The sequence below is a fragment of the Lotus japonicus genome, chromosome 2 (assembly GCF_012489685.1).
Source record: "Lotus japonicus ecotype B-129 chromosome 2, LjGifu_v1.2".
Classification (NCBI taxonomy): Eukaryota; Viridiplantae; Streptophyta; class Magnoliopsida; order Fabales; family Fabaceae; genus Lotus; species Lotus japonicus.
Genome location: NC_080042.1, coordinates 94824862 through 94966257, shown reverse-complemented (window position 1 = coordinate 94966257; position 141396 = coordinate 94824862). Strand labels below are relative to the sequence as shown.

At 36.2% G+C, this 141396-nt stretch overlaps 15 protein-coding genes, 1 long non-coding RNA gene and 1 other non-coding gene across 24 annotated transcripts; 5 read left to right on the top strand and 12 right to left on the bottom strand.

The window, feature by feature from the left end:
* Positions 1–2170: 2170 nt before the first annotated feature.
* On the bottom strand, positions 2171–3515 carry LOC130741406 (probable membrane-associated kinase regulator 1). The gene has a single exon (XM_057594299.1). It carries the CDS (start codon positions 3430–3432, stop codon positions 2386–2388), a length of 1047 nt encoding a protein of 348 aa, XP_057450282.1. The 5' UTR covers positions 3433–3515; the 3' UTR covers positions 2171–2385.
* Positions 3516–6209: 2694 nt separating this feature from the next.
* LOC130741405 (chloride channel protein CLC-d) lies at positions 6210–15759 on the top strand. Of its 2 annotated transcripts, none has more exons than XM_057594297.1 (23): positions 6210–6575; positions 6657–6729; positions 6833–7054; positions 7148–7194; positions 7291–7389; positions 8151–8225; positions 8431–8519; positions 8626–8766; positions 8860–8930; positions 9024–9103; positions 9343–9492; positions 10119–10178; positions 10257–10331; positions 10632–10783; positions 12339–12474; positions 12544–12675; positions 13746–13823; positions 13910–13965; positions 14097–14183; positions 14270–14426; positions 14517–14618; positions 14707–14750; positions 15390–15759. In XM_057594297.1, the coding sequence occupies exons 1-23, from the start codon at positions 6390–6392 to the stop codon at positions 15484–15486; spliced, it is 2409 nt and encodes an 802-aa protein (XP_057450280.1). In that variant the 5' UTR covers positions 6210–6389; the 3' UTR covers positions 15487–15759. The 2 variants fall into 2 exon arrangements, with proteins under 2 accessions (XP_057450280.1, XP_057450281.1); XM_057594298.1 differs by having other exon boundaries at positions 6434–6575; positions 6657–6832; positions 6919–7054.
* Positions 15760–32347: 16588 nt separating this feature from the next.
* Positions 32348–32943, bottom strand: LOC130736029 (uncharacterized). The gene has a single exon (XM_057587889.1). It carries the CDS (start codon positions 32864–32866, stop codon positions 32465–32467), a length of 402 nt encoding a protein of 133 aa, XP_057443872.1. The 5' UTR covers positions 32867–32943; the 3' UTR covers positions 32348–32464.
* Positions 32944–38608: 5665 nt separating this feature from the next.
* LOC130741404 (sugar transport protein 13-like) lies at positions 38609–43655 on the bottom strand. Its single transcript, XM_057594296.1, has 5 exons — positions 43364–43655; positions 42394–42719; positions 41018–41142; positions 39773–40064; positions 38609–39480 (listed from the first exon to the last, which is right to left on the bottom strand). The coding sequence occupies exons 1-5, from the start codon at positions 43491–43493 to the stop codon at positions 38779–38781; spliced, it is 1575 nt and encodes a 524-aa protein (XP_057450279.1). The 5' UTR covers positions 43494–43655; the 3' UTR covers positions 38609–38778.
* Positions 43656–48376: 4721 nt separating this feature from the next.
* LOC130736025 (uncharacterized) lies at positions 48377–51189 on the bottom strand. Its single transcript, XR_009018599.1, has 3 exons — positions 50662–51189; positions 48945–49075; positions 48377–48655 (listed from the first exon to the last, which is right to left on the bottom strand). It is a non-coding gene; the product is annotated as an uncharacterized LOC130736025 (long non-coding RNA).
* Positions 51190–55536: 4347 nt separating this feature from the next.
* Positions 55537–55608, bottom strand: TRNAQ-CUG (transfer RNA glutamine (anticodon CUG)). The gene has a single exon. It is a non-coding gene; the product is annotated as a tRNA-Gln (tRNA).
* A 949-nt stretch (positions 55609–56557) lies between these two features.
* On the bottom strand, positions 56558–61718 carry LOC130741403 (phenylalanine--tRNA ligase alpha subunit, cytoplasmic-like). The gene is made up of 18 exons (XM_057594295.1): positions 61429–61718; positions 61218–61340; positions 61051–61143; positions 60795–60851; positions 60103–60158; positions 59907–59999; positions 59668–59758; positions 58985–59022; positions 58844–58882; positions 58561–58637; positions 58396–58480; positions 58190–58286; positions 57784–57880; positions 57453–57524; positions 57275–57341; positions 57060–57185; positions 56862–56916; positions 56558–56737 (listed from the first exon to the last, which is right to left on the bottom strand). Exons 1-18 carry the CDS (start codon positions 61573–61575, stop codon positions 56684–56686), a joined length of 1467 nt encoding a protein of 488 aa, XP_057450278.1. The 5' UTR covers positions 61576–61718; the 3' UTR covers positions 56558–56683.
* Positions 61719–62305: 587 nt separating this feature from the next.
* Positions 62306–67121, bottom strand: LOC130741402 (vacuole membrane protein KMS1). Its single transcript, XM_057594294.1, has 8 exons — positions 66746–67121; positions 66299–66510; positions 65865–65943; positions 65311–65610; positions 64344–64480; positions 63582–63698; positions 63053–63232; positions 62306–62859 (listed from the first exon to the last, which is right to left on the bottom strand). The coding sequence occupies exons 1-8, from the start codon at positions 66801–66803 to the stop codon at positions 62680–62682; spliced, it is 1263 nt and encodes a 420-aa protein (XP_057450277.1). The 5' UTR covers positions 66804–67121; the 3' UTR covers positions 62306–62679.
* Positions 67122–71493: 4372 nt separating this feature from the next.
* LOC130741401 (heat shock 70 kDa protein 8) lies at positions 71494–73995 on the top strand. 3 transcript variants are annotated; one of them, XM_057594292.1, is made up of 2 exons: positions 71494–71644; positions 72110–73995. In XM_057594292.1, exon 2 carries the CDS (start codon positions 72119–72121, stop codon positions 73832–73834), a length of 1716 nt encoding a protein of 571 aa, XP_057450275.1. In that variant the 5' UTR covers positions 71494–71644; positions 72110–72118; the 3' UTR covers positions 73835–73995. The 3 variants fall into 3 exon arrangements, with proteins under 3 accessions (XP_057450275.1, XP_057450274.1, XP_057450276.1); XM_057594291.1 differs by having other exon boundaries at positions 71497–71644; positions 72118–73995; XM_057594293.1 differs by having other exon boundaries at positions 71554–71644; positions 72113–73995.
* Positions 73996–92436: 18441 nt separating this feature from the next.
* On the bottom strand, positions 92437–96717 carry LOC130741400 (uncharacterized). Its single transcript, XM_057594290.1, has 9 exons — positions 96518–96717; positions 96334–96431; positions 96179–96243; positions 95911–95954; positions 95351–95428; positions 94963–95116; positions 93787–93966; positions 93417–93479; positions 92437–92848 (listed from the first exon to the last, which is right to left on the bottom strand). Exons 1-9 carry the CDS (start codon positions 96646–96648, stop codon positions 92738–92740), a joined length of 924 nt encoding a protein of 307 aa, XP_057450273.1. The 5' UTR covers positions 96649–96717; the 3' UTR covers positions 92437–92737.
* Positions 96718–98583: 1866 nt separating this feature from the next.
* Positions 98584–101904, bottom strand: LOC130741399 (pentatricopeptide repeat-containing protein At4g32450, mitochondrial-like). 3 transcript variants are annotated; one of them, XM_057594288.1, is made up of 4 exons: positions 101803–101904; positions 99505–101375; positions 98918–98997; positions 98584–98824 (listed from the first exon to the last, which is right to left on the bottom strand). In XM_057594288.1, the coding sequence occupies exon 2, from the start codon at positions 101353–101355 to the stop codon at positions 99517–99519; it is 1839 nt and encodes a 612-aa protein (XP_057450271.1). In that variant the 5' UTR covers positions 101356–101375; positions 101803–101904; the 3' UTR covers positions 98584–98824; positions 98918–98997; positions 99505–99516. The 3 variants fall into 3 exon arrangements, with proteins under 3 accessions (XP_057450271.1, XP_057450270.1, XP_057450272.1); XM_057594287.1 differs by having other exon boundaries at positions 101808–101898; XM_057594289.1 differs by lacking the exon at positions 101803–101904 and adding an exon at positions 101476–101780.
* Positions 101905–103467: 1563 nt separating this feature from the next.
* LOC130741398 (uncharacterized) lies at positions 103468–111938 on the top strand. Its single transcript, XM_057594286.1, has 8 exons — positions 103468–106055; positions 106566–106698; positions 106814–106902; positions 107694–107932; positions 108261–108347; positions 109052–109151; positions 109286–109496; positions 109591–111938. Exons 1-8 carry the CDS (start codon positions 103767–103769, stop codon positions 111354–111356), a joined length of 4914 nt encoding a protein of 1637 aa, XP_057450269.1. The 5' UTR covers positions 103468–103766; the 3' UTR covers positions 111357–111938.
* A 708-nt stretch (positions 111939–112646) lies between these two features.
* On the top strand, positions 112647–114438 carry LOC130741394 (uncharacterized). 2 transcript variants are annotated; one of them, XM_057594282.1, is made up of 3 exons: positions 112647–113402; positions 113555–113894; positions 113991–114438. In XM_057594282.1, the coding sequence occupies exons 1-3, from the start codon at positions 113058–113060 to the stop codon at positions 114245–114247; spliced, it is 942 nt and encodes a 313-aa protein (XP_057450265.1). In that variant the 5' UTR covers positions 112647–113057; the 3' UTR covers positions 114248–114438. The 2 variants fall into 2 exon arrangements, with proteins under 2 accessions (XP_057450265.1, XP_057450264.1); XM_057594281.1 differs by having other exon boundaries at positions 112651–113402; positions 113555–114438.
* Positions 114439–114895: 457 nt separating this feature from the next.
* On the bottom strand, positions 114896–115591 carry LOC130741397 (ferredoxin C 1, chloroplastic). Its single transcript, XM_057594285.1, has one exon. It carries the CDS (start codon positions 115488–115490, stop codon positions 115041–115043), a length of 450 nt encoding a protein of 149 aa, XP_057450268.1. The 5' UTR covers positions 115491–115591; the 3' UTR covers positions 114896–115040.
* Positions 115592–118714: 3123 nt separating this feature from the next.
* On the top strand, positions 118715–128363 carry LOC130741395 (cysteine synthase-like). Its single transcript, XM_057594283.1, has 11 exons — positions 118715–118867; positions 119259–119312; positions 119426–119535; positions 119635–119692; positions 120106–120369; positions 120449–120586; positions 120730–120781; positions 121589–121668; positions 121958–122017; positions 122201–122281; positions 127957–128363. The coding sequence occupies exons 2-11, from the start codon at positions 119271–119273 to the stop codon at positions 128047–128049; spliced, it is 978 nt and encodes a 325-aa protein (XP_057450266.1). The 5' UTR covers positions 118715–118867; positions 119259–119270; the 3' UTR covers positions 128050–128363.
* Positions 128364–129686: 1323 nt separating this feature from the next.
* Positions 129687–130566, bottom strand: LOC130741396 (preprotein translocase subunit SECE1). Its single transcript, XM_057594284.1, has one exon. The coding sequence runs from the start codon at positions 130433–130435 to the stop codon at positions 129947–129949; it is 489 nt and encodes a 162-aa protein (XP_057450267.1). The 5' UTR covers positions 130436–130566; the 3' UTR covers positions 129687–129946.
* Positions 130567–136667: 6101 nt separating this feature from the next.
* LOC130741393 (lactoylglutathione lyase) lies at positions 136668–138172 on the bottom strand. 2 transcript variants are annotated; one of them, XM_057594279.1, is made up of 4 exons: positions 138015–138172; positions 137693–137926; positions 137082–137157; positions 136668–136892 (listed from the first exon to the last, which is right to left on the bottom strand). In XM_057594279.1, the coding sequence occupies exons 1-4, from the start codon at positions 138093–138095 to the stop codon at positions 136858–136860; spliced, it is 426 nt and encodes a 141-aa protein (XP_057450262.1). In that variant the 5' UTR covers positions 138096–138172; the 3' UTR covers positions 136668–136857. The 2 variants fall into 2 exon arrangements, with proteins under 2 accessions (XP_057450262.1, XP_057450263.1); XM_057594280.1 differs by lacking the exon at positions 137082–137157.
* Positions 138173–141396: the final 3224 nt, after the last annotated feature.

Below are 141396 nucleotides of genomic sequence, written 5' to 3'. Positions count from 1 at the left end.
GATTTAATCAGCCTTTCCCATACAAACAAAATGTATTCATTATATTTCAAATTTATTTAAAATGTTTTAAATTAAGTTGGATGTTATATTTTAAATTACTTTATTTTGTATTGATTTTATAGCTCTCCTTTCTAGAAACGAAATGTTGGCAACACTTTTTTTCCCAACATTCTTTCATTAATTAGGAGTATTTGAGTAAAAATTATACTATCAGTAATTGCAAATCTTACCCTTTAAACAACAATTTTCTTCATGAAATGAATAAGGGGGAAATGAAAAAAGAAACTAGCTCAATTGGTTTATTTTATCTTGGCTTAATCTCACTTTTGGTCCCCCACGAAAGCTATATGTGCCATCGGGGTCCCCAAACTTTAAAAATCCCATTTCGCATCCCCAACGTTAACCTCTGTTAACACTTTTAGTCCCTCTTAACTATTCCGTGAAAAAACTAACGGTTCTGAGGTTAAAAATGTAATTAAACCAAAATAATAATTAAAATAAAAATTAAAAACTCAGAAACATGAATGTTGTTATTCATCTTGATCTTCTTCCTCTTCAATTTCATCATCTTTAAAATTAAAAACCCAATAAATCCCTAAATCAATTCCCAATGTCCGTTCAAAATCCCCATCCATTCAATGAATTCCCAATTTCATCACCTTCTTCCATGCTTTCCAATTTCATTTGCCAAGATCACATGAGTTTTTTTTTTTTTTTTTTCTTTTCTACAACCGTAAAGAGTAAAGAGCCTAATTCCTCAACCTGCACTTCTGTTCAGATCAACACGGATCATTACCTTTCTCTGATTTTCTTTTCATCTGCCACGAGTCTATGCTATGCGATGCTATTCACTCCTGCAAAGTTGTAGATCTCACGGGAAAACTCACAAGGATCATTCATCTTCATCAACGAAAAATTGAAACTTGTAGATCTCTTCATAAGTTGTTGATTGGGATTGCATCAATAACCCACTTTATGCCTCTGCTGGAACAAATAAAAATCGAAACTTTTCAATATATACCAATTTTCCCAATTTTTCCATGTGTGTTTCCTCTCCCAGATCTGCGGTGGTGGCAACGTTGAAGGAAGGAGATGGTGTTGGGTGACGGATCTAAAGGAGAGTGGTGCTGTGCGGCCAGAGAGGAGAAAAAGGATGGTGGCAGAGTGGTTCTGGTTGAGGGAAGGAGATGGTGGTGCGATTAGGAAGGGGATTGAGGTGGTGGCGGCATGGCGTGCACCTCAAACACACTCCATTTTCTAGTTATGTGAAGTGTTGATGAAGATTGAGGGAAAATTATTTTTCTGGGTTTGTTCTTCATGGTTTTCTGGGTTTGAAGATGATGAAGATGGTAAAGGAAGAAGATGAAGATCAAGTGTTTTCTGGATTTTTTTATTTTTACTTTTATTTTTTATTTTTAATTAATTTTTTTGTATTTAATTGCACGTTTGGTCCCCCAAAACCGTTAGTTTTTTGACAGAATAGTGAAGGAGGACCAAAAGTGTTAACGGAGGTTAACATTGGGGATGCGAAATGAGATTTTTAAAGTTTGGGACCCCAATGGCACATATAGCTTTCATGGGGGACCAAAAGTGCGATTAAGCCTTTTATCTTCAAATTTAAAACTACATTGACAAACCCAAGAAACGGAGAGAGGACATTCGAGTCCAGTCTACTCCTCTTTAATCCAACAATAAATGCAGATTCAAATATAACGCCTCATCCTACGACACAAGAGTTGAAATTTCCTTTCAACTTAGCACATGCATCATCATCTAATCAATTCCCATTGTACAATCGCTTTTAATAAATGTATCCATCCACCAGCATCGTTTTTCAGGATCAAAATCAAATGCTACATTAATTATTAGTATTACATTTAAATTTAAATAATACTAATACTAACGCTTCAGATCTTCAGAAAGCTCAGGTCCACGTTACAATTGGAACCATTTCGCAGAAAGCTCCAATTCACATGCTGCCAATTTCGACAGAGCAATTACTACCCCTCCATGTGTCACTGTTATTACACTATTAACAATAACATTTCAAACTTTCAAGAAAAAGTTTCAACTTTCCAAGCTTTCTTTCTTCTTCCCTAACTTAACGATACAGTACAAAACATTGTCACATGCAGCTTTTTAACCTCACTCCCATGTCATATTCTAAAGGTTAGTAAAAAATACTAACAAAAGTTACTTTTTAACATGGTTCTCACAGAACAAGTTACAAATTGTAGAAGAAAAATGCATGAATACTACTAACTCTTAATTACTAGACTATGTTTGGATATTCATAGGTTAGTAGAGAGTTCAATTGTTATTGTTATGAATTACTAATACATAAAGTTGAGTTCAATTTTGAATATCCAAACACGCCCTTAAAATTCAGATTTCGTTACTGACCCCTGTTTTGCTCTGAATCAAAGAGTTCTTGCAATGCGCGATGGCACCTTGGATTGCGCTCTGCAACTCTTCCATGGAGGAATTGTCTCTTCCACCAACGCCGGCAGGGACCCCCTTCTGAGAGAGCAAGCCGGAGTGGCTCGGTGATGACCGCATCGAAGAAGGGCAACTCGAAACGCACCTTCTCCTTCGCGGGTATCTCAGGTTCCCTGAAAATGAATGAGAAAGCACACCCACGTTCTCTTTCCAACCTCTCTTACCAGCACCGCCACCACTTTCCATTGTTGTTGTTGTTGTTGCTGTTGTTGTTTCCTTCCCAGATCTCTCTGTTTTCGCCAGCAGAGACAAAATCGATCCCTCCACCGTCAAATCCCCTGTTCTCACCGACAAATCCCCTGTTCTCCCCTGTCTCTGTGACTGCGACTGTGAGAGCTTATCGTACAGAGGCTTCACCTTCTTCAAGTACTTCCTGATAACCTCTTTCGCGGTGGCGCTCATTCGCTTCACCGAGGAACCAGTTGCGTTTTCCGGGTCTCGGGTCTTGGCGACGTTTTCCTTGCGGAAAACAGAGGAGAATCTGGAGAGGGAGAAGTACTTGTGAGTTTTCTTGATGTTGGGTTGGAATAATGGGTTGTTGTCGTTGCTGTTGTGGATGTGAAGTCGCTTGAGCTCGTCGTCCTCTGCGACGGAGCTGGGGCGGGAGGAGTCGCAGTCGGGGAAGATGGCGAGGTCGCTGTTGAAGGATGAGCTGCTGCCAGTGGAGTCTCGAGGGGCGGTGGTGGAGGATGAGGCGGCGGATGAGGTGGAGGAGGAGGAGAGGAGGAGGGTGCGGACCATGGAGATGCGGGGAGAAAGGTGGAGAGGTAGGAGCTGGCCTTTGTAGAAGAGTTCATCGGCAGGACAGAGTGCGGTGGAAGATTTGCGAGGTGAGATGGAGATGGTGAATTCGAAGTCGGAAGATGAAGAAGAGTGAGAGGGTGTTGAAGGGAGAGTGTAGGATTTTGAAGCTTTGCCTCTTCCCCTAGCCATGTCTCTCTGTCTCTCTCTATCTCTACATAATACTTTGAGGGCCAAACTTGGAGAGATGCTTCAACGCGACAACTTATAACAAATGAACGGTCAATGCTACTCAAGGAGTTATTGGGATGACATATATGACTCAAAAGAAAATTAATTAAATGTAAAAAGTAAAAACTGATCTCGAGTCTTGACAACCTAATGGGACTATCTAACCGTCTATTATTTATATCATCATGTGTATATGTGTGATTTATCTAGCTTAAGTAGAGTTGTTGAGTTTGAGTTATAATGAGAAAAGTTGGGTTAAGTATTTAATATAGAAATTTTGTTGCTATCCCATAAAAATCTTATCCGATTTAAATATGGTTCTCCCTCATTTCGAAAAAAAAAAATGTATAAAAGAAGAACAAGTAAGTGATAAAATATGAGAAGATAAAGATCAAAAGAAAAAAAAATTGTGAAAATGAGATGTTAGGCATCTAAAAGTAATTTTTTTGTGATTTTTTTTTTTACTTTTTATAAATAATTTTATTAACTGTCTCCTTCATGGTTGATTTACAAAATGTGTTGGCCTAAGTGGCCGAACATGGGGTCGAATTTGGTTAGCAATGGTATAGGTTATAGTCTCAATGAGGTAAGACATAATAGCGCGCAAAGGTCAGCTTTCGAAGCTTCTTCGCGTGCGGTATCACGAGTTGATTCTAGTGCAGTGCCGCTAGCCGATGTAGGTCCAACATTTTCTGTTTGGTGATGGAAACTTCAACCCTCATCATCGCGGCATGGGATGTGGTGTTATTCTGCGAAATATCCTTAGATTGTGGAGTTATGGTGTCGCTGACAACTATGAGAATGACAACTCCTTCTTAGCGAAACTGTTGGCAATTGGGACAGGTTTGAAGCATGTGTGGGATCTTGGATACAAGACTTATTACATGCGCTTCTGATTGCTTGCGGGTAGTAGAAGTTCTCCAAGATAATGTGGATCTCTCTACATCTCGGGATAAGGAAACTATCTTGCGCATTAGAGCGTTAATGACATGGGATTGATCATGACATGCTTATGGGCTTTGGAGATGATGTACCTTATGAGTTATCATTTATGATACCACAATCATAGAGAACCGAGTAATCAACTAGCGGAAACTAATGGGCCCGAATGCCAAGATTACCAACAATAATTTGTCATTTTTTTTGTCAAAATCTTAAACAATAAACTTTCTGAAACGAGTGTAGTTAAGAAGACAAAGAAAATTATGAGAAAGACATTTTTCACGCAAACGCTAATCATAAATTTGTGCTTAGTAACTTGACTACCGTTCTGGAGATCCTTGAAATTTAGGGATCAACATCAATTTGGGTTTTTAGTTTATTGTAGACTATTCTGTTATAACTGATTAATAATGTATTGAATATTGATTTTAAAAAATCATATCAAATCATTTTGTTTAATTTTTACACACATGTAGTAGAGAGTATACTCATATTTCTATTGTTGATTTATACGAATACGAGTATACATGAGTATAGTTTGACTGGAATAATTTTGTACGTAATGTGACTCAAGAAACTGAGGGACATCACATGGGATAGATGGAGTTTATGTGGGTCATCTCATGTGATTGTCATATATGAATTTTTTTCTCATTGGAATTTTAACGTGCTTTATACTTGAAACAAGGAGGAGGGCCAAACATGTGTGAAAATGTCGGTTCTAATAGTAATTTTTTATTATGTCATAGTTTATAAATTAACAGAAGCTAAGCATTGTAATTATTGCTAAGCACTGTGATGATTCAAATCCGAGTTGTACATTCTGAAAAACTCCATAATTTGGGTATTATTATTATTTTTTCACAGAGCAGATGAGTAGGCCAATTATACAACAGCTTTTGCATTCATGGTTGCATGTCAATGATTACTGAACAGCAATAAATTTGGTAGCATTCAGTAATTAAAAATATAAATTTACTGTGGCCTTTTCCTGTCTACCAGATTGTTCTTTACTTTTCATTCATTTTTATCTGTGCAGTGTCCAGTTACTACTTGTCAGATAACCTGCACCTAATCTCGTCGGGGCATATACTATCAAAGCAAGATTCGTGGCATTACCTGAGCCATGGATATATGATATTATATGCTGCTTTGTTTACAAGGAGTATTTTGTTTTTGTCCAAATCATCAAATTGTATATGCATTTGATAAAAAATACACTGTATATGCTAGTTGTTCAGGAGACATGGAAGCCCAAAAGTATCAACACTGAAGAATATGAAATCTGAGTTTTATTATAAGAGGAAATTCACCTTACTTATTCTAAACCAATATGAAATCTGAGTTTTATTATTCATTCATCAGAGCTGAAGTTTTAACTAGTCTACGCACAAGGAAAAAGTCCCACATCGCAGAATATAAATTAATGAAAGCATTTATAAAACATTACTGACAGAGACAAATCAACACGGACTGCAAGGTGATGTGAATGGGCCCGTGCCATGTGCTGGGCTCAGGAAAGTCCCCGGGCCATTGCCGCAGAGATGCGGGCTCGGAAACGAGTTAACTTCACAGCGAGATTTGAAATGGGCTGAGACACGTGTGGAGCCTTTCAAGTCTCACTGAAGTAATTGGCCGACTCAACAGTCATTCACATGGTCCATGCGACTAACAGAACGGGGCTTATATCCTCGCGGTCCAACCCTTTTTTAACAAAAATTCTTATCAGCCACTTCGCGACGGTTAAACATCCGTCACAAAATTCTTATTAGGTAGTGGACTTGAATTACTTGTTCACTTTCACAGGACGAACTCGCACCATTGAAAGTGGAAAACGACGGAACAACAACACTAAACCAACTCCGATACGACACTGTGCTGGTTATATATGCTGTTGCTCAATTTTGAAGATCCGAAACCTATGCGCGAGTTTTATATATAGGTTTTGAGTTTTGGTTCCGATCGAGCGACGAGCTATGCTGTCAAATCATATCCAGAACGGAATCGAAACGGCGAGGCTCGTTTGGTCGCGGATTCCCAATTCCGAGGACTCACAGCTCCTCGACGATGACGGCGTTGGCCTCCTGAAGAAGAACGATGGAAGTGGCGCTGAGAGCCTTGACTATGAAGTCATTGAGAATTTCGCTTATCGTGAAGAACAGGTAGGTTAAGCGTAACTATTGTTGTTCATATCAATTCACCTTGCGTTTTTTTTAATGGTATTGGGATTTGAGATTTTGTAGGCGCAAAGAGGGAAGCTATTTGTGAGTTATTTGCTGGTGGTGAAATGGTTCTTTGCCTTGCTCATTGGCATATGTACGTTCTTCAATGCTATTTTCGGAATGCTAAAGCAGTTTTTAGTTTGATTCACACCTCACATGTGTCTTGTATACATACATACTATCCTCATTGGTTCCAGGTACTGGACTTGCTGCTGTTTTCATCAATATTTCTGTTGAAAATTTTGCTGGCTGGAAGTTCTCGGTGACATTTAATATTATTCAGAAATCATATGTTGCTGGCTTCATTGTATATGTCCTCATCAACTTGGCTTTGGTTGCTTCCTCTGTATATATTGTCACCCAATTTGCACCAGCTGCTGCTGGATCTGGTATTCCTGAAATCAAGGGTTACTTAAACGGTCAGATAACTTCTTTAACTTTTTTCTCTGTTTATTATGTCTTATCCAAATGTCTCATGTACACTCAGAGTGCTCATTCCCATTTGTGTTCAGGAGTTGATATTCATGGCATCCTACTTTTCAGAACTTTGATTGGAAAGGTATGATGATGGATTTTGTTTATTTGGAAAGGCGGAGGTTAATGTTTAAAACTGTTTTCTGTCTGCTAATTACATGATTCTTCTTATGTGTTTCAGATATTCGGAAGCATTGGTTCAGTCGGAGGAGGCCTTGCTTTGGGTAAAGAAGGTCCTCTTGTCCACACTGGTGCTTGTATTGCTTCTTTGCTTGGACAAGTAAGTATCTACTGCTCAGTACTTGTTAGCATCTCTACGGTAAATTAAAAGTAGTCTATTCAGATTGTAGATGCATGAGACCTTGCAAATATCTCTTTTCAGCACTTAATATTTCAACGAGACTGAAAATGATATCAATACCACCTGAATGTCTATTATTTTTCAAATCGACCATTTAAATGAATGACTTTTTGTCCTGAGCATCTGCATATATTTCCAAAAACAAAAGTGCATTACCATAGCCTTGGCTAGTCATTTCTTTCCTAAAATGATAAACACATTAGGATGGTCCAACTTAGGCCTATACTTAGTTATTGGACCAGCCTGATTTCTGTTCAGAAGTAGTGACTGGGTGGCCCAACTTCAACTTGAAGGAGAGAGTGGGCCGACCTGATTCCAGCCCAAAATCAATGATTGAGCTAGCCAGATTTAAGCCTGAACCCACATAGCACTCAGTTTGATTCTTCTTAGCTATGAATAATTAGTTTGAGAAACATTAAATATACAGTGCACTATTTCCAAGGCTATGTTCATCATCCAGTTCAATATGTGTATATATTACATAGGTAAATTACTGAATTCTGTGTTGCTTGCATTTGCAAATTTATGGATATCTGTTTTCTCATAAGATGGTGGTATGATTTATCGTCCTAAAGGGCTACAGTTTTCAAATTGAGCTTATGTGTGATTTTTATGTTTATGCATGCATGCATTATGCAAGGAAGAAACTGAAATAATATTTGTTCTCATGTCCTGAGCAGGGTGGATCCACTAAGTATCATCTAAATTCAAGGTGGTTTAATGTATTCAAAAGTGACCGGGATCGTCGTGATCTTGTAAGCCACTTCATGCCTATATTTTTCTAGTTATGAATTTTACCAGAGCAGTGCAGAGAATGTACTTTTTAAGGTTTTATATTGTATTCCATATTCCCCCCTTCCCTCCACCAAAATGGCAAGCTCCATTTCACCAATGCTCGTCAAACACTAAATGAGGAAGAAGAAAATGCTCATTTTTTAGTTTCATTGATGGCTTGAAAAGGTAACCTGTGGATGTGCAGCTGGAGTTGCTGCTGCATTTAGAGCTCCGGTTGGTGGTGTACTGTTTGCATTGGAAGAGGTTACATCTTGGTAAGAAATTTCAATTCTTGTCAAATGATTCTGTTTGCTTAGAAGTATGTGCTGTTATGGTAGTGTGTACTTTTGTACTTATAATTTGTTTCATGTACTCTTGAAGGTGGAGGAGTCAACTCATGTGGCGTGTCTTTTTCACTTCTGCTATTGTGGCTGTTGTGGTGCGAACTGCGATGGGGTGGTGTAAGAGTGGAAAATGTGGACATTTTGGGTCAGGCGGATTCATAATATGGGATATATCAGAGTTAAGACCTGAGCTATCTTCTTTTTCATCTCTAGTTGAATATTAAAGTTTTGTTCATCTTCTTTTTGTCTAATTGACTGGTTTCATTTTCAGTGGTCAAGAGGATTATTCATTTGCAGAGCTATTGCCAATGGCTATCATTGGGGTTATTGGAGGCCTACTAGGTGGGAATTTTGTCTTTATCTTGTGTTTTCAATTGTATCATGGATTTTAGTTGACCTTGGTTCATTTATTAACTCAGTGTCACTAAGTTGCAGGTGCTTTATTCAATCAGCTTACACTTTATATCACTACATGGCGTCGAAATCATCTTCACAAGAAAGGTAGCAGAGTCAAGGTATGCTGTTGATTTTGATAATTTTGTTATCTGACTCTGCTTCTATATGGTTAAAAAAAATAAAAAATAAATGTGGAGAAGAAAGTAAGGAAGAAAAAGGCAATAAAAGAAAGAGAGAACTAAACGAAGTGAAATCAGTGCTTGTTATTGATATCGTTGTTTATTCAGCTTGTGGTACATTTTCTCCTTTCACTTGTCTGTTTACTTTTTTCGCATTCCACACTTCCTTTGAACTGCAGATCGTTGAAGCATGCATTGTCTCCCTTTTGACATCAGTGATTTCATTTGGATTGCCACTTCTAAGGAAATGTAGTCCATGCCCGGAATCTGATCCTTCATCTGGTATTGAATGTCCACGACCTCCTGGAATGTATGGGAATTATGTAAATGTAAGACCATTGGTTTTGTTTGTTTCTTTGTTGTACTTCATATTTATAGCCCATTTGTTTCTACTTTTTCTTTAAAAAAAACACTGTTAAGTTTTTTTGGTGTATAATGAATTTGCTTAAGCTTTTGAATAAAATCAGGTTTTTATTTTTATTTTGAGAGACTACTTAGAGTAGCTTTTGAAAAAAGCTGTAACTATAACTATTCTGTTAAATAAAAATTGATTTTTATAATTATACCCAAACTAAACATAATATAATGTATCATTTAGAGACTTTTGAATAAAGAACAGATTTTATTCGAGGGAGAAAAATTGCAGATATCCTTAACAGAAAATCTAAAGGAAACAGTGAACTTAAAGAGGCTCATAAGTCATAACTATAACAGAAAATAGAAGCCTAAAAAATTAATGATGTTTTTCTATCTGCATGTCAGATAAGACTATCTCGAGAAACAGTAGGCAGGAAACCATAGAGGGAATTTAATGCATGTTTCAGAATCCTTTGCTCCTCTTCTCTTTTGTTGTGAGAGTAGATAATCTTTTAAATTTCTTCCAGAAGATATTGATATTGAGCTTTTGGTTTTGATTAATTTTGGAGATTTTATTGTAAATTTGTTCTCTTTGCAGTTTTTTTGTAGCAAGGACAAGGAATACAATGATCTTGCAACTATTTTCTTCAATACTCAGGTTTTTAATGAGCTTGAAATCGTAGTTTGTTTTTCTTTGCTTGTTACAATACATTAAGTTACTTATCTTTTGTTTCAGGATGACGCCATAAGGAATTTGTTCAGTGCAAAAACAATAAATGAGTACAGTTCCCAAAGTTTATTAACCTTTTTGGTATTGCATTCTTGCTTAATGTTATGGACTTTACATGCATCAGACATTAATGTTGTGATGTTTTCTATGCTTTGGTTATGATAGAACTTATTTGGCGTGTAGGCCTTGTATGTTAATTTTTAATGAGAATATAAGAGGAGCAGATGGTATTGACCAATAGCAGAAAAATATGCTTTCTTATAAGGAATTTCACTTTATTGTTAAGTAATGTTCCCATATTAGATAGAATTGGTACTTGACATTAGCACTAGTGATACTTTATATGTTTATATATTGATTATTATCTCTATTGTTTGGCAGGTTATGTTTTATGCTTTAGCGGTTGTGACATTTGGTACTGCTGTGCCAGCTGGGCAATTTGTTCCTGGTATAATGATAGGATCAACGTATGGACGTCTTGTCGGCATGTTTGTTGTTAAGTATTACAGAAAACTCAACATTGAAGAGGGAACGTGAGTGTATTGCCAGTTGCTTTTATCTAAGATTATAATTAACAATATATACATTTCCTTCCTACTCTATACATGAGTTGCAATATCAATCTTTATCATGTTTTCTGGGTATAAATGTCACCCCATCTCTCCTTGTTTGTGATGTTCAAAGGAAAAATGTATTCTGCCTTTGAAGAGCTGACTGACAAATTAGACAGTGATGCCTTGGTTAATTCTAAATTATGAGCTATTAAGTTGTTCTTTTTCTCTTGGTCCAGGGTGACTGGTATTTTTATCCTTCATATTTTTTGTCATCCCCGGTCTATATTATCATGGTTTATCTTTTTTTTTTGGAGAAACAAGAAGGCTGATGTATTGTTCTAATTGCAAACGACCAAAAATGTAACTTTGATTCCCTTCTTTTCTTTGTCTGAACAACTTGGTTTGAACTAACCCTTTGATCTGTTGCCAAAACTAACCCAACAAAGTAAATTAACATTGTCGTTTAGAGTATGAAATCCGGCACCAGAAAATACCCTTTGTCCCATTTGTGACGGATTGCTGGTGCATTAATGGCCTATAGATCAAGATAAGTATAGTTTGCCAAATCGTGGTTTATCTTGTTGATACTTGGAAGTGGTGCCAAATGACAAAGCTTAAGCAGTGGAAAGTCAGTTCTCCATTAAAATTACTTTCAGGAGTCTTGTTTTGTTGGGGCCCCAGTCTGCTTTTCTTTTATGTTTTTCTTAGGTTATTTTGGGGTGGACTCGTTACATTTTCTTTCTTAGTTTTTTCTATTTTTCTTTATGGTCTTTTGACCTGGTGTGACTCCTGTGTTAGAAATGCTAAATTGATAAACTGATTTTCATTGATTGTAAAACTGAAGAGTACAAGTGTGGATCTCAGTATTTATAGAGTCTACAAAGCTTGCATAAGAAGCTAACTCTAACTAATTCTGCTATATGACAGCTAAGCAACTCTAACTAATTATGTTATATGACAGCTAAGCTAACTAACTTGACATAACACAATCAGCAGTTACTCAAAAGTAACTCTACTAACTGTAACTAACAGTAACTATATCAAACTATATAGTATACTCTATTATCCTGTAATGCTCTATAAACTGTCTTCATTGAGTTAAACTTGCCTTAGCATCTGAGGCGCAACTTTTGAATTTGTTTCGAGAATTTGGATATCCGTGTACTGCTGGTGGAATTTCTTGTGGACTTTTACACTAACTCTGTTGGTGGTGAGTTTCACCTACAGCTGACATGATAGGGATTGTCCTCCTGAGTCCAGACAATTAGATTCACAAGCTAAAAGTGATTGTTGAAATGTGAAATTCAGGAACTGTGATAATTATTCTTTTCAAGTTTTTGTTTTAACTGTTTGTCTTAGTAGATGCAGCACATATACTATCCCCTCTGCGAAAACTAATGCTGCTGGTTTAGTTTTCTTGTGGGACAGTAATGTAACTGTTTGCTATTTGGAGTCTCTAATATCCATAATGATTTTGTCCTTGTGATCCCTATTTTCCTTGAAATTTTTCATGTGTTATTTTTCTTATCTTCAGGTATGCTTTGCTAGGAGCTGCATCTTTTCTTGGAGGTTCAATGAGGATGACAGTGTCTCTATGTGTTATTATGGTTGAAATCACAAATAACTTAAAACTTTTACCCCTTATTATGCTTGTTCTTCTTATATCAAAGGTATGTAGATCAGAACCCCCATTTACAATGAAAAGTCTCTTCAGAATGCACTAAGTTTGTCTCTTGCAGGCTGTTGGGGATGCTTTTAATGAAGGAATCTACGATGAACAGGCTCGACTGAGGGGCATACCATTACTGGAATCAAGGCCTAAATATGAGATGCGGAATATGACAGCAAAGGAGGCCTGTGGGAGTGGAAGGGTGAATCTAATTTGAAAATTATTTCAGAAATTGCCTAGTCTAAGTTAATTGTGTTTTTCTTTGCGTTTTTCCAACAGATGGGAGGGATATGGTGAATGCAATCTTGAAATTCTTTATGGGTGCGTTTGGGAGTTTTTGAGGGAGGGAAGGGGGTGTAAGCCCTCCCCTTGTTTGGAAGCTCGAAATTCCACCAAAACCCCCCAATTTGGGAGAACTCCACAAAATAGAGGAGAGGCTTAGAGGGCTTTCAAAAATTCCCCAAATCCTTACCCCCTTCTTAAAAAACTCTCAAACAAGGGGAGAGCTTATCATAAGCCTCCCCTTTTCCTTCCCTTCCCTCCCCTCCAAAGCTCAACTCACAAAAAGATTTGCTTTTGTGTTATTGTCCGAGTAGTTCATTTTTTTCTTTTAGTATTTCTGGCGATGAAATGTTTTCAACATAGAGTATATGTTTGGGCTACCTAGTTTAAAAGAAGCCTAATTGAATTACTGGCTATTCCAGATTCCTACTAATATAGCATCTTGGAGAAAGGAGGCTTCCTTATGTTTAAGGCAGATTGAATTATTTTCCTTCTTCAGGTCCAGCGTGTAGAAAGTATATGATGGTAGAGAGAGGGAGTTGTGGGCTACAAAAAGAAGGCCTGGTTGTTGTAGGCATTAGACTATGGTTGCGGATATAACCTGCAAAGAGGATTGCTATCAAGTATCAACACACTCTCCAACACTCTTCATGTGATTGGTTAATTTTTTAAAAAGTCAACACATTTTTCTCACTTATTAAAAAGTTTGTTGAGTTTTCAAAAAATAAACTAATCACATGAAGTGTCTTAGAGAGTGTTGCTAGCATTTCTCAACCTGTAAATCAAGGGGCTAAATAGACAATTGTGCCTGGGGGACAGAAGAGAAAGAACACCATTTATTTTTGTTGGGGATACAGCAGGGTATATGTGTGTGGGTATTAGTTTTTAAAAAACAACCATGAGGCTGCCGCTGGAAAGACTGTCTTTCATGCTTTGTTCTGCACTTATTTCTTTGGCTACTAATTGTGTGCGTAAATGTTTCTATTGAAGGTGGTTTCTTTCCCTCGTGTTGCTAAGGTTTCAGATGTAGTCTCCATTCTGCAGAGCAACAAACACAACGGTTTTCCAGTATGTTCAACTCTTGTACCGATCAATCCAATTAACCATTGTTTCTCGCATTTTCCAAGTTGTAGTCTTTAACTTACTGCTCACAGGTGATTGACCATACAAGAAGTGGAGAACCACTAGTTATTGGATTAGTGCTTCGGAGGTAAGCTATGAGTATAGTAACTTTTATTTGTGTTACATCTGTCTATACTCTGGTGTGATTTTTGCAGTAACTTGAAGTTAAACCTCAAATCACTTGAAAACTAAGCTTCTTTATCCTTTTCGTCTGTGCAGTCATTTACTGGTAATATTGCAGTCCAAGGTTGATTTCCAGCATAGTCCTTTACCCTCTGATCTGAGAGGTGGGGGCAGGTCAATAAGGTAAGTTTTCACTTTTCACTAGACTTGTTTAGTTTGGCCTTTTTCATCTGTATTCGGAATGTCTGATGACTCTTACTAACTTCCAGGCATGATTATGGTGAATTTGCAAAGCCTGTTTCCAGTAAAGGAATATGTCTTGATGATGTACATTTAAGTTCAGATGACCTGGAAATGTTCATAGATCTTGCCCCATTTTTGAATCCCTCCCCTTATATCGTACCAGAAGACATGTCTTTGACAAAGGTGCGGTCTGAGATTCTTTAAACAAAGCCATATTCATTTATATTCTCCATTTTTGGTTTAGGTAATTATGATTTTATGTTGATGGCGCAGGTATACAATCTTTTCCGCCAACTTGGTTTGAGACATTTATTTGTTGTACCTCGTCCATCGCGTGTGCTTGGTTTGATAACCAGAAAAGATTTGTTGATTGAGGTAATATTTCTGAGTTGAATTTTTTTGGTGTTGGAGTTAAACCCTTGGAAGATTTTCTCCCCCCTTATTATACTTCTTAATGCGGCAGGACACAGATGCGAATACATTAGAGCTTCAGGCAACTAGTGTAAGGTCTCTGATCTGATGCTTTACTCATTTAACATCCTACTCAGTTTACTTTGAATTTCAAATTTAATTATTTTAAGCTGTGCGTATTTGTTTAGTCTGAAAGAGTGAAAGCTATTTTGAGTTTTTCCTTGTAGTTGGTTGTTTGTCGTGATGCCTAATAAAACAAGTATCCTATTTGGTGGCTAATTTTGATCCAATATTCAATGTGAATGATGTAATCACTATTTATCTGTCAAATTTTCACTGATTTAAGTATTGCACAGCATTATAAATCGAAAGGTTATCCATGTGTTGATGGTGTGATGAGGTTGTCTACTATTTGCCGCATTGACTAAAACTACAGTGACTCAATTATGTTTCAGAAAGGTGTCATTATGACAATGTGTGCACAATATCACTTTCACAAAGGTGTCCCCATGCAATTATAGACTTTTTGTCGAAAGAAACATGATTTTTCATCAAGCAAAAACTTCTTCAAGCAGCAGACTCTGAATTTTATGAATTGTAAAACTTACACTCTGCAGTAAAATCTGTGCAACTGTGTTGCCTTAGCAATGCAATGTCGTTTTGCATTTTTCAGGATTCACATACTTATTCCAATAAATTGATTTATGTAAGTTGTCTTCATATTTCTTCATACAGAGTTCGGCATCCAGGTAAAAGATTGATGGCAAGGAATGCAGATGTGGAGAGCCCTCTGCTAAATGGTCTTCTGGTTCAGAATCAGATACCTGACTAATACCGTCTGCAGCCTTCCCAAATTCCTTTTTGCGTCCAATTTTCCTTGAAAATCATTCTTTATTATTTTTGTATTAATGTTGAAATAGGTTAGAGAACCCGATATTTTGGGGATGGAACGGGGTTGTAGACTGACAGTATACCCTAGAATTTTGTATATAAAGTATAAACTACGCAAGCAAGAAAAAAATCATGAAAGCGCCATTGTGATAATTATGATAGCAGAATTTAGACTGATCGATTGAAAAAATACATGAACTTTCTTTGTTTTTTTTTTTGAATCCAAAACTAAAATCTGTTTCTTTTTGGTTGAAGTCATTGTTGACATTTTCTTCTCGTAGATTCCTTGCAATGTGGGTTATTTTGACAACTAATTTACGTTATAGCTGTAGATTAGCTTGAAATTTGCTAGCAATAGCTAACAAGATTTATAGCTGCAAATTTTCCCAAGACAAAAGGGAATAAAATCGGCCTAATTAAGCCCATTATTTGTGTTGCTGGAAGACAAAGGGAATTGAAATTGCATTATCCATCCATCACTATCAAATTACAAATTAGATTGCATTCCCCCGATCAAGGAAACAGTTTCTATCTATATCAACATTTAGTGATATAGTAGTAGTAGTAATAGTTGTATTGAGTTTTATATTAATAGCTCCTACCTAAAATCATGCAGCCATTATCAAATTATCTCTCATCTCATCATCGGAAAAAAAAAAACAGATTATCTCTTGCGTTAAACAAATTTAAAGAGACCCTTCAATAACCAAAGCAGACTGTGGTCCATTCCACCTTAAACTACTTTTTATCCCTAATATCTTGGAAATTAAAATAAGAGATAAATTTTTATGACTAGATTTTATAAGAATTGATATGCACAATTTTTTTTTAATAAGAATTGAAAATCTTGTCAGCAGCCTCCTTCACCTCACTCAACGGTACCATTCGCCCTATCCTCAATGCTAAATCGAACATCAATTTCATCGTCACAAACCCAAGTAACGAGTACAACATCTCTTTGTAACACCATTAATGCCACTCTCTTTTACCGTGGTGATGCTATCGCCACCACTCGCTTGCCACCTTTCTTGCAACTTAACCGGAGTGAGACCAAGCTTCCGGTTCAATTTCATTTGGTCGACCAGTTTGTGGATTACAACATGGTGGTCGATAATGCTCATAGATTAATAGAGTTCGGGCTCGGGTTGTCTGTTGAAATCAGCAGAGGAGTTGATAACAACAATTTTATTGATAAGATGTTTGGTCGAATGTTGGGCGATGGAACTCATCACAACACCTTGGAATTTTCCTGTACAAGTCTCAGATTTGAGTTCAAACCCGACAATGCTACTTTTGGTTATGGATCTTGTTTGCCTCAACTATCACGTCATTTTCTCCTTTAAGTTTTTTAGTTGATTACTCAGTGTGTTGTGTTTTGCATTCCTGTTTAGTTCAAAGTTTATTCATGTTTAATTTATGTTTATAAATTCGAGTTTCTCCATTCCATTTATATGTTGGGATTTGTGAAATTGCTTTTGCTTGTTAGTTTCTTATTTATTTATATTATGTGGATTTAACATTAAAAACTTAACCAAGAGTGTTACAATATTATATGCGGCCAACTGATCTCTAAGATCAAATAATTTAGCTGGCTTTGGTTTTGTAGTCCGAGATGGCTGCGTTGAGGTTCTTACTTCAGCTTCATGCCGTGGGGGTCCTCTCCCTTGTAATTGTGGAGGCTTTATCGGGTCTTCGTAGTTGTCTTCTTTTATTCAGTATTGCCGAGACTTAACTTTCGGATGGTTTGGTCAAACTTTTATTTTCGCGTGGTTTTTCTGTTTGGATGGAGATAGCTAAATCACAATAGAAGAAAACCGTTGACAATAGCAGTTATTTCTGTTGGACTCTTTTGTTTTTGGTTACATAAGGAAGATCCATTGGGCTCTTTAATCACAATTATGTGTTCAAATTTCATACTTGTATTACCAAAAATTTATTTAAGCTATAGGGTGAATGGGGGTGTCTTATTCCAAAGCAAGAAAATTTATAGGATTTAAAGTGAACGGACATTCATATTATCGTGTGTTTTTTTTTCTAATGTAAGCGTGTCTAATTGAATTTATAGAAATGTATCTCAATCTCATTTTCAACAATTTATCATAATAAATAAAATATGAATATATATCATATACAATTATTATAAATGAATTTAAATAATAATATTGGTAAAAACTACCCCATCCTACGAAATCGAGGGGTAATTAGTTTTTTTTTTTTTTTTGGAGGTGAGGGGTAATTAGTTACTAGTGAAGTGTAGTATAAGAGAAACTATCTTGATTGAACCTTCAGATAAAATTAAAGGAGAAAAAAAAGCATTGGTTTTAATTCCCAGAAAATATGCTAGTCCAACATCCCATTAGTAATTGTCAGAAACAAAACATGAGATAATTAAGTACAAAATGTAGATAGAAATCTCAAATCTCAATCCATCTATGTTCCCATCTAAATACAGCATGCTATCTAAATCACATTAGTTCAGTAAGGGTCACAATTAAAAATATCAGGTCTCACTTTTAAAAATATCAGGTCTAGTTCAGTAAGGGTCACAATTAAAAATTTCAGGGGCAATCTTTATCTCATGCATTGGTTAGAGAATTCATTTGCTCTTTTGAGACATTTCTCACATTATTTATTTAATCTATAATATTTTGATATAATTTAATTAATGAATCCTTAGAACATTTAATACAAATAATTTTGTTGATATGTTTAATTTCTGATTAATTTTTCATTGACCAATAATGAGTATTTTATTTTAGGAAAAAATTAAACATTAATAAATCAAAATATTTCAGCATCCTTTTGTGCATACCTCCTCGAAAACAAGGCAAGGACTTTCATTTCCCTCCATTTCCTATTCATCTTATACTTCCTCCTCCCATCTTTGAAATTTCTTATGAAAAAAACCCATCCTGTTTTTTTCTCCGTTCGTCTACTCCATGGTAAGTATTTTCAACTTTCTTCCATATTTTTCATACTCCTCTATTTCCTCCCTTTCATTTTTCTGTTTCTCAATTCTTTATTCAATTTCATGATAAGGAACTTTCACCTTCAATTTTTCTTTCATTTGAAACAACTATAGAGAAAAATAATTTATCAATCGTTTCGGTTTTATAATTTAATTACCCAATTTTTTTTTTCAAATCCGATCCAATTTTTATCGGTTTGGATTGGATTGGATTTCAGTTTTTCAAAGAAAGTAAAATTCTTGAAATACATAACAAAATAGAAAATAAAATCATAAAACAAGAAGCACTGTAAAAGTTACAGAGACAAGATATCATGCTTAACACTAACATCAATACTGTAAGAAATGAATTATGTACGCACTGATATGTTTCACTTTCGCTGAATGAAAAGAAGACATATGTCTCCTAACTTGGAAAATGTTAAACACATTACTGTAAAGGTTTGGGTATACATGGAATAAAATATTATAAGTATGGTTAAATGGGTAATTATGTATGTCAAAATTTAAATAAATAAATACTTTCGGTTTGGTTTGGATCGGTACGATTTAGAACATGGGAACTGAGAACCAATCCGATCCATTAGCGTAAATATTGGTTTTTGCTATTTTCGGTTTTTCAGTTTTTGGTTTTTTTGAATCGATTTGAGCGGTTTTAATTGGTTTGGTTCGGTTATGAACACCCCTATTTCATGATCCTATTATTTACTTATTCATCCATTTTTTATTCACCATCATATATTGTTTCACCCCTTTATTAAATCATGAAGGGGAAAGACGAACATCCTTCAATTTATCTGCTTGCTTTGATAAAATGAATTTTTCCTCCATCGTCCCTGGTAGGCGGTGGTTACCAAAGGTATGATCGAAGAGCCAAGGACAAAAAAGAGGAACGAGTTCAAACTTAAAAGTAATAGTCACATGAGAGTTTATTCAAAAATAAGAGAAGCCTCTGGATCTAAATAATTTTCGTAAATTATCTATTATTTTGGTTTATTTAATCTGGCGATTTTCTCCTATGATTTGATTTGAGTTTTATTAGAAGTGGGGTTTCATTTTGTTGTTACATGTTTTTTTTTTTGTCCTTTGGCCACCAGTCACCACAGGGGAAAAGAGCCCCACGTGACTAATCTGGCTCGGGATACGGTAGTAATGTCCCTGACCACAAATGTATTATATTTTCCCTTAGAGGGGATCGAACCCGGACCAGAAGCCTAAGCGAAATCCCTTAAGGAAATGCACATTCACCAAACATTTTGAATCAAAATATATATATTATTATTAGTGTTATTGCTATTATAAATAGAAACATTGATATGAAAAATAATCAATCAAATATTAATAATTAAACATGTATAAAAAAATTAAAATACTGATTTAATGCATATATAAAAATTTGAGTGAATTTAAATCTTATAATTTAAAATATTTAATTTTTTTCATATTTAAATAATTAAAAATTTATAAGTAAAAAGTTATGGTAGATTAATACATAATTATCACTATTAAGAACATATAGTTGAAACAATTGTTAAAATATATTTACTAAAAAGATACAAAACATAATATTACATGAAATTTAAATTGTAAATAACAAAAGTCACCCGTGCAGGGCACGGGTAATCCCGCTAGTTAAAGGAGAAAAAAAAGCATTGGTTTTAATTCCCAGAAAATATGCTAGTCCAACATCCCATTAGTAATTGTCAGAAACAAAACATGAGATAATTAAGTACAAAATGTAGATAGAAATCTCAAATCTCAATCCATCTATGTTCCCATCTAAATACAGCATGCTATCTAAATCACATTAGTTCAGTAAGGGTCACAATTAAAAATATCAGGTCTAGTGAAGCTTTACTTTAGCAACACCACCACCTTGTTGAGGTGCTGCCTGTGCAGGTGCTACTCCATTAGCAACATTACTAGCATCAGAAGGTTTGTGAGCATAACCAGCACCATAAGAAGAAGTGTTACCATATGATATTGGCGGTGCCTGAGGAGGACCATCCAAACCCGGTGGGGGATGGGGAGCAGGAAGATATATTGCTGCCGAGTGACCATTGCCTCCTCCTTTTGCTGTGCTAGCTACAGAGTGAGGCAGCCAGTGAGGGGGTGGAGGAGGAGGAGGAGCAGCAGGGGGAATACCAGCTCTGCAGCAGCTACAATGTGACTGTAATTGGTAACCACCTTGCTGAGAATAACCAGCACCAGAACCAGACATTGTCATGATTAGATTAACCAAATGCTTTGCTGACTCAATTTGATGAGGAGCCCCAACAATTTTCAATGTTCTTTCTTTTGTGGATGTGTCACCAGGGGAAAGATGCAAAGGTATCACCTGAATTCGTGCTCCACTCCAGGCTTGCATACTATTTATGGTGTCTCCTCTTTTGCCAATTATAAAGCCAACCGTATGATTAGGGATCTTCATGGAGAATTCATCAGCTTGTCGAACAAGTATTTCAGTGATGAGTTTCTCAGCAGAGGCAATAGCTTCAGGAGTGCCCATTAACTCAACTAGTCTATTTGGGGAATTGGGGTCAGCAGCAGCATCCATATCACTGATAAGTTGGATTTTGGCCCCAGATTGCAACGTAAGATACTTGATGGTTTCCCCACCTCTACCAATAATCACACCCACCCTGCATTTGGGTATCTCTATCTTCTTCCTTGTCATACCTTGATCATAACTAGCTGCAGCCACAGGGACGACATCCATGGTGGATGGTAAGAGAGGTGAAGCACCGCCGCTGAAGAGAGGAGCAGCTTGAGCATTCTGAATCAGAGAGAAACATTATTTACTCAGAATTAGATTAGATTACACAGGCAATGCAAAAACTTTAAAGTACCTACAAAAAAGCACAAGCAATTACATTTCTAAGCTGTAAAAGCTGATCTTTGGTATAGCGAATGCACTCACAACCCTTAAATCGCGAATCTCCAGACTCAGCCTACAATGCCCCAAGTATTTAGATACAAATCCCTTAGTACAGTACACACACTCAAACCATCAGCACTGAATTATACAAATTAAACAAAGAAAAACATGAGTCATAGGTAAATGGATAAGATTATAAGCACTACTATAATAAAGGTAGAATCATTTACACAGAGTTCTAAGCACAAACATCACAGTGAAAACAATATTATGATCCATAATTTTTGTGTGTGAAATAAATTAACATGTGTGAATATTGCATTCATAATTTTTCACCTTTAACAAGTTCATTTGTAAAATGGTCATGTCTAATGCGCACTTCAACAAAATTTGCACCTTTCAAGTTCAGCAGATTTTTTTTAATTTAAAAGCATTGCCTTCAGAACAAGAATTTAAGCCACTAAAAAATGAGTTCTGATATTGAGTGGAGGCGCAGGGGCTGTGGCGGGAGCGGTACAGGGGTCAGCAGGATTGAGAGTGGAGTGGTTATGGCTTGAGAGATAGTGAAAAGGGTCAGGGTATGAGAGTTTATAAACACAAAAGTTACCAATGTCGGCTAGGCTGAAGCTAACTCACGGGACAAATAATTGGCCGGACCCAATTCACATTAGCGTCGGTAGGATTGAGAGTGGAGTGGTTATGGTTTGAGAGAGATAGTGAAAAGGGTCAGGGTATGAGAGTTTATAAACACAAAAGTTACCAATGTCGGCTAGGCTGACGCTAACTCACTGGTCATTACCACGCTAATTTGGCCGGTGACAAGTAGCCAGTTAATATCGACGCTAATGATGGGTGACTGGATGTAAAATTGGCCGGTGAATTAACTCTTGGCTGAAATCGACTCGAATTAAGGGAAAATGGAAGCTAATAAACCTCAATCAAGCCGAAACTAGCTATAAGTGGAACACAATTAAAAATCAACTCTTAGCATCAACTTGGTCAACGCTAACAAGCAATATATCTAGCATCAGATTCATAGAGGGTCTACACTAAATTTGATGATAAATCAGGCATTTCTTGTAGTGTAAGCTATAAGTCAAGGTTTGAATTTTAACCCAACATAATTACTTATCATAATAAAATGTAAAATAAAAATAGAGGTACCTGACTGGCGCCAAGACCAACTCCACAGCCGAGTAAAATCCTCCCAACAATGAGCATGGTAAGATTTTGAGCAGATGAAGTGAAGACAAGGCCAACAATAAAGAAGAAGCCAGCAATCAACATGGTGAGCCTTGTCCCCAACTTACGGGTAGTATAAGAGGCCAAGAAAGTAGCAGTCAAACCAGCCAGATAAAAGTATGACCTAAACAGATGCAGCTCTTGATGATCATTTTTAGGGTAATTACTTTCCAAATCTTTCTCTTCCAAAATTGGTGGAATGGATATTACACCACCTGACACAATTAAGCTTAGCATGATTAAATAAAAAAAGAAAGGTTAGTCTAGAGGTACTTAGCTGAGGTCTAACAATTATGTTTTGTTTAATTTGAAAACATGTATAAATCAAGGAATACTAATTAAGCTATTGGAGTCTTGTTTGAAGAACATGTGGGGAATATTGATGTTAGCTAGAGAAAACAGGGGCATTAATTAATTATCAGTACCCTCTACAGAAACAGAATGAAGAAATCAGCAGAACAATAGTTATGACTTAAGAACAAAATGTATCCATCAGAATCATCTAAATGTAGTAATATTAAAGAAACGAAAAATGAAGAATGGTTAGTTAAGTTGGGTTGAGGAAAGAGCAAACAGTAGTAAAAGGGAAGAAAGAGGTGACCTGATTCATGGATGTCGTATCCGAAGATGATGCCAGCCATTACACAAGAAATGATTACAATCGGAGTGATCTTTGCCTCAAGATTGCCGCCTCCACCTCCTCGACCTGCAGCCATTGTTTGTTGTAACTTGGGTGAGTGAAGAAGCTAACCCAAGCTTAGCTACTTGGATAAGAACAAGTCAAAACATGAAGCTATGTTGGTGTCTGATATATGTGTCTGATATGTGTGGAGTAGTACAGTTGTTGTTCAGGTACTAATTTCATGTATGCATTTCAGTGTTTGGTTGATGCCAGCCAAAGTGATCTTGTTACTCCTTTCTGCTCCTTTGTGGCAATAGTAGTATCTGACTATCTGTATCTCAGATATTTATTTTGAGGATTGGAGATGAGAATCTTTCTTTTAACAGGCCGGGCGAGCCAATTCAGGAGTATGCTTAACAAGGAAATTACGTGTTGACCAAATTCAACTAATTAACTAAACCCCAAAATTGGAAATTAATCAATTGCCTCTAAGCTACAGTACTGCAACCCCTATACTTGCTTTGTGTTCCCCAGCTGATATGTCACTTCTGTGCAGCTAGCTAGCTTTAGAAAATAAACCATAGGAAAGAATAACACGCAAAGATGTTAAACCCATATTAATTAGCTGTACCTTGTACAGAATGAAGAAATCATCACCAGAACAATTAATAGGTATGAACAAATGCATCTGAATCATCTCAATACATGAACTCCCCAGCTAAGTAAGCATGCATGCATGGTGAAATTAATGTTGAAAATATCATAAATTTTAGTGATGGATGGTTGAGGTCGAGGAAATTAATAAACAGCAAACGTACACTACTAGTAAATTAGAAGCATGTGCTGATGATAGTTGTGGAGCAGCGTGCAGGTGGCGTTTTGGAATTTTGAGTATATATTCTGGTCAAAGTTCCCTAACAACTAACTCACTCACACTTTGCAATTAATTTCTACTGCTTTGTATGCATGCAGGTCACCCTCGTACGAGGAACTTTCCTTACCTACACGCCAGCCAGTATCTCTATTTTGGCTCTATCTAATCTTTATTTTGCTCTATTTTGAGGGTGGAGATGACTTTTATTTCTTCTGCTGTCCGTAAGAGGAGTGCTTCTACCTACCAACACTCATGCACCTGAATTTGTTTCAAAAGCTTTGACCAAAAAAATATTTTGTTTCAAAAGCAAGAAAGGGACATGAAGAGAAAATGCACTGATGTTTTTTCTACATTTGGAAGATAATCAAATGTGGAGAGAACAAAAAATTAGAGTGTAACCCACACAAATCATTTTCTCTCTAACCTCAGTTTGAAGAGGGAGATTTGAGTAGAGGGAGATTAGGGGAGGAGGAGGATTGATGAATGTTTGTTTGCATGTAGGAGAAGTGAGAGAAGTCGGGGCTGCTGACTGAATTCCACTATTCTAATTTTTATTTTATTTTTATTTTTGTCACTTTAGTTGAGAGGTGAGTTCCACTATTCTAATTTTTATTGTTCTGTCACTTTAGTTGTGGTTTTCAACTGCCAAAGAGTATATATTGATCGGTAGAATATGTTTTTAGTTGAATAAAAAATAAATTAATAAAAAATTCAACATTGTACATCATTCTTTATCTTTTCTTTTTACCGTACTAAATAATTTATTAAATCTAGTATATTTTTCCTTTTTTTTTTTGATATTAGTATATTTATATATATATATATATTTTTTAAATCTAGTATATTTTTCCTTTTTTATTTCTCTCATAAACCAAACATGTCATTAATGTGAGGATAAGGAGAGAGAACATTTTGTGTGATTTGACCAAAATACCTTTCACTTTGCATTTAATGATAATTAAAAAATTAATAATCCACAATGGAGAATAATTTGAGACTAGTATCACAATTTTGTTCCTAGTAAATTGTAAAATTAGGTAAAAAACTGCCCCAGAATTAGTTACTAGTAAGTATGGTAAAAGAGACCAGTATCACAATTTTATTTTTCATCTCATTTTCACTTATTTTCTCTTCTTATCTCCCTCTTCTATTTCTATTAAATCATATATCATATCCCCAAAATTGTGTTGGGTTTTGGCGTTTTGCAATATATTCTGGTCAAAATATTACCAACTGATTTTTGAATTATGAGAGACTAGTATCACAATTTTGTTTTTTTATCTCATTTTTACTTCTTTTCTTTCTCTTCTATTTTTATTAAATCATATATCATATTCTCTTTTGTCTCTTTTCCTTTCATATATCTCATGTGTGTATGTGTGTTTGGTGTGTGATGGAAACATTATTCACAATAGACACTGAATGAATATCTGGTTTGAACCTTCATATAAAAAGGAAGAAAAAAAATGCATTACATTAGTCTTAATTCCCAAATAGCAAGCTAGTCTAACATCCCATAGTAATTGTCAGAAACAAAACATGGGATAATTAAGTACAAAATGTGATATTTGAGAAGTAGATATTAATCTGAATCCATCAATGCCTCCATCTAAATAAAGCAATGCTATCTAAACCATTACTCACAATTAAAAACATAAAGTCTAGCTAGTGAAGCTTTACTTTAGCAACATCACCCTGTTGAGGTGCTCTTCCATTAGCAACAACACTAGCATAAGAAGGTTTGTGAGTATAAACAGCACCATAAGAAGTAGTGTTTCCATATAACGGTGGTGCCTGAGGAGGACCATCAAAACCTGGTGGGGGATGGGCAGCAGGAAGATATATTGCTGCTGAGTGACCATAGCCTCCTCCTGCTGTACTTGCTGACTGTGAATGTGCATAAATAGAGTGAGGCAGCCAGTGAAGGGGCCCATGACCATAAAGAGAACCAAACTGTGGTTGATAATTGCTTCCATAACTTTGCTGGGCAATGGCAATTTGGGATGAACCTCCTTGATGTGGTGGGTTACTACTACCATAGCTGCAGGGAGCAGAGCCATAACCTGATTGTGGTGGTGCATTATAAGCATCATAACCCAGTCCTGGATGGTTATAACCAGAGGAGGGAGGTTGACTGAAATTATATGTAGACCCATCAACTGAAGGTGCAGGATTTTGCTGCATAGGAGGAGGAGGAGGAGGAGGAGGAGGAGGAGGAGGAGCAGCAGCAGCAGGGGGGATACCTTTGCAATTGCAGCTACTACATGGAGGTGGTGGTACTCGGGATTGCTTAGAATAACCAGCAGAAGAATCAGACATTGCTATGACTTGATTAATCAAATGCTTTGCTGACTCAATTTGAAGGGGAGTCCCAACAATTTTTAAGGTTCTTTTTGTTGATGTGTCACCTGGGGAGGGAAAATGCAAAGGTATCACTTGAATTTGTGCTCCACTGCAGGCTCTCACACTCTTTATAGTCTCTCCTCCTTTGCCAATTACAAGACCAACCTTATCATTAGGAATTTTAATCCAGACTTCATCAGTTTGTCGAGCAAGAACTTCATTGATGAGTTTCTCAGCAGTGGCAATGGCATTAGGAGTGCCCCTAAGCTCAACCAATATATTTGGGGAATTGGGGTCAGCTTCCATATCACTGCTAAGTTGGATTTTGGCCCCAGACTGCAAAGTAAGATACTTGATGGTTTCCCCACCTTTACCAATAATCACACCGACCATGTCTTTGGGTATGCCTAACTTCTTCCTCTTAACAGCTTGATAAGTAGCCATAGGGATAACATCATTGGCTGATGGTAAGAAGGGAGGAGTAGCAGCTTGAGGATTCTGCTTGGCAAGAGATAGAGACAGTCAGAAAATTTACACAGAATCAGATTACAACCAATGCAAAAAACATACAAAAGCAATTACCTCTCCAAGCTGTAAAAGCTGATCTCTGGTATAGCGAATGCGCTCATGACCCTCACACCGCGAATCTTCAGCCTACAATGCCATAAGTTAACACTCAAACTATTAGCAACATGAGGATAGATCATAAGCAATACCATAATAAAGGTTGATTTCATTGACACAAGGTTCAAAGCACAAGTGCACAACAGTGAAAATCCGATCCATAATTTTTGTGTGAAGAAATCAACTTGTGTGAACATTGCATCCATAAATTTTCACCTTTAACAAATGGTTAAGTCAAACACTTCAACAAAATTTCCACCTTTCAAGTTCAGAAAAATCACTCTTTCCCTTAAAAGTATTGCCTTCAGAACAAGGAATCAGAATTTTTTTCAAAACCCTTCAAATAGTAGCTCTAAAGAAAAAGAAGCTACTGAAAATGAGTTCATTTTTTTTTTATCAAAAGGAAGGGTGAAACCCAAAGAACTGAAAATGAGTTCTAATATGGATAAAACATAGACCAAAAATGTTTTGTTCAAAAATCAACAGCATACCCCTCTCTTGTGAAGATGTTTTCCATGCCAAGCAATGATATAGAGTGTCAGCTGATTGAACAAAGCACCTGCAACTTATTTACACCAAATTAGCAAATGAAGCAAGGTCTACTAAAATCAATGACACCATTAAAATGCAAGATAAAGATAAAGTACTCACCTACTAGACCACCAATAACCCCAATAATAGCCATTGGGAACAGATTTGATAATGAATAATTCTCTTGACCACTGAAAAATAATAAAACCAGTCAAGAAGATCACCTTAAAACTCAACCAACAATGATAACATGATACTAGATGAGGTCTTAACTGTGATATTATGAATCCACATTTTCCAGTCTTACACCAGTCCATTACAGTTCGCACCACAACAGCCACAATAGCAAAACTGAAGAAGACACGCCAAATGAGTTGACTCCTGATCCACCTTCAAGAGTAAAGGAAAATAGTTTCAAAAATCCTTACTTTTCATTAATTACAGCACATGCTTCTAATTAAGCAAACAGAATCATTTGACAAGAATTAGAATTAAAATTGTTACCAAGATGAATCCTCTTCCAGTTGTTCTGAAAAGAAGGATGCCATGATCAATATCAACTCCTGAACACAAATGAGAATTCATCAACACTCTCAATTTAAGTAACCCTTGATTACAACATGAGACTAAACCCAGGAAAAACTTGAAGAATTTATCTCAACGTTTAAGTAACCCTTGATTTCAAGAATACCAGATCCAGCAGTTGCTTGAGGAAAGCAAACACTAGAAATTTTCAATTACCCCTATCTCCATGGCATACTATTTTGCATAAAAGCATATGATTAATGAAAATAATGTGTATCTAGTTTTCATTAACATAAATGAAGAATGTACTGAAACGCAAGATCTATTCATGACTGGATGCAAGTTATGATTTTGATTGTGTTTAGTTGATAAAAATTGATGGATGTAATTAATAAGGCATACAATGAACAGTCATAAAATAGAGGCACTGTAGTATATATGAGGCAAGTTTTACTTTTTAGTGTTTTTCAGATCAAAATATGAAACCCCCATTAATTAATTAGCAGTACCATCTGCAAGAAATCACTGGAACATTAATGCCTATCAAAAAAAAAAAAAAAAAAAACTGGAACATTAATAGTTATGAAGAAAAGGTACCAGAATCATGTCAATACACATGTAGTACTGTTTGGGTTTAAACAAAAAAAGTAACAAAGATAGTAGGTAAGCAACAAACAATGGGTGATTTTGTTGAAGAATGGAAGGTTGAGGTTGAGGACATTAGAGCAAAGAGTAGAATCAAGGTGAGAGGTTATATACATATATACCTGAGACACCAATGTGTGGTATGTATATATCCGAAGATGATTGCAGTGATTATACACGAAATGAGGACGATGAGAGAGATGTTGCTGGCATGGTTGCTGTGGTAGAAATAGAATAGCACAGTAGAGTAGACTAGAACACTTGAGAGAGTGAAGAAGAAGAAGTTTTTTGGTAGTCACATTTTTGAATCACTACACCTTTTACTAGTACTAGTACCAGCTGTGTAGCGTTAGATAAATATAAGTTTTTGAAGAAAATTAAAATTAAAATGCAATATTGGTGTCTGTATTGTGTGCAGCAGTGGCAGTTTGTTGGTCAAGCCAAGGTACTACTATTTTCGTGTGATCTTTTAATTTGTCTCTACTCAATACGACTCACACACACCCTGCAATGTATGTCTATTTTGGCTCTATTTTGAGGGTGGAGATCAGAAACTTTCTTTTACCACAGTGAGTGTATTGACCAATTATGCAACAAGGAAATGTTTTGTTTCTTCTGCTCTGCTGCCATCTGCCATTGCCAATAGCTCAATACAACACCACTACTACCCCCCAACAATATCACTTTAACAGTTTTCTTTTCAATATTAGACTAGTCTTCAATTAATGTTAATGTATATCTCTCTCTCTCTAATAATAATGATTCATAGAAATTGATATAGTAAGAAGACCTTCAAACACCCCTTTTTCCTGCGGATTTGGTCAAATAATACACTGAACTAACCACCTAAATACACATGACTAACTATAAAGCACATAACCGTGTAAAGTTGAAATTCCTAAATTAGGGATTTGGCCAAATAATACACTGAACTAATCACCTAAATACACATAACTAACCATAAAGCACAGAACCGTATAAAGTTGAAATTCATAAATTAGGGATTTGGCCAAATAATACACTGAACTAACCACCTAAATACACATGACTAACCATAATGCTTTATGGTTAGTCATGTGTATTTAGGTGGTTAGTTCAGTGTATTATTTGGCCAAATCAGCAGGAAAAAGGGGTGTTTGAAGGTGTTTTTACTATATCAATGTTTATGAATCATTATTGCTCTCTATATCGAATGGAATGTGCGTTTCAATTTGGTTTAGACTAATGAATATATTAGTATCTCACCAATTAAATTATGTGTCACAACTATATATAATGTGATTTTAAATGAATTCCCATAACTTAATTGGTGTGATTGTGTACAGAAGGTTTTGATCCTGCTTTTAATTTTATTGCTTTAATTTGTTTTTGTAAAAACTAAGAGTAAAATACATTTACCCAATCATAAAGTGTGACGTGTTGGTTTAGTTCATCTTGTCTCTTAATTATAAGGTTGAGATTTCGATCCTTACTCATAAGAATGAAACATATTTCATGATCAATCATTTACAGTTTGATGTGAGCACCTGCAACGAGAAAATATGCCGAACTAAAAAAAAAGTACATTTACTTAAATTAAATTGGTTAAATTTAAAACTTTAAAAAAATAAGTGTCAATTAATTTTCAAATTTGGTAAATTCAACATTTCAACTAGGGGTGCACATGGGCCGGGTAGATCCAATGAACCCGCCCAATCCAACCCAATCCAATGACAAAAATGCGGGTTGGATTTGGCAAATGGGTCAATCGGACGGATTTTATTACGATCCAATCAAATTCGGATCGGATTTCGGTTTTAATAACAATCCAACCCGAAATCCAAACAAACAATAATAATATATTATTTAATATATATTTTTAATAGTTTTACCTAACATACATGTAAATTTTAAAACTCTTATTTAATTTCATAGTTTCACTTTTCACATTCTTTACTTTTTGTTTCAATTTTATTTGGCATGTCGGAGAATGGAGACATTTAAATTCCAAGTGTCATGTCATTGTCGTATGGATTAACTTGATTCCATTGCCGCAGTTGTTATTCATGGTATTTGGCTCTATATCATTTATGTAATACTATTTCATGCTATTTAATACAACGTTTTGTGTTTTTTTTATGCTATTTGGTACTATAACGTATTTACCAATATTTTCTATTTTCTTTTTTAAGTTTTAATATTTTTTTCAACATTCCAAATTTATTATTATTTTAATATAGTGATCCAACCAACCCATCCGAACCAACCCGAAGATCGTCGGATTGTGTTGGTTCGGATCCGTAGATGAAAAATTCAACTCAACCCAACCCAAACAATTTTGATTGGTTCGGATCCTGATTAGCCTATAAATTCATCCAACCCAACCCATGTCCACCCCTAATTTCAACCAAAGCAAGCAGAACACAAAAATGGAAATAAGAGTTTTCTTGCAAGTAAACCCATTTGTTGGGCTCAAGGGGCCACCGCCACTGCAGATTCAAGTCTCCCATTTAGCCGACCATTTCCCTTTACTGGCGAGGTCATTTCAACAATTTATGACACATAAAACTTTGTTTGTTTTGAAGTATTTTGCGAGGAAGGAAAATGGAAGGATAGAAAAGGACTAGAAAGTTGTTTAGATGGGAAATGTAAATGAAGGGGAAGGAAAACAATGTATCAATATTCATTCGTTCCATTTCAATTAAATATGGTCTTTAGTTGATTTTGGTCTCCCTATTTTTTTAATTGAAACTACATTTCTTTGCAGAGTCTCTCTATTATAGTGGTTGTTTGAATTTGATCCCTTAAGTTTGGTCTCCTAATTTTGGTCCCCTATCAACTTTTTCATCTAATAATTAACAGTGTTTGTTAATAAAAAAATAATTCGTAATAATTGATGATACATTATAAATTATATGAAAATAGATTTATGATTTTTTTTTGAAACATAAAACATGACGAAATTACCATTAAACTTTTAACCACCATAAAGTAACTTTTAACCTTGCTCTAACATTACATGATTATGGGGTGAGGATTGTCTCCGAAAGAAAAATAGAAAATCATCTGAGCTTACACTACTTACTTATTTTTTCTTTGTTTTTTGCATCAATTTTGAGAAAACAATAATGAGTAAATGAGGTTTTTTTAGAAGCCTAATTTGGAAGGTTGAAACATTGCCTCTGCGTTAATCGTGATGCCATAACCTGCTCATTTGTCATTAATTAATTAAAATTATTGTTTAGTAGTCAAACACTATAAAGTATTAGAAATTTGTTTGATTTGAAAAAACTAGGAAACTAAAATTAAGCAAAAAAATAAAGGGAAACTAAAATCACCCAAACACTATATTTGGTGACCGAAAATGAAACTGCCTTCCAATTTTCTGCAGGGCTGGGGCGAGAAAACTGAAAAGAGATCGAGGTTGATTAATATCTCAATGACTTCCATAATCCATATCCTTTATTTGAGACCATTTTTGTATCAGCAATTAATCTTCAATAAATCTAATTAAACTTGAATTTTTAAAGAGTTTATTACCTTCTAATATAATTAATGAGACCCACATGAATTGAGAGTGTTGAAAAAGTGACTATATATTGCTAGCACTTAATTACCATCTTACAATAGCAAATTATATACTCTGCAAAACCTGGACAAGTAGAAAACAAGTTTCGATAGAAGCATTTCAGTAAGCATTTTTCTCCTGAGAATCAGAAACAATTTTGCCAGAAAAGTCCAAAGGGCGACACTTTTCTCCCATCAAGATGTTCTTCCTCCAAAGGGCTTCTTCATCTTGGTCATTATAACCACCTTCCTCTTCTTCTCCTTCTGCCTGCACCTTCCTCCAAGATATCATCTTCACCATGGAAAGTGCCCTGCTGCTGAGGTTGCTGTTCAGCTTCGACATGTGCTTGTTTTCCTTTTGCCCTGTTTCTGTGTGAAGCTTCTTCATGTTCCTGGAACCGCAAAGAAAAGTGGTGAAAGATAAAATACATAAGACAGCAAGGACGGCTAAGAAAAGTGTTGTGATGGGAATGGACGAGAATGGAAGATTGTGAATTGGGGAGACAAGAAGAAGCCTAGCCATGTTGCGAAATCTAATTACTGTGTAATAAAAATGTCACACAGCAAATAACTTGTGTATATATAGGAGAATTGCTAGTTCCACTCACTTAGAAAATGTGTGTCTGGGTGAATTATATTAGAAGTGAATTTCATATTTTTAGTGAACCCTTCACTTAAAAAAAATTAATATTTTTTTATTGATAAATTGAAATTCATATCCTGCCAAATTTAAGTTAAATTCATATTTTTAATGAATACATGAATTTTAATTTTAATCAATTAATGTGAATATAATGCTAGTAAAAAAATTACTATATATTATGTGGTTTTAGGAGTTTGTAACACGCTTAAAATGTTACTATGCTAACACTTTTTTTTTGTCAACTGTGCAAGGATTAACATTCAAGGATTGTCTAACGGCACTTACATCAGTGAGACTTAAACCCAAAACGTGATTCTGCAATGCATAATCAGATAACAAATTAAGCTTAAGGCATGCTCACTTAAGCTGATCCAAGCAACCCAACAAATTAAGAAAATCATACACACCATAAAAACCTAAGAACACTAGCAAAGCAACCTGACTTTCCGAAACACTTTTTAAGAACGTGTGGATGCAGATTCAGCATCATCAAAGTGGACTATTGCTTATCTAAAGGGTTTACTTGACTTTGACCGGTAGACTTTGGGTCATCGTATTTGTCCGCATTTGGGCTTATTGTGGAAGATGAAAATCTACCCCTTCCTCCATCCCCGAACAAAAAAAGAGAGAAAAGCATTCTTTATTGCAACGAAAAAAATACTTTATTTCCTTAATCTTTGTTCTAATTTTCTTATATTGATGGCCTTTTGTTCTAATCATAACGTATGTTTATGATCGAGGGGATACAATTTGAACATTACGTGGACAATAGAGATAGGTTCTATGATTGTAATAATTTTCTTATACAAGATAACTTAAGAATATTAAGCAACAACGTCTAATATAGACTAGATAGTTAAACTCCTTAAATTTAATCAGGTTCAATTATTCAACAGTGCGTATAAAGAAGAATTTGTTACGATAACCCTACCACTTAATGTGATTTATAAACCTCAAAGAAATTAATATCATAAATATTGATTATGAATTTACTTTGGGAAACAATTTAAAACATAAAGAATCTTTATATATTTTATTTTGCTTAAGGTGAGAAGCCTTATATTATTTCACAACAATTCATTTTAAAAAAACGGTCATACTATAAAAAAATAATAGTCAGAGGGGTTGAGGGAGACGGTTATGGCGGTGGAGGATGAAGTGGACAACAATACAGGGAGGAGGACTGAGAAGAAGGTAGAGGACAGGGTGGTCGAGGAAGTGTGATGAAAGAGGGTGACAGTGGTCGAGGGGCCAACAACAAGTGAAGAGGGTCAGGAGATGGAGGCGTCGGAGGACGAATGGGCCGAGGGGGAGAGTGATGGAAGAGGGTACGTGAGGGTAGGGTGGCGAAGGAAGTGGGATTATAAGAAAGGGTTTGAGAGATAAGGGAGAACGAGGCTTATAATGGAGGTGGGGCAGAGAAGGTCGATCCCAAGCGTAAAGGCGTGTTGCTTGGCATACGATACCACATTAAAGTTGGTCAAAGCTAACAGGCCTCGTTCCCCGTGCAATGGAACCGTACACTCATAGGTTTGAGTCGGCCAAGTAGTGTCGCTGCAAGGCCGCCGCTACGCATCCGAAGGTTGAATCTAATTTATTTGGTCGGGGAACCTAATGTTTGCCTTAACCGATGTTAATGATCATTTTACCGACACAAAATGGCGTCGCTTTGCCTGTTTCAAAGTTTAAACAGGTTCTACATTTTAGTTCTTTACGCTAGCTAGATCGACACAAATCAATCAAATTTAGCTCACTTGTTGTGGTCGACAGTAAATCAACACCTTCTTATTCTTATAGTATTGACTTGAGTCAATGAAATTTTTTGCCTAAAATATATTAAATATTTTAACTGTTTAATAATGTAATTTTCATTAGAGAATGCATAAGATAATATATAAGTAAAAAGAAGCTTATAAAAAAATATATAAGTAAAAAGAAAAAACAATATATGATAGTACTATGACCTATTCCTATTTTAGTTTTTTTTTCCTTTTCCAAGAAATGTGATAAAAAAATATGTTAAATGCACGGGTACATAAATATTGACATTATGATGACGATGTGGCATGTATGGAATTGCATAAAGCCACATATTATATAAACGTTGATATCCCGCTCTGCTGAAATTCATTCATCCTGCGTATTATTCTATATATTCTAATTCGTGTACCACAACACACCCATTCATTCGCAAGTGGAGATTTCGCAAACGGTGGTGGAGGCGGGAATCTTGAGGCAACAATCACAGAGGCGACATTTGTCACCATTTCATGTGTAATCATCATCGTTGCCATCTCCATCTTCTGTTATCGCATTGGTACTGTATCACAATGAGGTATGTAATTAACCTCCATCTTCCTCAACCTCACTACTTTTCATTTCTTCCAGAAATGACATTAAAATGCCACATTAATTCTTCAACTTTTTGTTTCTTTTTTACTACTACTACTACATAGTTTTATTTCCTTATTTAAATTCATAAAGTAGAAAGAAAGAAGATACTACATGTATGATTCTGATGGATATATACATTTTGTTCATAACTAGGTATTGATTGTTGTGGTGATTTCTTGATTCTGTTTCTATTGAGAATACTGCTAATCCATCAATGCCCCTGTTTTCGATGATCCCTGTTTCTATTGTGGAAGTGGTTGAGAGAAAAAGTTGACGGGTTCAACTATTCTTGATTTGAATGACAACAGAATCCGAGCATGTGTATTATATCACTTTGAGGATGAGAAGGAAGGATACTACAGGCTACTTACGATTGACTAGTGGTAACGTGAAGGCTACTGGTTTGGAATGGCTAATGCAATTTAATGGCAGCCTGCGTTTGGGTGGCACAGTTTGGTGGTGGTGTATTATATCTGTCAGGGGTGTTATTCTTATGATCATTGGAGCATGTGTAATGTATTCTTCACCGGATCATCATCATGGAATTTGGCTTGTGGGTTGACACATATTCCTGGTCTGCACATGATTCTTGGAAACTTCCTGCTGGATACCGGGGTCATTGAGATAGATTATTCTATGGTTTTAATATGTCTGTTATGTATCAGTGTGTATTTTCTGGGGGTTCTTTTTGGAAGTTTCGTCTTGATGGCACAAAATATGTACTCTTTTTCCTTCATTAGATTTTTTTCAAGGGGGTTTTCGTATTAAGGTTTTAATGAGACATTATTTTGTGCTATCTTGCTTTCAAGAAGGTTTGTCACTTGTATTTTACTCGGTTTTCTTTTCTTCTTTCTTTCTTCCTCTCCTTTGTAACCCTTGTACTTCATTTCAATATATTCCTTGCCTTATAAAAAAAAAACCAGATATCAACTTTTACTGCGTCGAGAGGTAATTCAATTTAATTGCTAGCTTTATTGTTTTACTCTTTTTCAATCGAATATACCTTTTATGAATAAGTGCTTTTAAAAAAAATTCCATTTAATGGTCATCATTTTACTTTTTTGGTATATCTAAAAATTAACAAAAGCGAAACAACAAAAGAAAGAAAGCAGGGGGACTAGCGCATGACCAATCTATCATTTTACTATTTTCAATAATTTTGCTTTTTTTACCCATATTTTCATGGTCATAATTTGACCATTTCCAATCTGATGTCCAGTTTTTTAATATTTTATCTTCAAAATTAATTTGTTTTTTACCATATGAATGCTAATTAAATAAAATAAACTAATTTGCCTTGGGTGTAAACTGTAAAGTAATCAAATGTAATCCGAGTAAGTGTTGTCTGTGTGTGTCACTCAGTGGGTCTACAACCAGAATGCTGAAGAAGTGGCTTATCGTCTCTTAGCGGTGGTCCTTTCCTCTTACCATCCGCCACTCATGTTATACCTGTGGCTAGGGGTGGCAAAATGGGCTTGGCCCGCTGGGTCAGCCCGTTTGACCCACCTTTTTTGACGGGTTGGGTTGGAATTTGAACCCAAATTTAAAAGCGGGTCAGCCCAACTCAACCCGTATTTTTGCGGGTTAATGACGGGTTGGGTTAGGTGAGCCCGCCAACCCATTTTTCACTTTTTATTTTAGAAAAATTTTAATTTTTTTTTCTATTTTTATTTTTTAAGTAGATTATTGTAAGACGCATATATTACGACATACCTAAACTATATTTTTTTTTTACTATTTTGAAATCTAGTCAATGATGACTTTCCATGGATTCACCTATATAAGCAGTGACTCTTGTTTGTAGGTTATGTTTTATCTAAAACCTTTATGACTGCTCAACATTATCGTTTATAATTGTTGGTTGACTATTATTGGCTGAAGTAAACTCTTGTTGATGATTGTAAAACACATCTATTAAGGTTAAGTAATATTAAGTGAGTGTTTGTCAAAGAAAAAATGACATTTACCAATGATTTGGTGAAAATTGTTGACACTTACACTTGATAGTTGCTACTTAGGTTACAAGTACAACTTTTAATAACAATGCATGATAAATTTTTTTTGTATTGTTATTGGTGAAACTTTCTAGTTGAACTCATAACCTTTAAATATAAAGAACAAGTATAATTTTAATTTTTTTCATGTACCAACATTGTAAGAGAGAAATATTTCTTAAAATTCCTCACTGCATATTTTTTTTTTATTTCACTACATTTTCTACGTGGGTTAACCCGTCATCCCGCCAAAATATGGGTTGGGTTGAGACTTGAACCCAAATGTCAAAAGTGGATCAGCCCAACCCAACCCGTATTTTAGCGGGTTAGTGACGGGTTGGGCCAAGCCCAGCCCGCCAACCCATATTGTCACCCCTACCTGTGGCTACTTATAATGGAGGCAGGAGGAAGAAATTATATATACCCAAAAGCAGGGGACGTGTGATTATTGGTAAAGGTGGGAAAACCATCAAGCAACTTGAGTCACAGTCTGGGGCCAAAATCGAATTTAAGTATGCAGACCTCAATGCCCCTAATAAATTGGTTGAGCTTAAGGGCACTACTCCTCAGGCTGTTGCCTCTGCTGAGGAACTCATCAACCAAGTTCTTGCTGAACATGCTACTCATTTATTCCCAACTAATATCCCAAATAGCATGGTTGGCCTTATCATTGGAGACAGAGGAGAGACTAACAAATATATGCAAGACTTGAGTGGAGCAAGAATTCAGGGGATACCTTTAGATCCCTTATTCATGGCATGCCAACAGGAATGACATTGAAAATTGTTGGGGCTCCAGAGCAAATTGAGTCAGCAAAGCAGTTGATTAGTGAAAGCATAAGAAAGTCTATTTCCGGTGATGGTGGTTATTCTTCTCAGCAAGGTTGTTATCGCCACCAATCATAGCACTACATAATTATTTCTGTATATATTTAGAATTTTAGATATGGAGACATTGATATTGGATTCATTTTATTTTTACTGATACTCAGAAGCTATTGAATGAGAATAATAGCTCAAGATTTATGCATTGTTGCTAGCAGGAATAAAAGTAATCATTGAAAGTGAATGAACTATGACAATGCAAGTATTATACTTCAAAATCAAAGGTGTATATTCATTCATTGATTTCATTCGCAGATATTATGGCTTTGTGTGGGTTGGAAATCAATCTACATCATTTCTTCCAAAGATAAACAATGTGTACGGAATATGCATTCAAAAACAAGAAAAAAGAAAAAGAAAATACCATCTTATATGGCTTAAAAAATGGGAAAATTTATAATGTGCTGATTATTAAGTTGAGACATAAAACTAGTACCTTACTTAACTTTAAAACCCTTCACAGCATAATCTAGAACCTAAAAATACTACTAATTTGGTATTTTGCCGGAACTAGAGCAATTTACAACTGGGAAACAGGATCAAATCCTTTAGTTGTCCCATTGACATTAGCAACTTTCTCATTAGCAACATAATCATCTTCCATATACCTTTTCCAGAACCAATGCTGCTTCCACACTCTCTCAGTCATTTCTTCAATGGGCACATTCTTCGTCTCGGGCACAAGGAAATACACAAACAAAGACATGATCAAGACCCAGCCAGAGAAGAACAAGAAAATGCCATACTTGAAGTGGCACAGCATGGAGAGGAAGGCCTGCGCAATGACGAAGGTGAAGAGCAAGTTGACGCAGACAGTAACACTCTGCCCGGCCGAGCGAGTCTCCAGAGGGAATGTCTCACTTGGAATCAACCACCCAAGAGGACCCCAAGACCAAGCAAAGGAGGACACAAAAGTGCAGACCAAAACCACCACCAGAATCGCGAAACCCTTTGAAAGATCATCAGAATGGTCCGTCACTTTTAGTCCCAGGATGATTGCTATCGCCACTTGAGATACGAACATCTGCACACCAGCCTCCAGCAAGAGAACACGGCGTCCAAGTTTGTCAACAAAGTAAATGGAGACAACTGTGGAGATGACATTAACAGCCCCTGTGATCACAGCAGAGTAGAGGGAAGCATCATTCTTGAATCCCAATGTGTTGAACAGCACTGGTGCATAAAACATGATCGCGTTGATGCCTGTGAATTGTTGGAAGATCTGTTTTTGAACATCAAAACATGAATCAGCAATTGAACTTTGCAAGGAGAGAACTGCTATGTATGTATATAACTTAACACTTAGTGTGTCTTTGGTAGCAGAATTTAAGTATGTAGCTTAATACTTGGTGTATCTTTGTATTAGCAATAGCAGAATTGATCTACTAAAATTGCGTATAGTAAAGGTGAAAGTGAGTTGAATTATGTGATTTATATTTGAATTCTTTCAAGAAAAAAAAAAAGTCGGTTTTGTAGAGTAATGTTATGAAATTCTTTTGTAAACATGCTCTTACCTGCAGGGCTATGGAGATGATGATTTGGGGTCGATTTCTGCGTTTGAGAAGGTTCCTGAACGGGTCCTTAACTTCTTTAGCAACACGACTAGCCTCAACAAGCTCCAAGAACTCGGGTTCAACGTTGTCAGTGCCTCGAATCTTCTTTAGCACAGCTTTTCCTTCTTCGGTCCGACCGCGCTCAATGAGACTGTTGGGAGTGTCTACCACCAACAAGGCCCCAACGGTAAGAAGAACTGCAGGGATACCGGCCAAACCCAGAGATAGCCTCCAGCCCCATCCACCTTTGATTCTGTCAGCACAGAACACAACATCAATAACAGTCAATGATGCTGAATCAGAAAAAGAAAAAAACAAAGCACAACAAACTCATAGTACACCATTATTTTGTCAAAAGATACTACATACTAGCTAGTAATCATTCTATCCCAAGACAAACTAATGTAGCAATTGTTAAGACATAATGTTCTTATTCTACCTCACAATTAGACCCATAAAGAAAAGGAAACATCACATAATTTTATTATCACCATTATGTAAACAATGTGTGTTTTGTTTCTTTTAATAGAAAAAGAATAAATGACATAAAAAAACGAAACGAATAAGTATTATTTACATGAGAAGTGTAGTTCAAGTTGATATTAGTTGGAGTAGTTACTATACTTGCTTTTAATATTTCACAAAAAACAAATTCAATGTCTGATATTAGTGGTTATTTTTGGGTCCAATTCTTTGTGGTTAAAATTTTTAGAAGATTGTAATCGACATTTCTTTGGAGTATTCACTAACTTTTTGGTCCAAAACTAACACCTGTGGCTGAACAATGTTGACAACAACAAAAAGATTGGTTACAATAAATAATTAGACACTTGTCCCGTTATTTCCCATTCAACAAAAATAAAAGACACTTGTCCCTGTATACCGGATTAGCTGGAGATTATATTACACACTACTAAGGAATAAAAGTCATACATAGAACTGGCTGATATTTTCTATTCAACAGTCTCTATCCGTTAGGCCCATCAACATGACAATTTTGACCGTTACCACCATACTATGCTTTAATTTGATTTGTTAATTACTACTGGTAATGAAAAACTGAGCATGTTGTTGTCAGCACAGAGAAAATTTGTGACTTTGATTTTGTTCTTTCCTAACACATCATGTGATTCACTTTCATTTTCCATGAAGTACTACTCAATTAAATACAAGTAAGCAGTGATAACACACAAGTTAATTACTTACTTGTTGGTGCCATAGTTGATGAGATTGGCGAAGAGAATTCCAATGGTGATATTGAGCTGGAACAGAATATTCAATGCTCCACGAATTCTTGAAGGTGCGATTTCAGAGAGGAACAACGGCACCGCCTGTCATCAAATTGAATAACAAAGTGAAGTGAGTGAGATTACCAATTAATGCAAATGCTACCAGTAATGTTAATTTGCTTTTGGTACCATTATTTCTCAATCAGAGTTTACTTCTAATTACATTAGTATTATAATTGATCTGGACCACAAGCAGATTAGTTGTATTGCTTCTATAAGTGATGAATCACAATTAAAGTCCAAGTAATGACTAAAAAAATGGCAGAAAAATACAATTTGTAAACTACAAACATATTAGGCTGCAGAACCTAGCTAAAAGACTTTTCAACTCAAATGTGGAAACTCATTTCAACATAAATAATATATATATATATATATGTATGTATAATAAAAAAGTGCCTATCACATTCATGTGTAATAAACGTCAAATGAAAATAATAGTTGGGGTAACGGGTGATTGTGACTTTGGGAGTGATTGTGACTTTGAGAGTGACTAGGAAAAATTGTGGACAAGTGTCACATAAAAGCCTAGGTTCAAACTATAATCTTGTTTCTCATTGCAGCTTTGACAATCCACAATATTATGGTGGGGCATTCATCAACTCGATAATGCTTTTAAGATTTTTATATATCAAATACTTTCTAAATATCCATGCGTGGGGCCATGTTATAGAGATACGCAATACACATCAAGTAAAAAAATGGCATAATTCAGACGAAAAAGATACCAGAATCTTTACAGAATAAGTTTCGAGATATAAAAAAAAGACAAATGGTACTTCAAAATTGTAATCACATTGATAAAGAGTAGTTTGAGATTCCCTGAACATCTTGTTTGAACCTTCGTATTAAAAAAAAAACTTTGGTCTAAATGAGCAAATTATTAAATCCTTGAGTTTGTTGAACAAATATAAACAATTCACTTTTGATGGCTCATTTATTATTAATAATATTCACTTTTGATGTAAAAAAAAAAACAATTCACTAATCAATGAAAGATATGTACATATGCAAATACTTTTATTTAACAAGAGTATTGTTATTTGGCACACAAGCAAAAACAGACACAATAAGCATTCAATAATTAAGTTTGGTTCACTCCAATATATAATTGTAACTAATTGAAAAATATCTAAGCACATGTCACATTAACTTTTCTTAACCAAACAAAAGTGTACCTTTCAAACTTTTTTCTAAATGGAACTGAATTCAAAATTGTAATTTTACTCCAATATAACTACTTATATTAAAAAAAAATATTAATAATATAACGTGAAAAGAAAAAATAGTTACCTGATTGGCAAAACCAACACCACAACCAAGTAAAATCCTGCCAACAATGAGCATGGCAAGATTCTGAGCAGTAACATTGAAGACAACCCCAGCAATAAAGAAGACGCCAGCAATCAACATGGTCATCCTTCTCCCCAATGTACGAGTTGTGTATGAGGCGAAGAAAGTAGAAACCAAACCAGCCAGATACAAGGACGATGTGAACAGTTGCAGCCCTTGATTATCATATTTACAGTAATTACTGTCCAGTTCTTTCTCTAACACTGTCTTTTTGTATACATCTGGAAAGAACTTATGCAGAAAGTGTGGCATGGACGTAACACCACCTGACACACACAAGAAACATTACATCAATATAAGCTTGTATTAATTAATAATTATAATTAATTAGTTTTTTTTAATTAAGTGTGATCCTAATATCTCATCATACATATAACAAACTATTGATGAATGCTAGCCACTAGTGAAATGTTGAAAATACCCCTTTGAGGTTGATTACTTAATAAAGAAGTGGTTGACGGTGATTTTAGGATGGGGACTCACATCACATGCATAGTTTGGATTAATTCCCGTAAGATATGAGTCATGCATCGTTGTGATCCTTATCGAACAAATAACAAACGAGCGAACCGTTTTTTTGGGTACAAAAATTAAACAAAAACAAAGTTCCATTATATATCCACCTAAGATTATCCCATAATAATTGGTTCTTGACAGCTACTACCATGTTAATTTCACTTTTCGTGCTCAAAATCGATTAGCCAAAACAGCCAAACAAGGGCCACTCAACCATCAAATAAAAAAAATCAATTAACACAGAAAGTGTCGTAAAAGCGTTGAAAGGAGCGTTTTCTATTTGATTTATGCAAAGAGAAATTGATTAACATGTGCAGGGTTGAGGTTGACGAACGAGCAAACAATAATGAAGGAAACAGAGAGTGAGAGAGAGAGAGAGAGAGAGAGAGGTTACCTGAAACGCCGACGTCGTAACCAAACATGAGACCACCGGTGGCCGCCAGTATACAGGAAATAATGACGATGGGAGTGATCTTTGCCTCAAAATCGCCGCCACCACTGGTGGCGAAACCTCCGCCTGCCATGGATGCGATCTAGCAAGTACCAATCGAATGTTATGCGAATTGCTGAATCGGAAGATTGGGAGGAATGAATGAATGAAAATATGAGAAGGAACAAGAGAGAGTGAAAGCCAGAGAGAGAGAGAGAGAAAGTAGAAAAGTAGAAGTAGATGAAGTTGCAATGTAGACTTGGGAGTGAATAAGCCCCTATTTATAAAGTTTTTTTTGGATAAAGAGGGTCACCATTCTGATGCTTCCACGTGGACTTTAACTTCTTCTTTTTTTCTCTTTTGACGGCCGCGGAGTCAGCACAATCAAAATTAAGATAATACAATTTACTATATTTTTTGAATGTCAGATAGTTATATCTTATTTCTTTCTTTCTTTTTTATCTTATTTCCAAAAAAAAAATATCAGTTATATCTTAATCTTGACCATAATCAACATTAACTAAGATATTCCTATTTACAGATAAGTTTTTTTTTTTTTTTTTTTACTGGATAAGAAGAGTATATTAATTATACCAACAATATAACTTATCTCACATTCAAAAATAGGGGATAACATAACAAAAATTGAATTTGTTTCCACCAAATAATCTTTAATAATCTCCAAATCAGATTAAAATAAATTAATCTATTCATTTTTTTTTACAGCATTAATCTATTTATTAATATCTAGTATATTTATAAGATGCATAGTGGTGGAAATTTGATTATATATATATATTTATTTATTCTTTGTACATTATACAATAGATAGATTAATATCTGATTAATCTAATTTTAGTAACATTTGTGAATGGCACAATTTTTCTTTTGTTTAACTAAATAAATCTCGAGTTCAAAAAAAAAAACTAAATAAATCTCAATTTAAAAAAAAAACTAAATAAATCTCGGTGTGGATTAAATTTCTATCGCTTTGAACATAATATATTAGGTATTTATCTGATTAATTTTTTGATGATATTTATTTATCTGATTATTAAAAGAACTAATACGGAATCTTTACATCAAAAAGTACGCTGTGAAGTTAGGTTCGTAGCATGACATCACACCAATTGTCATATTTGAATAGAACTCTCACGTTCAAAAAAGAATAGAACTCTCAATTTCAATTTTTGACTTTTATCAAGATTTATAAAGTAAATGATAGCTAAATATTTATTTTTTAATAATTCTCCCCTAACAAATCTTTTTCCATATCTAAAGTTCAGGAATGAAAATAACATAAATTTAATTTAATTAATGTTTCCATGTTAAATTTATCATCAACCTCTCCTTATCATAAGTTTTACACTTGATAAGTGAAGTGTTAAGATTTCATTATTATATCATCATGTGACTTATAAACACTAGAACTTTTAAACGTGTGATTATCCTGTTAACCAAACTACTTTCAAAAAAATCATGTTAACCAAACTAGCTCAAAGTATAGTTAAGAGATAAGTAATTTGAGTTTGTTCCCTTTTCTATTTTTTCTATATTAAAAAAATAAATAACACTCTTTAGGAATTGATCGACCTTCTCATTTCCAACCGTCACTCAGTTCTTATCACTGAAGTTATCATTCAACGATTGATATTATCTTTTTGTTTAAATATTTTTTTGGATGTTGTCCATTATATAAAGGATTCAATCGCTGATTCAATAAAAAATTACCACGTAAGCATTATGACATCACAGATGCTTATTTAAAAAAAAAATCAAGTACTAAAGGCTATAAAAAAAAATTCATAGATCATTTTAGATTTAAGTGTATAAATCAAGGACTAAAACTTTATTTAATGGAAGTTTGTAATTTGTAATGTCTAAGCCGATTCAAAATCAACCATCATTGATTTATGCTCAAAATTAGTGGACTTCCGAACGCTTTAAACTCAATGAGTATAGGTCACGGTGGTTAAACTTAACTGTTTGAATCTTTAAGATGAGAGTTCAAAGTGAACTTTTGAGAAAATACTTAATCTTCACCACAATAAAAAATACGAGAGCAATTTAATATTAAAAAAAATAGATTCGGATCTAAGGATGTTTTGGGACTAAATCCTCAAATTAGATTGCATAAAAAAATCCTCAAATTCGATATATGGATTAAAGCCTCAAGTACCTTCGAAATTAATTGGAAGAAAATGTGCATTGCCATAAGCCCATAGTTGTTTAATTTTAATATTTTTTTGCTAATAATAGTTGTTTAATTTGTTTCATCAGGATGGAGGTACAAATTGTAGTCCTTAAACGCGCAGTTGAAATTAAAAAAAAAAAAAATTTGTTCAAGCCAAAACTGGTCACTCACTGATTGCAACCAACTTGCAGGCATATATAAAAATCTAGAGAAATTATAAAGAGTGATTTGGTTTGACGGTAGGGTAAACTAGAAGCTAGAAAAAATAAATACTACTCTTGATCTTAATCTTTAGTATGTTCATCTCTTCTTCTCTTTTCATGTATTGGGTTGAAGTACCCCTTGTACTTCCATTCAATATAATTCTTATTGTTTATAAAAAAAAAACATACAAATTAGCCATTTTCCAGATCAAGTGCGAAGTCAGAACAAAATTGACAATTGGTTTGTATTTTTCTGTTTTTCTGCTACCTAGCAAAAGCTCTAGCCTCTAATGATTCTCAATCGTCTTCAACTGATTTTTCCAAACCAAGTTGTTGCTTCGTTTAATTAACTTCAGACGACCGCAAATAAAGAAAGTCACACCACAAAATAAGTGGTTTTGTTTTTTGGACGCGGAGTCTGAAAACAAGTGGCCACCACAGCATTTCCTGATGTACATTTAGTTGAAACATCAAACAAGTAGCTGAGCCAATTTGATTTTTTATTTTTGAAAATCATTTTTTTCCAATTCTAAAACTTTGTGAAGTGATTAAGAAAACACCCAAAACAATCCTTATATGCTCAACAACATTTATGTTAATTCCATGATGCAGCACAGGCATATGTTTTATGTAAGGCAATCAAATGCCCGATGATAACTTCAAAATAATATTTTTCAGATTATTTAATTTAATCTAATAATAGTTTTGTAAATATTTCATTATTGTTATGGTCGACCCAAATAGCTATAAGGTGGCCAGAAAGTTCCTCTACTAAGTGACACCATGTGGGCTGCCAAAACGGCAAAAAACATGTTCATCTTATCCACCAAATCAATTGAGTGTATTTAAGTCGGCACACATAAGACAATTGGAAGGTTGCCTATAGACAGTAATTGTCCATTAATCATGATGTTTCAAGTTTCAAAATGCTAAAATTAACCGAATGATGTCAAGTAAGATCTAATAAGTTTTATATTAAGTTTTATATAGGCCAAAAGATGCATGGTTCAAAATTCAGAAAAGTAAATGTTTTTGAATTAGCACTTTAAAGAGGAGCTTTATCTTGGCATGTTTATATTGCATCTTGAACATTTTATAAGTGAGCTAATTAAAACATTGCATTGCATTATACATTTTAAGCTGGGAACTTATGTTCCTATCGGCTAAAAAGGCCCTACTATGACCAATATAGTCCATGGTAGTCTAAAGTTCTACAACTATGTTGGCCAACTGAAATGAGTTCCTCTCGTTCAACCGTCAGCCAAACGGATTTAAGTTTGCACGCTTATAAGACAATTGCAAGGTTGTCTACATGCAACAATCATCTCGAAAGTCATACATACATAAAGACTTCATTTCACCAATACTTATCACATAGAGTATATTTCTCATTGTGCCTATAAATACATGTCTAATTTAAACGTTCATTTGCTAAGCATTATTCTGTAACTTTGAATTTCTTCCTCAATGCTTTCATACTCATTTGAACATTGAGGTACATTTTCCATTACGAAAAAGTTAAACAACATTGTTTAGCTATCACGACTCTAGCTGTATCGAAGTCTCTGTCATGCATATAGGGATGACAATGGGTAGGGTCTGGGTAGGGTACTACAGTACCCATCCCCATACCCGCGTTTTAAAAAATTGCACGTACCCGTCCCCATACTCGTGTGGGTAGCAACTTAAATGCCCGTCTCCGTACACTACCACAAAAAAGGGCTTGGGTAGCGGTTAAGTTCAACGTTGGGTAGCGGTTAAGGGGGTGGTGCTAAACTCAGCGTTGCTAAAATTGGGTAGCGGTTCTGAACCGCTACGCAATTAAAATTAAGGTAGCGGTTCCGTGAACCGGTTCCCATCTCTATACACTAGCAGCGGTTATAACCGCTGCGCAAGTGTGGAATTTGTTTTTCCGGAACCGCTACCTTACTCCTTTTTTTTTTCATTTGCTACCTACACATTAGCAGCGGTTATAACCGCTACGCAAATACGGAAATATTTTTTTAAGAACCGCTACCTTACTCTTTTTTTTTTTAATCGCTACCTACACATTAGCTGCGGTTATAACTGCTACCTTACTCTTTCTTCTTCTTAATTTAGTCCCTTTTTTTAACAGAAACCAATAAATTCATTTTTTGACAAAAGAAACCAATAAATTAGAGCAATATTACTAATTTCACAGTTGATACTCAATCCATATAATTGCTAAAACCATAACAAATTTCATAGTTCTGAAATCTCAAATAAATTCTACCCATAAACTAAATAAGCAGACATTGATTGTAAACTACACCTAGCAACCGAATTAATTAAAAATCGTCCACCAAAACAAATTCCATAGATCTGAGATCCTCGAAACTAGATACCAACAACTACATTGTCAGTGACATTCCTCTCATGGTAGGCATAGTCTATTACCATTTCTCCAAATGAAACAACCAGTGAACTTGTTTCCTTGCAATTAGTCTTCCTTCACAGTAGCAAAGGCAACATAGAACTTCCATTCAACAGCAGACTATTTTCTTTTTCTGGTATCAAAAACATCTCTGATAGAATTATTTAGATTAGATAAAGATATATAAAAATCAATCACCTTTCATTCCTTGCAATTAGTCTTCCTTCACAGTAGCAAAGGCTTAGATCTCTCGAATATCAGGAGTGTTAACAAGTTTTCTTCAATATACAATTCTTTCTTTCAAAAAAAAAACACTAAAAAAGAAATAAGAGGAGAGACAAAACCAGTAGGAAACATGTATATAAGGATAAAAGAAAGAAAGCTTCAAAGCCATGATCTTACTTCTTTATCACACCTTTAGCACCAAGTATGCCTTTCTTTTTCTTTTGTGGAGTATCACCAACCTGAAAATCGGAAACAAAATAACTTTCTGAAAATTGCAGAGTATCACCGACCTGAAAATCTGAAGAATGCCCATATACTATAATAATCTAGTTTTTTTAATTTCAAGGAACGAAGGTACAAAATTTTATCCAAATAATGAATTTCTCCAATTCCTTTATATATCAGCCAATAGAACTCTTAGGTAGAAGCCATGACTAAACATCATAAACCAATTAAATTTTCATAGATACAGGAAAAATAAAATAAATGTGCGAAAGTCCATATCTAATATACATAGAAAGCACGAACCTTCTCTAGTAGGAAAGCACGAACCTTCTCTAGTATCCCAAATACAATTTTATACAATCTGGAGAAAATTTCAGAGTTGGTTGAAGGAGAATATGTAAGTGCCTTCAAGGATTGTAGTCTTCGAGCATGAACTACAAAGCATAAGTGAAAAAGGAATCAAGACATCATCTCAAAATGGAAGACATCCTTCAACATGCACACATCCTTTTTTGGTCTCCACAAATTCAATAGAAAAATTTGATATTCCTCTTAAGTCTGAAAATGCACTAAAATAGAATGCATCTATAAGTTAAAAGTTATATACAAATTTTCTCTCCCTTCAAAAGCTACATAAGTTATGACTTTGACATGCATTAAGTCCCTACAGTTTTTACCAAGAAAACTTGTTACTATAATGGTTGAAGCCAAAATTACAACCGCACTACCAAAGATCCATCCTAGTCAAAAAGGAATTTAAAGGCATCTAGCATTTTTGTATAAGACTTATCCTTGCAGTGACAGAGGAATTTATAAACATGCCATTATTTTTTTGAGCAAAGTTAACTTAATTTCAGCTGAAAGCCAATGTTACAAGGCATTATATGAAAGAGTATCTGTAAACCCCCCAAAAATGAAGACACATCAGAACAATGTGGCATTCACAAAGCTTTTTAGCTAGCACTGTGTGTGTGTATATTTAAGTAAAGTTTTTCATCAGAAAAAGAAAGCATATTTGAACCTTCACTTTTCAAATCGTTCAACCTTGAGGAAGTACGCGCAAGTAGGATGAATTTTTTTTTTTTATCACCAAAGATAACAAATTCATTGAAGGGAGTATAAGGGGTACTTCAATCCCATATACATATAAAGAGAGAGGAAAAGAAAAAGAACTGGACAGAACAGAGTAAAAAACAGAACAGAGCAAGGTCATATAATAACTAAGACCAATGCAAATAAACAAAGCTTATAACCTTCCAAAACCCAAACCACGAGACCAAGTAGTGAAAGTTAGAATTGCAGGTAGCAGCTTGTAAACCAACAAAAAACTAGAAGATCTATGTGGTAAAATTCAGTGCAGCAACGACACACACCAAGGCCTCACTGTCTTCAATTCTGGTCCAAAAAGAGAGAATACCATGGCTGTAACTACAGGGATCCCAAACAGACAAGAGAATTTGAACTCCAATCAATTGATGAAAAATGAAAGAAACTTAAGGAAACATAAGGGCCTTCAAATTACCAATCCGCAAGGTATCTGCATCTGCCTCAGAATTATGCAGAAGAAAACAGTAACAGCCCTCCAAAAAACTTAACAAGTTTTAGACCCCCAAATTACAAAGCCATATATCTGCTAAAGATAAAACTCCTAGAAACTAAAGGCTAGATTACCCAAGATGAAAAGAAAAGCATTTAAAAAACTACAAAACCAAATAGCATTCAGCCCCAATTTGAATTGGCCAGCTTAGAGACACAAACCAGAACACAACACAACACTTTTGATGTCACCACACCAAAAAACACCAGCAAGAACATTTAGGTTGTTTCCTTTGTAAAATTCTAACAATAATAAATATTCAATTTGAGTCAATGTTCTTTTCAACACACAAACAACCTTGATCAGTCATATTTCACAATTTTACAAGACCCACAGATGGAAATTGAAACTCCCATCTTCTTTCAAAGAAAATAGGGAACATACAGCAGGCGAGGAAGAAAACTGAACAAGAAAAAAACTGACCTTATCACAGAGGAAGAGTCGTTGAAGGGGAGCCTCTGGTGTGGTGGGTGCGCTGCCGGCGGACTGTCGAGCTTGTGTCGAGCGTCGAGCACTGGCGGAAGTGAAGGAAACACCTGCAGAATGTGCGACAGTTACAACAGCAAGGAAGAGTTACGGCATCGAGCAAGGGTTGAGAAAAGTGGACTAGCAGCGGAGGATTGTGGTTCAGATGGGGAGAGGTTACAAGGGAGCAAGGTTTGCAGCGTGCAGTCGAGTGAGGGAAGAGAAAAGGGATTCACGGTTAGGGTTTTGTGAAATTTAATTTAGGGAAAAATATATTAACTTGGGTAGTGGTTCAATTAACAGCTCCCTAACAACCAGAATTGCAACTTGGGTAGCGGTTCCATATAAGATAGAGTTTTTATATTTTTTTTAATTTTAAAAATTGTTGCTTTTATGTAATTTTTTTTTTTATAACACTTGGGCAGCACTAACATTGAACCGCTACCCCATAGCTGCTGCCCAACCCCCTTTTTGTGGTAGTGGTACCCTCTGGGTACCTAAATGCCCGTACTCGTGCCCATTACCCGCAATTTAGCTAACCAAAATATTTTTCACTGTTTTTGTTAATAGAAAACAAAAAATACAACTAACTTTTTAAATAAAAAACACTAATATATATACAAAAGATTATCTACGTAACAAATAAAATCATTCAACTAAGAATATTTTTTTTAGAACGAATAAGCAAGAAAGATATAACTTAATTTTTTATTTTGGATTTATAATATAGTCCTAAAATTGTAGGTTGTTAACTTACTAATTTTAAAAATAAGTGGGAGTAAATTAGCAATGATTATGAATATTTTAAATATTCACCTATTTTTTAAAATAAGTAAGTTTGAAAGCTATAGTTTAAATTAATTTGTTCATATAATAATAATAATAATAATAATAATAATATATGTGTGCGGGTATGGGGCGGGTTGGGTACTATAGTACTCATACCCGCACCCATACCCAATACTTTTTGCGGGTAATTACCCATACCCAACCCCATACCCATATAGCGAGTTTTTACCCTACCCATAGTGAGTATTTTTTGCGGGTAACCTATGGGTCCGAGACCCATTACCATCCCTACATGCATACTCTGCTAATATTGTTGTATTGTTTAGAAAAGGAATAAGGACAAACCTGTCTTCCAAAAGAACAAAATGAACGGCTTTACAAATTAATTACATGGTTTAATTATTGATGCTATTTATTTAAGCAAAGCATAAGAGTGCGGAAATTAAGCTAGCTGTAAGAGAAGTGAGAATCCAAAATCTCATTTTTTTAATGGAGTATCAACATAACATAAGTAATGCATAGCATTATGGATAGTTGGAAAAAAAAACATAATTAATGACAATAATTCATTATAATCCTATTATTTCCCACTTTATTTACACATTTCTATTCATCAATTTCTTCTTTTTCACTTACATTCATCACTGGCACAGTGGCACCCCTTGTGCCTATTAATGCAATTTGGTTTATCCAAAAAAAACTTACATTCAACACATAATTTTTTAGTTTTCCTTTTTATGTTATTTTCTCCAACCAAATAATTCTCTAGCATATGACGTGGAGAATCGACTCATAATATTCAAAGGATTCTAATTGCTTTCACATGGTGATGACGTGATACCATCTTTCACCTAAAAGGGTAAAACGTGCGGTGCGTGACCATGTTTGGTATGGTCATCTAGAAACGCGGAGATTCTTAATAAATAAAATAATAGAAAATCCTATTTATTTGGTTTCTCAATTTTTTCTCTTAATTATTTATTTTCTAGCTATTACTAATTTCCAATTTTCACCTTGCCTCGCCTACAACAGATTGTAGCAACAAAAATAGTTAGTACTAACCAACACACCGACAGTAAAATTGGAACACACGCAATGCTTATAATTAAACGCGTCCAGTGGATAAACCTTATCTAGGGGTCTGTCGACTGACACTAATATCACAATAATAATGTTGTAGAGGGTCAAAATAAGTTCTATTATAGCGAGTTTATTTTAATAATTTGAAAAACTAACTTATTTAAATAAACATTTATGTGATAAAAATGCATTCATTCAAACCAAAATCAAATTGGCCCAGATATTAATACATCATTCTGATGAATAATAGCTTTGGAAAAGCTTTCTCAATCTAAAACAAATTGGGAAAGCGCATAGAGATCTAAGCATATAATCTGTCACACTATTATTAGTTCTACAAACAAATGTACGATGGAAAGAAACAAAAGTCGATGCCAACCCTCTATAATCTCCAAGAATGGAAAACATATAAAAACTACACTCATTCGCTTTGATCCAAGTCTAAAACAATCTCAAGCAAATAGTTTCAAAACAGACTCGTTTGAAACAAAGCTCTAAAGCCAAAGAGATGATCCAACGAAAAGCAGCAGCTGGCGCAAGCAAAGAAGAAAGAGCTGCCACCAAAAAAGCAGGTGTTGTAGCCATGATCTCCATGCGTGGTTGTAGGGCTATGCATCCAAATACTGAATCTAGCCACTCGCAAGTTAGATAGCGCAACGTCGAAATTCACTTTAATTACAGTTATGACTGGCTTCCTCCATGAGGAAGGAAGCTCATCACGAGCTAAGGACAACAATGACATCGCCAGAGAATTAAGCATCATCATCGATAGGGTTTTCTGCATCCTCGTGAGATGTTGGCTGTAAAAAATAATTAAAAGTCTAGTATATATACATATGTTATATTTTAATTGGATAACCATATATATGGTACTGTAGTCTGTAGGTAAGTTTTGCCATTTTCTTAATCTCTTGAAAATGAAAACTGCTGAATAATTTTTTAAAATATTTATGATATTTTTCCATAAATTGGAATGCATGTGCTCTAATTAAGACTCACACAGTGTGACACAAGTTTGGGGATTCACACCGGACCGGACCCTGGGAAGAGGGCGGTTGAGTCTTTTGACTTAACAACCGTTTTTATACTATTCTAAATCAATTTGCGCTTTTAGTTTTCAATTTTCATAGCAAATAACGACGTGGAAACCACTATCACAAAATTTCCACAGAAAAGAGGCTACGCTTGCAAAGAGGCATTGTCTTAGTTGGAGTCCTCAAAATTGACCTATAGAAATTCCTAGTCCAAAACATGCAATGTTAGCATTATTTGAATCTGTGAAGAGTTGAGATGTACATTTCGGATAAGGAGGAGGATCATAACTGTAAAGGCAAATGCCAATAAAAAAGTATTGGTACAAACTAAATTAGTCAAAACATGCAAATATTGTTCACGAGAATAGGGCTTGAGTTTAATGAAAGCCTTAATGAAAAGGAGGAGGACACGGATAAATAATGCAGTTGCTCCCCAAAAGTATGGGTAACTTTTTCAGATCAATTAATGGACCGTACTCGTTTTCACTGTCATTTCATTATTCTGCCTATCAAAAAGAAAAAAACTGTCATCTCATTATTCATCCACACATTTTGGCTCTATCTTAAATAAACTGTCAAGTGTCAACACATTTGGATAAGGTTAAATTCATCATGCATGGGATCCTTTCTGAAATTGCAAGAATGTATGGCAATGGCACTCACCATATGAACCAATCAAATGTCCGAGATATTCAACTATGTTCACTTTTGGCTTTGAGTATTCAATCTGCTCATTGGTCATATTTGCAAAGGGCAAACAGTGCATGCACCTGCCCCAAAATAATTAGAATATACTACTATATTTATTTTGAGGGTCTAACATACATATCACATATGTTGCATTCCGTTGATCAAATTGCAAAGATTTTAATTATAACTATAAATAACATGATAAGTTTTAGTACTTAAAATATTATGTGAAGAGTTGCCTAATGTAAAAAACGTGATATTTGAAGTATCATACATTTTTCAGCAATGAACATATAATGTATTTTAAAAGTCAAACCTAATCTGATGTGACATTTTTTTTAATAAAAGTTTAGATGAGACTATTCCGTTTATTATTACGGACTAATCATTTACAAATCCAATATTATTTACCAACAAAATCTTCACATCGGCAGCCAGAATTAAACGCTAAATCTTTTACGAAAAAATTGACATGTCTTTACCAATTTATTCAACATAGTTATACTTATCCAATATATATATATATATATGGGAATTAAAATAATATAATGTTGGAGTGTAAACAAATAAAATTGACTTCTTAGGTTTTACACGTGAAAAAATCAAGGTTGATTTGAATAACATGTGAATTTTAAAACTTATACTTGACTTGCTTAAAATATAAAGTTCGGATTTTTAATATTAACTTAATATCTAATTGATATTTCTAATCCATCCTGAAATACTAAAATTATTTATAGAGCCTGGCCCAAATAGTGTGGAGAAGTGGACCTCGCTTTTGAAGTAGACGACGGGTGATGTGAAGGCTCAACCCACCCGACACAACTATTTAATCGTCTAACCTGAAACTGACTCAACTCAAGCATTCTACCGTATAGTGGATGAAAACTATCTACTCGATTATGGTCGGATGTGATATTTTTGGCCTGAAGCACACAGAATGAGCTGCACCTACATACACTACATAGGTTAACCAAAGAAAAACGTGGACATAGCCTAGCCCAAATAAAATTGCTCTATTTCACTAATGTATTTCAATTTGACAAAAAAAAAAATCTCCGTAATTAAGGAATTGATCTATCAAAGTCCAATGACATAATTGACCAAAAAAAAGTCCAATGACAAAGAATGAAGATCAAAACAAAACGACCACGGAAGCTATTGCTGTTTTTCTTGGTCGAAAACTATATACCGTCGTCGTACACATGGGAACTCAAAATAAACCACAAAGTTGAAAAAAAGGTCCTACCGAGATTTGAACTCGGGTTACTGGATTCAGAGTCCAATGTCCTGACCACTAGACCATAGGACCTTATTGCTTTCTCTGTTCGGATCAATATATATCTACAATTCATTACATTTTCCTCAGCGCTTCGTCCCTTTCCTCCTATAGTTATGTTTGGAAAAAATTAATAAGTTACCTTAAGGCTTAAAGCTGATAATTTTACTTAAGAGTTAGAGTCAATTTCATTATAATATTTTAGATAATGAAGTACCCACTCGACCGACTCATTCACAATTACTTCTAACTTTTATCGCTCATCTGTTACATATTAGATTTTACTTCTTTAAAGTAAAAAAAATCTAATAAGGAAAAATAAACAATTAAGACCATTGATGGAGAAATCAATACTTCGAAGTTAAACATTACAAATTTACGAATTGATTTCAAATATATTAAAGTGCAAAAAAAAGTGAAACAAATACTTTCATCACATTGTATTGTACTATCATTATTCTCCTCACTAAATAGTAAATAGTGAATATTACTATTTTGATCAAACGAGCTAACTATTAAGTGCAAACCCTTATCCATTGCAAATTCCCATCACCATATCATCTCTTTCATTCATGACCTTGACCATCCTTCAGCAAACAAGAAGAAAAAGATATGCTTCTGTCAAAAATAGTACAACCTTTACCTTCAATGCTCCTCTCCCCACTTCTCCAACCCAACAGCTAGGTAGAGCTTTGGAGACCTGACCTTGTACTTGTTGCAATCTCTAGGATTGTTTGAGGTACATGCTCACAACACACTAATTGAACATGTACTACTTGCTATTATGTTCTTTTTTTTTCTGATTTTTCAAGATATCCTCATAGCCGGTAGCCATGATACTATTTCTTCGAGACTACTATGTTCATTTTTGTTACATGTTCATTTTAGTATTTTTCTTCATTATATCTTATTTTTGGAATGAGGTAACTTTACCATATCATAAATTTTTCCAAGCCAAAAGAAAAAGGCAATTACCACAAGGTACCTTCAAATATGGGCGTAATTTTTTCTTTCAATATCAAAATTCTTCTTACAGAAATTGAACCAATCAACTGGTTTTTATCTTAAGAGACAATTTATAAATGACAATAGACATGAACCGATCATTCTAGTCAATTCCAAGACGACATATAGGATTTTTCTTTATTAGGCCAAGATCCACCTGCAAAAAAGAAAAAAAATTAAAAAACATGGCTTAGAACAATAACACATAACTATTTTAATTTTAAGAATAATAATGACAGAGTTGCCACATAGCTCCATCTTTATAATCATTTTAGCCATACCTTGTGTCCAAAGAGATCCCTGATGTTATCTATCCCATATAGTATCATCGTTGGTCTGTTTCCATGTAAAATAACAAGTTAAAAACTGCACTTCTCCCATAGTTCCATTAGATTTTAACAGAATTTTGTAACAAGAAATTGCATTTGACAAAACAATTCATTTTATTCTCAGCAAAAACTAAGTTTTTTTTTCCTCACCTTTCAAGGGAAAGTCCCCATGCAATAACTTGGACATCTTCAGGAAGACCCATTGGTTGCAACATTTCAGGTCTAAACATGCCAGAGTTTCCTACCTCTACCCATTTTTTAAACCCTTCATGATAACTAATAAGAGTACTTGATTAATACATCAAATCTCAGGATATCAAGATAAGGAACAAAAGATAACAAATATTCATTACAGAAAGACTCACCTGAAAATCTCCATGCTAGGTTCGGTATATGGATTGTAAGCAGGTTTGAACTTCAGCTTGGTCATTCCTGAACTCAAGAACAAAGTTTTTAGCTAAGATCAATAACATATTAATTAAGTTCCCAACTTGCATTCAACATTTAAACCATACAAAGTATTTCGGCATAAGAGAGCATTACCCATGCGTGAGAAAAAATCATGTAGAACTCCTATTAAGTCACAAAGTGTGAGCCCTCTATCGCATACAAGGCCTGAATCAAAGTGCAAAACATGAGACCTAAAAATTCAGAATATTTTGACAAATTTTAATTGAGATTAAAACCCCTGGTAGGTTAAACCAAAGCAGAAGCTGAACTCTATACCAATAATATTAATGCCCCCAACCCCTTCTTTACCATAACGTGAAATAAAAATTGTAATAGGACCATCAAATGTGAAATGTTCACCATTCGCAAAACAATTTGAAATGAACTAAATCCCAAGCCCAGTAACTTACTAGCTCTCACATACCTTCTATCTGGTGGAACTCAGCAAGATGTGTCCGATCAACTGCTTCATTTCTGAACACACGATCTATGGAGAAATATTTTTTTGGAGAGAATGGTTTCTGCATTAAAATGGGGAGATAGAAGGATACAAACTGTAATTCAGAGCAAGAACTTGGAAAGTATAATCACTTATTGGTGTGGAAGGAGAGACAAGTAAAAAGTAGAATACAGAGTGTCACAGTAAAATTTCTTAATCCAGCATTCCAGCTTAAACATATGAAAATACATTACTTAGAAATTTCAATCATTAAATGTAAATAATACAGAAAAAAATAGAATAGAAGGAGGCCCAATGGCACCAAGCACCACACAATCATATGCAACCAAAAGAACATTATACCGAAAAAAAATCATGTAAAGATGCACACCTGTGCCAGCTGGTAAAGCATCCGGGAGGAAACAGCAGTTGTGTGGGTCCGCAAGAGATTTTTATTTGCTTCCTCTCTTTTCCAGATATATGCATACCTACCAAGGAATAAATTGTAAGGTTTCCCTCAGAAAATAGTATGCAACTTATCTGTCTATAATTAAATAGCCTAAGCTAAAAGTGCATAGAGGGTGCTCAAGCTCATACCCCCTGGACCCATAACCACCAGATTCGTGAACTTGTTGCACACGCTGAACATAATCTTCAGGCAGTTCTTTTGTTGTTGAAGGAGCTGCAGATACGTGTCACATATAGTCAAGATGGAAACACAGAAGACTAGACTAGCCTGGAAGAAATCAAGGTTTTACCAACCTTCCAAAAAAAATGTGTCATGCGAATCACGGGCTGGGTGTTGCTGGGGCTGGAACAAGGCATCAAAGTTCCAGAAGCTGCCGATTAAATCATTCAGATGTGAAGTTAGCTTTAAAGTGAAAGCGAACATGCGCAGCTACTTTCCATATACACGAGTATAATTTGCTGTACTTCAATGCTTTTAATGATAAACTTATAAATAACATATATATAAGCAAGAATAAAAGGATCATGCAGATTAGCAAAATGATTTGGATGTTATTGATATGGAAACAACAAGTACCTGCTCTCAACAAAATTATTTGTCGGCATCTCTTCAAATCTGCAGCAGCAGATTATCGTTACAAAATGTTAAACTTGGAAGGTTGAAACAATCATTTACCATAAAATCATCAGGGTCCTGCATAACACAGATTGTACTCACCCCATGCAGAGGAAAATCTGTTTCAGTTGAGCCCGTACCTGAATATGAAGAGATTTCCAGAAGTATTAAATAAATACACAGTGTATCATCAATCTTCTTTTCTTTTTCTTTTCATTTTTGGGAGTGGTAAAAGAAAAATAATCAACAAAAATAACAAGTCTGATATTTTCCATGAGGTCAACTGCACTGACCAAACACACTATTGTTCTATCAGAAAACAAATTTTGGATATAAAGCATTCAAATTGTTGGTACACATCATAGAGAGCTGACAAAATTTTATGTTAGCTGTTGAATATCTAACAGAATTTCCCTCTTCTATCCAGGCTCGGGAATAACTAAGCAACGATTGGCAGCAAAAAATGAGATAGGTAGAGACGTAGAGATCTTTATATTTGAAAAAAGACAATACCATAATTAAAATCATAATACATTATAGTAAAGTGCACATAAAAATTGCTCAAAAAATGCATAACAAGGAACAGAAATCAAAAGTGTTATAAAACACTTTCTGTGTCAAAATAGTCATGCTTTCACTTAATTTCCTGAATATGGATTTTGGTAATTGTAAATATAGTTTCTATAGTGTACTACTTCGATATTCATTTAATCTAAAATACCATAAGGTAATTACTATTCTATGGTGTTGGGGAGAGGAAGAAGGGACGGGATATATCTGCTTGCCTTCAGCAATGGATGAAGATGGCCACTCTCTAGAGGTTGACCTTTAGCACTGTAATTGTACTCTTTGAACTCTAATTCCTTCCATTCACCACTGTCACAAAGTAATGCATTGTAGTTAGAGTTCTTAGGATATGATGTCACAAATCCACTAAATATGTTACACAAAGCAAAAGCTTGAATAAATTAACCCCCCAACCCCTCTCTTATTCCAGTTTACATTCAGTTTAAGAAAAAAATACCTCTGAAAATTATCTCGCGTCAAATCCGTGACAACCTTCTTTCTCTTTGGAGCATAGTTAGGACCCTTTTTCACTGAGTAACCTTTCCATGTCCTACATTGTAAGATATCGGGAATAATTTCAATAATAAAAGAATAGTCAAAGTTATTTCAAGCACATTCAGTATATCTGCAAAATCAGGTGAAGTTTTTATTACTGTGGAACAATAAGCTTTCTTGTTTTGAGTGCTTTGATATCATCTGATCCAATGCCCTGCATTTGCAACATAAGGTAAACTTTTAATGAGCTATGTAATTTCACAAGGAAAACTGATCAAGAAAACGGGCACGTAACCCATAAAAACATGAGGGGGAAACAAAAAGGTCAAGAACAACAACCCCTCCTAATAAATAGTTGTCCCTAGAACTCTCTACCTATCACCCACTGACCCACAAACAAAAGTGCAGGTAAATGAAACATCTCAAAATCCCTCTTGGCCCCTTTCCACTTCCTATAACTGTCTCACATGTAGAGTTGAATCTGTGCTCCATACAAAACCTTGCTATTTTACCAAAAGTATCATTACAAACCCTACTACCCAAGACCTAGCTTAAGAGCAAATAACCGAAACACAGCATTCAAAAAAGATTGATGACAACTAACAAAACTACCCTGTTGTCAGCCCCAATAAGCAAGTGCATATTACCAAATGGATGTGTGTGTGAAGTAAAAGACTGGAAGGAGTGAGCTCATAATTTCCTATTGAACTTAGACTGAAACATTACATGAGTAGAAGGCTAAAATTTATCAGTTGAATGTAAAACGGGTAAGGATCTGCAGTCCTTCTCCAGTTGCTTCCTCTCAAACAGAATTAAAAATTTACTGAAAAACATTCATACTAGTACACACCTGTCCTTGTTGTATTTTAAGAAGCAGGTCTTTAACCCTGTCATCCACATGCTCGACCTGCAGCAAGGATTCAGCTTATAAGAAATACTTCATCATTCACGCTTGAATCTCCAAAACATAATGACTTAATCCAAATGGACACACACATCCCCAACAAAACAAAATATTCTAACACTGAATTGATGAGCAAAACAACATAGTATCTCATCTTTTACAATGTCAAGACTGGAACATTAACATTAGATTCATTACATACCCTCCTAGTTATGAGCTGCTTCCCCATCTCCACCCATTTGTTCTTTGCAGCCTGAGCACAAGCTATCTTAAAAATCGACGGACCCAGTTTTTTCTGCAATCAGTAAAAATAAATTACAAATTCAGCATTGGGTGCAGTCGTGCAGATCAAAGGAGTGTCAAAATCACCTGAAGTTCATCTCTTGAGATACCCTCTGGTGGTATTGCCAACATGAGCTGCGCCTCAGGGGATCCCACAGTAGTATATGTGTTTCCCTCATCAGTGAGCACCCATGTCTCTCGCTTAATATCCTGTCCACAAAAAACCACGCAATTCAACACCATTTCCAATTCCAATTAACTGAAGAAGACGATGTGAGTGATGCGGTGAATTACCAACCTCAGCATCGACGTATCTGAAACCATGAAGGCTCTTGATGACGTTCACAATTTCATTGTGGTCAAGGCCACGTTCAGCAGCAAACTCACCAGAATCAGAGATTTCTTTGTTGTTTTCCAGGTAACTCAATACCGCCTCTTCCGCCATTTGAGCCCTAAGATGTGCAAGTACCGGTAATGGCGGCGGTTGGCGGCGGCGAGAGATGCAAGGTTGTGAGAATGTGAGAGTTTGGGAGAGATTGTGCGATTTCAGGGTTTAGCAAAAAGTTTTTTTTTCAGTTACATCTTTGGAAAACATGTATCTTATCAATAATATTCTTAACAAACTATGTTAAATTTTATGATCAGATATCTATTTTTAAAATATTAATGATTAATGATTAACTATTTTATTTTGAGAAAAATGTATCACATTGTCTCCGAATGATAGCTCAAATGGTAAGGACTATAGAGAACATATGAGTTAAATAAAAGAGGTTCAGAGATTCATAATTTTTTTGAAAATGACAGAAATTCATCCTTAAAGAATGCAATTTATCTTTTCGATAATATATATATATATATATATATATATATATTTCACATTAAATTTATTTATTTAACCCCGAATATATCAAACCATGTATTTAGTTAAAATTTTCAAAAAAAAAATCCATGCATTGTCCGAGCTACTTACTAGTTTGTTATTTGTTGCTTCAACTTTTACGTGCATTTTTTTTTTCACTATCATATCTCTCCATTCTCTAATTATTTGCCATTGAACATATTTCAAATATTTGTTAAGAAGAAAAAGTATCATAGTTCACATCACCCAGGCATCAGAGATATAGGTTGATCAACAACAAGAACAAAAAAATAAAAAATCAGAGACATAGATGACTAAAGCCTAATGATAGTGATAGTGAATGATGCTAAATAAGAGAGAACAGTTTGTAGTTTACTAGCTAGAAAAAATAAAGGAACTAATCATTTGTCTTTGCTATTGCAAAAGAATAGGATTTTTGTTGTAGCATTAGCTAAATGGGGTTAACATCTTGAAATCCAAACAATGTTTGCCCCAAGGTACACGGTTGAACAAAAAGGCAACTTTTGTTGCCTGTTGTGTATATTCACTAATGTAGTGACCGGTGCGCCCTGTTTCGAGAGTAGCTTTACCATGGGGACTTGAGAAATAACTGTAATTTGAATTCCAACTTTCTGTTCACAAGTGGAACAGCTAAAAAAATGGAACCACAAGAAGAACATGAGCATTTCATTGTGTGTCTGAATCTGATGTGGTGAACTTTTTGGTTAAGGCAGCCAGCTCTCTCTCCTGTTGTTTCTTCAGATACGTCTGCGCAGTTGCATTCACTATCTTGACAAAGAAGTTCATGAGCATGAGCCACACAACAGTATTCCAGATTGAAGCAAACGAGAAATCCCACTTTTTACCCTGAAGATGGTGATGATGATGACAATGAAATAATTTCCAGAAAACAAAGACGCAATCAATGGACATGTATCTAAGAAATAAACAAGACTTTTTGAGGCTGTTAGTCAGTATTTAGCAACTTATCATTCTAATCAAAGTAGAAGCAGGATCAAGGATAAACACATTTTGACATTACATTGCAGTAAATGGGTACCTGAATATTTGGAGAAACTGGATGGGGTGCTTTCAGATACTTATCTTTCATTGCATGGAGTTTTGCAATTACTGTAGGCAAGACAGATGCAAAGCCAGGTATATGGCTGAGAACCCAGATAAATTCATTTTCTATCCAGTCAAGAAGTTGATTGTTGCAAACTGAGATGATGAAAACTGTCTGCAGAAAGTATATAATATGCAGTGTTAGTCAAATACTTTTACTAGCATTGTGCCTAAGAGGGTTTCTTATTTTATTGAAGAGTAAACATCCATTTTTGTGTCCTCCGAGGTTACAAGTACGATCAACTTGGTTCCAATTCTGATAATACATTTAAATAATAAGATCAGGTGGCATCCGCAACAACAACAACAACAACAAAAGTCTTATGCCACTAAGTGAGATCATATGGATCACCTGATGCCATTATGCTTGGTCAACATTTGGAGAAGTTGCAAAGCAAATGAAAGGCTTAAAAGGGGCAAAATAGAAGATAAAGGGACAAGAGAAATCTAAAACATGTACAAACCTGTATGTGAGTTTTAATCACTGCCTTTCCAATCAAGGTTGCGAGGAAAAATTTCCAAAATGGAATGCCAAATTGTCCACACATAATTCCAGCAAGGTCAAATAGAGGATTTGGCACCTGAAATATAAATCCAGTTAATAGAAGCTTACATGTTAAAGCAAATAAAAGAAATGCTAAATCTAATGTCTTTATTTAAAAGTGATAGAACAGGCAAAACTGAAAAATGCAGCACAGCACCCAGAAACAAAATAATTGCAATATTACTTGTGTATGTACTATGGATTGTGAAGATGCAAACATATTCATAAATGAACAGCAGTTACAGCAATGAAGCTACTATGCACAGGACCACAATTAAGAAACTTTAACAGCAATTACTAATTGGGTAAAGATTTCAACTAATCAGCATAAGTTGTCCAGTCAACCTTAAACTAAAAAAAATTACTTGCATGCCTAAAAGTAACGGTCATTTTCGAACCCTCCCCCCCCCCCCCCCCAAAGAAAAAAAAGGGAAATACTTATATGATTGTGATGAATCAAGAATGCACATTCACATTTAGGTAGCAAAAAATTGACACTCAGAAGAATAAGCTGTTTACTGATTGAGTCAAGGCTAACAAACCAGCTCAAAAAGTTGCCATAGACAAAAGGCCTCTAATACCAATAACATCCTACCAAATATTTTTGCAGAAGAAAATGCATAAACTATTTAAGAATGAGGAAAAGGCCATGCTAGAAATGAAACATGAAGTACATACTAACCGAAGCAAGTACTAGAATGGTAAAGAAATTCAAATGCTGCGAGTGTGAAAGAAACCAGCACTTGATTCGATTCAAGACTCCTTTATCGTCACTATCTAACTCTTCCATGGCATCCATTCTGCTCCCAGACATGCGTGCTGCATGAATAATTTCATTAGAATCATCTATAAACAAACTAATGAATAAGCACCAAACAGTAGGATACATTCATAAGATTGTCTCTCTTCAATTTCTTTCGTCCACTATACTTACATTTTACCTAATTTACTTCAACATTTGTTGATGGATCCTAACTTTCTAACAATAATATTATTTGCATAACAAAGTCTCATGATTGGTTGTTTCATTCATTTTAAAGTTCTATGCATTATGCAACATGACTCATTGTGTAGATAACCATGAGGAGAAAAGATTCAGAAGCCAGGATTAATCTTTTTGTTGGAAAAACAGCAAGTTAGTTTTTTTTGTGTGGAATATTACACAGCCACTTGAGCAATTATATTTACGGGAATAATTTTGCCACATTGATACTTTGGCCAAGTTTTCAGCCACTGCTCGATTTAATCTTTTTCCTTTTGTCATAATTAGTTGGTCAAGATAGATCTATGGGAAGAACTCTTCCAAAGAGGTGGTGTGGGTGGAAAAATGGGTGACGCCAGGGAGAGCGAAAGATGCCAAGGAGAGCAAAAAATGGGTGACGTCATTAAGTTGTAGTTAAACTTAATGGATATCTGACTTGGAAATTTTAAATGATGTGTCAATTTGTAATTGGAGAGACAAGGTTGGGGTCAGAGGAAAGAGACGGAAGGTTTTAATCCTATTTATGTCTTCTTTCCTGTTTTCTATAGACTCCAAGTTACAACACAATTGACAAATTAACAAAAATTTTAACAGTAATGCAGTGCTAAAATCAGATTATTTGCTAATGGAAGACAATGAGAGTAGCATGTGATTAGACCCGTCATACCTGCCCTGGAGATAAAGTAAGGAGGAAGCTCCCCTATTGCTGTTCCTAAACCCCATAAAACAGCCTCCACCTGGACTTGAGGTAAAATGCTGCTGAGGGGAACCCGTGAACCATATACTGACTCGAATAATGGTGGCCCAAACAGAGAACAGTCTTTATCAAGCCAAGAAGGACCTCTTTTCAACTGTATTGTATCATATGGAGCACTTTTCAAATCAACTCGACCACATTGCATTGCTTTTATTGTAAACAGTGCAATGTGAGGACCCAGATACAGGACAAATGTGTGCAATCCAGATCCTGAACCAAATAAAAATGATAAGAGAACAATTTAGCTATAAGAGGGAAAATGCAAACTCATGGACTACAAGGCATATGATCAAGATGATAGCAAAGGATCAGTAATTCCTCACATAAGTAGAAAATCTACATAATGCAAGCACTTGCTTTCTTTAGGTTCAAATCACACAGCACAAGCTACCTATAGGACCAATCATAATACTACGGTTACATAACCAAGAAGAGTTTTCTCGGTGCATGCCTATTTTACTCACCGAGACCAATTGAAGACGCGACCCCAAGGGCCACCCACCACAATCCAAAGCGGAAGTATTCAAGGAACTCCTCAAGATGCTGCAAAAAAGAAAAGCATTTATAGACTCCACGTGAGTGTCGAAACAAAATGAACAAAATAACTAACTGGAAAAAATTCAAAGGTTTACTTAACATGTCAGTGTATTACAATAGAAATTAAATTACAAAATTCCGCATATAGTTTCCAGACTCAAAAAAATCTGATTCTAATTAACTTGATCTTCACACAATGATCAAATACCAATATTAACACTTAGGCTGGTTACAAATTTTATACAATTACTGCATGACATGGCATGCAAATATAATAGCCAAAAAAGAATTACAAAAAAATTGTTTCCCATGGAAGCTTTGATCAAGAACTAAAAGTTATTGAGTAAAAACATAAAAGTACCTTCTCATGGAGGCAACCAAGGGTCATGAGCAAAATGCCAATAGTCCCTACGGCGATACTGAAAAGCATAAGCCATCCACCTTTTGCCAACAGATACAATGTAGTTTTCTTTATGTATTGAATCACAGATAGTGTGGAGAATTTCAATGTTTTGAAAGGTTGTGTAGTTAGTGTCAAATTTTGTAGCTCCAGTTGGTGCTTCGCATGAAGCCCTACAAAATAAAGACCTATTAATCGTATAATAGTAACAACTAACTTGTATAACCTAATTGAGGAAATTAACCATAACATACAGTATTATGATAAATATATTGCTCCAAAACTCCTTTGAATGGATTTAACACTCCAAATTAAGGTGAATGCATTATCTTGATTTCACTAATCCATTTAGAATTTCACAGATCCAAAAATCAAGCAGAACATGATAGGAAATAAAAAAAAACTAGCCTGAGATGGAGATGTGAGCGCCCCCAGAAGAAGAAGGTGCTATATTGACAGACCCCATTACTGCTCACATACTAGAAAACGAATCTTTCCTCGTGGGTGCGCACTCTACTCTCCAAGTTTGCAGGTTCAAATGAGATGGATAAACTCTACTCTGATTCGCTTAAATTCGACCGACCAGAGAAATAAATTTTGAAAACGTTGTTGGAATGAAAGATTGCAGATCTAGAAGACCAAAATCAGAGGTTTGCGTAAACAACGGGGTTGTTACGTACGCTCATTCGATCGATCGATCGAACACGCCAAACAAAACTCTTCCTTCTTCTCTTCTCTAGTGCACCCTTAATTAATACTCCTATTTGATAATCTATATCCGTAGTTTAAGGTTGTTTAAGACCTCGCTTTTTTCTTTTATACATGGATTTTTTTTTGAACGTATAGATGGGTTAAGAGCTATATAATTTGAATATAATATTTTTATTTCAAGTTTGAATTAAATTAAACAGACGTAATGATAGTTTTTTATTGAATAATTGGTAAATTTTGTGATAAGATAAAATAAAAAATATTATGTCAAAGAGATAATATTAAATAAAGGTAAATGTTGAAGAATATGTGATAAAAATTTGTGAATTTCTATGAAAAAAAAAACAATTTAGAAAGATGGGTGAAAAACTAAAGTAACCACCATTTTGCAGTAAGGGAGTATATGTGAGGTGGGACTTAAGTCATCTTAGCTTTTGTGTTTTGGTGGGTTTTCGAGGTCCTCTTGATGACTTATGTTTTGATGAAATATGGTATACAATTTAAGCATACTAGGGCCTAAATTACTGTATGGACCTTCATATTCATTCCTCGACCTAATCGGTGGGTTTAGGTTTGAAGTCACTTAGTCGTTAATGGAATCACGAATTAACAAATCAATCTATTGACTCACTCATCCCCACGTGGTCGTAAGGAATGGGTGGTTGTGATTCACACATGGCAAGATCAAAGGGACATGAGACTTCGCACCATAAACAGGCTCCACAAGTCAGAAGCCCATTAAGTAGTAGATTAAAGCTGAATGGAAAAAAGATTTTACAAGTCTTTTAAACCTTCTTTATAAATCTTCGGTTCAACGACAACATGCAAAGGCTCCTTCGCCAAAGCTTTTACTCGAAGCCTTGGGGTTGTGGACTGCCATATCATATTCATTCCTCGGCCTAGTAAGTCGGTTCACATTCAAAATTACTTATCTGTTAGCGAGAATCAAGGACTAACAAACATATCATTCCCTAATTCGCTCATCCCAACATCAAATGTAAGAAGAACCCTTCAATAGCCATTACTAGCTTACCTGATTCCCGAGCATTATATCAACTATGGAATTGCACAGTTCCCTCTTGAAACATGAATTTAATTAGGAAGCATGCGATTATATTAGAGAATGCGCTCACATTGTGACAGCGCTTATATATTTGTAGGGTTCATAAGGCAAAATAATGTACTTGGTTACCAACTGTGTTCTTGATACATTTTTTCTTGAGCACTAGCTATTATTTAAGGCCATTTGCTATTTCCATGGTTCGTTATGGGTAGAAGATGCATGGTTTGGGGTCATTGAGTGGCCGACCATGGTTTTCTAGGTCTTGATAGCAACGATGGTTCTTGCTTTGCTATTTGTAGCCGTTGTTATTTTCTTTTAAAAGTGACCTTTTAAAATCAATATATAATTTACAAGTTTATAATATCAATGCAATTTGTAAAAGGGTGGGGAGGGGAAGGTCCAGGGTTCGAATCCTGGAAGGGAACTTTGAAGGGATTTTCTAACTTACTAACAATTAACCACTAACATTTGCCTATAAAAAAAGTTTCACAAAATAATTATTTTGCTTATATAAAAACAAAATAATTATTTAATATCTCTAATGACTAAAATAAGATAAAAAAATAAAAAAATATACATTATATATTCTTATTAGAAAATACACCAACAAAATTTTAGTTGAGCAGTAAGCAAATTATACCTTCATAAAGGTGAGAACATATAAACATTTTTTTTTGAAAGAGAGAACATATAAACATTTGAATCACAAAAAAGTCATATATTGAAAGAAAAATTATAAATTTCTAAACATGTGAGAACATTTCATCAAAAACAAAAACTACTTTCACTGTGTGGAATTAAGAAAAATATTTAAAATTTAGTAGTATGAATACATTTTTAAAATTTGTTAGTGTGAATACATTTGTAGTTTTTTTTTTTTTTTTGTAACCAGAAAACATTTGTAGTTTTTTTAATAACTTTCCTAAAACATACAACCTTGAAAATCAAGTAAAATTTTAGAAAACATGATTTTCTTTTGAATATTGAGTATTAAATATAAGGACAATATAAAAAATAAATACTTCATAGATATTTTGAAGTGACTTATATTTTAGGAAAAAAATAAAAATGTGATAATAATAATAATAATAAAAAAGTTGTTGAAGTTGATGCTTTCGTGATTCTAATGTCAATCAGAATATACTTTTTTTTTTGTTGTTTCGAACAAGAATATACTACTTCGGATGGGCTAACACAAATACTTGATGCAAGCATCGATTAAGAGATTAACACATACGGTTAGAATAATTGGCTTGCAAGCAAGTGTATTGACATGGAAAGCATCTTCTTTCCCAAGCAACAAAAAAAAAAGAATTATTTTAACTTTAGAGATTAATTTACCAATTTTTTAACTCATCTATCATCGTTTTTTTTTTGAAGGCCATCTATCATCGTTAATGTACCTAGAAATATAATTATCTCAGCAACAAAAAAAATAGAAATTTCAAAAAAAAAATAGAATTATTTTAACTAACTCAATATGAAGTGTTTTCTGATATATTGGAAAAATAATTGCACATTCTAGAGATTGATCTCTAGACCTCTTCATCTAACTCAGATGTCTTCTAATTCTTATAACTTGACCAATCATTCGAAAACAAATTTATACTAAGTGTGACGTGTTATTATCAATCAGTTCTAACTAACTCAAATCATTACTTTCGATTTTAAAAGATTATGGCTATGTTTGGCATGTCATTTTAGCTAGCTTATACCTTATTTGACTAGCTTAAAACTTATTTGACTAGCTTAAAAGCTCTATAAAAGTGTTTGGTGAATGAGCATATTTCAGGAGCTTAAAGCTATAAGCTATCTCAGGTAGCTTATAGCTTAAAACTTATAGCTTATTAAATATATTATCATTTTTATCCTTATTATTTTATTAAAATTCCACCATTACCCTTATATATTTATAAAAACACTAAACATATTTTTCCCTAACACTCTCGTATGCGGTTCGCGCCACCTATTTTATTACTACTTTGGAATAAAACAAATAACTAATTACTTAGTATATTCTATTTAATTTGATGAAAATATAATAATCAAATAAGTAAAAATTAATATTATACTTTTAAGATGATAAATAACTTGAGTTAATAAAAATATTTGAAGTGATAATAATTTTAATATTAATATCATATAGGTATTAATGTGAAAATAAAATAATGTTAAATATAAAAATAATTATACAAGTATGTCCTTTTATGTCATTTTATAATTTCAGCTTGGTTAACAGCTAATTTTACCAAACACTTTTGTTTCAATCACGTAGCTTTTCAGCTTTCAGCTATCAGCTTTCAGCTAGCTTATAAGCTTTCAGCTAACTTTTCAGCTTTCAGCTAGCTTATCAGCTAAACATGCCAAACATAGCCTATATATTTAAAAAAATTCAATTCTTATCAAATCAAGTCATAGAACTTGAAATGTATAAGAGATTACAAAAGTTTTCATTAAAAAAAAAGAGATTACAAAAGTTTATCTCCTATTTTAACTTCCAATAGGTCAGTGGATAAAAAGTTGTTGGAAACTGATATGTTAGATGTTAGGCTAAGTTTTTTTTATGAAAGGTGTTTGAAATAAATACCCAAAGGGTTATCCGGCGACACTTACATTATATGAGAATAAATTTCAAAGAGTATTACGCAATATACATTCATAAGAAAATAAAGAACAAGCATGCTCACTCAAATTAACAAGTTGAAACATTCAGCGAAAGCATGATGCAAAAACCTAAAGTTCATACAAAAGTTCCTTAAAACCTTTTTTTTTTTTGTCACTAAAGTTCCTTAAAACCTAAAGAGAAAGAAAAAAGTTACTTTCACTTTCTGGGCTTTTTTCATGTCCCAAATACTAAAAAAAAGTTACTTTGCACCCATTATCCATGCCCCCCAGGCCCCAATTTTCATCCTTGCAAAAATCACTCAAACAACACACAGCATAAATATTTAACCACTTAATCAGGAGTGCCACGTTGCTTATACTTGCCACGTTTCTCCTCAGGAATCTGGATAGTTCTGGATGAGTTCATTTTTCATATTGAAAACTAGTATTTAAATACGTTTTATCTATTTTATTCATTTTCGAAAAGCTTTTTATTTTCCCAGCTAAAACAGAGATTCTACTTTTGGCTCTTGATTCATGAAGATATCACCCACAAATGTTGGCTCAATTGGTAAATATAGAGTACATTCTCTTAGAAGATTGCGTGTTACTGCTCCTAATGTGAAGTTTCATTGTAGTCCCAAATGTATGTTTTTTACCCGACGTGGAGACCGGAGCTGAACCCACCCAAAATTTTATTTTTGAAATTAACTTTTATATAAATTTACATTTAATGAATAATAATAAATTAACACCGAAAGTGTGACACGTACTGTCTCCTGGAGGCTCTAGAACACACGCGTGATCTCAATTTGTCTCGTGCCTTCTACAGTTCTACTACTTGTTGTTCTACTCTCTTTGTACTCACCGAAACGAACCCCTCCATTTCTCGTTTCACATTGTGCTGCTGCACCTTCTCTTTCAGTCAGGTTCGTCATATCTTCTAGTTCCTTCTTTATTACTTATATTTTCACTTCTATCATATGAACTAGTACCTGCTTTTAATTCATAGTGCTTTGCTATGTGCTTTATTAAGATTTTCATCTAGTTTGAGTCTTTTAGGTGTTTGTTATAAAATCTACATGAAATACTACCTTGACTTTGGTGTATCTTTATGTGTATATTTCAGATTTTACAACCAGCAAATAGAATTAGTTAACCTGTCATTCAGCTTGTTAAGTTGTTTATAGTGATTATTAATCCAGGAGTTAATTAATTTCTCTTAAACTATTCCTTTTTTTTTTTTTTTTTTTAAATTATGCAATGTTATTAACAGTAGTGATGACTGAATTGGGGCTTCAAATAATTAATCCATGAGTTCAAATTAAAGTGTTCCTGCTATCCACATCAAACTGTTTTTGGTAGAAAACTTTTGACTCTCCTATTTGTTAAAGAAGTGCAGGATGGCAGAAACTGCTTATACTGTGGCATCAGACAGTGAAATCACTGGGGAGGACAAGTCATCTACTTTTCCAGAAATTGCAATTGGAATTGATATTGGCACATCACAATGCAGTGTTGCTGTGTGGAATGGTTCCCAAGTGGAGCTTCTAAAGAACACAAGAAATCAGAAGATTATGAGATCATATGTGACTTTCAAAGATGACATCCCCTCTGGTGGAGTTACTGGACAACTCTCCCATGAGCATGAGATGCTGTCTGGAGCAACAATTTTCAACATGAAACGCTTGATTGGCAGAGTTGACACTGACCCAGTTGTCCATACAAGTAAAAATCTCCCATTTCTGGTGCAGACCTTGGGCGTCGGTGTTCGCCCATTTATTGCTGCATTAGTGAACAATATGTGGAGATCCACTACTCCAGAAGAAGTCCTTGCAATATTTCTGGTGGAATTGAGAGCAATGGTTGAAACTCAGCTGAAGCACCCCATAAGAAATGTGGTTCTTACAGTTCCGGTTTCGTTCAGTCGATTCCAGTTAACCCGGGTAGAGCGCGCTTGTGCAATGGCTGGTCTTCATGTTCTTAGGCTCATGCCTGAACCAACAGCAGTGGCTTTGTTATATGGTCAGCAACAGCAGCAGGCTTCTCATGAGAATATGGGCAGTGGGAGTGAGAAAATTGCTCTCATTTTCAATATGGGTGCTGGTTATTGTGATGTTGCTGTGACCGTTACTGCAGGAGGCGTATCTCAGATAAAAGCATTGGCCGGAAGTACCATTGGTGGAGAAGACTTACTGCAGAATATGATGCATCATCTCTTACCTGATTGTGAGAATATATTCAAGAACCATGGGGTTAAAGAAATTAAATCAATGGGCCTGCTCCGAGTTGCAACCTTGGATGCAATTCATCGGCTTTCATCTCAGAAGAGCGTTCAGGTTGATGTAGATTTGGGGGATGGTTTGAAGATAAACAAGGTTATAGACTGCGAGGAGTTTGAGGAGGTAAACAAAAATGTGTTTGAGAAATGTGAAAGCCTTATCATCCAATGCTTGCAAGATTCAAAAATAGAAGTTGAGGATGTAAATGATGTGATAATTGTAGGTGGATGTTCTTATATCCCAAGAGTGAAGAATCTCGTTACTAACATTTGTAAAGGGAAGAAGCTTTATGAAGGTATAAATCCTCTGGAAGCAGCAGTTTGTGGCGCAGCAATTGAAGGAGCTGTTGCTTTAGGAATCAATGATCCCTTTGGCATCTTGGACTTGTTAACTATTCAAGCCACACCTCTTGCCATTGGAATTCGAGCTGATGGGAACAACTTCATCCCTATCATTCCGAGGAACACCACAATGCCGGCACGAAAAGAGCTAGTTTTCACAACTATTCATGATAATCAAACCGAGGCATTGATCCTGGTCTATGAAGGTGAGGAAAAGAAGGCAGAAGAAAACCACTTGTTGGGATATTTCAAGATAGTAGGAATCCCTGCAGCACCTAAAGGAGTACCAGAAATCAATGTTTGTATGGATATAGACTCTGCAAACGTGCTGAGAGTTTTAACTGGTGTTGTGATGCCTGGATCTCGTCAAACTGCAGTTCCTGTTATGGAAGTGAGGATGCCAATGGTGGATGATGGGCATGGTTGGTGCGCTGAGGCCCTAAACAGAACCTTTGGTGCCACACTAGATTTGGTCACTCTCCATATAAAGGCATAATGTGGTATGATCCAACATTACTGTACCTTTTTCAGATGTTGTTTCTTGTGTTTCAGCAATGGAGTTGATTTGCATGTCTAATGTATGTAATCTGTATCTAAAGCAATGGAACAATAAATGCTAATAATACAGTACATGTTAAGAACACTTTTCTTCTGAAATGATTCCAATGGAATTTATAGAACATGCTGAGAACAAGGATCATTCGGTTGAGAACCATTAACATTGAATGTGTAAAGGAATATGTTCAGAAGTATCAGTTGAGAAATCGGATTAAACATTGTCTTTTGGCAAAATGAGTTTGTAGACTATATTGGAATAGTTTTAATGATAAAGGAGTTGACTGTGACAAGGTTACTTTAGAAGTTAAAATAATTGGTTATCATAACCGTCAATCAAATTAAAGTCGAGTCTTGTGAATAAAAAATAATCTTCGTCCATAATGTTGATTTTCTTGACTCAATCAACCTATACTTAGTCACTTACATTACATTTGATTCCACGTTCACAAGTCTTAGACTCTTTTCTTGTTTACCCTCTTCCAATTCACAATCCTGGAGTGCAATGGATTACACTACTCTTCACATTTACCTCTTGCAATTTGCAATCCTGGAGTGCATTATACTATATTATTAAAATACTCTCTTTCATATAAGAGTATAAAAACTATCCAAAATGTCTAAAAAAGGGCAACCTTTCACATATCAACCATATGAGGACTGATATCTCTCAACAGACGATAATTGAATGATGCAATCAATCATAGGTCATTAAAAACAAAGTTGCAATGTCTATAAAAATTCCATTAAATTAATAATTTGAAATTTACACACGCTTAATATAAATAAGAAGGGAACTAATCCAATCCAACACAATTTCACCAATCCCAACATAGAGACAAACAAGTTCCATAAGCAAAAGTAGCATTGTCGGGCTTGAACACAAATTTGAGGGGTTTACAGCAAAACTGCACGTCGTTGTAATGAGCCTTATCACCAAGCATTCGGGCAAACAACTTATCAATAAAACTGTTATTATCAACTCTTCTACTGATTTCAGCAGACAACTCGAGCCCAAATGTCATTGATCTATGAGCATTGTCGACCACATTGTTGTTATCCACAAACTGATCAACCAAATTTAACTGAACTGAAAACTTACTCTCACTCTGGTTAAGTTGCGAGAAAGGTGGCAAGCGAGCGGTGACGAGAACAGCATGATGGTCACCACGATAGTCAAAGGAAGTGGAGTCAAAGAGAGTGACAGCAGTGTTGTTACAAGAGATGTTGTACTTGTTCTGGTTTGCAACAATGAAAGTGATGTTCAATTTGTCATTGAGGTTGGGACCAATGACATCGTTGAGTGAGGTGATAGAGGCTGAGTCAAATCGGACATCGAGACTGGGGGTGTGGATCTCATCATTGTAAAAGAATGTGCAAACTAATATGGCAAAGAGAATGAAGGCGATAAAGACGGCGATAGCAAAGAGTCCCAAAACGAATTGCAGGACGTCATACAAGAGAGACCAAAAGCAACCACTGAAATTGCGGCTGTCTTCTGACATCATACGGTGGTGTGACAGCAGCCGGTTGGTGAAGGATGATTAGTTTTATTTTGTCTAATAAGGAGTTGTTACTAACACATTCTTTTATACACATTCCATCAATCACAATTTTACAACTTTGTGTTGCTAAGATTTTTCTTATCATCTAGTTTTCAATTTAAATTCACAATCGAATCAAGATAAAATGTATTTTGAATTGGATTATTTTTTATATTAAATATTATTTTTCTGTTTTATTTCATCATCTACTTAACTTAAATTTAAATTCACTATCCAATCTAGAGGAAAATTATTTTTATCTACTAAAAGAGCGGAAATTTATTTTGATTTAATATTTTAATCTGAAGAATTAGAAATCAATCACTCACTATATCAATATGGGACACCTTGTTCAAAAAAATATATATATATGGGACACCTTATCATCAATTCTAACTAACTCATATCATCACTTTCGATTTTAAAAGAACATATGTCAGAATTTCAATTCTTATCAAATCAAGTCTTAAATGAAAGAAAGATTACTAAAAAATTATCCCTTATTTTAATCTCCAATATGTTAGGGATAGAATCAACAATAACTAAAAACTTATCCCTTATTTTAATCTCCAATATGTTAGGGATAGAATCAACAATAATTAATCTTTTGTAAAAATATTGGAAGGGAGGAAAGAGATATAAAAAAAAATATAAGATGTGATATGATATAATACAAAAGAAAGAGATATATTAAAATAAAATTAAGTGAAAATGAAGTGAAAAAAATTTATAGTGTGAATAAACCAAGGTTGGCTTAAAACCAGGGTCGACCCAACACTAAATGAGACCTAAAACCAATTTTAAAGTGATGTCTTTTTTTGGAGTCTTTTTTACTTAGTATCAATGCTTAGTTTTTTTGGACTTTTTTACTTAGTAAAAAAATATTTTTGATGTCTTTTTTCTTGAGTAAATTTTTTTTTGGAAGGTCTAAAGCTCTTACTTGGGTGGCTTTACCCTTGGACCGACCCTGCTTAAGTTTTCTCAATAAATAGAACAACTCAGACATTAAATTTAAAGTGCACCAAATGTGCTTAAATCACAATACAACTCAAACATCACATTTATGTTCAAAAGAAAAAAACATCAAATTTTCTCAAATATCAAATGTTTTTTTTTACATCAAAAATATAAATTGCATTCTCCAGGGATTGCACTCTGAACTTCCCTCACCCAACCCATGTGTCATTTAACTCTTATCACTCAAGCTATCATTCAGGAACCTCAAACATCAAATGTGCTTGAATTATAATATAACGCAAACATTAAATTTGTTCAAATATCAAATGACAAACAATGTTCAATATATATTGTCTATAACTCTACATAATGACATGACGCTAAGCTATTTCCTTGTGATTGCACATTAAAATCATGAAGACGCTTCAAATATGGCAATTTCCAAAATTTGAATTGTGTAGAACAATTCACATACCATTGCAAAGCAACACGGGGCATTGGACGTCGACCATTCTTTAAAATGACATATATATGAAAAAGAAAACTATTATTGAACTTTACTTCAAAGTGAAATAATGGAAACAACATATTTGAAAGTTCAAAGTGAAAGTGAGGATGCCAATGGTGGATGATGGGCATGGTTGGTGCGCTGAGGCCCTAAACAGAACCTTTGGTGCCACACTAGATTTGGTCACTGTCCATATAAAGGCATAATGTGGTATCCAACATCACTGTATTTTCAGTTATTGTTTCTTGTGTTTCAGCAATGGAGTTGATTTACATGTTCATGTATTTTTTTATTGGCAAATGTTAGTTGTTACTTGTTCGTATTATTAGTAAATTAGTCATCGTCATCGAACTCTTCACCCTTCATCTCATCAAACTCTTATATCCTAGCTCTTACCAATCGACCTATTTTTCAGGGACAATAAATGCTAATTATAATACAGTACATGCTAAGAAGACTTCAGTTCTAAAATGACTCCAATGGAATTTATAGAACATGCTGAGAACAAGGATCATTCAGTTGAGAACCATTATCATTGAATGTGTAAAGGAATCAACTTATATAATGAGTCAAACAAGTTCCATAAGCAAAAGTAGCATTATAGGGCTTGAACACAAATCTGTGAGGTCTACAGTAAAACTGCACGTCCTTGTAATGAGTTCCATTGGCTATTCGGGCAAACAACTTATCAATAAAACTGTTACAATCAATTCCTCTACAAAGTTCAACAAACAAGTCGAGCCCAAGTTCCATTGATCTATGAGCACAAACTGATCAATCAAATTCAATTGAAGTGGAAACTTACTCTCGCTCTTGTTAAGTTGCAATAACCAATAAAGGTGGCAAGCGAGTGGTCACCACGATAGTGAAAGAGAGTGGCAGCAATGTTGTCATCATCATGATAAACAAGCTGTGTATTATCCTAAAATCAAACTTACCTTAAGCAGTTGTCTTAAGAGGTAAAAAAGAAAGAAAGAAAAAGTAATTTATCTAACAAACAATTCCTAGAAGCACTAAGTGCATTACCGTTTCTCTGCTTATGCCAACTCTTGAGTTATAGTTGGTAAAAACCAGACAAACAAGTTCCAGAAGCAGAAGTAGCATTATTGCTCTCGAACACAAAGCTCATATGAGTGCAGTAAAATTGCATGGAGTCCGTGTAATAACCAGTTTTGAATTGAGTAAAAAGCATGAGTCCAAACTGGATTGATCCCAAAGCCCTTGCTGCGACAATATGATCACCCACAAACTGATCGACCGCATTGATTTGCACCCGAAGAGTGTTCTCGCTCTGGTTCAGTTGTAGGAAAGGTGGAAATTGCGTGACGGCGAACAAGCCAGAGCAGAACTGAGGACACAGTTTGATCGAGCGTTGTTCACCACAATCACCATCGATATCAAGACTAGCAAAGATGATCTCATAGGAGATGTTGGTATTGTTGTTAGGATTTGTGAGGGTGAAAGCAAGGTCAAATTTGGCGGTGAGGTTGGGGCCAATGGCTCGGTCGAGTGAGGTGAAGGAGGCTGAGTCGAATCGGAAATCGGGGGTACTATAGTAGCTTTGAGGGGGAGGGTTCTTTATTTTGGAAAGAAAGTAGAAACAAGTGACCAAGATGATGATGAAGAGGATGCGGCAAAACCAGTAACAAAATGATGACTTTCTATGTTGTCGCGGAGGCGGAGGAGCAACTCCGTTCGGATACACTGTGGCTGTGTTAGCCATTGCGGCGGAGTGTAGTGTTGTGAGAGTGCACGAGGTTGAGGTTGAGGTTGAGGTTGTTGTGATACCTTCTATTTATGAGCGATTCTATCGTTGAAGTTGTTATCATGTGGAAGGTTCTAACTTTGAAATACTTAATATATTTATATATGTTATCAGTAGAATTTGTTTGATTTTGTATTCTATCATCTAATTAGTTTAGTTTTCAATTACATTCCACATCAATTTCAAAAAAATAATTACATTTCACATTCGAATCTTTTTCAAAAATTATTTATCTTAGATATTTTCGTCTACATTATACGTTTTTTCATCTTAACTAATGCCAAGTGCTATATTATTTACTAATATGTCATTTGCAAATATATTAATTGCTTACCTAATTTTCTCCTTGGATTTTTTTAATTTAAAGTTATTTTTAAAAGAAGGAAAGGAAATAACTATTTGAACTAGTCTTTTTTTTTAATGGAAAAAGAAGACAAAATAAACAAAACTACATAATTAACATATCCCTAGCTAGAAGGGCCTTTATTTTTGGAGAGGATCATCCAAGATTGTGGAATTCAGACCCTCTCCTGCTGCAGCACCATCCAGTAAGTATAAAATGAGAGAGAACATACATGTAATTATCACTTGGTTTTTTCTTAAATTAATTATAACCATTGGATTGTAAAATTAGTTGCTCAAAATGTGATGGAGGGGCCAAATTCAAGATTGTGAGGGTGCACTGAAGCTCTGCAGAATAGCATGTGGAATTTTTTAATTTAAAGTTATTTTCAAAAGAAGGAAAGGAAATAACTATTATTTGAACTACTCCTTTTTACCAGGTTGAATAGCATGTGAAGAACAGAAAACAAGTCTACAACACAAGATAGATTTATTAAACTTTACTAAATTGTCATCATCATCATGATAAACAAGCGTATATACCCTGTCAATTAATTTTTCTACCTTAATTAGTCTTAAGCCATAAGCAAGTCTCAAATAGCAATTAATTCATCTAACAAACAGTTCTTAGAAGCACTAAGTGCATTACCAGGCATTGAATTGCAGAGAAGCAAGCAGGTACCCGAAGTAAGGATTTGGGGTGGTAGACGAGGGGTATTAAAGCAATCATATCATGTTAAATCCCCCCAATGTGCATGATCAATTGTCCCTTGCATGCTCATTTGTAATGTTTGAATCAAAATGTAAGCCTAAGTTAGGATCACATGCATACAAATAATTAATGGATGTTTGGGGTGGTAGACGAGGGGTATTAACGCAAGCATGTCATGTTAAATCCCCCCAATGTACATGCTCATTTGTAATGTTTGAATCAAAATGTAAGCCTCAGGGCCGACCCAAGGGTAAAGTCATTCAAGCAACCGCTTTAGGCCTCCAATTTTTTTTTCCCACTAAGTAAAAAATGCCTATAAAAAAGGCTTCAATTTTTTTTTAGCTAAGTCAAAAAGGTCTCACTTTAAACTTTGCTTTATGCCTCATTTAGAGTTGGGCCGACCCTGGTATGCCTAAGTTAGGATCACATGCATACGAATAATTAATGGACGCTTTTATTCTTGTTCCTTAGTTACTACTCCTAAAGTGTGTGCTTCTGTTTTGCAAGTGGGAGCAAAAGAGGAGACCAAACCCCTAAAGTGTGTGTTTCTGTTTTGCAAATGCCAACCATTGCATGCAGAGTGATTTTTTTCTTTTCATTTCTGTTGGAATCAAGTGTTGGAGTCAAGTCCGACATCGGAGAAGTCAAGGTGAGAGAGAGAGTTTACAAGAGATATGACCCTTAAACCTAACGCCTTAAGGTTTTGGGTTGAGATGTGGTGTCCAAAATCTCCTTGGTGTTTCCCCTCGACCTTGCCCCACGGGTCCTCGCCGTGACTCTCCCCAATAAGTGGTATCAGAGCCAATGGTTTGTGGGACCATGATAACAACTCCTTGTGTCGAAAGTCTTCCTAGCAGTGTGGCTGGGCGGCGAGTTCCGTTGAGCAGCGAACGACGGTACAAGGTGGATAGCTTCCGCAGACGGGAGGACCATGGGTCATGTGGTTGAGGGACTCACACTTGAGGGGGAGATTGTTGGAATCAAGTGTTGGAGTCAAGTCCCACATCGGAGAAGTCAAGGTGAGAGGGAGAGTTTACAAGAGATGTGACCCATAAACCTAACGCCTTAAGGTTTTGGGTTGAGATGTAGTGTCCAAGATCTCCTTGGTGTTTCCCCTCGACCTTGCCCCACGGGTCCTCACTGTAACTCTCCCCAACAATTTCTATGCTTATACCAACACGAAGTCAAATGGGGGGAGGTTGAGTTTCATAGATCAATGTGGACCAACACAAAGTTTTTTTTTTTTTTTTTTTTTGGGGCTTTGACCAACACAAAGTTAAATAGAAATATTTGAACACACGTGAAGTAATCTACTTAACATCCAAAATGAAGAGATGGAACAAACAAACAACTTCCATGAGCTAAAGTAGTATTGTTAGACTTGAACGTGAAGCCCAAACTTTTGCAGTAAAAATACATGTTGCAGTACCCACCATGAATCACGTGGTATTTAGCAGTGCATTTTAGACCAAATTCTAGTGTTCCTCGAGCTCGGTCGGCGACAATGTTGTTACCTACAAACTGATCAACCAAATCTACTACTTCTTATTCGTGAGTTCAATTTTTACTATTCCTACAAGACCTCCAATCGTGTTGCGCCACCTGTCCTGCTCTTTCAACGTTTTTTTCTTTCTTTCAAGTGGAGCCCTGGCGAACAAGTCGTTTCAATTCTCCAGCATTCTTTCTCCCCAAGTCGGCAAATCCCCATCTCCAATCAACCCAGCTGGCTTAACGTGTCTCAGACCCCTTTCTACCCACTCCGCTGAATCATTCATCACTATCAGGTTTGTTGGTTTCTCTTCCATAACTTCCTTTTTCTCCACTTCAATCTGAAACCCTAACTGTGATTCAGTGTTTTCGTTCATCTTTCCACCTACTTCTCACCAACCCATCAACTTCGTCTTTTCCGATTTATCTGATGGGCCTTTACTTTCGACCGCCGGTTGAAGCTTTCTTCAAGATTTGTTTACCGCCATGTATGCTCGAACCATTAACGTCGTTACACCTGAAACGATTAACTGTTCGTTCGTCATCTTTCTCCTACAAAACTGGGAACGTAAGTTTGAATGCATCAGCAAGGTTTAATCTCTCACACCAAATGGTCAGTGTCAATCCAAAGTTACTTTAATTATCTCCCCTCTGTTGTATATATTTTGTACTACTCAATCCTTTCATCTGTATTGTATAGTCTGTAGATATAATTTTTTTGAAAATCATGTCATTTTTTTATTTAAATCGTACTATGTGTGGTTGTGTCACTGTAGTTTCAAATCTTGGCTATAAATACCCGATGTTCTGAACTCCCACTCAACTCATTTCTATTTCTCAATTTCTTCTCTTCGAAATTCCCCTGCTCTCACTTATTTCACTGATCTGTTTCATTTGTCTTTTTGTATATCTGCACACATGAATTCCATTTGAAGGTTTATAATGAGTTGTAGACATGCCAATGTACTGTATGGCGTGTGTGTCTAATTGGTTGTTTTTTCTTTGTTTTGCAGTGGCCACTCCTAAACATATTAGTGAACTGAAGCATATGGAAGGCATGACAACTGACGAATTCAAAAGCCACTTGCAAGTGAGTGTGTTTGCATTTCATTAGGTTCCTAACAAGCCTGGAAGGATTTCAACTTTTTAGATGAGTTTGAACTACCATTTTCTTTGATTCTCAATAGCTAACATTGATTTTTCAATATTGTTTTCTCATTAATTTGACTTTGTGATACAAGTCATGACCATTAGAGTGTAATAGGCCTTTAGAACGGATCAATGCCGACAACTAAAACGAATATGTTAATAGTTTCAATCTGCAATTGCAAGGTTAAATTATGCATATTAGTTCTGATGAGCCAGAAATAAGGGAGATTTGTCACTGGTTGATAAATCAAAACTTCAAGAAGGTTATGGATGACTCACTCAATCCAATTTTGATACAAAGATAGTGTACAAGTAAGACAGCTTCTTAATGTAATGCGTGAAGTCTTTATTGTGGCTGTATGAATTTTGGGGACCATTGAATTTTGGGATTTATTTCCCTGGTGGATTAGTTTTGGGAGAAGGTTGCAATTAATCAAAAGGGGGCCTTTGCTGTCGTTTTTTTCCAGCAGTTTGGTGGATCTTTTGTGTATTGTTATAATGCCTTTTTGGTTTGTGTTTTGGGTATTTTGGTTCTTCTAGGTTCTTTGTACTAGCTGGTTTTTTATTGAGGGGTGTTTGTTTCTAGAATCTTTGTACTGGTAGGTTTTTATTGAGGGGTGTTGGTCTAGCTTATCTTTGGTTTGGGTTTCTACACCATACTCCCTTGAGAGAGTCTGTTCTCAAGTTCCTTCATCTTAATTCAATGAATTTTGCTTTCAAAAAAAATAGTTCCAATTTGAATATGTTAGTAGTTCAAAGTTAAGGATATCAATAAAATACTTTTCTTATGCCTAAGATATAACAAAAAATAAGAGGCTTAATTAAGTAATCTTAACGAGAATATGTTTTCCTTCATGAATTTGTTGTAAGAAGAGATAGATTTATTGTCATGGTTGAGATTAAACCTGTGCTTTCTTCATAAAATTCACTAGCTATGTTCTTCCAGTAAAATATCAGCTCATTCTCAAGCATCTATTTATTTGAGTTCAAAAATTACCATACAGGTTATTTGTATTGAAAGGAATCCCTGTAATATTTGTAGTAGATTTGGTTAGATCGGTCTCTTCCTTCGTTAGTTAGTTTCGCTGGTTTTTATTCCTTTCTAATATAATATTTATAAATTTTTGTTGTGAGGGAATCGTGTTATTGGTGCTGTTTGGTTTGTTAATATGTTGGTCATATTTTCATTTATGCCAATGCTTACACAAGTGAATCTGTGCAGAAAGCTGGACAAAAAGTTTGTGTACTTTGGTTTTCATCAAGTGAGTAGATATGGTATGAGCAAGACATTGACATGTTGCAGCAGATTTAAGGTTCTTCCATGCACAAAAGTTATGACAAGGTTTAATAGTCTCATAGCTTAATGTAAATTCTAATGTGATATTTTTCTCAGTGACAAATAAAATGATCACCCTTCTGTATTAAGTTAAAGTTAGCTTGACTATTAGCCTCCATAATAAGTTTTGAGTTACCACTTACGACAAAGCCAAGCAAGCTGAAAACCACAGAGACAGTGTCATGGTTCATTTTGAAAAGAATCGATCACCTTTTGGTAGATAATTTCAATTTAGATCATCCTCAGAGGAAACACATAACCATGTTATTTTAAAACAAATTAGGTTCACCAGTAAAATCACTATTTCTATTCGGATTTGAATCCTTTCATTTTCTTTTGGAACATGGCTCAAGTATACTCAGAGTTAGAATCAACTTATGAACATAAATAAACAGCTCCTATCCAAAAGAAATGAGGGTCGCCAAGTTTTATCAACTGACAACAATCGAAGCCTACATTTGTTGTCTGAATTTAGACAGTATATCACTGTTACTATAGCAATGTTTCCTCCATTTTTCTCTTGAATGCTTGGTATGCTCATTTTCGCCTAAAGCGAAAAAAATGTTTTCTTTAGTTCATTTTCTGATGAATTACCCATTTTACAACTTCTTTTTTTCTTCATCAGAAAACATAGGTGAAAAGAAAGCTAAGCAACAACAGCCAGTCTCTAAGTAACAGAGTCTTCAACTCAATGGGAGGGGTCTCTAAAACAGTAGCTCTCGGAACCTTGCAATCAATATGTGTCCCCTGTTTATGTAATCAACAACTACTTTATGGATTGTTTCTAATTTTCTATGAATTGTGTGTTAGTAATTTAAGATTTCTATCTGGTGTGTGTTAGTAACTTAGCAATTCAAGTCACAGTAGTACAGCTCGAACCATATGGTTAATTGTTCGACCTTTGTCATTAATTTGTTGCGGCGTCATTAATTTATTTTGTTGCTATGTTTGCAGATCAGAATTATGAGAGCAGGCTGAATTTTGCATTGAGCTTAGACAGATATGAAAATAGATGACCTTTCTGCGAAATGCTTTGCCATGGAAGGTGTTAAGGTAATTAATGGGTCGGAATGTAAAATTGATTGCATCTCATCCAAGGTATATCAGAGCATGGTATATCAAAGCATTTGTGTGCTGTGAGATTTTTCCCATTTCCCAATTACTCTTATCACCCGTGTACGTTCGTTGAAAGAGTATTTATCAGGTTCACACCATTTTGTTCTTGGGCATTATACTCTGTATTTGTTGCTGTTACACAGTATAAACGATCGTCGGGGAGATTAGATATGTGAATAACAATCAGGGATGATTTAGAGAAGTTGATAGCTTGGTATTGTTTAATTGCTGTCATAATTTATCTTGATAAAAAATTATTTATGAAATTTGAACTTAGTCCTCAGTAATATTATAAATTTGACACTTCCTTGCTGCTTTGATTTATAAGTTTTGCAACACACCTTTAAAACACAAATCATATCTGACATGCAATAAGCTAGGCTTAGATTTGGAATCTTCTCATGATTAAAACAAAAATCTCCTTTATACAGGACACTTAGCCAAGAATTACAGCAAATCACCATGAGATCGCATGAATAACCACTAGCAAATGAAAACCAACTCTCTCCCACTAAAATTTGAGGAAATGTACAAGTTCAAACATACAATCATTGTGCAGGACACCAACTTAGAATTATTGCATGAAAATTTATGTTTTATTTCTTTTTTTTATGTATATGTTTGAAGAAAACAAAAGTAATAATGCATCATAGAGAACAATAGACATAACTCATTTATGTGGTTAGTTAATAGCTGTAGATTGAGGAGGTGGTGTTAGGATAAGACAAAAAGATTGTCAATCCATACTCTTTCCAAGGGGTATTTTTCACATTGCTCCTCCCACTTGATGTTGAACTGTTTTTGTTGATTTACTGCAGAGATTTTGGCAGGTTGAAGGATTGAGAGATTTTATTTCTGTGCTTTATTTGCACTTCTGGTGTCTTTGGATAGAGCAAAATGCTTCGACATTTAAAAGGAATATGCTGACCTTAGACCTGTTATGGGACATCATAGTTTTGTTGGCTCTTTTTAGTGATTAAAATAAGGCATTTTTCAGGGTACCTTATCAGGATACATGTGGAGTGCATAGATTATGTACTAATGGGTTCATTTGCTTTTTGGTTAAGGAGGATATCTTATCTTTCTTTTCCTTTGTAATCCTATGGTCCTTCTGAATGAAAAAAGTCAAAAAAACTAATGCAGTTACAAGGGCACATACCTTCTTATCTTATCTTATGTACTAATGGATGTTCTATTCTTTAAACAATGATAAATCAAATGAAATTAAGTGTAATAGATTCGACATAGGATTTCTCAATATCACGTGACATAAGGGATTTGACTTCAGTTACCAGACCCAATTGCACATGGTAATTTGGGTGACTATAACGATGGTGAGTCTGATGTTCAAATTTCAAATGATTTGCTAATCTATCAATCTTCTAACCTTATTGCAGACATTGTGTAGTTAATGCACCCAACATTCTTCAAAATATCGGTTGTGTCAAATACTATTGTGGCAAAGCAATACTTGCTCCAACTTTGGATGTCGTTAATTCAATTAATCAATATGTTTTGTCATTATTTCTTGGAAATGAAAAAACTTATCCCTCTGATTAAGTATTGAAGGTCAATGAGGATGTTGGAATTAAAGTTGATTGGTTAACCACAAATTTTTTGAATGATATTAGATGTTTTGGTATTTTGATCACAAGTTGGTTCTTAAAAAATGTGCACCGGTTATGCTCATGCGCAATCTTGACATTTCTATTGAGACTTATGATTGACTACCTTGGTTCAAATGTAATTGGTGCTATTGTTCTTTCTAGCACACATATCGGAAAGATGGTATACATTTTTAGGATGAATTTGATGTCATCTGATCAAAGCACGCCAGTTAAGTTTCAAAGAAGACATTTTCTTTGATTTCATCTTTTGCGATGACTATAAACAAAAGTCAGGGGCAGTCATTATCTCATGTCGGTGTTTATCTACCAAAGCCAGTTTTTTTTCCATGAGCAATTATATGTTGCTATTTCTAGAGTTAAAAATAGATCTGGTCTAAGTATATTAGTATGTGATGAACACACTAGCTAACAATATGTTACTAAGAACATTGTCATCTGTAAGATCAAGATTTGGTCATGTGGTACAACTCTATGTTTTGATGATAACAAGTATTTATTTGTGGATGAACAACTATGATACTCTAATGTTTGTCTTGAGTGTTTTGACAAACAGGTTCTGATTCTGACACCAGAAGATATATTCGTCAGAAGTTCTGAAGATCAGAGGATCTGAAGATCAGAGGATCAGAAGATCTGAAGATCAGAGGATCTGAAGATCAGAAGATCTGAAGATCAGAGGATCTGAGGATCAGAGGATCAGAAGATCAGAGGACCAGAAGATCTGAGGATCAGAAGATCTGAAGACCAGAAGCTCTGAGGGACCAGAGGCTCTGAAGGTTCAGAAGTTCTGAAGGTCCAGAAGCAGAAGTTACAAAGGTCAGAGGATCCAAGCATCCCTCTGACTCTGATCACCAAGCTTCACAAGTTCCAACACGAAGCATAACTCTGATCAGAAGTCAATGGTTAAAGGCAAATGTCTCTATCGAGAAGTACAAGAGCGGTGTACTATTCTGAAAAGCCTACCTACCAAGGTTCAGCCACAGCAGGTTCTGGAAGTTCCAGAAATGCCCTCCAACGGTCATATTCTCTCAACAGAAATATCCTTTGCACCTTGGACTATAAAAGGCTGAAGAAAAGAAGAAAGCTAAGAAGTGAGAAAAACCAAGAGCTGCAATACAAGAAAAGATTCAAGCCTCTACTTTCTTCATCTGTTCTTATTTAGTTTACACTCAGCTTATTTAGAAGCAAACCTTTGTAAACACCAACCTCAAACAGTTGTTTGATTTTCCTTAAGGGACCGGGTAGGTCAGTATCCTTAAGAAGACTAAGAGAGTGAATCTTAGTGGTGATTCCTTTAGGAGATCAAGGTTGATCGGATCCTAGAGAAGACTAAGAGAGTGAATCTTAGTGTGAGCTAAGTCAGTGTATTGTTAGTCACTTGTAGGTTTCAAGTGCAGTTGTAACAATTATCTGATTAGTAGATTGCCTTCATTCTAAGAAGGAAGAAATCACCTTAACGGGTGGACTGGATTAGCTTGAGGGATTTATCAAGTGAACCAGGATAAAATACTTGTGTGCTTCTCTCTTCTCTCTATCTTTATCCGCTGCACCATCTATCTTAGAGAAACCGAAAAGATTTACTTTAAATCTTAAGGGGAAAGTTTTTATATTGAAAACGCTATTCAACCCCCCCTTCTAGTCGTTTTTCACACCTTCAATTGGTATCAGAGCGCAAGTTCTGATTACCACACTTAACAGTGTTCAGTAGATCCGGGCCAGTGTGAAAAACTCATGGATTCCACCACTACTACAAGCAAATATCAATACAGTGCAAGACCACCTATCTTTGATGGTCAGAGATTTGATTTCTGGAAAGACATAATTAAAAGCTTCTTTCTTGGCTTTGATCCTGATCTCTGGGACTTTGTTGTTGATGGCTACACCCCTCCTGTTGATGAACATGGTGTAAAGATCCCAAGGGAGAAGATGAGTGAAGATCAAAAGAAGAAGTTCAGAGATCATCACCGATCAAGAGCTATTCTGCAAAGTGCCATTTCATATGAAGAATATGAGAAAATTACTGATCGTGATTCCGCCAAGGGCATCTTTGAATCCTTGAAGATGTCTCATGAAGGAAACAAGAAAGTGAAAGAATCAAAGGCACTGTCTTTGATCCAGAAATATGAATCCTTCCAAATGGAACCTGACGAATCCATTGAAGAAATGTTCTCCAGATTTCAGTTGCTTGTTGCTGGAATAAAACCCCTCAACAACAGCTACACCACTGTGGATCATGTCATGAGGATCCTTAGAGGTCTTCCTGAAAGCTGGATGCCTTTGATAACTTCCTTGGAGCTCACAAGAGATGTTGAGCAGATGAGTTTGGAAGAACTCATAAGCATACTGAAGTGTCATGAACTAAAACGTGCTGAACATCAGGATCAGAAGAAGAAGTCTATAGCCTTGAAATCCAAATCTGAAAAGGCTAAGGCTCTCCAAGCAGAAGCAGAAGAATCTGAAGAAGCCTCTGAAGATTCTGATGAAGATGAGCTGACTCTGATATCCAGAAAGCTCAACTGCATCTGGAAGCACAGGCAGAGCAAATTCAAAGGCTCATCAAAGGACAAAAAGTCAAAGAAGCATTTCAAGACCAAGAAGAGTCTGATGGTGACTTTTGATGAATCAGAGTCAGAGGATGTTGACTCTGATGGTGAAGTTCAAGGATTCATGGCTATTGTCAAAGACAAAGGAGCAGAGTCAAAGGATGCTGTTGACTCTGACTCAGCATCAGAAGGAGATCCTACCTCAGACGATGAAAATGAGGTATTCGCTTCTTTCTCTACCTCTTAACTGAAACATGCATTGTCTGATATCATGGATAAGTATAACTCCTTATTGTCTAAGCATAAGAAGCTGAAAAAGGACTTATCTGCTGTTTCCAAGACTCCTTCCGAACATGAGAAAATTAATTCTGATTTGAAAAATGATAATCATGCCTTGATCAATTCTAACTCTGTGTTTAAGAACCAGATTGCTAAGTTAGAAGAAATTGTTGCCTGTGATGCCTCTGATTGTAGAAATGAATCTAAGTATGAAAAATCTTTTCAAAGATTCCTGGCTAAAAGCGTAGACAGAAGCTTAATGGCTTCAATGATCCATGGCGTAAGCAGAAATGGAATATATGACATTGGTCATTCTAAACCTTCTGAAGTTGCTCCATCATCTCTTAAGAAAGGAACTTTCTCAATGTCAAAATATCATGCTCAAATTCCTTTACATTATCCTGTTGAAAGACCCAAAGTTGTCAGAACTTCTGGGCTAACTAACAAGAAAGGACCCAGAAAGTGGGTACCTAGGGATAAGATTATATATGTTGCAGATATCTTCAATAGGTCCATCGAAACTCCAACCATGGAACCTGGACAGTGGATGCAGGCAACACATGACGGGAGAAAGGCATATGTCCCAAGATCCAAAACTTGAACCTGAAGGTGAAGTTGATCTTGGAGGCATCAGTAGAGTAAGATTTGGTCAAGTCAAAGCTAGCTGAAAAAGCTTGTAGAGATGAGCATGACTGTTTCAGAAAGAAACAAAGACTTAGAACTTGACGAACCAGAAGTAACAACATCAGAAGATGCTACTACAACTTCTGACTTGCGTCATCAGAAGAAGAGTAGGTTCATAGCTTCTCATTCTGAAGCATCTGAAGATGGAATTTTTTCCAGAATGGAGATGTCACCAGAACCTCTGGACTTTGACACTTCTGCTCTCATAAGAAGATATACTAATCAGCAGCCAAGTATCCCTTGGTATTCCTTCTGAGGGGGAGTATTTCGTCTTTTGCTCTTACTATTTTTTCCCACCTTCATTCTTTTTGCTTATGACAAAAAGGGGGAGAACTTATAGTATCTTGACAACTCCTATATTATTTAGCTCAGAATCTAGATATTACTAACATTGATATTAAGTATTAGATTCAGGGGGAGCTTAGCTCAGAATCAAGCACGAGTCTTGGATTCAGAAGGAGCAAGATAAACTATACACATCAGGATAAGTTTTAACTCTGATACCTTATACTCTGAGTGTATTCAGTTTATTTGTTTAGAGTTGTTCATCAATATACATGGTTTTGTCATCATCAAAAAGGGGGAGATTGTAAGATCAAGATTTGGTCATGTGGTACAACTCTATGTTTTGATGATAACAAGTATTTATTTGTGGATGAACAACTATGATACTCTAATGTTTGTCTTGAGTGTTTTGACAAACAGGTTCTGATTCTGACACCAGAAGATATATTCGTCAGAAGTTCTGAAGATCAGAGGATCTGAAGATCAGAGGATCAGAAGATCTGAAGATCAGAGGATCTGAAGATCAGAAGATCTGAAGATCAGAGGATCTGAGGATCAGAGGATCAGAAGATCTGAGGATCAGAAGATCAGAGGATCAGAAGATCTGAGGATCAGAAGATCTGAAGACCAGAAGCTCTGAGGGACCAGAGGCTCTGAAGGTTCAGAAGTTCTGAAGGTCCAGAAGCAGAAGTTACGAAGGTCAGAGGATCCAAGCATCCCTCTGACTCTGATCACCAAGCTTCACAAGTTCCAACACGAAGCATAACTCTGATCAGAAGTCAATGGTTAAAGGCAAATGTCTCTATCGAGAAGTACAAGAGCGGTGTACTATTCTGAAAAGCCTACCTACCAAGGTTCAGCCACAGCAGGTTCTGGAAGTTCCAGAAATGCCCTCCAACGGTCATATTCTCTCAACAGAAATATCCTTTGCACCTTGGACTATAAAAGGCTGAAGAAAAGAAGAAAGCTAAGAAGTGAGAAAAACCAAGAGCTGCAATACAAGAAAAGATTCAAGCCTCTACTTTCTTCATCTGTTCTTATTTAGTTTACACTCAGCTTATTTAGAAGCAAACCTTTGTAAACACCAACCTCAAACAGTTGTTTGATTTTCCTTAAGGGACCGGGTAGGTCAGTATCCTTAAGAAGACTAAGAGAGTGAATCTTAGTGGTGATTCCTTTAGGAGATCAAGGTTGATCGGATCCTAGAGAAGACTAAGAGAGTGAATCTTAGTGTGAGCTAAGTCAGTGTATTGTTAGTCACTTGTAGGTTTCAAGTGCAGTTGTAACAATTATCTGATTAGTGGATTGCCTTCATTCTAAGAAGGAAGAAATCACCTTAACGGGTGGACTGGATTAGCTTGAGGGATTTATCAAGTGAACCAGGATAAAATACTTGTGTGCTTCTCTCTTCTCTCTATCTTTATCCGCTGCACCATCTATCTTAGAGAAACCGAAAAGATTTACTTTAAATCTTAAGGGGAAAGTTTTTATATTGAAAACGCTATTCAACCCCCCCTTCTAGTCGTTTTTCACACCTTCATCATCAAGCAAGTTTTCTAAAAGATTTACAACAATTAGTTTGTATGATTTCCTGATTTTTTTTCCTCTAAGGGTAGGTATTAATTCAATTAACCAACATTTGAGCTACTATTCTATACCTTATTCGTACATATTTGTATGAATTATTTGTTTATCTTTTACATGTAAGATTGCGCCGGAAATCACCCACAAGCTCCATACTTACCGTAAAGGGTGAACCAAAGTTAATATTGCAAAACTATCTAATTAATGTCTATAAGGAAGATGAAACATTAAAACATAAAAAGAAGATAATAACGACATATAAGTATTTTACTAATTAAAATTATATATTTTAGTAAATACATCATTGTATCATTTCATATATATCAAATACTCAATGATAATAATTAACAGTTAATTTGGTAAAAAAATTACCCGTGCATCGCACGGGCAAACAGGCTCTATCCTAGTTGAACTGAACAGGGAGCCTATTCTCACTCCTATTAAGTTACAAAAAGGGTGGCACGCGCATGGAGGCGAGAATACCATCGCAAGAGTGATACTTAAGGCGGTATCCACAATGACTACCGTAATCGAGAGTGGCAACAATGTACTTCTTGAAAAATATGTGACATATGTTTTCTGTTCTTGAAAAACGTTTGATAACTGATCTTAAACCTACGAAATATGAATCTATGACCTCCCCAGAAGATCAAGAAATATTTGTATGGAAAGAGGTACAAGTACAAGATCCACAATCCAACATTATATGAAAGCAAACAATGGCTGAGAAAAACATAACCGAAAACTTTGACTAAAATAATATGGTTCTCAAAAGTCCTTCGTAGTGATGTCATTTGCAAACATAATCTTCATTCATCCCAGAAGAATAATCTTCATGCTTAACTACCAAGGATGCTAAAATGTAACTGCAACTATAGCCAGCAATATATTGCAATCATAATTGTCATATAAACTGCAAATACATCATAAAGCTGATGAAGAGGGAATCTCAGGGACACTTTGTAGCCAATCCTTAAAATAGGTCTGACAGTCTACCTCCGCATGAGAGAGAGCAGCAAGTGGAGTAACAGAAATCTAAAAACCAAAAAGAAATAGTTTAGTTTGAATGAATTAAATTATTTGTTTTAGTTAAGCCCATCCATGATGGATATAGGCCTCCAGTCCATGTCTACAAAAGAAAGAAGGAAGGGAAAAGGTACAGAAATGTGAATAAGAAGTCGGTGGGAGAAGTGGAGGGATCTCATAAAAATGGACATCTGTCAGAAAGGGATTGATGAGGGAGAGTCCAAAAGCAAACAAGGAGATTGAGCATGTTTTGGAAAGTCTTCTATAATTGATTCTGAACCCAGAATCAATTTCTGGGGAGAAGCTTATGTGAGTAGCTTGAGTTTTTAAATCGACTCTGATAAAATCCAAACATGCTATGAATATGAAGGGTCTGGAGGGTAGAGGTAAAGGTGGGCATTAATTTTGGGAACATTTTTGGAGACCTGGCAAAGAAGTTTTGTCTAATACGTTCTTTACAGTTGGTTGAATTTTTTTTCCCTCTTCTATAATGAGGACAGTACTGTTCTCAGTATATTCTTTGTTATATCTACTATCAATTTCAGTTCCTATCAGTTTTATATTTATAAATACTCACATATCCTTCCTGCAGAGAGCTGTGATCCGTATCATCATCATCATCGAGTTGATAACCTCTTACCTACAAAAGTTAAAAGATTGCGACATCATTTTCACTGGGGAGACGAGGAAAGGATTAGGAAATGTCCATCTAAGAAAGGTTGTTTAGTGTTCCATATAACTTCACATCTACTAAAGATGACAAAACTGAATACTTACACTGATCTTTTTTGAATTAATCCAATCATAGCATTTTCAAGCACAATATTAAGCTATGTAGAACTTATCACAATGGGAGCAGTTCATATACAAGTAGTAGATGATAAGTTACATACGAATGAAATATCAAGAGTTTCAAGTTAATTGATAGAGAAAGGAAATGAACCCACCTCTCTCACAAATGAAAGATGTTCTGGTGATACAGATGATGCGCCAACGTTTTTAGGTGTATCTGTATCTGTATCTGTATTGGTCATGTCAGATGTCATTTTTCTTCCTTCTGTCTCAGAGGTTACTTGCTTCCATCCCATCCTGACGATACTTTTACCCTGCTTAGTCAGCTTGTAGCCCTTTTTTAGAGGTACAGCAGACAACCAAGAAATTAGTTATAAGTGATCGCATGATAAAGCAACATATCCTGCAGAGAAGTCAGCAATTGCAACCCTTTAAACTTGAACCATTTTTAGCTTCTATATGTAGGATATGAAAACACATTAAATTGAATCATTTTTGTAATAAGGGTCAACAGAAGCCCAGGGCACAAGGTTTCAGACATCATGGGGGTATGGCAAAGGTCAGATAGACTAGGGAGGTTATTTCCATACTTAGTAACCCTTTTGCACCGCTTTACAACGTCATAGTATATATTCTTGTCATTAAATCAGGGACGTATTTTTTGCTTTTTTATGCAGGACTAAATCATTGTCATCCCTAGCATTAAATTCCAGAAATCATAATAACACATAGGACTTAATCTTTCTCAACTTCTTAACAAGGAGACTTTCGTAGTCACTAGATAATAGTAGTCAACTCATTTTAAATGGCCTCAAGGGGGACAATAGACACAGTCTATGAAATATAACCATGATAGACTCTTGGAGTCAAGGTGTCATTATAGCAGACAAACAAGATTTACCCTTACAGAAATTCTGAATAAAACAAACAAAATACTTGGAACAATATTAACGTGCAAAAGTATGTTTCTCAGTTTAAACACAGTGGGACATCTTCATAGGAACATAGAACTTTGCTAGAAATTAGTCAATCTTCTTAGCTTGCCTAAACCACAGTTGTCCTTATAGGACTCTAATTCTACGATAACTACAGAAAAATTGCCTGAAATAATAATAACACAGTTAAGAATAATTGCTAAGAAATACACAAAAATCATAGAAAAAGAATATCAGCATATAATTTTTGCTTCCCCTTATCATGTATAATGTTGATTTCATAATAATATGAATTCATGTGATGATTAATCCAGCTAAACAAGGCTATCTGGCTATATCATATTAATCATTTACCACAAGCTAAACATATACATTGCAAAAGTAATTTTGATATACCTTGTGGTTAGCAACATTGTTTGGGACATCTATATTCAAAAAACATTTTTTAGGGTAGCTTTCATTCTTTATCTCAACCAGTACAGCACTTATGATTGGTATGCATACTTGTGCAGCAAGGGCGTAGTCCTGTAAATTACTCTTCCCTTTAATCCTGGACATAAAGTAACCTCCAACTAATGAAAAGATGTTGCAAATTGAAATAGTAGGATATCGATGAAAGATTATTGAAATAGATTATAATGCCAGTAACAGTAAGCAATATAATTTGAGATATTCATTCATTTACAGTTATAATTACAGGCTAACAAGGTTTCAAAATTCAATTCAAAATAAATCTTGATGATAAATCCAGCAATATAGGCACAGAAACAAGCTGCAAATATACCAGTCATATGAAATGGAGATAGAAGGTACATCATTGAAGAAGGCCTCTCGAGCCCCAGCTACGGTGCCTGAGTAAACACTGCAAAGGATCCACTCAGAACAACTATGGAAAAAAATTTCTTTCCAGAGTAATAACTATTGAAATAACTCAAGTCACAAAAAACTATTATGCAAATCATAATTGGTTTCATCTCAAATTTCAAGGAAATGGAATCATTGTTGTCTCTTCACAGTTTAGAGTGATATGTCCATTGTCATTTGGAGCCAATGAAAAAAAAAATCAACAGGTTTATTTCTGTTAAACATCCCATTATATCATTTGCAATGAAATACAAGATTCTCTACTGAGCCACTGACTGACCATGAGATAGATTTAAAGCAGCTCAAAATTATTCATAAGGAAAAAATTTAGTTTTATGGTTAGATAATTCAAATATATTCACTGTCTCTTGGCAATATGCATTTATTTTAGATTAAGAAAGGATTATTTTGTTAGATTAGACGTCTAAAAAATCGTTAAGACGCATAAAGGTAGATGAGGAAGAAAAAGTTGGTACATACATGTGATAACCGCAGTTGCTACCCTTGTTTATGCCACTGACTACCTGTGCAAATAAATATTATGCAAATCAACAACCAACTGGACTTCACTTCTTATCAGTCTATAGGAGAAGAGTTTCATTGACTTGTTATCTTGAAATGAAATTTGCACTAGTGCCAACGAGTATCAAAACATTTATAAATAACAAAATCTTTATCCAATGGGAAAAGGGTGAGCTATATCATAGTATTAATCATAGTTTGAAATGGGAGAGCAGTGCAGAGGTACCAGATCAGGTAGAGTAGGAAAGAGTGCTTTGGAAACCCCAAGAGAAGTACAATCAGCCGGAGTCCCTGCAATACAAAGCAATGATCAAACAGAGGGTTAATTCAAATCCTTATCAGTGTTTATGTAAAAACTGTTTTGAATAGAAAGAAAGAAACCAGAAACTGCAAAAGCGGAGGTTGCTCCGTCAATTTGTATTTGCTTGGCCGTGATAGGGTGGAGCCAAGTGATGCCATGACTGACAGCTGATTTCTCACTGCAACCAAAATGAATGATCCATAAAATTCACATTCACATTCACATTGAAGAAACCAATTGAATTGATGATAAAATGGTACTTACCTATCAGGAGCGCAGACAAGAATATTGAAAAGATTGGTGGTGACGAGGGAGTGAACCAGAGCTCTCAAACCAGGAGCATCGATTCCGTCGTCGTTCGTGATCAGAATCGTCGCTCGCTTACTCTCTTCCATCAGAATCCTCGCCCGCTTACACTCACTCTTCCACTGCGGATACTATAGTATACTCACTCAACTATGTATGCATTTTTCGAAAAATGATAAATATTGGTTATATTGATCATTTAAAATATAGTGATTTTACTTAAGGTATATTTTGAGTGATTTCGACAACACTAGAAGAAAAAAAATTTGGTGTATATCAATAATGTTTGGATGTTTAAAAATTAAAATTAACCAACCAATATAAATATACCAGTGTATTTTTTAAGTCAAAATGCATTAAAAAAGCACAAGGGATTTTATTTAAAATGAACGGTGTGTCAATTTCTCATTCGATAGCTTGTAAGCAATTTTTTTATCTTAATAAAACCAGTAATTGTTCACGGAAAAATCCTAAGACGAAGTCAGTGGGATAGACGCACAGTTAAGCCTTGACATTTCTCTATAAAAAGACAAACATGCTTTTACCGGTTATGGAGGAGCCCCTTATACAATCGAGATTTCCATAAAATACAATTAATGAGATGGAGGGAATGAAGCAATTAGGGAGGAGATCACGTAATCACAATTAATGAGATGGAGGGAATGAAGCCTCTATATATATATTCTCTCCTACCCACCACCCCTAGCTTGGAATGGTCCATGCCACTTCACTGCATGCCAAAAAAAAAAACCCACGTTGTAGTTGTTAAATTCAACACACAAGGTCTTAGAAAATGTTGGTGGATTTGATGTCTCTGGATGGTCAAAGGTTTATTGCTTTCGTGAAGAAATTGCACTGCATACGCGATCTGAATGGCGATTTCCATACGTTTAGGCCATCTTGGTGATGGAGCATGTCATGAAGAGAGCCATTGGGCATGAGCTCCATCACAATGACCTTGTTCTTGTGCTTGCTATGTTCATAACTGCTTGTCCTATAAATTTAACCACATGAGGGCTTTCTTGTTGAGCGACTGTTTGTCCTGCCCCTAGCTAGATTTTATTTGGGATTTATGGTTCCTCTCCAGATCCCTGCTCATTGCTGTTGAAATCGGTTTTACATTACTGATTAGCAATTAGATTAGATAGTCTTGATGCATTCTTATTCTTTCTTACAGGCTACATATATATAGAAGAATATTTAAAAAAAATTACTTCACCAACTGGATTTCAATCATGTTTTATTCATTTGTTAACTACTTCATCTTTAGTTCTAGCTTCTAAGCACAACATAGATATAGCAGATAGAACAAAAGAAAGTGGAAGAGTTGAAAAACAAAGTGGAAGCAATTCTATGACCTAGTTTGGTACTCTGCCTTTAAAGGATAAACTAGGGATCTATTGTAGAATCTGCATTCTTTCTAATAGAGCAGTTACGAGTTCAGCTCAAAATACTAGTTAGTAGGGTAGATATGTGTACTATGCGAAGTATTAGCATAGTGTACACATATATGAACACTACTACTAACCAATATTCTAAGCTGAACTCATAACTACTCTATTACTTTCATTTAAGTATTATAGTTTTTCATTTTGTACAATTTAATAGAAAGTAAAATCAACAATATTATTTAAAACGGGGGAGACAGACTGCTTGGTATTTTAACAAAAAGATATTAGATGAGATAAAATGTGAAAGCATAATTATATTAACATTTCTTAAAGATAGACTAAGCAGTTCCTCAAAACAGAAAATACAATCAAGATAATATTAACAAGCATATTCTCAATTTAAGATCAGGTCAGGTATGTCCAATTTAAGAAAGCCAACAAACACAGCCAAGAGGTCTGCTATCACCATGAACCATGGTCCAATAAACTCACAAGGGTATCCATCAATAAGAAATTAAGACTAAACCCCAGATGTATACGTACATGTATTTTAAACATAGTTCATTGGTTTCATGCAATGGAGAGAGAAGAAGCATTCAACAGAAACCAACACTTCAGGCAGGGACAGAATCAGAGGGGGCAAAAATTTAACATATTAAATAAAATTAACAGTCACTAGTAAAAAAAAGGCAGTACAAAAATTTTATGGAAGGCGGAAATAATATTTTTTAGGCATGTCAAATATATTTTAAATATTCCTAATAGTCATGATTCTCAACAATTGTGATTATTTAGACTAACACATCCAGGGGCGTAGGAAAAGCTCCTCACACCAAAATTGCCAGTACGTTCTAGTGAACTTGTCATAACAAAGCTGCAAGTCAAGTGAAAACAGCAAAATAAGTTTGAAAACCCAATGAAACATTTTTCCCGATACTGGAACAAAGGAGAAGATAGAAAGAGTTACCTGCATTATGATGATCCCAAAAAGCAAACTCTGTCTCAAAAGAATTAAGAGAATCTATTGAAACTATCATTTGAAGCTTCCTGTCAAACAGTAACCATAACCATTAAGACAAATATTTAAAATTGAAAAAATAACATTTGGAGAAAAATGATGTAAGAAAATCAAAACCCAGGAACCGCATGAAAGCTGCCGATCGTAATATGAAATATTTTTGAAATAGCAAAGTAGAGACGAAAGAAAAAGAAAAACTGAAAGTAAAAGAGCAAGAAATAATAGTTTTTTTTGTGAGAGAGCAAGAAAAAGATGCAGTTTGAATAAAATGAAATTAAAGAAGAAACGCAGGAAGAGAGAGCAAGAAAGATCTTTGAGAAATAAGGATGAGATAGAATGAAAGCTTAGATAATATACAGTGTAGTCTGAGAGAAATTGGGGAAATAGAAATAAAAGAAAGAATAGAGGCGTGTTTGTGAAGCTCCCTGGCTGTGGAAGAGAAAAAATAGAAGCACATACGATAGAGACGTAGTAGTTGCTGGACAGATTTAATATTACTGAAGATGAAATGTATAAAAAAAGGGGAATACCAGTACCTTTGGTAACATTCACCAATAATCCCGGCAGGAGCATAGCCCATCTTTAAAGTGGTGGAACCTTTTAGCATCTCGAATGATGAACTCTCTTCCCACAATCTTAGAAATAATCTTCAGTGCAGTATGGCAATCACCGCAAACACGGAGATTCTTAATCACCCTAATAGGAGAGCGAGCAGAACTGCTAATCAGACCATAAGCAACAGCAAGTCTCTCACTGTGAGCAAGAAGAGCATCTTCTTTGCTTTCCTGGTCAATGTCATGCAGCACAAACTTTACCTCTGGAATATAGCCAGCTTCTTTCATTTGTGTCCTCAGACCTCTAAGAAGAGCATAAATCTTGTCATTTTCAGGATGAGAAGTATCTCCTGCTCGATATTCATGGACTCGGCTCCTAACTTCTAGCAGATTTTTACTTGCTAATTTCTTTTCTCTCTCTTTTATCGAGTCTGAAGGTTCTACCGGTAAAAGGCCAACCTTTGACTCCTCATTCAAGAGAGTGGGATCCAGCTGCTCAACTAGTTCAGCACAACGATCGCCGAGCTCAGTGTTTCCATGAACTCTACAAAAATTCATCAAAGTCTTCCATACATCAACACTTGGTTCAATTGGCATCTTTTCAATGAATTCAAAGGCTTCATCAAGATGCCCAATACTACCAATCATGTCTACTACACTGACAAAATGAGCCATAGATGGTACAATTCCATAATCCTTGCTCATGGATTCAAAGTGCAGCATTCCCTCATCAAGATCTCCCAGCATACTGCATACAGCAAAAACCGCAATGAACATCTGACCATCAGGTTGTCCCAATTTTTTAAATTGAGTGAATAGATCAATTGAGTCTTCTGCAAACCCATTCTTAGCAAGTTGCGTTATCATAGTATCCCAAGTAGTCAAATTGCGCTCTGGCATATTATCGAACACCTTGATTGCGTCATCTACAGAACCGCATTTAAAATACATTTCCAGTATTTTATTGTAGGTGCTAACTTCTAGAGGTGACAGATGTGACAAAGCATGACTGTGTACAGTCCTTGCCTCTTCAAGAGATTTAGCTTCTGCACACTGATGCATCAATCGCAAATATCGAGGCAAATCCACATGAATTTGAAGCTTAACCAACAATTCCAAAACTTCAACTGCTTCCTTCAGTTTTCCCTCCATGCAGAAACCATCTAGCTCCTCAAGTGTACCTCTATATGGATTATCAGTAGATGCCTCAACTGATTCGCCATCAGGCTTTGCATTACTTGATAGATGAGAGCCAGCAATTGATCTCTGCACACCATCCAAGTTTGGAGGATACCGACCATCTATTAGACTCTGCTGAAATTGTCCATAACCCGAGTGCTTCCGTGATTGCCACGAAGGACTCGTGTTCTGAGTGAGGTCCCCTTGAATATTTCCCTGGTACTCTAAAGGCCTAGGTGAACTAAATGCATTGGGATGTTGCACCCTTTGCCCAGGTTCTCGTGTATCATTATGTTTCTCGACAAAAGCATTTGGATGCATCCCAAATCCCCTAGAATTATCCACTACCCCAACATCCTGTGGCACTTTCGCGTTGCTTTGACCGTAGTACCCATTGACACTTCCATTATGCGCAGCCAAATTACTTTGAGCTACATTTTGGTAAGCATGACTATTCCTATAAGACTGACCTGCACTTTGGTGATGAGACCCAGCACTATTTTGTTGATCCCCACCAGAATAGTGAAAATCACACCTTTGAGCAGAAGCAGTGCAAAATGTGTTAAGGCCTTTGACAGAATCCGCAATCTCACATTTTGAGAACTGCCTCAAAAGAGAATTAATTGTAACTAGTGAGGCACTCCTGGAAGACATTATTTGGGACTTAGCATAATCTGCAAAAAGGGACAAATTGGAATAAATAAAAAAAAATCAGTGGTATATTATGAGGGAGAAAACCAAGCAATCACTCAAGACTAACAGTAATCTACTCACATATAGAATTCCAAGCAGATTGAATAATCAATGCTATCCTATGAATTACAATGAAATCCTAGAATACACATTCAGTCACATCATCAGGAAAATCACGCAACAGAAAAACCCCAACCGAACAAACCAAGGGGTCGCTCTTGCGAAAGTGATAAAACCCCAATAAGGGTTTCAAATGTTCAAACACAGAGGTTAGATTTTTACTTAGCTCTTGCACCCCAACAACAGAATCAAAAGAGGTGACGATTCATGAGAAGAATAAATGGCATACGATGTTCAATGAAACAAAAGATAAGAAAAACAGCATGAAAAATGAAGGAAAAACCCAACTGTACCAAGAGTGGCGAAAGGGAGAAGAGAAGCGACTTTGAAGAGCAAAATTAGGTTCCTCGTATCTTTACTTGTTCATGTCTCAGCAAAATAAAGGAAAATTGAAAAATGAAACAAAAATAAAATAAACAATAATCTCTTTTTTATTGTTTTGTAATTTTATTTCTCTAAAAAAAAATTTAACTTCGCTTTGAAAAAAAAATAATTGTAGCTTTTTTTATCATAAAATAATTGTAACTTTGATTATTTATTAGGGTTTGGTAACCGAATGGCGAATAGAGCATAACACTATGGAATATAACACAATTAATATAATCAAACAATAATATTTTGTGTATTTGTTGGTTCACATAAAGTATAATTTGGACTAGATGTGCGAGTCCGTTAAGAAACTAATGTAATGATTGTCTAATTAAAGTGATTGTTTGATGAAAAGACTGTTTTTCACAATGCAAACTCTAACTCTAAAGACAGTTTAAAAGATAACAAACAATAATTTCTCTACTATAATTTATATCCAGTGTTATTAAACATGAACCAATGTAACCAAAAAAGAAGAAGAAGAAGATAACAAAAAAACTTCAACCAATAGTCAACTCGATTTCGATATTAAGTCAATGAGTCGATGGTTAAATCACTAAGTTATCGGTCGAACTAGTTGACCATGTATATATAAAAATAACAACATGAGGCATGAGTTAATTTATTTAACAATTTCATATTCCAAATTTAAATCATTACCACTACACAAGCTTTTAATTAAACAACGAATAAATCTTAGCAAAACCTGGAGAGTGAAGGGCTAAACCCATACACATCATGACCTATAACATATAAATTATTATCATAATAATAATAGTTATTATTTCTAAAAGACTCAAAGCCTCCAACCATATTTTTTTTATCTTAAAAATATATTTTTTCAAACTTATAGAAGTTTTATAGTTCATGCTTATAGAACAAACATATGTCGTCTCATCGTCATGTTTACGCTTTTTTTTTTATTTGAGACCTCATGATCGTGCTTGGAGGGTGGAGTTGAAACACACTCTTCAGGAAGGTAATGCTTGTGTATATTTCTTGGGCAAGTATGGTGTTTGGCAAGGAAAGCCTTTGGTTGCTATTTCAATCCCTTTAGGGAATTAGCACTTTGTTGCTAGTGGATGAGATGAGTATCTCTTTTGTGAGGAAAAGGAGTAAGAAATGATGAAGGGAGAATCCTGTAGGATTTGCCATTGGTGAACTAGAAGTAGTAAGGAAGACTTTGAATCCTTGAGTTAAAATCCCTTGCTTTTCTATTTTTGTCGATACACTATATTACTTTAAAATTCCCTGGCTTTACTTTTTTTACCAAAAATATGAACAGGCCCAGTAAGCTGAGCGAGCTCATCAGCCTAGAACCGACAACATCAGTTCATGTTGCAGAGAAAATAAAACTGTATAAACAGTCACGAAAGCCGTTCTGATTCCGCCACGTCAACGAGATGTGAGATTAAACCATCAAGAACCGTCAGATTCAACCAAAGAGAATTTTTGGAGGGAAATTAATAAAGTAAATAAAACATAAAAAGGGGCAAGACACTGTTCCTTTTCTTCTTTTAGTATTTTTATTTAACCTTTTTTCTTTTTTATCGATTATTGATATTAATTTATGCGCTCATCTACAAATCCAAACCCAGAAAAAATCACCCTTATTTCCTTGTTCTCTCTCTCTCTCTCTCTCTCTCTCTCTCATTCATTTTCCTCAATTTCTCTCTCTCACACCCTCGTCGGGATCGCTTTCGATTTTCCGGCGAGAAACTGCGTCGTCGCACTCGCATAATCATTGACTGGATCGATGAATTTTCCCATCGAGGTAAGGGTCTCTTGAATTCTTGCTTTGGTATGCGGAATCTGTGGCATTCGGATTGTTTTTGCTTCAGATCTGGGCTTTAGGGTTTGGTAATTTGGGGGGTTTTTGGTAGATGGAACCGGGCATGAGATCAGGTAATTCTGGGGCTGTGGTGAAGAATAGAAACTCCTCTGGTTGTTTAATTGTTCGAAAGAAAGGGGATGGGTTGGGTGGTGCTGCTGCTGCCACTGCTGCTGGGGTTGGTTCTTCCAACTCTCGGAAGCTCTATGAATCCATGAAAAGGCCTAACATCAACAACGTGCCCTTTACTGATTCTGAATCAAGCGATGAGTTGTCATTGCCGATGCCGAAGCGCCATGTTAGAAGGCTTGGCCCTGAGACTATTAGGGTCGGTAATAGTGGTATGATAGGTAGGAGTGAAGTTATTAGCAAGAGGGGTAGAATGGAACAACAAGTTAGGGGCAATGGGGAAGGTATGATTGCGGAGGATGGCTTGGACTGGAGGGAGAGGAAACGTGGTAGATTGGATATGAATGTGAGTGATTACGGTGAACATGAAGGTATGGATGTGGAGAAAATGAGAAGGAGGCGTTATGAGGATAGTGGAGTTGGTTTCGCAGGAGGAAGGTTTATGCCGCATTCTGCTAGAGGTGGTGTTGACAGGGAGTTTGAAACTGGGTCAAGCAGACACATAGCTGATATGAGAAGGAGCTTGTATTATGACAGACCGAGTCCGAGCGGCGTATATCCGGGGGATAATGTTGATCACAATAGGTTTCAGATGAACCGGGATGGAACTCATCTGCCTCAACCCTTGATGAGGGAGAGGTTTAATTCAGATAAACCCATTCGGATTCAGGGGAAAAATGGTGTTTTGAAGGTAATGGTTAATAGGAAGAAGGTGGGTATGCCATTAGAACACTATGATATTCGCAAACCAGTGGATAGCAATCAAAGGTTTGATCTTAGCAGACCAGTGGACAGCAAGCAAAGGTTGAAGACTGAAGGGACTCCGAGGAGGAATGTTCTGAGTCATCCTTCGTCATACTCGGAGGCAAAACCTGTTGAGAAACCAGCATTACTTGGCAGGCCTGAGAAGAAACAGATAGCATCAAGAAAATCATTATCAATTAAGGACACTAAGCATGATCGGTGGGATTCAGATAACAGTGACAGATCGTTGAATCCAGGAATGGTAAATGCTGAAGCTCACAGGCCTGCAAAGAGGATAATCTCTGAGATTGAGCAGACTCCTGTGCATGAAAATGTCCCAACTACAACAACAAAAGACGGAAAAATCAAGCGTGGTAGTGGCACGGAAAAACAGAAACTGCGAGAAAAAATAAGGGAGATGCTGCTGAATGCAGGTTGGACCATAGACTATCGACCTCGAAGAAATAGGGACTATCTGGATGCAGTTTACATTAATTCATCAGGTACTGCCTATTGGTCTATCATCAAGGCCTATGAGGCACTTCTAAAGCAAACTGGTGATGGTGTTAATGAGGCCAAGCCCACAGGGGATAGTTCTTCTTTTGCTCCTATTGCAGATGACGTGCTTAGTCAGTTGACAAGGAAAACTAGGAAGAAAATGGAGAAAGAATTAAAGATGAAGAAAAAGAAAAAATATGATTGTAAAAGTGATGGTGAAAAAGAGCCTCACATAAGAAGATCCACCAGCAAGAAGCATGATATGAACAGCATGGATAGTGATAGCAATGAGGAGAAATTAAGCTCCTTTATAAAGCAGCAGCAGGGAAGTAAGTCAATGAAAAATAAATTGATTGAAAATACCATTGTCAGTGCTAGCTCTAAAAGCCAGAACGCAACTGATCACTCAAACGATGGGATGGAAAAACCATTGGCTGGATGTAGTCCTCATCTTCTAAATGGACAACAGAGTAGAAAAGATGGAAGATGTGCCTTGTTAGCTCGTAGTTCTAACGAGGGATTAAATTCAGAATCTGATGGATTTATCCCATATACGGGTAAACGGACAGTGCTTTCCTGGTTGATTGACTCCGGGACTGTAGAGTTAAGAAAAAAGGTTCAATACCGGAGACGGAAAAAAGTGCTGCTGGAGGGGTGGATCACAAGAGACGGCATTCATTGTGGCTGCTGTAGTAAGATCCTCACAGTTTCAAAGTTTGAGCTTCATGCAGGAAGCAAATTGCGGCAGCCATATCAAAATATATTTTTGGAATCTGGAGTTTCTCTTTTACAATGCCAGATAGATGCATGGAATAAGCAAGACAATTCTGGGAAAATTGGTTTCAATTCAGTGAATACCAATGGTGATGATTCAGATGATGATACTTGTGGAAAATGTGGAGATGGAGGTGATTTAATCTGCTGTGATGGCTGTCCATCAACATTTCATCAGAGCTGCCTGGATATACAGGTATTTGTTCATATTTTATTCAGCCTATGGCATGTGGTTCTTAGCATATTGTTGGTACAGGTTATTGATTTCTGTATGGTTTTACATGGCTCTTTTTAAATTGTAGCATATTGAATTTATGCTTCCCTTTCAAACACTTTTTTGTTTGTCTTCTTTTATTTTGGGGTTGTGGAAGAGTGACAATAATATTTCAACTTTGTTGCTATGAAATTAAGGGTAGTGAAGAAAGAATTACCTTTCCTATGATAGTTTTTATGCCTAAGGTAGCCTATTGACAATAATTGTACTTGTGACTTAATTTCTTTTATTTCTAGATGGTATGTTGAATGGTTTTCTCATAAAATTAGACTCTAGTGTTACTACAAAAACTAGCATGATATTGGACACTTTGATGTGAGGTTTTGACTAGTTGCAATCGCAACTGTACCTTATTTTAGCAACTGAGTTGATTTTTTAGTTATTACAGGAGGATGTTTTTCTTTATGAGGAACTCACTTATTTTTCGTGCAGATGCTTCCTCCAGGTGAATGGCATTGTCCAAATTGTACCTGTAAATTTTGTGGAATTTCCTCTGGAGCTTCGAAAAAAGAAGTTGATACACCTGTGCATGTTCTAAATACGTGCAGCTTGTGTGAGAAAAAATGTATTCATTTTCTCTTGATTATATTCCATCTTGTTCTTTATTGTTTTTTGGCCCTTACCTCCCTTCTTTTTTATTTTTTTAACCTTGTTTATTACATAACTTTCTATTTATGTAGACCATTCCTCTTGTACTACGGAGATGGATGTCCTTCCTGATAACTTCAATACATCCGGCCTTTCTTTCTGTGGGAAAGAGTGCAAAGAGGTGCCACTTGTAGACGTATCTTCTGGTTTTGAATGTTTTACTCAATTGCCTGATGAATCTATATGTATTTATCGGACCATTTTCCATCTATCTATTTAGTTATAAACCAGCATGCATGAGTACTACTTTTGCTTGTACAATAGTTTATAGAATGTGCTTTGAGAAGTTTAGAATTTTATTTTTTGGCTAAAAAGCACTTTTGGCCCCTGATGTTTCAAGTTTGTGCAAATTCTGACCCTACTCTATTTTTGTCGATGTTTCTACCCCTCATGTTTTCAAACAGTGCATCGTCTACCCCTCATGTTTTCAAACAGTGCATCGTCTACCCCTCATGTTTTCAAACAGTGCATCGTCTACCCCTCATGTGTATTTTAATGCTTGTTTAAATGAAAAATGACAAAAGAAAATTTGTGTATTTTATTGTTTGTTAAAATGAAATGTGATGAAACAAGTGATAGTAGAATCTGAAATCAGGGGGAGAGAGAGAGAGAGACAGAGAGACAGAAAACTGATTTGTATTGCCTGATTTGTTACAATGAAGAAGCTTCCCTTATATAGGAGCATGTAGCTTGCAAAGCAAGCTTCTAATCCTAACAGATTCCTAACTGCCTAACAGATTCACAACTGCATGTGTCCAGCTGGCACTGCTCACAACTACACCTAACTCGATATTTTCTATATCATATACACTTATAACAAGAAGAAATAATAGTTTCGAGTGCTACTGCGCTAAGCTGAGACTCTGAATTATGTACACAAACATTTCTGACTCATGTCTGTATCCTTTACAGCTTTTTGAGCACTTGAAGAAGTTCCTTGGTACCAAGCATGAACTAGAAGCAGGCTTTTCCTGGTCTCTTATTCATAGAACGGATGGAGACTCAGATGTGGGTATTACGGGAATAACCCAAAGGGTGGAATGCAATTCCAAGCTAGCTATTGCACTGACTGTGATGGACGAATGCTTTTTACCTGTTATTGATCGAAGGAGTGGGATCAATTTAATCCACAACGTTTTATATAATAGTGGGTAAGCACAAATTTGTACATTATGAATGGACCATATATTTGCTTCCTTTCATTTATTTATGATCTTCATTTTTATTGTTTCAGTTTTTTAATGTTATCTAAGTGCATGATGTTGACTTTTTGCTAATTTAAGTAGGAAGAAAAGTAAGATATTAGAAAGTTGGGAGAGTAGAAGTTTGGGGTGGAGTTGTCATTTGCTTCCTTATATAACCTCACATTTTGAATTTTCTTATAGAATGGCCGGCCAACATTGAGCTCAAAGTGCCATTAAATCCAAATTAAGATGCATAATTTCTTCATTGACAGATTTTTTTTCTCTACTTTTTCAGATCAAACTTCAGTCGGTTGAATTATCGTGGATTTTACACTGCTATTTTGGAGCGTGGGGATGAAATCATTTCTGCAGCATCTATCAGGCACTAAGAATCAAACTTTGTCATCTTTTTTTTGGGGGGGGGGGACTTATGTTGCCTTACTTATTTATTGGATATCTGTCCTTTTCTTTTGAAGAGAAAAATATGCAGAAACAGTAGAAAGTTGGGAGAGTAGAAGTTTTTTTTGTTGCTATTGGATTGAAAGCTTATGTGTTCACCATATGTACCATGGAGAAGTTAGGGGGACTAAAGAGAAAATTGAAAATAATAACTGACAATTGAATGGAGAATAAGAAATAATTATTGCTGTAGATATTGAGAGAATTTGTTTTAATCACATGCGAAGAGAATGGAATTCTTAGTTGATTAAGATATTCATCAGCCACACTTCAGTCGCTTAACAGAGAGCTTTTCCGTATTGATCTGTTTGATTTGCTCTAATATCTGTTACACTACTTTAACTTCATATTTGTTCCTCACATTATTAGTTGGTTAGAATGTGTTAGAAATTGCAAAAATTTTAGTGAGGAGGAAAAGGCTTCATAAGTTCGGTTGGGTCACCACTTGCTCTGGTTCCCAAATTTCTTTCAGATATAGCATATTCACTTTTACTGATTACCTGAAAAGGACAGTAAAAGGCTATGATCTCTCTCTCTCATAATCAATATCTGTGCAATTATTTTTTTCTTGCCAATGTGAGTAAATGGGATATACTTGTAAGTAAGTACTTTACTATCTTGTCTTAGGTTCCATGGAACTAAGTTAGCAGAGATGCCATTTATTGGGACTCGCCAAATGTATAGGCGCCAGGGGATGTGCCGCCGGCTTTTTTCTGCAATTGAATTGGTAAACCTTTAATTGTTCTTTGTGATTTTTCATGCAGCTGATATATATTTGAAATTTTGGTGGGGGCCTGTCTGCATACAACTTTTCATGACATTGACATGTTCCTGTCTTATTTGTTCCTCCTCTGTTTGTAGGTTCTTTGCTCTTTGAAGGTTGAAAAACTGGTTGTTCCAGCAATTACTGAATTCCTGCATACATGGACTACAGTTTTTGGCTTCACACATCTGGAGGAGTCACTCAGGAAAGAAATTAAGTCATTGAATATGTTGGTCTTCCCTGGTATAGATATGTTACAGAAGCTGTTAGTGGAGCAGGGAAAATATGAGAGGAATACAACAGCAGCAGGTGTTGATCCTGTATTGATTCATTTATATATTTGTTTAAATTTCTAAAAATTACCTTGGCCTGTAGATAAGTTTCACTTTTTTTATTCTAACAGGTTTGGAGAAAATGAGAAATGAAGACGATGTTTTTATCAAGACCAAAATGTCAAACAAGTCAGATATGGATTCCTTAGCTCTTGATGATCCTCATGGAAGTGATGATGCTAGTTCAGATCCCGACGATGAGATGGATGATGAATACAGTGATGCTTCTCTAGAACTAAATAACCAGGTTCCGGTTGACAGAACTTTGTATCCCAAATCTCATTCTGAGGAAAGGTTATCTGATTCAGTCTCAGATAAATGTGTTTCTCCCAAGACCAGTGATGGTGCGCCTGAAATGAAAAACAAAGTAGTGATGGCTCCTTCTGTACATGATCTGAATCCTTCTTCCAAATATCAATCCAAATCTCATTCTGAGGAAAGGTTATCTCATTCAGTTTCAGATAAATGTGTTTCTCCCAAGACCAGTGATGGTGCACCTGAAATGAAAAACAAAATAGTGATGCCTCCTTCTGTACATGATCTGAATCCTTCTTCCAAATCTCATTCTGAAGAAAGGTTATCTGATTCAGTTTCAGATAAATGTGTTTCTCCTAAGACCACTGATGGTGCGCCAGAAATGAAAAACCAAATCGTGTTGACTCATTCTGCTCATAAACTGAATCCTTCTTCTTCCAAATGTCAATCCAAATCTCATTCTGAAGAAAGGTTATCTGATTCAGTTTCAGATAAATGTGTTTCTCCCAAGACCAGTGATGGTGGGCCAGAAATGAAAAAGCAAATAGTGTTGGCTCCTTCTGTTCATAAACTGAATCCTTCTTCTTCCAAATGTCAATCCAATTCTCATTCTGAAGAAAGGTTATCTGATTCGGTTTCAGATAAATGTGTTTCTCCTAAGTTCAGTGATGGTGTGCCAGAAATGAAAAACCAAATAGTGATGGCTCCTTCTGCTCATAAACTGAATTCTCTTTCTTCCAAATCTCATTCTGAAGAAAGGTCATCTGATTCAGTTTCAAATAAATGTGTTTCTCCTGACACCAGTGATGGTATACCAGAAATGAAAAACCAAATAGTGAGGGCTCCTTCTGTTCATAAACTGAATCCTTCTTCTTCCAAATCTCATTCTGAAGAGAGGTCGTCTGATTCAGTTTCAGATAAACGTGTTTCTCCTAAGACCAGTGATGGTGCACCAGAAATGAAAAAACAAATAGTGATGGCTCCTTCTGTTCATGCACTGAATCCTTCTTCTTCCAAATCTCATTCTGAAGAGAGGTCGTCTGATTCAGTTTCAGATAAATGTGTTTCTCCTGAGACCAGTGATGGTGCACCAGAAATGAATAACCAAATAGTGATGGCTCCTTCTGTTCATGCACTGAATCCTTGTTCTTCCAAATCTCATTCTGAAGAGAGGTCGTCTGATTCAGTTTCAGATAAATGTGTTTCTCCTAAGACCAGTGATGGTGCACCAGAAATGAAAAACCAAATAGTGATGGCTCCTTCTGTTCATGCACTGAATCCTTCTTCTTCCAAATGTCAGTCCATTTCTCTGAATGACACTTCTGTGAGCAGTCAACCATTGGATGTTCCCAAATGCCATGAAGTTCAAGCTTTGACTCAGGAAACTGCTTGTTCTGATCCATGTTCATTGGAAGTCCGGGACAGTAAATGTCACTCATTCACTGGTATGAATTGTGATTCGTCAGAGCTCGACATAAATCGAGCGTTGGATTCTCAAGTGGCAGACGATAATCATGCTTCTAAAGATGTTAATATGACTGATGCCAATGAGGTTCTTGAAGCTGTTCCTTCAGGGAATTGATCTGAAGAGAATAGTACCAAGGAGAACACTCATAATGTAGATTCCTACTATTCTGATCTCAATCGTGTAGATGACAGTTTGTTGCAATTAAGATCTTATTTCAACTGTCCGCAGTTGGAAAGTTGAACACAGGAGTTGGTGAAATTAATTTGATGAGAATGGTGTTAGTGCTTCCTGTGTTTATTCCAAGACTGATCCAGTCTGACAGAATGTTCCAGTCTGCGTTATTGCTGATGATGCCCTCAATAGTTCTCTTTCCAGAACTTCAATGCCTTGTTTACAAACCAATTTTCAAGGCTTTGGTGCTTGTGTTTCATGCTTTGATCTGGATTGTAGGAATAAATTCTATTGATTTCAAGGGAAATATTGTTTGCTCCCTTGTGTTATCAATTAGTGTAAAATTTTCAAGGTTCTATGTAGTTAACTTCATTTTATGTGAATGTTTCTTCTGTCTTGAAGATATAATGGCATCCAACACTAGATCATGTAACTAAGAGTCAGTCTGCTGATGCATCCTTTGAGTTACTTTATGTGGTTTTGCACCTCTTTATATTTGAATCAGGTAGAGTGGGTTTTGTTTCAGTTTAAAGCATTTGTGTTGCTCAATACCCACTATCATTCATCACATGACATCAACAGCTTAAGCCTTTGAGCATTTGTTTTACATGGATTACCAGTATAGTGATCATCTCTCTGGCTTGTTTATATCTAGTGAGAAATTGATAGAAGCAAGAAAGTATGTATACATGACTGTCTAATTTTTTGGGTCCCTTTTCTTTCACAAAGAACTCCAATGACGATTGTTCTCTCAATTTTTTTTTGACAATTCTTCTGATTAGTCTTTTATTTTGTACTTTTTATTTTCTGTGATAAAGTTAATCTTAGAAGTTATTACAGCTATTGATAGTCTCGACTCATTCTTTTTCTTTTAAGTTTTTTTTGGGTTACAAGAGGAAAATTCTCTACCTTGACATTCAAATTTGCCTTATTCGTTTTCTCTATCATGTTCTCTAAAAAAGAAAGCAAGTAAAATCCTTTTTAAATCCTCTACTTTTTTGTTACATTTGGAAAAAAATAATTTAAGTCCTCTACTTAACTATGTACACAAAATAAAGCCATTTATTTGACCATGATTGGATATCAGTTCTTGTCAAAATTAATAATTTATTTTAGTTTTTTATATACTAAAGCTTTAAAGAATGCAACCTTGTTTCCCTATCCAAATAAAATTTTAATTTTTTTTTCAAATGTATGGAACATAAAAGTATTGGGAAGTTGAACTAAAAATTGTGAATAGAGAGTAGAGACAGAGTATTAGAGACAATAGTACGCCACAAAGACAAGGGTCAATAGTCAATACAAAGCTCCAAAAAGGAACCTGTGTAGTGTGTACACAAACCTTTCCTAGTTCCTTGCTACGACACGAGTGCTGTATGTCTTCGAGGTTCAAACTCCAACCTAAGACATTTCAGATTGCTTTAAATCTATTCGTTCAATTTTTCAATCCAACCAGTTGTGTCTCAATTATGTCGGACATCACTGTAACATGTTCTTTAGTGTTGTTAAAATTCAGTTAGTAAGTGCACGCTTAGTGTTCGATGTTTTGCTTCACTGAACATTTTCACATTTTGGGTTGCTTAACTACATTGGAAACGTGGGCAGCTACTTGTTTCTACTGCCTCTCTTTTCAAAACTCTGATCATGGTGTCCATGCTTGCAAGGAAATGCGCTTCCTTACACAGCCAACACTCGCTCTTGAGGACACTCAATCTCTGCTTCAAGTCCCTTTCCACCACCATTCCTGATAATAAGGACGATGAGGCTGCCGTGAGCTCTCCCTCTGTGCCACCTTCTGAATGTTCTAGTAGCCTTCATATTTCCCCATTTTTCTCCCAATTCAATCATCCCACTAGTGGATTTGATATCGAACTTGTGGATCGTGATGCTTGGGGGATCTCATCTGGGGTGGCACAAGCCTGGCGCGCTGCTTCAGAAGCTAGTTCTGCTGATAAGCAAGCGACCAGTGAAGACCAGCGACAGAATGAGGTTAGTAGAATAGTATTCATCTGGAGTATTTGACTATTTTCCCTCCTTAAATTTTTATGTTGGCTTCTTCAATTAGCTATTGTTAACTTTGCTTATCATGCTTTAAAATTCCGTCTCATTACTGTGAAGACCTTGATGGTGATTCCTCGCAGGTTGAGGGTGAACTTGATTTTGAAGAGTTAGACAACATGAGAATTCGTGGCAATCTGTTCTTTAAGCTTGAGCGCAGTTCCAAGGAGTTTGAAGAGTATAATTTAGAGTTTCATCAGAAGAAATCTAACAAGAAAAAAAACAACCAAAATGAAGAAAACAAGGCTAAAACAGAAAACAAGGCAAAAGCAACTTCAAATGTGACCCCCAAGGATCAGAAGGTTCCCAAAGTTCGTGAACTCACAAGAAGTAATAGTGTTATTGAACCTCGGATGGATGAAACCAAGGATGTGTCTCCATTGAACAAGAGACAGAGGAATCCCACTTTTAACCAGCTTACAGGTCCTTATCATGAACCATTTTGCTTGGACATTTTCATATCAAATGCCTCTGTTCGTGCTTGCATTATTCACAGGGTAACTAGCCAGGTTGTTGCAGTGGCACATTCCATTTCCAAGGATATCAAGTTTGACCTGGCTAATTCAACCAAGAGTAAAACCACTTGTGCTGCCGTGGGGGCAATTCTGGCTCAGAGAGCTTTGGCTGATGATATTCATGATGTGATTTACACTCCAAGGAAAGGGAATAGGGTGGAAGGGAAGCTTCAGATTGTTCTTCATTCTATCATGAACAATGGCATTAATGTCAAGGTAAAGATTAAACAAAGACAGAAGAAGTCCTTCAGGCACATTTGACCTAAGACGCATGCCTGTTCGGTTGGTTATGTGTGATGAATTTTAGGGGATTTGAATTCTCTTATGTATGCTAGCTAAGGTAGAATTTGAAACATTTTGCAACTGTGAACTTGTACCAATTTATATTCCACCTTTGCAATATGTGAATAAGGTTCATAAACTAAATAAAATTGCATGTGATGATTAAAGTATGTACCCATAATTTGTCATTATGCTATTTCTAACATGTTTGAATCAGCTAATTTTTATCAGAATTACTTTTGGCTTCTATAGCTGCTATTCAGTGTGGAATGTGGATCAACGTTATCAAAAGTGATTTTTTTTGCTAAAGGATAATGTTGTGAAATTCACTTAATTCATCTAGGATAATGTTGTGAAATTCAGCTATGAAATCTCATAATTGATTTTGTCCACTGCAGAAGGAATTCTCTCTAGCTTGTTTTATGGGACCAAAATCAATTCTGTAAGTCAACTGCCAAACATCTAAATAACACCTAAAAGTGATTTTGGTCAATGAGAATTAATTCTATGGCCCCCAAACTAGAACCAAACACATCACACAAGTTTTTACTCATAATTGATTCTGGTTTTGGAATCAGATGTAGAAGAATTTACAAAGATGTTATTCTCCTGATTTGAGTCATCTCATTGATGCATAGATGAAAAGCAGCCACATAATTGAATTAAGTATTAAACCAGAGAGACAGCAGCAATGAATCAATTATAAGAAACAAGAAAAGACTCAATGGCAGCATAGAATTACATTGCATTACATTGAAAACCCAAATTTATATCAGTCATTGGCAGTGGCTAACTGCAAGGAGAGTAACTCATCCTCTGGAATAATCCTAACATGACAATCAGAACGAGGGTAGGAAGCACACATGAGTGCATAGCCACGCTCCACAACATCATCACTGAGCATTCCATCGCTCTGGTCAACAGATCCACTGAGAAGACGAGCAGGGCAAGTCATGCAGACACCGAGATTGCAGTCATAAGGCACAGACAGGCCAGAGTCCAATGCCTTGGAAAGAATGGTCTCGTCAGGTTCAACTTCGAGCTGGGTAGTTTGACCCTCGTGCTCGATCACCACTTTGTAGGACCTCACGGTTAGTGATGGTGATTTGTGTGAAGCTAGGCGTGGCAGAGTGTTGAGCTGAAAAGTGGAGGAGAGGGTGGTGGTGGTGGGGTGCTTCTTCGGTCTGAAAAGAGAGAAGGATGTGAACTGAAGTGTTGCCATGTTTTGGAACAGAGTGTTTCTAAGATGGGGTTGGGGTGATGTGTGTGGTGGTTGGTACTTGGAATGGAAGGATAAGACTTGTGGACTGTGGTAGTGGGAGTGAGATGATGATTTACTCTTTTTTTGTTTTTGCACACATTTTCCAAATAAAACATGCTCAGGTAGTGGATGGAATTGGGAATATTTGTTTAAGTTTGGTAAAATGGGATTAAAAAAAAAGGTTGGTAGAATGAATTTATGTTTAAAAATGATATGATAAAAGTTAATTTAAAATATCATTGATATTTGAATAGAATAAACTTACTTTTAAGGATTTTTATTCATAGTAACACAATTTCAACCATATGATGAAGAACAGTCGCTACGTGTATTTCAAGCTGGAAGATGCCAAAAGTAATTGGATTGAAATTGGGGTGCACCGGAATATGTGATGCCTACTTCCACACTTTATTTTTTGGAATGTCAAATTTGGCTTCTCACACCAAACACACTTTTAAAAAACGTGAAGTTAGTTTAATGAATACTGCAAATCATATATAAGCACTAAATGGAAGGGAGGAGAGACACTTTAATGGAGGGAAGGGCACAAGGTAGAAGGGAGAAATTTTAGTTGTTAGTATTATGTTTAGTTAAGGGGTCGAGTCATCTACCAATTATGTTAGGATTTATTAGTGATACAAAATATACATTTATAAATATATTTTATAATTAGGAAATAAATAGTAGGAAATTAAACATTTAAGCAACTTTTCTAACACAAATATTCAGTTAGTGTGAATTATTTTTTTGATAGAATTAGTGTGACTTATTTGGAGGCCTTTAATATGCACAAGTAAAAACTTGTGTAAGGTTGCACAAGCACCTTTTGACCCATAGTAGCAGGTTTTCAAATATTTTTTTAAAAAAAATAATTCAAAAACAAAAAAATGTATTTATTAGTGAATTAGTTAATTAAGGATTTAGGTTAATCACATCTAAGTTCATCTTCATCCTCAAATTCATGTTCATCATCCAACTTCTTCATTCCTGTTCTGGGAAACCATGGCACGGACGACCAGAGCAGGCCCAGGGCGGAAACCTAACGAAACGGCCACCACCGCCCGTGGACGACCACCGCTCCAGGAAACCCTCGAACGGACGACCGGAGTGGACCTAATGGGACGATCACCCACTAAACGATCGCTACCTCCTCCCGGCCCGCTTGGGACGGAGGAGACTTCCCTTTTTAGTACAAGACAATCACCGGGCCCACCATGTAGGGGTTGACCTATCCCAACCACCCTACGATACTAGTGGTTGGAGGCACAGATCCCAAGGAACCCTGGACCATTGGATCACTACTTTGCGGCAGGGAGCAACAGAGGATCCAACGGCCCAGGATGAACCAAGTACGAACCAGGCATGACGTTGCATGGCTCCAACCCTAATTTCCCTTCGTGTATATAAGGAGAACTCCTCCTCCATATTAAGGTAACTCATTTCTTCACCTCTTCACTCACTCACTCTCATTCCCCTACTTACTTTGGCATTGGAGTCCCTTGCAGGAGCCCCTCCCGGGACCATCTCCAACCGTCCCAGCTTCGCCGTGCCCCTCACCTTCTTCCTACCCCCGGCTTCAAGGGTAGTTTGGTCGCCCCCGATCAATTCCTCATACAAAGCTTCAAGCTTTTTAACACATCAAACTCAAGAAATTAACCTATCACTGCCACTACCTTAACCATCTCGCCACCTCTATCAAGCTGGCCCTCAACAGAAACCCAGGTGCCTTCAATTTCTGGGTCGATTTGAAGCTTCAGGCATCCGTTCTCAACTTCTCCCAAACCAACCCACTTCTCCCTCAAACCTCCAGCCACTGTCAATCGAAAACTCCAAACCACCCATCTCAGCATAATCAATTTGAACATCATCACCATCTTCATTTAAAAAAAATGGAGCTAGTAAGCATTAAATTGTAATACCACAAAACCTAAATTTGATATACCTTTTCTTTAAACTCTACGTGCTCCAAACCACCAGATTTGATATTGTTTTTTTTTTATAAACAACAAATTCATTAACGGGCAGAACAAGTAGAAGAAAGCACACGCAGTAGCTAAAGAAAATGAAGAAACGCCTACAGGGGAAAAGAAAATATGAATAGGACCCATAACAGAAACAATAATGAAAGCTAGCCGCACCGCCAGATCTGCCATACGGTGGCGGTGGTAGAACTAGATGAAGAACCAGATCTGACTGTTCCATCTTCGATTTTCAGAGAAATGAGTTATGCTCTGGTGCACAAACACAGAGAGAGATGAGAATCAGTGGTACAACAAGAAGCCAATCATCACCTCTCGTGAGATCCAGACCGCTGCACGTTGGGTTCCCTGTGCGGACGAGGCCGCGCGTGCGCTGGACGACACGATGGCAGTTGCGCGTCGTCAGTGCCACGCCGTGTCAGCCCTCCTTGCCATGCCATCCACTCGTCTTCCCCAGTCCACAACAACACCAACCAGTCGCGGCAACCCCAACCCACCACCGATCCGGTGCTTGTGGTGGTGGTTGGTCCTCCCCTCTTCAGATCTAGAGCGATCGGCGCTGGAACCGGCGAGGAGCGTGGCACGTGGCGGCGGAGCTGGTCACAGCAACAGAGGAAGAGCGTGGCGGCGGCGCTGGACACAGAAGAGCATGGTGGCGGCGTGGTTTTGTTGAGGAAAGAAGGAGAAGAGGTGGTGGTGCGGTTGAGAAGGAAGGAAACAGGGTCAGGAGGTAGAAGGAGGTGGTGGTGGCGGCAAGGCCATGAGAGAGACGCAGGAGGTGGCAACTATAGTTAATGGGTTTTTGTTGATGATATGATGAAAAATATTTTCTGGGTTTTAGTTGTTAATTAGAGATAATGAAAAAGATTAGCATAAATATTGTGATTAATAAAATATGTTTTTTGAATTTTTTTTTAAATAAAAACCTAAAAACCTACTACAATAGGTCAAAAGGTGCTTGTGCACCCTTACACAAGTTTTTACTGTATATTAAAGATTTCCGAATTATTTGACCACATCATAAATGACTAGAATAAGAAAATATCAAAAAAGAAAACATGAAATTGATGAAAATACAACACCGGATGTCCGGATGGGTATTCTTTAGGCTTTAGCACGTAAGTGCATATAAATTAAATGTATTTAAAAACACTTAAAGCGCAATAATATGTAATGTAATTTTAAAATGAATATAATTTGATAAAACAAATTAAAGTGTGGAAATATGGAGTATATATATATATATATATATATATATATATTAGTGAGATGCAGTTCATACAGTTTTCAGCTTCGCCATTCGTGCATCGTAGATTATAGTTATCGACTGTGTTTGTCACTGACTCGTTATTCCTCAAGGTGATTTTCTATTTTTCCTGTTAATCACTGATTACTCAGCTGAGTTAGGGTTTATTTGCCATTAATCTATCCCAATCCATCAACATCAGATGTTGTTACTTGTTAGGGTCCTTTGATTTTCTCTGTTTCTGTCTTTTTGCATTACGATTTTCCGCGCTCAAACGACGACGTTGAATCAGGACCAATTGAAAACCCTCAGTTTATATTATAATCGTTGTTGATTAAATATAATCACAAGGTCATTTTTATTTTTTTTGGATAAAAATCACAAGGTCATTTTTTATGTTATTGTTTTGTGGCTCTTTATATATTCGATTCGATCACTGATATTTCATGTATAAGGTTCTAGATTGCGTAAAAAGCTAATATATAGTTTGTCACCTTTTTGCAGTGAGCTGATATCATGGCGCTTGAAAGGTCTGGAATCGCTGAAGATGTTACACAAGTCAGTTTCTGTACCTTAACACCCATTTCTATATGATTTTTCTTACTCTGTTGTTAGTCAGTCATAGTGTTCATTGGTAGATTCTATAATGTTGTCATATTTGTTCTCTGTAGTTGATTGGCAAAACCCCATTAGTATATCTAAATAAACTTGCTGATGGTTGTGTTGCCCGAGTCGCCGCCAAGCTGGAATTGATGGAGCCATGCTCTAGTGTAAAGGACAGGTAGGTACCTATTTTTTGATTCTCAATTTTTGTTCATGCGTTTCGTAGGTTATGTTCTGCCTTGTTCTTTTGTTCTTATGGTTTAAATTTGACATGCAGGATTGGCTATAGTATGATTGCTGATGCAGAAGAGAAGGGACTTATCACACCTGGAAAGGTTGGTATACGTTGTTTCGGATGTTAGTAGTTAACTAGTTATCATGATTAACTTGTTTGTATGAATGTGCGTGAATCCTGAAATACTAGTTAATTAAAATATTCCATGTAATAGATATTCAGGAGCAGGATAACTAGTTAAATCATATGCACATGCGGGAACATCCTATATGGGAGGTTTGGCCCAAATTTAAATAAAACGTCAAGTTCTGCTATAAAATAATTACATGACGGTGTTACTCTCCTTGCAGTTACTTTAGATTTTAGACCTTAATGGATACACTGTTAATTGACTGCTGATATGTATAATAATTTGAAGTGGTAAGGAGAAGAAAGTAGATCTGCTTCTTTAGTGTATATCTCAGCTGACAATTATACTTTTTTCTGCATGTGTGTTTCTCATGTGTTCTACAGAGTGTTCTCATTGAACCAACTAGCGGTAATACTGGAATTGGATTAGCCTTCATGGCAGCAGCTAAGGGTTACAAGCTCATAATTACGATGCCTGCTTCAATGAGTCTTGAAAGAAGAACCATTCTATTAGCTTTTGGAGCTGAGTTGGTTCTTACTGACCCTGCAAAAGGAATGAAAGGAGCTGTTCAGAAAGCTGAAGAGATAGTGGCTAAGACTCCTAACTCCTACATGCTTCAGCAATTTGAAAACGCTGCCAATCCCAAGGTATATAAGCAAATTAATCATGTAACTAGTGTAATGGATTCTTGACACTTGCGCAATATACATATTGTTATCATTGCAGGTACACTATGAAACCACTGGTCCAGAGATATGGAAAGGCACAGCTGGTAAAGTTGATGCACTTGTTTCTGGGGTAGGTACTGGTGGTACCATAACAGGTGCCGGGAAATATCTTAAAGAGCAGAATTCCAATATAAAGGTTAGCTTTTTGCTTCCTAAATATATGCTTATATAAATTTATCGCTACTTAACAAGAATTTTCCTGAAAATAAAGATAACCTATTTCCACTATAGCTATGTCATTCTTTCTATATGTTCTCAGTGTCTTTTCCCATTATGCAGATGATTGCTGTGGAACCAGTTGAAAGTCCAGTGCTCTCAGGAGGAAAGCCTGGTGAGTTATGACCTCTTCAGTGATAATGTTGTTCTTCAGTAATTTTCCATTGAGCTGTAAAATTCTTACAGTAGAAGCTGATATTTTATTTTATTTTATTTTCTATCAATCTGTTTCTCGGTGTCTGAGAGCTTTAAGGATGAAGGGAAGATAGTCTAATTAAAAGGGGTAGAGGAAGACTTAAAAAAACTACAGCAGAAACCAGTTGAAGTAGGAAAAAGAAAAACATATCTTCTTGGTTTTACTGGAATTTTGGTTTTTGATAGAAACACCATCAACTCTTAGTGAAGCTGACTCTACCCAATGGGTTAAAGCATGCTCATTTTCCATGTTAAAGCTATTGGCTGGCATTAGACCAATGATTGCATTGGAGCCTTGGAGGTATTATTAAATAATACCCAAACCCACTTCCTTCTTACCGTCCAGGAAGGACCAGGTTTTGTCTACCTGTCCATGTTACTAAAAGTAGATTATCACTAGGTTTTCTTTACAATGAAGCATTCGTTGTATCTTTTCTTGTGAATTTTTTTCGATACCATTTCATGACTAATCTTATACAAAACATGTAAAGCCTGTCACTGAGATTATGCTGTTTTTTGTTCTGCTTAAAATCATCCCTTCAGAGGGTAGTAGACTATATATTAGTTCCTAATTCCTATTTGCTTTTCTTGTTTGTTTTGTTCTCCGGTGGCTGCATGCCTGCAACTAATATAATGTTAACACTTAAGAATAAAACCTTAAGGTTGAGATGAAGAACTTTCTTTTCCAAGCTGTAGCTAATTTGCAAATTACCTTGTGAATGTCCAGGTCCACACAAGATTCAAGGGATTGGTGCTGGTTTTGTCCCTGGTGTCTTGGATGTCAATCTTCTGGATGAAGTCATTCAAGTAAGCTCTAACAACTTTATGATTTATGATAAAAAAAAAAATTGAAGGTGTTCGGAATGTGCTGTGGAGTTATATATGTGTGTTTATAGTTATTGCATCTGATTGTTGATAGTTGCTTGACATTCTTGCGCCTTCAATACTTCAATATGGATTTGATCTGGCAGTATACTGTCCTATAAATTTGATAACATTAGTACATTTTTAACTTTGACTTAATATCTCATAATTTTGCAACTTTGAAAGTTGCAACGGTTTATGTTTCATTAAACCTGAGATGTGTCTTTTGCAGATATCAAGTGATGAAGCTATAGAAACTGCGAAGCTTCTTGCACTTAAAGAAGGCCTATTCGTAAGTTCTAAACTTATTGAAACAGCCAAGATCGTGCATGATGTTGCCTCTAACACCTATTTTGTATTATTGCAATTGATATTTGAATTGGATATGGGAACAAATAAGAAAGAACCTAGTAATACCATTTTTTTTTCTAATTGTGTAGTTTATTGATCATGTTTACTCTGGATATTATTGCAGGTGGGAATATCTTCAGGAGCTGCAGCTGCCGCTGCCATTAAGATAGCAAAAAGACCAGAAAATGCTGGAAAACTTATCGTTGTAAGTTAATTGTATCCCTAGATCTACAAAAACTACATTGTATTACAGAGTACAAGTTAAATCAAGGATCATTGAAGACTGATCCTTTATTTTTTATTTTAATATAACACATTTTGATAAATTGGTGATTACATTCCTCCATATTATTAGTTCCGGTACTCGTACCAACACCATTAACATGTAATATCAAAAAACTGCATTAACACATGATATCAAAGAAATGCATTAACATGTGATATCAAAGAAATGCTGCAGGTAGTATATTAGAGTATACTACTCGTGTTAAGTAAAGCTACTGATTGTAGCTGAGTTAGTGTGTTAGTTATGCTTGCTTAGCTGTCAAGCTTAGCTGGCATAACAGAATTAAGAGTTAGTTGTTAGAGTTTGTTAGAATTGTTAGCTTGTTCATCAAGCTTTATATTCTTCTATAAGTACTGAACTATGGTCTATTGTATCATAACCTTTGAAATGAATGAGAATTAGATTTACAGAGTTCTGAGTTTTCAACATGGTATCAAGAGCAGGTCACGATCCTTGAGATCTCTCTCGATTTTCTTTTCTTCTCCTTCTTCTTCGTCATGGCTGACGAAATTCCAGAGATTCCGATCCCGATTCCAGTTCCAGTGGCTCAACCGCAGTTGAGTTCATCCACGCTTGTTCACAAGCTTACGTTGAAGCTTGATGATACAAATTTTCTTTCATGGAAGCAGCATGTGGAAGGGATCGTTCGCACTCACAGGTTGCAGAGTTTCCTTTCTCATCCTGAGATTCCACCACGATTTCTCACTGAAGAAGATCGTGTGAATGCAGTGGAGAATCCTGCATATCAAGTCTGGGAGCAGCAAGATTCTGCTCTGTTTACGTGGTTACTTTCTTCGCTTTCACCATCAGTGCTTCCTACTGTGGTGAATTGCTCTCAGTCCTGGCAAGTCTGGGAAGCAGTGCTCGAATTCTTCCACGCACACGCTCTCGCGCAGTCCACACAACTGAGATCTGAGATTCGATCCATCTCCAAGGGATCGAAGTCGTGTTCTGAGTATCTCAAGCGTATTAAGTCGATTGTTAATGCGCTAATCACGATTGGAGATCCAATCTCCTATCGTGAACACTTGGAAGCAGTGTTTGATGGCTTGCCTGAGGAATACAGTCATCTTCAAACGATTGTGTACAATCGTGAATCACCGAGTTCGATTTCGCAGGTTGAAGCGATGATTATCGCACATGAAGCGCGTCTCGATCACGCTCGTACTCGCCAGATCTCGACAAATCCTCCGTCGGCGCTCCTTACTCAGGCTCCACCGCCACCAGCGACTCAACCTCCGCTGTCGACACCGTCGCCGGTGGCCTCTGAAGCAAATTATGCTTCTGGATCTGTCGATTCTTCCTATAAGGATCGTTCTTATGATGATCGCAGTGATGATCGCACTGGATCCTATGAATCGCGTGGACGTGGTGGCTACACTAGCAACAATGGTGGAAACAACTCTCGTGGTGGCTACAATGGCCGTGGAGGAGGTAGAGGTAATAATCGCAGCGTTCAGTGTCAGATTTGTAAGAAGTATGGACATGATGCTACTGTTTGTTACTATCGTGGTTCTTCATCTTCATCCACTCCTTCTTCTGGCATTTCTGGAATGAACTCAGGCTATGGAATGCAATTTCCTAATTTTCCTATGATGCCTATGCCTCAGTTTGGCTTCTCACCTTACTGTGGATCTCCTCAGTTTGGTTTTCCCACTCAGTTTGGTCAGCAACAACAGTTTGGTCATGGAAATTCATTCTCTGGTTTTCCTTTTGGTCCTCAACAGTTTGGATTTAGTTCCTTTGCTGGTACTCCATGGAGTAATTTTCCTTCTCAGTTCAACAATGGAGGACAGAGGCCTGGAAATTCCATTGCAAGGCCTCCACAAGCTATGCTTACTGGCACATCACAGGCTGGAGGATCTGCTTCAGCAAACCTGAGCACTTGGTTCCCTGATTCTGGTGCTACTCACCATGTGACAAATGACTCCTCAGTCATCTCAGATAGTGTCTCCCTCACTGGTAATGACCACATCTTCATGGGGAATGGACAAGGTTTGCCAATCCTCTCTATAGGATCTGCTTCTTTTCCTTCTCCTTATCATAATACAACCACACTCACTCTTAAAAATCTGCTTCTAGTTCCCAATATCACCAAGAATTTGGTTAGTGTAAGTAAGTTTGCAAGGGACAATCATGTTTATTTTGAATTTCACCCTTCTTTCTGTGTTGTTAAATGTCAGGTCACATCTAGAGTTCTTCTTCAAGGTCATGTTGGACCAGATGGCTTGTATGTCTTTGAAGGCATGCATACTCCTTCCCTTTCCAAGACATCTCCTATTCCAGCTTCTGCTTCTTTGTCTCCAGTGGCTGTTTCAGACTCAGTTTCTGCTTTGTCAGCTGCATTATCTAGCTCTACTACACCTAGTCTTAGTCCTAAGTCTATAGTTTCATCTTCTGCTATTGTAAGCCCAACCTCTTATGGTTTGTGGCATTCTAGATTAGGTCATCCTCATCATGAGGCTTTGCATTTAGCTTTAACCTCTTGTAATATTCAAGTTCCTAATAAAACAAAGTTCAATGTTCGTTCAGCTTGTTGTCTTTCTAAGTCTCATCGCTTGCCATCTCATTCTTCTACTACTGTTTACTCCTCTCCTCTAGAGCTAATTTTTGCTGATTTATGGGGGCCCTCCTCTATTGAGTCTTCTTGTGGTTTTTCTTATTTTCTTACTTGTGTGGATGCCTTTTCTCGTTTCACATGGATCTTTCCTATGAGAAAGAAATCTGATACTTGTTCCACATTTCTACAGTTTCAAGCTATGGTAGAATTGAAATTTAGCAAGAAACTTAAGTCTATTCAAACTGACAATGGCACAGAGTTTAAACCCCTTACTTCCTATTTTACAAAGTCAGGGATTGTTCATAGGTTGACATGTCCCTATACACATCACCAAAATGGTAGTGTGGAGAGGAAACATCGCCATATTGTTGAAACTGGCCTTTCCTTGCTAGCACATGCTCATTTGCCATATCAATTTTGGGATCAAGCTTTTCTTGCAGCTGTGTTTCTCATTAACAGATTGCCTACCTCTGTTTTAGGCAATGCAAGTCCTTACCTTAAGCTTTTTAATACACAACCTGATTACAAGCTACTTAGAGTTTTTGGCTGTGCTTGTTACCCACATTTGAGGCCTTACACACAATCCAAGTTGTCTCTGAGGTCTAAGCTTTGTGTGTTCATGGGCTATTCATCACAACATCAAGGTTATAAGTGTATGGACAATGAAGGCAAAATTTATATCTCAAGGGATGTGGTTTTTGATGAATTCAACTTTCCCTATCCACACATGTTCACTTCCTCAGAGGTTCCTCACCCAGATCAAGGGCTTTCTTCTATTATTTCTCTGGTACCAGCTGCTGTTCATGGTCCACCTCAAGCTGTTAATGCTCCTCCACTTTCACCTCCCTCTTCAGGGGACACTCATCCCAGTGGTTTTTCAGTTCAGCAGCAGCCTAGTCACTCACCTAGTCATGGATCATCTTCTGGATCAGCACAGCCAGGTCATAATAATTCTGCAACTTCTTCTTCTACTGGTGCAATTGCTCAGCCCATTGGGAATGTTCATCCCATGCAAACAAGGGCAAAATCTGGTATTGTCATGCCCAGATTATTTCCCACACTTCTCCTAACCCAAGCAGAACCTACAAACTCTACTCAAGCATTAAAGGATCCTAAGTGGAAGGCTGCTATGCAAGCTGAATATGATGCCTTGATGGCCAATGGAACCTGGACTTTGGTTCCACTCCCTAAGGATCGAAAGCCTATTGGCTGCAAATGGGTATTTAGGGTTAAAGAGAATGCTGATGGGACAATTAATAGATACAAAGCAAGGTTGGTGGCCAAAGGATATCACCAAGTGAAAGGGTTTGACTACTCAGAAACTTTTTCTCCAGTGGTAAAGCCAATTACTATTCGCATAATCCTCAGCTTGGCTATCACTAAGAAGTGGCACATTCATCAACTTGATGTGAATAATGCTTTTCTTAATGGGGCACTTCAAGAGGAGGTCTACATGACACAACCCTCTGGTTTTCTTTGTAAAGACAAGTCTTTTGTGTGCAGACTGCACAAGGCTCTCTATGGCCTCAAACAAGCCCCAAGAGCTTGGTTTGAAAGGTTAAGGGCAGCTCTAGTTAAGTATGGTTTCACTCCTAGCAAATGTGATCCTTCCTTGTTCACTTTCTACACCAAAGGTTGTGTTATCTACATTCTTGTTTATGTAGATGACATTATTATTACTGGGAATTCACTGCCATTAGTTCAACAAGTGGTGAAGAATCTTGATTCAGAATTTTCTTTGAAGCAGTTGGGGCAGCTAGACTATTTCCTAGGTGTTCAAGTTCATCATTTGAAGGACAGATCCTTACTTCTTACACAAACAAAATACATCAATGATTTGCTTGAGAGAGCAGAAATGGGGGAGGCCAAAGGCATATCTACTCCCATGATTGGAGGTGCTAAGTTGAGCAAATATGGCTCAGATTATTTTGCAGATCCAACATTGTACAGGTCTATTGTTGGTGCTCTGCAGTATGCTACTTTGACAAGACCAGAGATTAGCTTTGCAGTGAATAAGGTTTGCCAATTCCTCAGCCAGCCCTTGGAGGATCATTGGAAGGCTGTCAAAAGAATACTTAGGTATCTTAAAGGCACCATACATCATGGTCTTCACCTTAGGCCTTGTTCCTTACACACTTCTGTCCCTCTTGTGGCCTTTTGTGATGCTGACTGGGGATCTGACCCTGATGACAGACGATCAACCTCGGGCACTTGTGTCTTTTTTGGTCCAAATTTGGTCTCTTGGAGCTCCAAGAAACAGACCTTGGTTGCTAGATCTAGCACAGAGGCAGAATATCGCAGCCTGGCCAATACATCAGCAGAATTACTTTGGGTTCAGTCATTATTGCAAGAGCTTCAGGTTCCCTTTTCTCCACCTCGAGTATTTTGTGATAATATGGGTGCAGTTGCTCTCACTCATAATCCTGTTCTTCATACTCGCACCAAACATATGGAGCTTGATATCTTCTTTGTGAGGGAAAAGGTTCTTGACAAGACTCTTTTTGTTCATCACATTCCTTCTGAAGACCAGATTGCTGACATATTCACCAAAGCTCTTTCCCCTACTAGGTTTGAGTATCTTCGTTCCAAACTCAAGGTGCTTGAGCGGGTTCCTTCTCCCCCACCTTGAGTTTGCAGGGGTGTATTAGAGTATACTACTCGTGTTAAGTAAAGCTACTGATTGTAGCTGAGTTAGTGTGTTAGTTATGCTTGCTTAGCTGTCAAGCTTAGCTGGCATAACAGAATTAAGAGTTAGCTGTTAGAGTTTGTTAGAATTGTTAGCTTGTTCATCAAGCTTTATATTCTTCTATAAGTACTGAACTATGGTCTATTGTATCATAACCTTTGAAATGAATGAGAATTAGATTTACAGAGTTCTGAGTTTTCAACATAGTATAATCCAATGGAACTAATCTATGTTAATCAGAAATATGATTATGTGGCTTAAGAACTCGCCATTATATTTCATGTATCTGTTTATTTATTTCTGTATGGGGCACTTTTTGAGTTGCTGTTTCATTTGGATATGCTACAGGTTGTTTTTCCAAGCTTTGGTGAGAGGTACCTGTCCTCTGTGCTATTTGAGTCGGTCAGACGAGAAGCTGAAAGCATGACTTTTGAGACCTGAATCCCTGTTTAAGGCTTTTCTCGTGAATTTTCATAGGCTTAAACAATTGACTATCATAATAATGTTTGTGATTCTAAAATAAAACTTTCTTCAGAAGACTTGAAATGTTACCTCTGAAGAAGAAAGAGGAATAAATTCGGCGCTTGACAATCAGTAAACCCGTTTTGAGCATCTTATGAAAAGTTTGAGTAAAAGGAAAAGTTAAATTTATTTATATTAGCTTAGCTCCTCCACCGGGATATGGTGTTATGTGTACCAACACTATTCCAATCTTATTATATTTCAATTTATAGGCATACGTATTGATCTTGTAACATTGCAACTTTATCTCATGCTGAGTTTTATTTTGTAACAAAACGCAAGACTTATAACTTGTAACCATGGTGTATAACAGAAGAGTAGTCATGTCTACTAACTTTTTTGACGTTAAATTGGAACATTTCATTAACTAGAGACCGGCAAAATGTCTGTCACAACAATAGACTGAATACAAGAGGGAGTAGCATTGAGCCACAAAGCATCAGTATAACTCAAAGAATGCTTGGCGAGAAAATGTGCCATCTTAATTGTCTCCCTATAACATGAGAAAATGAAATAAACTATGAAAGACTGAATTAAGCTACTAATTTTCTTCAAGACTAACCCAAGTGAGAGTTCACTGATTTGCCAACGAAATAGCTCTAATTACCGAGAGACAATTGGATTAACCTGAATATTTAGATGTCTGAGCTCCAATGCCAAACGAAGACCATTTCGGATCGCAACAGCCTCTACCACCTCGACCCCAGTATCTGCTGCCTTGAATGTTCTGGTTGCAGCAGCTCTAACTTGGCCAATATTATTCTGATGACAATCCATGTGCCCCACGATGAGCCCATACCAGCCACATCTCCATTAAGTTTGAGATTGGCGTCCCAGGGGAATGGGAATGGGAACCTTCCAAAGCTTGCTGGTTTGATTATCTGCAGCCTGGGTCGGTTCATTTAAAGCTTCTTGCACCAGTTTATACTCTTCTAGTTCCACATGAGCTTTGCAAGCTACTTGAGCCCCATCGCATTGTTTGTTAAAGCAGATTGCACATGCCAATTGTGTCACTTCCATAGGAGCATGTAAAATCAGGTCGGCAAACCACTGATCTACCTTTCCTCAGTATCCACTACCACCACACACATCTATTCCAATTGCAATCTCGAATGCCATGCTCCAGAGATCCCTCATACCCATCACAGCAAGGGCAATACAATGGACAAACCACCCCTCCTGTTCCATAGTCATTCTCCCCTTTCCACCACCTTCATGAAACCAATATCTCTCCACCATACCAGCAAGCCACCACACAACCCCCACCTCCAACCCCTTCATTCATAATCATACAGACCCTGATCACTCTACCTTTCTTCTTCTTCCTAAACACCATGGCCACCCACACCCCTCTTTTTTTTCCCCAATTTCCCAAGTTATAAACTCTATCTCCTAAAAAAATAAAATAATGAAAATCGGTTCGAATTTAACTAAAAAAAACTGCTTAAATTTGTTGAATGCTAATAACTTTATCTCAAACTAACATAAAACCTATTGTAACACTAGAAACAATGAATAACTCTGTAATAGTAGTTCAAAACTTGATTAGAAATGAATGAAGGCTACAATGAACTAATTATATAGACTATAGAGGTGATAAATATTACAGTGATGTTCATTTTCCCTAATTTCTTCAATTGCAGAAAGTGCAGACAAAGTTGCATAAACATTTCTAAAAGGACCAACATTGGTGGTAGTAGTTTGGGATCCACTTCATTCTTCAACATTTGATTCACAGTAAGAATTCAACAAATGACACATGAATCTACCATTACAAGATAGTACATCACTAATTAATAAAATGGTAGGTGTTTGTTCAGGTGAAGAAATCCTGAATCCCTTTGCCGGCAAAAGCCTTATCAGAAAGCTCAGCCAAAACGGCATTGACAGTGAGCAAAACGACGCTGGAACCGAAGATAACGCTGAGGACAACGCCGGTGGTACCCAACACCTTCCCAAACGCGGGCCACTCGATCTCGTTTATCTCTTGTGCCACTCCGTTCCAGAAGTTGTCACCGCCTTCTTTATCTTTCCTCTCCTGCATCGCCTTCTTCAATTCCGACGCCAGTTCGGACTCGGGTTCGGGTTCAGTGCTCTGCTGGTTTTCCTCGACGACGCCGGGAACCGGCATCCGGCGCCTCATCGGAAGTGGAGTGAGAGCGAGAGATTGAGGTTTTGGGGTTCGGGAAGTTGTGAGAGTGAGAGATGGAGGAGGACATGATGATGATGATGATGATGATGATGATGATGATGATGATGAGAAGGGTGGTAAGAGGTTAAATGGCTTAGCGTGCAGAAGCGCCATCAACGATTATGAATGGTTTCGTTTCTGGATAACATTCACTCACATGGACACTCTCTCACACCCTGCTCTAGTATTATTTCAACTAGGCCTTCAAAATACACCTCTTCAACCCAACTAGTATTGGGAAAAAGCTAGAGTGTTTAACCATTGATAAACTACCTTAATTTGGCTTTAATTTCTATCATTCTTTGATTGCAATCACTCTTAATTCTAACGCTATGCAACAAACTTCACTAAATCTCACAATACTTTCATAGAAGTGGTGAGGCTATACAGATCTTCACCTCAAAGATCAGACATAGCCCGTTGATAATTTGAGAGATTACCAGGAATTCATTCGTTCATGTAAAATAAAACGTTGGAAATTATATATAATTACTAGAATCCTAATATAGAATGATCATACTCAATGTTATAGAACTCGAATTGGTCATCGACTTAGTCAAAGTGTTGAATTAGTGATTCAATTGTATTATATTCAACACAACTTTCAGGAGTTAAGCACAACACAACTTTGTATATTCTCCCACTATAACTCATAAACATGTTGATTATTTATAGATAATTTTATTTCAATATGTTTAAGTTCACCAACGGACTGTTGGAGCAAAACGGAACAAAGCTTTACTAGTAATCAATACAGAGAGAGAGAGAGAGAGAAATCAATGGGGGAAAACTTTTTTGTTATTGTATTCTGTTATTGTATTCAATACACATTGACCCTTATATAGTCAATACATTCTAACAACATTAAGACTAATGATTAAGGCATTAATTACTCACTTAATTAATGCCTAACCCTAACTACTAATTTTGTATTAACTTCCAACACCCCCCCATAATGCAAAATTCTGGACAGATATAACAGTAAAAAAACAGCATTAAAAAATGCTTAAAAAAACCTACTATCACCATCCATCACTTCACACACTTAGTAACAACTAAGTATTCTACTGGATGGAAGTAACACCAATTAGTCTTCTAAAATCTTTGAACTTGTCTGCACGTAATGGCTTTGTCAAAATATCTGCAAGCTGTAGGTCAGTACAGCAGTGCTTGATTCTAATCTTCCCTTTGCTGACTTGATCTCTGAGAAAGTGGTACTTGATCTCTATATGCTTGCTGCGTCCATGTGATACAGGGTTCTTGGACAAGTCTATAGCAGATCTATTATCCACCAGTAACTCCACATAATCACCAACACTGATTTGCAACTCAAGAAGCAAAGTATGGAGCCATAATGCTTGACAAGCAGCTGAGCAAGCAGAGATGTATTCAGCCTCACATGTTGAGAGAGCAACTACTGATTGCTTCTTAGAACACCAAGAGATAGGAGCACCTGCAAAGGTAAAAATGTACCCCATAGTACTCTTTCGATCCACCAAGTCACCACACCAATCAGAGTCTGAATAGACTACAAGTTGTAGCCCAACCTTCTCATCTTGGAATGGAAACAAGATGCCAAATGATAATGTTCCTTTCAAGTACCTCAGAATTCTCTTGGCAGCTATCAAATGAGGATGTCTTGACTCACTCATGAACCTGCTCACCAAGCCAACACTATATGAAATCTCAGGCCTAGTGTGACAAATGAACCTTAGACTCCCCACCATTTGTCTAAACTCAGTAGCATCAACAAAAGCTTCACTCTCACATTTATCAAGCTTGAGATTCACATCAGCTGGAACCTCTGAAGCATTGCAATCCCACATCTGCAATTTCTTCAAAACTTCTATAACATACTTCCTTTGATACATGAACAACCCTCTGTCAGTTTGCATAAACTCCAAGCCGAGGAAATATGACAAAGCACCAAGATCAGTCATCTCAAATTCTTTCTTCAAGTGACTCTTGAGAGTCTCAATTCCTGAGATGCTGCTGCCTGTGATCAGTAGATCATCCACATATAAGCAGAGAAACAAAGCTCCATGTTCCTGATTTGCTAGAGCTTTAAAATAGAGACCATGCTCTACTGAGCATTTAAGAAATCCAGACTTGACTAAGAAGGAATCAATCCTTTTGTTCCAAGCTCGAGGGGCTTGCTTTAAGCCATAAAGAGCTTTCTTGAGTTTGAGTACCTTGTCTTCACTTCCTTTTAGAACAAAACCAGGAGGTTGCACTACAAACACCTCTTCTTCTAGTGGACCATTGAGAAAAGCTTATTTGACATCTAACTGCCAAAGAGTCCACTTCTTCCAAGTTGCCAATGCTACTAACAATCTCACTGTCTCTAACCTAGCCACTGGTGCAAAGACTTCAGAGTAATCAAGGCCTTCTTTTTGCATGAAACCTCTGGCAACTAACCTGGCCTTGTGCTTTGCAATAGTGCCATCAGGTCTAAGTTTGGTCTTAAAGACCCATTTAACAGTAATGGGAACCTTGTGAGCAGGAAGTGAAACAAGTTCCCAGGTATCATTCTTCTCAATGGATTTCAGTTCTTCTTTCATAGCCTCTTTCCACACTTGGCTAGAGAGAGCTTCTTCAAAGCTAACTGGTTCAGAATCAACTAACATGGCTATAGATTGCACAAGATCTCCCTCATCATTAATAGTATCATCAGTGAACAGTTGATATTCCCTGAGATGTGGAGGGAGGCTTCTCAGTCTTGATGGTCTATTATTCAAAGATGGAGGAGTGACTGGAGGAGCTCCTGGTTGTGGTACTGGAGCCACTTGAGATGCAGGTTGTTGGATCTCATGATCTTTTTCCCAGTCAAGTAATATACTTGTCATAGTGGGGGACAACTCTTTCAAATCCTTCCATGAGCTGGCTTCATCAAAGTACACATCCCTGCTGAATAAGACTTGATTTGTCTTGGGATTGTATAGTTTATAGGAACCTGTAGAGTTGTAGCCCACAAACACCAGAGCCTCACTTTTATCATCCAGTTTCTGTCTTCTTTGATCAGGAATATGCCTATAGCAAAGAGAGCCAAATATTCTGAAGTGTGTCACTGAAGGCTTCACTTCTGACCAAGCTTCTTCTGGAACCATGTCTTGAACTCTCTTAGTAGGGCATTTATTGAGAAGATATACAGCTGTAGACACAGCTTCACCCCAGAAGCTATGAGGAAGAGATTTGGTTTTCAACATGCCACGAACCATATTCAGGATAGTTCTATTTCTCCTTTCTGCAATCCCATTGTGTTGAGGGGTATAAGGAGCTGTTATCTCATGAACAATTCCTTCTTCTTTGCAGAAAGTGTTCATCTCTCCTGAAGTGAATTCACCACCACCATCAGTCCTAAGGACTTTAATGGCCTTCTCAGATTGCTTCTCAGCTAGACTCTTGAATTCTTTGAATATAGGAAACACTTCACTCTTCAGTTTGATGAGATACACCCAAATCTTTCTACTCCAATCATCAACAAAGGACACAAAGTATCTACTTCCACCAAATGATGGTACTGGGAAAGGACCACACACATCTGAGTAGACAATATCCAGAAGTCCATTTGCTCTTGAGGGTGTGAAATTGCTAAAAGAAGTTCTCGGTTGCTTGCTGATCAAGCAACAATCACACACTTTACTAGGATTCTGAATTGGAGGTAAACCTTTTACTAGGTTCTTTGATCTCATCATAGTCAGGTCTTTAAAATTCAAATGTCCAAATCTCCAATGCCATAACCAGGCATCTTCAGTTAAAACTGAGGCATTTAGACATTGAGATTCAAAAGCCTTGAGTTGAACATGGAAGGTTCTATTTGAGGACAGTTTTGTTCTCAAAATCTTTCTACCTGAAGGATCAAAAATTTCCAGGAACTTCTTCTTCATGCTGACATCAAAATCCTTCTCAACTAGCTGCCCCAAACTAATCAGGTTGCTAGTCATGCTAGGAACATACCATACTTCAGCTAACAACACTTGTTGACCCTTTTTATCACTGAACATGATATCACCCATACCCTCAGCATTCAACATTCTACCATCAGCAAATCTAACACTACTTTTCCTATTCTCATCAAAGTTTATCAACCAATCTCTATGACCAGTCATATGATTTGAGCAACCAGAATCTAAACACCACTTATCATCACCATCTAGCACTGTACTAGTTACCATCATTAACAAGAGTGGTGTTTCATTAGAGGTTACCTCATGGTCTTCTCGTGCAAGATTTGCTTCATCATGCTGTTTGTCTTTGCGATTTTCACCATGTCCAGGAGGTGCCTTGCATTCAGATGAGAGATGACCAATCTTATTGCAATTGAAGCACCGAATTTTCTTTCTATCAAACTTCCTTCTTCCTCCACGCCAATTGCTGGAGCTGCCCCTTTTCCCAGATTCTTCATCATCAGGATTGTTTTCAACCTTGTCCTGATCCTGATTCTTTGAGTTGCCATTCTTGGAATCATTCTTGGTATCTCTACCTTTACCACGACCACTCTTGTATCCACCCCTGAAACTACCTCCTTTCTTGGGAGCTTGGGCCTGCAGTGCTTGATCCTGAGGCTTGTTAGTGGACCTCTCCATGAGCCTCTGCTCATGTGCTTCAAGAGAACCCTGAAGATCCTCTATTTTCAGAGTGTCGAGCTTTCTTGATTCTTCAATCGCAACAACAATGTGATCGAAGTTGGGGGTTAGGGTTCGCAGAATCTTTTCAACAATGATCTGATCTGTAATCGATTCTCCATTGGCTTTCATCGCATTTGTGTGAGTGATTACTCGATTGAAAAACTGAGCAACCTTCTCATTCGTTTCCATCTGCATCAATTCATACTGTCTCCTCATCGTTTGCAACCGAACCTTCTTCAATTGCTCAGCCCCTTCGTTGCATGTTTCCAGAATCGTCCATGCTTCCTTTGAAGATTTTGCCATCGAAATCTTCTCGAAGTGAGCTTCATCAACACCTTGATGAAGAAGACAAGTAGCTTTGAAATCCTTCCGTTTATTCTCCTTATGCGCAGCGGTTTGTGCCTCAGTGGGTGCCTCTCCAAGAACAGGGAACCCATTCTCAACAATCTCCAGAACTTCTTGGAAACCCATAATCGCCTTCATCTGAACGCTCCACCGCTTCCAATTTTTCCCATTCAGAGCTGGGAGATTCGTCGGAAAGCCAGTGTTCGTGGTGGTCATCGTGTAGCAAAGAACCCAAATCGATGATCGAACCAAACTGTGAAGCAAGAACGTGAGAGACGTGGAATGACGGCGCGGCGGCGACCACCGTGAGGAGCGCCGGAACGGAATGGTGCGTAGTCGTCAGGCCAGGAAGGTTGGGCTCTGATACCAGTTTGTTGGAGCAAAACGGAACAAAGCTTTACTAGTAATCAATACAAAGAGAGAGAAATCAATGGGGGAAAACTTTTCTGTTATTGTATTCTGTTATTGTATTCAATACACATTGACCCTTATATAGTCAATACATTCTAACAACATTAAGACTAATGATTAAGGCATTAATTACTCACTTAATTAATGCCTAACCCTAACTACTAATTTTGTATTAACTTCCAACACGGACCAACCTATAAATTTGTTGACCTATTTACACGTAGACTTGTTGGTCTACTTTATTTTCTTCAAGTCTTTAGTTAAATATGCTAACACGCCATATATCATCAAATTAGACTTTCAAGAAGATCATATTAGACTTACAAAGTCAGAGTCGAGCATTGAATTTTTAAGTAGACTAGACTTAGTTATGCAAAGTCCAGCCTACTTCCATCCTTTCCATGACCGTTTCTTGTCAAACTGAGCCATTCCTCAATTTGTCTCGGTTCTGAACCCTGGGAACTATAACTCAACCTTCATTCCCGTTTCTCCACTTTGGCGAGACTCGTGAAAAATATGCACTAGTAAGTTATTTCACAAAAGAATCTTGATGTCAGTCAGTAAGTCATCGGTAAGAAAATGCAACAGCTCCTCTATGAAATCGATCAAAGCAGCCAAACAGTGAAGCACTGGACATTGGAACTTTAGTTTTCAATACTACCATAAATTCAACATCCAACACCATTTTCTCTGTAAATTTGGCTCACTCTGCTGCTAGAGAGTTGGACTTGGTGGTGAATATCACAAAACTGGTTGAACACCAAACTTAACGAATATCACAAGATGATGTACAAAACGTGAGCTAACCAATGATACTTGTCTTTATAAGGATAAATTCTTTTGACGTTGCATGCTGAAGAGTTTCATAAACTTTCTATTCTTGAAGTGTTTGGCCAGATACACTACTGAGATTGGATCAAGTGCAATAAATAGAAAAAAGGACCCAAATAACGAATAACAAATTAACAAGGGAAGGAAAACATGACTAATCAAGGAACAAACAAGAAGGAATACGAATTGTCTGGGTTGATGGTCATGCAATGCACAACTACATGTAGAGGTATCATTTTTGTAAATGTTATTCAGTGTTCTTACATGACAAGGTACATTACTATAGCTATACATAACATATGCAGATCAAACTATGATGAGCTAGTCTTCCTTACTTGCAACCTCCAAACCATTACCTGCAAATACAATACAATCATTCAGAATTTCACAGCAGCAATAATTGGTTCACGAAAAATCACAACCCTGAAGTTTATTAATATCTAATTGCAGAGTCTCTGTTTAGCTGCCAATCAAATAGCATTCTAGCGGTCAAAACTAAAAGGCATTACCATCAGGGTCGCTGATCAAAAAAAAAAAAAAATTACCATCAGGGTCAAAAAAGAAAACTTGTTTGATCTTCCCATTAGGCAGTGATTTCTCAAAAGTCTCAACACCCTTGTCCTGCATAAAACAAACTCAGGCATCCACTCAATTCACAATCTTACAAGCGTAAAAATACCAAAGCAATGTGCATTATACTGAATTTAAAGGTAAAGAGAGAATCCTAGTATGATTTCATTTCACATAATTGTATCAACTACTCTCCTTCCAAACAAAAAGGCTACTCCAATAAACAAATATAACACTTATCATCAGATATCATAAAGTTTCATCAGAATCAGTGTCTGCTAATAGCCTATTTTGGTAATTGGTTTGATGGTGTGTGCACAAATCAAAGCAAGGTAAGCTAAAAAGCTCCACTTTATAAATTTTCCCATAAGTGATTATGGCAGAACCAAACAAGCTATTAGATGCATATTTGCACCTAGAACTAGAAGTTAATTCATTTTGAAGATTTCATCTCATTTCTCAACAACACATCCAACCCAATTTGCAACTCCAAAAGAAACCAATATATGAGAAAAAAAAAATAATAACAAAAAAGAACACTACCCTTTCATCCAAAATCAATTCTTCCAAAAACCATTATAAGTACCTTGAGAGTTTGAAGTAAGGATTGAAGATTGGAAACAGAGAAGCAGAGATGGTGGCCTCTAGGGAGATGGGAGGGGTCAACAACGGGTGCGGTGGCACTCCATGGACCTTCAGGGAGGTTGTTGTTTGGGTTCCGCTCGATGACGTGGAGATAGAGAAGAGAGGAAGGAAGGCGCAGCCACACAACCTTGAACTCTCCGAACACAGGGCTCTCCACTTCCTCGAATCCAAAAACCTGTGTATAGAGATCATTGCAAACATCATCGTCCTGTTGTGTTGTGATTCTGATTACATGAAGAAAATCAAAAAGAGATTGAGCTAACCTCTTTGTAGAATTGGGCGAGACGTTTGATATCGGTGGATTCTCGTGATATATGGTTCAGGCTCACTCCTTCTGCTGCCATTTTTCTCCTTCGCCGAATGGACTAGATGTTTGCTCAATATAAGGATGAATAAAATCAGTTACAAAATCAAAGAAAAAGAGTTGGATGGAGTGTAAGGTCATCACATTTTATTTTTTATTTTTCTTACCTTAATTTTAATTTGGGGAAGTGTGGAATGATTTTTGTTTTTTAAGGTTAAAAGTAGGCCTAGGCTCGATAAAGAAGACTACACACTGATAGAACGTGAGAATGATACTTCTGAAACATCAAATAAAAGTAAATTAGAAACCCTCAAATGAGGGCTTTCCATAACATGGTTCCCCAATCCCAGGTCATGAGCCATGTTGGCTAAGCAGCCCGCCACTTGGTTGGCTTCCCGACAAATGTGGACACAATGGAACTCCAAAGCCTTCTCCTTCCAAGCTCGAATCTAGTTGACAAGGGGAGCATTGGGATGCAAGGGGCCACAACCAATGTTAATGAGTTGAACAACAACTCTATAATCACTTTCCACGGTAATCCTAGGGACACTTCTTTCCCAAGCAAGAAGAATCATCGTAAAAATACTCAAAATCTTCTACCAAAGCACAATTGATGTCCTCAAGTTCTTGTAAAATCCAAAGAGCCATCTCCCATTAGAATCACAACAAACTTTGCCACAAGCTGCTAGAATAAAGGGCCCCTTTACCGATCCATCTATGTTGCACTTCACCCAACATACCCAACATGGGGGCAACAACGTCGATATTTTTATTGAATGTTTTTTTTTTCTCATTGCAACAACGATATATTCAATTAAGTCATTGAATGATAGCTCAAGTGGTAAGAGCTAGGTGACATATGAGTTGGATTGAAAATGTTTAGGGATCAATCAATGGAGGGTGCAATTTATCTTTCTAATGTAAAAATAAAATAAAATCATAAAAGTGACGAATTGATATTGCAAGTGCCGATTAATAAAATTAATTAAAATTTGAAATTTTGATAAAATTATTAATTTTTTAAATTAGTCAATATTTAAATCATAAAAAATATAAATAAATAGTTTTAAGTAAATAATAGCAAGTGAGAATAAAAAATCAAACTATGTTTTTTTTAATCAAACTATGTTTACTATTAACAATGAGTAGTCTCTTTTACAATTAGTGTCTAATAAGTTTATTTCTTATCAATTTAATATTATTTTTTCGACAAAAAAGGTAGAACGACGATAAAACAGGCGGAGCGCTAATAGCATGCCGGTGAGACTACTTGAGATCCAATCTTGGGTAGAAGCGCTTTGGATCTCCCGAGAAGGATTGTCGATCAACTGAGTGTTTACTTAGCATATGAAGATTCGAACCCTTGACCAATGGGATGTGAGAGTTGAACCCAAAACCTGAAATAAGTTATATCAACACAAGCTGACAATATAATATAATATGATAAAATATAATATAATATAATATAATAAAATATAATCTAATATAATAAAATATAATAAAATATAAATATAATACAATACAATATAATATAGTATAATATAATATAATATAATAGTACAATATAATACAATACAATATAATATAATATAATATAATATAATATAATATAATATAATATAATATAATATAATATAATATAATATAATATAATATAATATAATATAATAAGTAACAAAATAATGTTAATTGGGTAGTAAATAAATTATCTATTTTTACATCTAATGTCAATATTCCTCACCATTTATAAAGTTGTCCTTTAATTAAATTTATATATAAGTAAATAAATAATCTTAATTTAGTAGGAGCAACTAGCCATCAATGTTAAAAAACAGCTGACCATTGATAAATAATAAAATTAATAATTTACATCTATAAATTAACTTATTAATATTTAAATTAATAAAAAATTATTTTCCTTTTTACTCCCATTTGCTAATCGAGACAATTCAAGAAAGAAAGGATTGGATTAGTTTGAAGTAAACACCAAAATTACAATCAGCTATAAAGTTATCGAACTAATCTTCCACTAATATAATCTAATATAATCGTGTTCAATAAATTATGAAGTGGATACTCGATGAATTAAAAGTGTATTGTAAACATATTTTACATACATTTAATTGAACTCGATCACATCATAAAATGCATAATTTTAATTTAAAATAAAAATTATTATTTCACTTACGCAACATATTATGATTAATTATCAGTGTAAAACTATACAGATCCATTAAGCTTGTAATAAAATTAATAATTAGAATAAAGTGAATAATAACTAGAACTGAAAAGGAATGGGCTGAAATGAAAAGCCCAATGGCGGTGGGTGGCCCAATAGTGAATTGTTGTCAAGCAGCAGCCCAGGGACGGATCTCACAATAAAAAGAGAAATCCGGAACACTGCAGAAGATGGATCCGGAGGGAGAGATTAAGAAATGTTGGTGTTTGGCGGTAATTTTATTTTCTGCATTCCATGAAATGAAACTCTCTCCTTGCATTTCAATTAGGGTTTATTCATTGCATTGTTGTTTGGATTACGAGGCAGTGATGTATCATCTATAACGTTTAGATGAGATCGCATTGAGTGTCACTCCGGCGACTGGCGAGGCGGCGTTTCCGTCGCAGCCAGCCACCGTGGTTTCACTCTCTCCGATTCTGAGCCTCCCGTTTGCTGAAATCTCATTAGTTTAAATGTGAGGCTTATTGCCAATGATCATTAACGGTAGTTGTTATTGTTGCCACCCCCCATATACTCACTCACTCGCACACGCACATGCTCTTGTTTCTGTTTCTGTTCTGTTTCTTCTGCTTCTTCTTCGTTCTCCTCTCGATTTAACGAGGCTGTGATGATTGATTATATCTGCAACTAAACAGACATTGAGTGAACCAGAGTCCATGCACTGGCGAGGCGTCATCGGACGCAGCCATGCTTGTGCTCCTCCCTCACTCTCTTGCCTGACAGAAGGCGAATCTGAGCCTCTCCTGCATTTTCCCCAATTTCTCTGCTAGGGTTATTTCTGATGACAACAGCTACTACTTTGAGTTCAATTATGTCAATCTTTTTATATAATTGCACTACCATAGGTGAATTGGTTGTGACTGCCTTAGATTCATTGTGATGTGATTCTGTGTTTATGAGCAAATTAGCATTTTTAATGAAGTTATGGTAACTGCAGAAAGGCTGTTAAGGAATGATTGCTGTTTTCTTTATGCCCCACCTGTCGCCGGATCTAGATTTCAGTCAAGCAAAGTTATCTTGAGTTTTGAATTGTCTCCTCTATGAGATTTCATAATGTTGTCATATTTATTCTGTGCAGTTGATTGGCAAAACCTCATTTGTA

Coding starts and splice junctions, on each gene's coding strand:
- LOC130741406 (XM_057594299.1), bottom strand. CDS start 3,432: ATGGCTAGGGGAAGAGGCAAAGCTTCAAAATCCTACACTCTCCCTTCA.
- LOC130741405 (XM_057594297.1), top strand. CDS start 6,390: ATGCTGTCAAATCATATCCAGAACGGAATCGAAACGGCGAGGCTCGTT. Junction 6,730..6,832: donor TGCCTTGCTCATTGGCATAT/GTACGTTCTTCA, acceptor CATTGGTTCCAG/GTACTGGACTTGCTGCTGTT. Junction 10,179..10,256: donor CTATTTTCTTCAATACTCAG/GTTTTTAATGAG, acceptor CTTTTGTTTCAG/GATGACGCCATAAGGAATTT.
- LOC130736029 (XM_057587889.1), bottom strand. CDS start 32,866: ATGGCTAGGCTTCTTCTTGTCTCCCCAATTCACAATCTTCCATTCTCG.
- LOC130741404 (XM_057594296.1), bottom strand. CDS start 43,493: ATGGCAGGCGGAGGTTTCGCCACCAGTGGTGGCGGCGATTTTGAGGCA. Junction 42,720..43,363: donor TTACGACGTCGGCGTTTCAG/GTAACCTCTCTC, acceptor TGTGTGTGTCAG/GTGGTGTTACGTCCATGCCA. Junction 39,481..39,772: donor TCATCTCCATAGCCCTGCAG/GTAAGAGCATGT, acceptor GTTCAAAAACAG/ATCTTCCAACAATTCACAGG.
- LOC130741403 (XM_057594295.1), bottom strand. CDS start 61,575: ATGGCGGAAGAGGCGGTATTGAGTTACCTGGAAAACAACAAAGAAATC. Junction 59,759..59,906: donor ACGCGAGATAATTTTCAGAG/GTATTTTTTTCT, acceptor ACTTTGTGACAG/TGGTGAATGGAAGGAATTAG. Junction 56,917..57,059: donor TGGGGACTTTCCCTTGAAAG/GTGAGGAAAAAA, acceptor ACATGGAAACAG/ACCAACGATGATACTATATG.
- LOC130741402 (XM_057594294.1), bottom strand. CDS start 66,803: ATGGGGTCTGTCAATATAGCACCTTCTTCTTCTGGGGGCGCTCACATC. Junction 63,233..63,581: donor TGATTAAAACTCACATACAG/GTTTGTACATGT, acceptor TACTTTCTGCAG/ACAGTTTTCATCATCTCAGT. Junction 62,860..63,052: donor CAGTTTCTCCAAATATTCAG/GTACCCATTTAC, acceptor CACCATCTTCAG/GGTAAAAAGTGGGATTTCTC.
- LOC130741401 (XM_057594292.1), top strand. CDS start 72,119: ATGGCAGAAACTGCTTATACTGTGGCATCAGACAGTGAAATCACTGGG.
- LOC130741400 (XM_057594290.1), bottom strand. CDS start 96,648: ATGGAAGAGAGTAAGCGAGCGACGATTCTGATCACGAACGACGACGGA. Junction 96,244..96,333: donor CTCCGCTTTTGCAGTTTCTG/GTTTCTTTCTTT, acceptor TTTGTATTGCAG/GGACTCCGGCTGATTGTACT. Junction 93,480..93,786: donor ATCTTTCATTTGTGAGAGAG/GTGGGTTCATTT, acceptor TAACTTTTGTAG/GTAAGAGGTTATCAACTCGA.
- LOC130741399 (XM_057594288.1), bottom strand. CDS start 101,355: ATGTCTTCCAGGAGTGCCTCACTAGTTACAATTAATTCTCTTTTGAGG.
- LOC130741398 (XM_057594286.1), top strand. CDS start 103,767: ATGGAACCGGGCATGAGATCAGGTAATTCTGGGGCTGTGGTGAAGAAT. Junction 106,699..106,813: donor CAGCTTGTGTGAGAAAAAAT/GTATTCATTTTC, acceptor CTATTTATGTAG/ACCATTCCTCTTGTACTACG. Junction 108,348..109,051: donor ATTTCTGCAGCATCTATCAG/GCACTAAGAATC, acceptor ATCTTGTCTTAG/GTTCCATGGAACTAAGTTAG.
- LOC130741394 (XM_057594281.1), top strand. CDS start 113,058: ATGGTGTCCATGCTTGCAAGGAAATGCGCTTCCTTACACAGCCAACAC. Junction 113,403..113,554: donor AAGACCAGCGACAGAATGAG/GTTAGTAGAATA, acceptor GATTCCTCGCAG/GTTGAGGGTGAACTTGATTT.
- LOC130741397 (XM_057594285.1), bottom strand. CDS start 115,490: ATGGCAACACTTCAGTTCACATCCTTCTCTCTTTTCAGACCGAAGAAG.
- LOC130741395 (XM_057594283.1), top strand. CDS start 119,271: ATGGCGCTTGAAAGGTCTGGAATCGCTGAAGATGTTACACAA. Junction 120,782..121,588: donor GCTCTCAGGAGGAAAGCCTG/GTGAGTTATGAC, acceptor GTGAATGTCCAG/GTCCACACAAGATTCAAGGG. Junction 121,669..121,957: donor TTCTGGATGAAGTCATTCAA/GTAAGCTCTAAC, acceptor TGTCTTTTGCAG/ATATCAAGTGATGAAGCTAT.
- LOC130741396 (XM_057594284.1), bottom strand. CDS start 130,435: ATGGCGCTTCTGCACGCTAAGCCATTTAACCTCTTACCACCCTTCTCA.
- LOC130741393 (XM_057594279.1), bottom strand. CDS start 138,095: ATGGCAGCAGAAGGAGTGAGCCTGAACCATATATCACGAGAATCCACC. Junction 137,158..137,692: donor CCTTACTTCAAACTCTCAAG/GTACTTATAATG, acceptor TGTTTTATGCAG/GACAAGGGTGTTGAGACTTT. Junction 136,893..137,081: donor TTTCTTTTTTGACCCTGATG/GTAATTTTTTTT, acceptor TTGTATTTGCAG/GTAATGGTTTGGAGGTTGCA.